Below are 124,846 nucleotides of genomic sequence, written 5' to 3'. Positions count from 1 at the left end.
GGCAGATCTGCTCATATTTACTCAGTTTACTGATTCAAATGCTAATCTTTTTTGGAACACCCTCACAGGCGTACCCAGAAAGATTGCTTTACCAGCTCTCTGCGTATCCCAATCAAGCTGACACATTAGCCATCCCATGGCATAAGGTAAGAGCCCACTGGTAAGAGCCCACTTCATTTTCTTGCATGTGTATCCCCAGTTTTCATAATATCATTTTGAAAAGATTATCCTTTTTCCATTGAATAGTCTTGGTACTTTTGTGGAAAATAGCACCTTCTTTTTCATATATTTTTAGTCATAGATGGACACAATACCTTTATTTTATTTATTTATTAAAAAATTTAATAATATCTTTGTTTTATTTATTTTTACGTGGTGCTGAGGATCAAATGCAGTGCCTCACACATACTAGGCAAGCCCTCTACCACTGAGCTTCAACCCCAGCCTGCAACACATTTTTTTTTTTTAAGAGAGAGGGAGTGGGAGGAGAGGGGGAGAGAGAGAGAGAGAGAGAGAGAGAGAGAGAGAGAGAGAGAGAGAGAGTGAGAGAGAGAGAGAGAGAGAATTTTTTTTTTTCAGAGTAGAAATTAGAAGTTTATTAAAGGACAGCAGAAAAGACTTCTCCCGGAGGAAGAAGGGGACCCAGGAGGTGGAATCCCGAGAGAGAGAGAATTTTAACATTTATTTTTTTAGTTCTTGGCGGACACAACATCTTTGTTTGTATGTGGTGCTGAGGATGGAACCCGGCCGCACACATGCCAGGCGAGCCACATCCCCAGCCTCTGCAACACATTTTTAATAAAGCAATAAATATGTTGTCAATACCATATCATAATATAATACCACATTGTAAACCAGGGATATAATTTATGCACTTTTTCTCAGAAACAAATTGAGGTAGATATGTTACTGGATACATAATATACAATCACTTGGGGTTTTTTGTTTGTTTTTGTTACTGGGTATTGAACCTAGGGGTGTTCTACCACTGAGTTACATCCCTAGACCCTTTAATTTTTTATTTTGGACAGAGTTTCAGTATGTTGCCCAGGCTGATCTCAAAATTGCAATTCTGGACTGGGGACGTGGCTCAAGCGGTAGTGCAATCGCCTGGCATGCCTGCGGCCCAGGTTCGGTCCTCAGCACCACATACAAAAAACAAAACAAAACAAAACAAAGATGTTATGTCCGCTGAAAACTAAAAAAAAAAAAAAAAAAAAAAAAAAAAAAAAAATTGCCATTCTCCTTCCTCAGCTTCCCAAATAGCTGGAATTACAGATGTGGGTCAATGTGCCCAGCAATCACTTGGTATTTACTTAATAAGAAAAGAATATGAGATTGCCCACATGGTTCTATCTATATTGCAAAAATGCCTTATAAATTTAAAAATAACTTAGTATGTTTCATTACACATACTTGGATTCCATGTTTAAAATGATATAAAGAGCAGAAATTCATGGGATGCACATAATCAATGAAATGTCATAATGCAAACATAGTTTTAGGTAATTATATAGACACTTAATGTATCAATAATATTAAACCAATGGGCTGGGGATGTAGCTCAGGTATATAGCAATGCCTAGTATGTATGTGAGGCCTTGCACTCAATTCTCAACGCAGCAGAAGGAAAAAAATAAATCAAGCCATACACATTTTAAAGTCTGTTTCTTTGACAATGCAAAGAATAATAATGCAAATAAGCATCTTAAAACTTATAACAGCTTAAAGGAAACACCAAATTGGTAATAGGGAAGTTAAACTAATAATAATAATTGACATTTATAAAGGAAAGACTAAACCAACCTAATCCCTAAAGACCAACCTGGGTCAACATTGATAATGCACCAAAGTCTTCTAGCTGGAAAATTGAGGAATTCCAACTATCTGAGTGTTTGCACAGGAGTAGTTTTGAAATGTTCCTAGAAACTCAACTTTGCAGAACAATCTTGTATCAATTCCTGTGTAAATTTGAGTGAAGGCCTAATACTCTAATTTTTGAATCACAAAAACATGTTATGCTTAATAACTCCTGTAGAAAGTTATTAACTGTCCTTTGTCTTATATAGAAATTTATTCCTGAACAATGAAAAGGAAAAAGAACCCCTGCATTTGTCTATAGGAATCAAGGAAAGGCCTGCCCATTTGGGATTCATGGGTCTCCCCTTGGGAGGTGAACTGGGAGAACATAAAGGTAACCCTGCAAAGGATGAAGGAGCCCAGCTCTGAGATTCTGACACCTGGGTACCTGATGTGGGCAGGGGGAGCAGAAATAGAAGAGAGGAGAGCTGATTCCAGAGATCCTTCCAGAAAGATGAAAGTGGCCTACATTTTCTCAGTAAAAGCCGAGCTGTTTTCAGCCAAGCATGAAAGAATGTGAGAGCTAAGACAGCTTGAGATTTATGAAGTGCTCTTTAGAATTCAAAGAAGTTTGAGGAATAGTTTCAGCCCTTCAGGAATTTTCCACAGCATTGGGGATGGGGATCTACTTATATTTAAATAACAATTTAAGGGATACTATCCTTTCACATTTATATAGTCATCTCTCAGGATTGACAGCCCTTACAATGCCCTGAGTTCTGGGGATGGAGAGTTTGGAGAGGGTAAGATAAGTGCAGTGGTCAGATTATTTAGCTCAGTTGGTAAAGTGCTTGCTTCGAATGCACAAGGCCATGGGTTCAATCCCCAGCAGCACCAAAAAAAAAAAAAAAATGTACCCCTGAGCTACATTTTTCTAAAGAAGTGTGTCACTTCTAAGTAGGTAAGATTGGCTGAAGGGAAGTCCTCACAACAGCAGAAACCTAGATTAAAGAGGACATAGCAATCTAAACATCAGTGTACTTAGAACTTAGAACCTTTGAGGATTTTGGCATCAGGAAAGTGCCCAGTTTGGGAAAGATGCATTCAATAGCAATTTTAATAATCAATCTCAAGACAGGCTATTGATGCAGGCCTATAATCCCAGCAATTTGGGGAGTTGAAGGAAGAGGATTGAAAGATGGAGAATTTAATGAGACCTGGGCAATTTAATGATACCCTGTCTCAAAACAAAATATTAAAAGGACTAGGGATATGCTCAGAGATAGAGCACTTACCTAGCATGTACAAGGCCCTTGGCTCAACCCCTAGTGTTGGGGGGAATAATCAAGAATAAGCTTCTAATTTTCCTCCAATCCATCTTTCCATAGTCACCAGGATCTTCTATATTAACACAGTTTCTTTTGTGCAACTTCCTTCAAAATCTCCCTCTCCATGCCTACACCAGGAAATCTAAAATCCCATTGATATAGGACTCTGCATTGTTGACCTTGTATATTGTACCTCAGACTTTGCCTCAGTGATGTAAGGGTGGGACAGTACAAGAGACTGTTCACTTCAGGAGCAGCCAAATAGCAGGTGCATTGTCTGTAGCAAACTTGAACACATATATAAAACTGATTAAAACCTGCCTGTTTATTTATTTATTTATTTTGTGTGTGTGTGGTGGGTTACTGGGGTTTGAACCACGGGTACTTAACTACTGAGCCACATCCCCAGCCCTATTTTGTATTTTACTTAGAGACAGGGTCTCACTGAATTGGTTAGCACTTCACTTTTGCTGAGGCTGGCTTTGAACTCGAGATCCTCCCGCCTCAGCCTCCTGAACCACTAGGATTACAGGTGCGTGCCACCGCGCCCAGCAAAAACCTGCCTGTTCCCCTGTTCAGTGCTGGGGACTGAACACAGGGCCTTGCCCATGGGACATAAGTGCTCTACCTCTTAGTTACATCCCCAGCCCCTGCTTGCTTTTTTTTTTTTTTTTTTTTGTAATGCTTTTTTTAGTTGTCAGTGGACATTTATTTATATGTGGTGCCGAAAATCAAACCCAGTGCCTCTCACATGCTTGGCAAGCACTCTCCACTGAACCACAGCTCCAGCTCCCTGCTTGCTCTTTATTATCACCATGTAACAATGACTCTGAATTCAGTCAGTGACTCCTCCTCTAAGTTCTACACAATTTCTATGATTATTGTGGAATTTTAATAATATATTTGTGTATGTATTATATATACATATGTATTTATTTTTATTTTTTTTAGTTGTAGGTGGACACAATGCCTTTTTAAAAATTTATTTATTTTTATGTGGTGCTGAGGATTGAACCCAATGCCTCACCCGCACTAGGCAAGTGCTCTACCACTGAGCCACAACCCCAGCCCCAAATATGTATTATATATGCATGAATATGTGCATACATATATGTATATATTATATACACATAAACATATATGTATTGTATGTGTGTGTGTGTGTGTATATATATGTGTGTGTGTGTGTGTGTGTGTGTGTGTGTGTGTTTCTAAGGAACACATTTAATTATTTATCCTTAATGAGCATTGTATTTTACATGAAATTTAATTCTAAGAGCTTAATTATAGAACTGCCCATCTGACACATGTAAACTCAGCTATTTATATTCTTTTAGAGAATAAAGTTGTAAAGGCAATTGAGCTTCCAAGGCTGCTTATATTGCTACTTTTAAACATTTAAGAAGTAGATTTTGAATAATTAAGGATATTACCATGTTTGTAAAGACAAAAATACAAATTTCTTCAATTCTGTCACTTTATGTGACCACTGAAATTTTTCATTTTCATTCACTAAAATTTTTCAATTTTAAAACATTGAAATTAGGAGCTGGACTAAAAAATGACAAAATCATGGCATTTGCAGGGAAATGGATGGTATTAGAGCAGATTATGCTAAGTGAAGCCAGCCAATCCCTAAAAAACAAATGCCAAATGTCTTCTTTGATATAAGGAGAGTAACTAAGAACACAGCAGGGAGGAAGAGCATGAGAAGAAGATCACCATTAAACAGGGAGGAGAGGGGGGAGGGAAAGGGAGAGAGAAGGGAAATTGCATGGTAATGGAAGGAGACCCTCATTGTTATACAAAATTACATATAAGAGGAAATGAGGGGGCTGGGGATGTGGCTCAAGCGCGCTCGCCTGGCATGCGTGCGGCCCGGGTTCGATCCTCAGCACCACATACCAACAAAGATGTTGTGTCCGCCGAGAACTGAAAAATAAATATTAAAAAAAAAAAAGAGGAAATGAGGGGAAAGGGGGAAAAAAACAAGAGAGAGAAATGAATTACAGTAGATAGGGTAGAGAGAGAAGATGGGAGGGGAGGGGAGGGGAGGGGGGATAGTAGAGGATAGGAAGGGCAGCAGAATACAACATACACTAGCATGGCAGGATGTAAAAAAGTGGATGTGTAACCGATGTGATTCTGCAATCTGTATACAGGTTAAAATGGGAGTTCATAATCTGCTTGAATCAAATGTATGAAATATGATATGTCAAGAGCTTTGTAATGTTTTGAACAATTAATAATAATAATTTAAAAAAAGATTTAAAAAAAAAAGAAATTAGGAGCTGGGGATGTGGCTCAGTGACAGAGCACTTGCCTAGCATGTATGAGGCACTGGTTTGGTTCTCAGCACCACATAAAAATAAATAAATAAACATATTGTGTCCATCAATAACTAAAAATTAAAAAAAAAAAACAAACATTGAGGGCTGGGGTTGTAGCTCAGCGGTAGAGCGCTAGCCTAGCACGTGTGAGATCGATCCTCAGCACCACATAAAAATAAGTAAATAAATAAAGGCATTGTGTCCAACTGCACCTAAAAAATAAATGTTTAAAATAAATAACTAAATAAAAACATTGACATTATATAAGCTGTGAGAAGTAATATTTTATTTGATAAATGCAATCACTAGTTCATACATAAAATGATTTACTGAATTTGAATAATATCTTTAAAATAAAAATGTATCCTTTTAAATTTTTTTCTAAATTAGCAGAGCATGATAGCCCACACTTCTAATCCCAGTGACTCAGGAGGCTGTAGCAGGAAGATGGCAACTTGGTGAGTCCCTGTTTCAAAATAAAAAGCGCTAAGGAGTTGTGGCTCAGTGGGTTCAATTTAAAACAAAAAACAAAAAAAAAAACTTCTCATATAAAGGAGAGTTTGTTAGAAAAAGATGATCAGGTTGGATGGAAATGTAACTTAGTGTGATAAAGCACTTGTCTATCAAGCATAAAGTCCATGGTTCAATATCCAACATCAGAAAAAAGAAAAAAAATGAAATAAGGTCTTAGCTAATTCTCCTTGGACATAGATGTTAGCAAAAATATAAAAAATAAAAATAAATAAAATTTGTTGTGTTAATACACTAAGATTTGTGTGGGGTTTTGTTACTTCAGCATAACCTAGCCCATCGTAACCAAATCTCCATGATTGGCTTAGTTTTTTGGACATGGATATTTTAATCTATGTCAATGAAGGTTTATAGAAATGTCTATTTGGTAAAAGAAGCAAAAGAAATTAATCTTACTGAGTATCATTCCATTTTCTGCTGCTAAAACAGAATTCTTGAGACTGGGTAATCTATAAAGTACAGAGGTTTATTTCTTACACTCTGAAAACTGAAAAATCCAATATTAAGTTGCCAGCATCTGGGGAGAGCCCTCCTGATGTATCATGACATGGCAAGAGGCATCACATGCAAGACAGCAAATGTGAAAACTCAGGTCTTTCCTCCCCTTCCCCTTCCTCCTCTTCCTCTTCTTTCTCCTCCTCTTCTCCTTCTCCTCCTTCTAATTTTTAAAAATATTTTTAGTTTTAGATGGACACAATACCTTTATTTTATTTATTTATTTTTATGTGGTGTTGAAACTTGAACCCAGTGCCTCACACATGGTAGGCAAGCACTCTACCACTGAGCTACAACCCCTGCCCCAGTTTTATGGCTTCTTATGAGTTCTTCCTTAAGCAAAAGAGTGTCAGAGAGTGAGGACTACTTCCATTATTAGTGCAGTAGGGAAGGGAGCCATTTGAGCCCAAAATTCTTACTTTGTCTACCGAGTTTATTTTTCACCAACTCGATGAACTTAAACAAATTGCTTAACTTTCTGAGGCTTAATTTCCTTATCTAAAAAATGGAGGTGATGGTAATTTCTACCATGAAGTGTTGTATATAAAATGATTGACATTCTTCCTGGCACAAAAGGAATCCTATTTAGTGGACATTTATTTACTAAGTGCCTACACTTTCTATATATCAGGATGACTCTAGCTCACTGCAACAACAACAACAAAACAAGTTTAGGGGATGGGGTGTAGCTCAGTGGGAGAGCACTTGTCCAGAGGCTCTGGGTTCAATCCCCAGCACCACAAAAACAAACAAACAGCAAAAACACTAAGCAAAGTAAAAAACAAAACAAAACCGTAAGTAGCTTAAGTAATAAGTATTTCTCACATAACTGGAAGTACAGAGTGGGCTCTAGACCCTGGTTTTCTTCAGTTCTCTTGGCTCTTCCCCTCTTGGGTGTGGATTTGATCCTGTGGCTGGAAGACAGCTGCCCACAGCATTGGAGCAGCATGTCCAGCCATGAGCTGATGTGTGAATTCCTGAACCCATCACTGGCCAGGGGTCCAGGTAGCCAATAAACCCTACCCGAAGCTAAGAATAGGGTCAGCCTCTCTGGAAGCATCTAGTTGCAAGGGGAGACCCTGTTTCAAAATAAAAATAAAAAGCGCTAAGGTGTTGTGGCATAAAATTAGGATTTGGTGGAGCAGGAAGAAAGGGGTGAAGGAAACTGAGAGGGATTCAATTATATTCAATATTTATGCACTCTGCATGGGGTATTTGATGTGGACAAAAGGATCTCACAGCTTGGTGCAGGAGGCAGGTTATCTAAATCAGCACAGGGCTGTGATGACATGGGTTTGTGGGACATAAAGACAAACTTTTGAATCTCAGTTTTATTCACTTTCGAGGTGTATCATTTGGGGCAAGTTTTGAACATTTCTAGACTCGGTTTCCTTGTCCACAGAATAACAACTTCATAAAACATCTGTGGCACACAGTACTCAATAAATAGTATCTCCTATTTATTTTCTCTCACTGTACAAAGTCTACTGGAGCCCAGTAAGGAAGCAATTCATCTGCTTGCAGCAACAGACCAGATTCCTGGATCACAAGCATCATAAGAAGTTTCTAGATAACAATAGTTGGTAAAAGAATATCTAATTATTTTGATTAAAAGGCTGTATTTTAAGTTTACTCCATTTCCATCAAAACAGCCAAACGTCTCTACTTGCAAGTCTTAAAGCCTAAAGCAACTTGGATTCTTTCAAGTGCTACTATGATGACCTAATATTTCGCTTAACTTCTCTTGTATGAAAAGGAACAAATAGTTGATATTCATCTTCATTGTTTTATGTGAGTTGGTTTCCTGTTATTTTTTTTTTCTCTGTCTAGGGGAAGGGAGTAAAGGAAACTTCCTTGTTAACCTCCAGCTGCAAGGAACATGAAAAAATAAACAGAGGGCAAGAACAGAGTTTCTCATTAATATTATGAGCAGAATTTGACTCAAATATACTTAGGAATAGCACTAAAGCATTGAATGCTCTTAACTTACTCAACTGAATTAACAGAAGAGCATCTGTTAATCCAGAAGGAGGATGAATCCAATGAAGATGACACCTTCACAGAGCGTTCAGTCCGCAAGAAGGGACCTGTCCTGAGTCAGCTATGCCATTAACATAGGTGGACACATTTGTGTCTTTCCCCAATGTCAGAATTTATTGAAGAGTAATAATTAAACTCAGAAGGTATATCACTTTTCCTCAGTTGCAATTTACCAAGTACTCGTGGGTCACTTGGTAGGCATAAACTAGGCAATCACAAATTCTTTCCTTCCTATCTTAATTACTAGTCTCTATAGCAGTCACATATCACACTTTACACAATGACATATATAGATTAAAGAGAGGCTAAGAAAGGGTTAAGGTGGTCACAGAGTTTTAAGAGGCTGCAAGTACAGCAAAAACAGAGAATAGAGTCACTGCTGGTGGTCAGATAAGATTATGAACAGCCCTTCAGGGTTCAGAGTTGTCAGAGCTTGGGTCTGGAAGGAAGGCAGTTTAGAAGTGGACCATATCAAGAAGGGAGATCAAAGCCAGGCAGGCATGGTGGTGCACACCTGTAATCTCAGTGACTTGGGAGGCTGAGTTAGGAGGATTGCAGGTTCAATGCCAGCCTCAGCAATTTACTAAGGCTGTAAGCAACTTAGTGAGACCCTGTCTCAAAATTAAAAATTGAAAAAGGGCTGGGAATGTGTATCAGTGGTTAAACACCCCTGGGTACCAAAAAACAAACAACAACAAAAATCTTTCGACCTCAGGACCTTATGAAGGTGAGTATGTGCTTCTCCTTTAAAGTGTTTCAGTTGAGGAGGTTACAACTGGTACAGCTGATGAGCTCATGGGACTAATTTTTCTGATATGCGTTTGATACGCTTATGCATCCAGGTGCTCCTGATTTAACTTGATAAGCTCACAGGTGGTTATTTTTTATTAGCATAATTTATTTTTTACCAATTTGTGCCTTACAGCTATGCTTCGCAGATGGTGATTATTTACTTGTACAAATGTGGTGTGGAGTCATTCTACCGTAGCATTTGTACTGGAAATGGAGTAACTCATGGCAAACTACTACTTTACAAAATAGAGAAACTCAAAACTAGGCACATCCTGAAAACTGCTGTTCTCTATTCATTATGGAGCACTCAGAGCAGGGCACAGTTAATTCTCCACAGACCCACACAGGCTATATAATTTGAATTAGAACATTATTTCATGGCAGGCAGTCAAGAGGTTTAAATTGTTTTTGGAGTATGTGCAGAATTGGGAGAAATTCCTCAAAGAAGAGAAAGCTAGATTAAGCTAGCCATGGTAGTGTATGCCTTTAATCCTACCAATTTGGGAGGCTGAGGGCAGGAGGATCTCAAGTTTAAGGCAGTCTCAGCAATTTAATGAGATCCTGAGTCAAAATAAAATAATAAAAAGGACTGGGGATGTAGCTCAGTGACAGAGAATCGCTGTGTTTAATCCTCAGCATTATTTAAAAACATGATAAAAAAGGAGTTGGGGGGCTGGGATTGTGGCTCAAATGTAGAGCACTTGCCTAGTATGTGTGAGGCACTGGGTTCAACTCTCAGCACTGCATATAAATAAATAAAATAAAGGTCCATTGACAACTAAAAAATATTCAAAAAAAAAAAAAGGAGTTGGGGAGTAGCTCAAGGGTAGAACATTTGCCAAGCAAAGGTGGGGCCCTGGGTTCATTCCCTGTATTGGAAAAACAAGCAAACAAAACAGGAAGAGAGAGGGAGGGAGGGAGGGAGGGAATTTCTCAGCTCAGTCTTGATGCATTGGCAATATTTTAGGATAGTATCATCCAGACACTAAGGTGGAAAGGGACATTCCAGGCAGAGGAATTATTGTGAACAAAGGGCAAGTCCCAGAGACAAGAGTGGGAGGAACACAGAGGTGGCCTCCCGAGAGGTTTCTCTTAGTCAGAGGGGGAAATGCCCTTATCTCCAGCACTTATCTGACCTGTTATTATTTTTCTATTTGAGTGTATAGCTGGTCTCCTAGACTACATGAGGGAAAATTGTGCTATAATTGTTTTCCTACAACACCTATTCACCCTAGTAAATAAGTAACACATGTATTATACAGGCGAAGGGATTGGTTAACCCATTAAAGCCAAAATAGAAATAAAATGTATCCTCAGGATGAACTTATGTCATAAAAAGTAAACATTTTAATGAATTAGAATGTATTCTACTTTTTTTTTTTAAATAAAAAAAATTTTAGTGGTTGACGGAGCCATATTTTACTTATTTATTTATATGCAGTGCTGAGTATGGAACTCAGGGCCTCACACATGCCAGGCAAGCTTTCTACCACTGAAACATTTAAACCTAGTACCAGTATTGTACTTTCTTCCTTTTTTTAAAAATTTATTTTATTTTATTTTTAGTTGTAGATGGACATAAAACCTTTATTTTATTTATTTATTTTAATGTGGTGCTGAGGATCGAACTCAGTGTCTCACATGTGGTAGGCAAGTGCTCTACCACTGAGCTAAAACCCCAGTCCACACTTTCTTTCTTTCACACAATTAATTACTTCCTTTGGTAGTAGTAGATTTTTTTTTTTTCTGTTGTTTTGTTTTTGGTGCTGGCGATCAAACCCAGGGCCTCAAGCATGCTAGGCAAATGCTTTACCACTGAGCTTCATCCTCAGCAGAAAATAATCATTATGCAACAACCAGTGCAATAAAGGAGTCAGGAAAGGATCCACAATGGAAACTAAAAGCTTTCATTGGATGAAAGGTTCATGGATGCAAAGTTGGATCAACATATAAAAATCTAGCCGGGTGCAGTGGTGCACACCTGTAATCCCAGAAGAAGACAAGGATGTCCTCTTTCATCACTTCCGTTCAATATAGTCCTTGAAACTCTGACCAGAGAAATTAGGCAGAAGAAAGAGATTAAAGGGATACAAACAGGAGAAGAACTCAAACTATTTGCCAAAGACATGATTCTATATTTAGAAGACCCCCCCCACAAAAAAACTCCCCCAGAAAACTTCTAGAGCTCATGAATAAATTTAGCAACATAGTATATATAAAATTAACACCCATAAATCAACTGCATTCTTATACATCACTGATGAAACAACTGAAAGAGAAATTAGGAAAACTATCCCATTCACAATAGCCTGAAAAAAAATAAATTATTTGGGAATCAACCTAACAAAAGAGGTGAAAGGCCTTTGCAATGAAAACTACAGAACACCAAAGAAAGATATTGAAGAAGACCTTAGAAGATGGAAATTTCTCCCACGTTCTTGGATAGACAGAATTAATACTATCAAAATGGACATACTACCAAAGTGTTATACAGATTTAATGCATTTCCTATTGAAATTCTAATGATGTTCTTCATAGAAATAGAAAAAGCCGTAATGAAATTCATTTGGAAAAATAAGAGGCCCAGAATAGCCAAAGCAATACTTAATAAGAAAAGTGACACAGGAGGCATCACAATACGAGGCTTAAACTATACTACAGAGCCATAGTAACAAGAATGCTATGGTATTGGCACCAAAACAGACACATAGAACTATGGTACAGAATAGAAGACACAGAGACAAACCCACATAATATACACAGTGATCTCATATTAGACAAAGGTGCCAAAAACACACGTTGGGGAAAAAATAGCCTCTTCAATAAATGGTACTGGAAATCCATATTCAGCAAAATGAAATTAAACCCCTCTCTCTCACTCTATACAAAATTCAACTCAAAATGGATCAAGGATCTAGGCATTAGTATAGAGACCCTGTGCCTAACAGAAGAAAAACTAGGCCTAACTTTCCATGATGTTGACTTAGGAACAGACTTCCTCAACAAGCTCAAGAGCACAAGAAGTAAAATAAAAAATCAATAAATGGGTGGGGCATGGTGGCACATGCCTCTAATCCTAGTGGCTCTGGAGGCTAAGGCAGGAGAACCTTGAGTTCAAAGCCAGCCTCAGGAAAATTGAGGGGCTAAGCAACTCAGTGAGACCCTGTCTCTAAATAAAATACAAAATAGGGCCGAGGATGTGGCTCAGTGGTCAAGTGCCCCTGAGTTCAATTCCTGGTGCCAAGAAAAAAAAATCAATAAATGGAATGGTATCAAACTAAAATGCTTCTTCACAGCAAAGGAAACATTCAAGAATGTAAAGAGAGAGCCTACAGAATGGGAGAAAAGCTTGGCCACCTGAACCTCAGATAGAGCATTAATCTCCAGGATATACAAATAACTAAAAGTAGTAACACCAAAAAAACAAATAACCGTGACTAAAGTTGAGGCTTAGTGGTAGAGCACTTGCCTAGCATGGGTGAAGCACTGGGTTCTATTCTCAGCACTGCATATAAATAAATAAATGAATAAAATTAAAGTCCATCAACATCTTAAAAAAAAAGATTTAAAAAAGCACACACAAATAACCCAATCAGTAAATGGGTAAAGGAACTGAACAGGCACTTCACAGAAGAAGAAATACGATCGATCAACAAATATATGAAAAAAAATGTGAACATCTCTTGCAATAAGAGAAATGCAAATTAAAACTACACTGAGATATCATCTCACTCCAGTCAGAATGGCCATTATCAAGAATACAAAGCACAATAAATGATGGTGAGGATGTGGGGGAAAAGATACACTCATACATTGCTGGTAAGACTACAAGTTAGTCCAACCACTCTGGAAAGCATTATGGAGATTTCTTAAAAAACTGTGAATAGAACTACCACTTGACCCAGCTATCCCACTCCTTGGTCTATACCCAAAGGACTTAAATACAGCATACAACCTGATAGTGGTTTTGTTGGTTTGTTGCCCTATGAAGTCCTCATCACCAATGTAGTATTTTTGGTAATCAAAAATGTTTCTTCTAAATATTCTGATGAGGCAGGAAAGCTACAAATTCAGACTGTGAGATATGCAACAAGAAAACTGGATCAAATTCTTTTTTAAAAAAATTTTAATTTTTATTTTTTAGTTATAGGCGGACACAACATCTTTGTTTGTATGTGGTACTGAGGATCGAACCCAGGCCGCACGCATGCCAGGCAATCGTGCTACCGCTTGAGCCACATCCCCAGCCCCAAATTGTTCTTTTTGTTTTGTTTTTTTTTCTAGTGCTGGGGATTGAACCCAGGGCCTTATGCCTGCAAGGCAAGCACTCTACCAACTGAGCTATGTCTCAGCCCACTGGATCAAATTCTTAGAAAATGGCAATGTCTTGAAAGTAAAAAATGGCAATGGATACCATCTACTTGGAGGCTGAGACAGAATAATCTCAAGTTTGAGGCCAGCCTTGGCAATTATTAAGACAGTATCTCAAAATAAAAATAAAGAAGACTGGGAATGTAGCCTAGTAGTAAAGTGCCCTGAGTCTAATCCCAAATATCAAAACAATGACAACAACAAGAATGGGATTGCTCTAGATTTAAGGAGACTAGAGGGCTGGGTTGTGGCTCAGTGATAGAGCACTTGCCTAGCCTGTGAGGCACTGGGTTTTATTCTCAGCAACATATATAAATAACATAAAGGCCCATTAACAACTAAAAATATATTATTTAAAAAAAAAGATTTAAGAAAACTTTGAGACATGACAACGAAATACAATAAATGACCCTTGAATGGTTTCTGGATTTTGGGACAATTAGAACAATGTGACTATATCTTGCAAATTATATAAGATTTTGTATTGTTCATTTTTTTATTTTTATTTTTGTTTTTGAGACAGTGTGTTGCCTAAACTGTCCTCAAATTTGTGATCCTCCTGCTTTATTCTCCTGAGTCATTGGGGTTATAGGTGTACACCCCCACACCTCGTCTTTTATTTACTTTTTTCTATTGTGGTATTGGGGATTGAACTCAGGGCCTTGAGCATGTTCAAGTGTCTTAATGTTCACTCTTTTTTGGGGGGTGGAGTGGGGAGGGTGGTACCAACCACTGAGCCACATCCCTAGCCCAATTTTGTATTTTATTAGAGATAGGGTCTCACTGAGTTGTTTAGTGCCTTGCTTTTGCTAAGGCTGGCTTTGAACTTGTGATCCTCCTGTTTCAGCCTCCTGAGCCATTGAGATTACAGGTCATCACCACCGCACCTGGCTTAATGTTCACTTTTGAGGGTATGTTAATGGTACTGTGCTTATGCAGAAGAATATCTTGGTTCTTAGGGGATGTCTATACATATATGTAAAGTATTTAATATAAAGTATCATCATATCTAAAAATTACTTTTTTGAGGCTGGGGTATGGCTCAGTAGTAGAACACTTGTCAAGCGTGTGTAAGTCTCTGGGTTTCATTCCCAGCAACACACACACACACACACACACACACACACACACACACACACACACCCCTTTAAAAAGTTTGACCCCCCTCAAAAAAAAAAAACCCAAACATTAGCAAAAAGCAGTATTCTATGTATACACTTCCTATACAATGTGTGTAGGAGTGAGAATATGTAGAAGAGTAAATATGGGCAACATTAACAATTGTATTTAAGTGAAGATATAGATCACTGTACTACTTTTCTATAGATTTGAAATTCTCAACATGATAAGTTTGGAAAAAAAATTAGAACAACATTTTTTTTCTAGTTGTCAGAAAGAATACATGCCTATGATAATGGTGGAACTTCCCCTACCATCTCCCTTTCTAGTCCTTTTGGATCTTGTCCTTGAGCCTCTCAGGTGCAAAGGCCAGCCTTTTCAATTAAAATTCCTATAGGAAGAGGAAGAGGAGTCTTTCACCATTCTCTAGATGTTACCAGCTGGGTTTCAGTTCACCTTGGCTCTCTTTCTCAAATTTAATCCTTTCTATTCAAGAAGAAGTCACACACTTTAAAGGCAAGATGCTCAAGTGTTACTAAAAAATTACGTAAAAGATTCCAGGAAAATAGGGGCTGATGCATCAGGCCCTGGGTTTGGTCCCCAGTACCGAAAAAAGAAATGGAAAATACTAGATGGACACTCTAAATTCCCCAAAATTCAGGGTCTATAGGTGTAGCTTAGTAGTAGAGCAGCAGGTACAAGGCCCTGGGTTTGATCCCCAGCATTGAAAAAACAAAAACAAAGACAACCCTCATCATTATGACATGATTAAAACCCTTCAAGGTCTGGGGATGTGGCTCAAGTGGTAGCGCGCTCTCCTGGCATGCGTGTGGCCCGGGTTCGATCCTCAGCACCACATACAAACAAAGATGTTGTGTCTGCCGATAACTAAAAAATAAATATATAAAAACAAAACAAAACAAAAACCCTTCAAGGCCATCTTCAGTGAAACTTAGCAGCACAACATTCAGGACCGACCTCTGCCGTCCTCAGAGAGTTCTCCCACACTCTCCTCTTCCCTTCCTACTGGCCTCCTACAAGTACTTTGAATCTCCAGTGTAGTCCTAGGTCCAGCCTTAGTATGTTCTTTGTCCAGTTCTTTGCATGGCAGACTCCTCCTTCTCATCATTAAAGCCTCAGCTCAAATGTTACCTCTTCAGAGCAGCTGCATATGACCACCCTGCCCAAGGCAACTGCTCTCCAACCTGCTTCTCTAAGCCCTCTCTGTCCCTTTACCTATTTTGTTTTCTCAAGTCACTCATCACTGTATTGTTCATTTTCAGTCTAATTATCTTTGTTGGATGTCTTCCTCCAACTAGAGTACAAACTTCCATAAGGGACCCATGGTATCTCTAGGGGTTAGAATAAGTAGTAGGCATTGAATATATAGCTGTTGTGCTGGAGATTGAATCCAGGGCCTCATGCATGCCAAACACCTGTTCTACTACAGAGATACACCTCCAACCCACTGAGTAAATATTTTGTGTCTGAATAAATATTCACTTTAATCTACAATTTCTATATGTGCCACTTAGACCAGACCCTAGTTGATCACCATCATTTCAGAAGCAAAGTGAATTTGTCTTTGCAGGTTCCTAAAGTTTCTCCTAAAGAATTTCCAAACAGGGATCAAGGGGGGTAAGCTCATTGTCAGAACTTTTGCCTGGAATACAGAGAAGAGAGTGGGAGTGGGAGGAGAATATCTGCAACTAAAACTTGAAAAACTGCCATTTGGAAGCCTCTGTAATGAATAAAAGAATTGTCTCTCATAACCAACAGAATGAAAAAAACATTTGCCATCTGCTTAAAATGTATTGGTTTCATACTTATCCAATTTAAGTGTTTCTAGAGTTTGGAATTGCTAATGCTAAATTACAAGATTATTCTTATTACTTTTTTAAGTTTGGGAACCAACTTGAGCTGGATGTAGTGGTACACACCTATAATCCTAGTGACCTGGGAGGCTGAGGCAGGAGGATCACAAGTTCAAAGCCAGCCTCAGAAATTTAGTAAGGCCCTAAGCAATTTAGGGAGACCCTGTCTGAAAATAAAAAAATAAAAAGGATTGGGGATCTAGTGCCTCTGGCTACAAAACAAAACACCAAAACCCAGAAAACTAAAAACAAAACAAAAAAGGGCTCTATTGTGTTAAAATTAGATATGAGAACACAGTATTTGGTCAACTTACTTTTTCCTCTTTCCTTTTTTGAGTTTAAAAGATTCAGGAAGGTCAGGTCCTGAAAAACCTTTGAAGGCAAATTTTGCACTGCAATGGATGACTGATACAATTAAGAATAAAATCATCTCCAGATCTCTTTCTCTACATCATGCATGTAATTGTGACAATATTCAGTCCCACACCAAACTCCTTAGTCCATTCTCAGAGGATGATTTCTTCTTGTTGTAGGAACAAATGAGGCAAGGCACCGAAGATAGCAGGAAACAGTTTTATTTGGCTGCAGCCAGGTTCAGAGCAGCTTTTGCTGTAATCAATTAATCCCCTGAACCCCGAGTCCAGGTAGTTTCAGAATTTTATACCCAGCATGGAAGGGGAGGGACTCAGAAGTTCATAGTCTGTAGAAAGTTCACATCAAAGTAGCTTTTTCTTTCATTGTTTTTGGGCATGTTAACCCTTCAAGGACAACAGCTGAGAAGGGGAGAGCAGCTTCTCCCCTTTCTTTCCTCCCTCTTCCAACTGTGGAACCCAATTGATAACTTCTCTTAGGAATGTAGACATCTCTGTGAAGCCCAGCTCAAGGCCAGAGGTCTTGTTTACACATTTCTACAAACTACTATATTGGATACATTTGTGAAAAAGTGAGGGGGTGTCCAGCACCTGGAGTGCTGATTTCTTCCCGCTGCTGGTCAAGTAAAACAGGGCAACACAAAAATAGGACGTTTATCTACATTGAATTCTTTTGCAGAGACTCTTTTGTTGACAGTCCTAAAATCAGCCATGGTGAAGATTTCTGGAGAAGCCCAGTTAAGACTTTACTGTGGAGAAAGGGGGTGCCACTACATACTTACTCTAATCCCATGAAGCTATTTTCTGAGGGTATTGGAGGAATGTTCTTCAACAAAAAAAAACACGCCTGCACACAAATCACCAACCACTGTATTTTTTTTTTTTTTCCTTTTTTGATACTAAAAATTGAACCCAGCGCTTCCTGCATGCTGGGCAAGTACTCTGCCACTGAGCTACATCCCCATCCCCTGACCAACCATCTTCTAAAAACATCTCTAAACCCTAATCTTTAAAAGTTTCTTATTATAAAACAAAAAATTTAGGCATGGTGGTACACACTTGTCATCCCAGCAACACGGGAGGCTGAAGCAGGAGGACTGTAAGTTCAAGGCCAGTCTCAGCCACTTAGTGAGGCCCTAAGTTTTTTAATGAGGCCCTGCCTTAAATTTTTAAAAAAATATTTATTTTTTTAGTTGTAGTTGGACAGACTACCTTCATTTTATTTATTTAGTTTTATGTAGTGCTGAGGATCAAACCCAGGGCCTCACACGTGCTAGGCGAATGCTCTACCACTGAGCCTAACCCCAGCATCACCACCCCATACCCCTATCTCAAATTTAAAAATAAAAATAAAAAGGGCCAGGGATGTGCCTCAGTGATTAAGTTCCTCTGGGTTCAATCCCAGGTACCCCAAACAAACATAGAATTTCTACACAAGAATGTATGAAACATCTATGAACAGTTTAATAAATTATTACAGGTCTAACAACCATAAATTATTACAGGTCTAATCAGGTGAAGAAACAGAATATTGCTTAATCATGGAATATTGCCTATAAACAGTAAATAGCCCTAAAACAGAACAAAACTGTTAAGAATATTAGTTTAGGAATCAGATGACCTGAGTTTCAATCCTGACTTTATAACTTAGCAGATAACTTGAGTAAATGATCGAAACTGTCTGAGCTTTATTTTTCTACTCTGTGAAATGGGGGAGATAATTAGTACAACATTATGAGATTATTGTAAAGTAAAAAATAATTAAAAAGTAGCTAGGCACAGAGGTGCACACCTGTGATCCCAGCAACTCAGGAGGCTGAGGCAGGAGGATCACAAATTTGAGGCCAGTCTCAGCAACTTAGTGAGGCCCTATCGCTAAATAAAATAAAAAATAAAAAGGGCTGGGGATGTGGCGCAGAAAAAAAAAAAAAGAAACCCCACAAAACATAGCACAGTGTGTGGCACATGTTTATCCCTGAGCCGACAATGACTATCTATTATTTCATTTGTTGAAGTTCCTGTTCAGGTACTGATGCTCTTTGTTTAACTGTGATTCCTCCCAGGAGGATCTTACTTAATACATAGGAATTGAGGAGTTTGAGATTTACTCACATCATATAATCACCGTCTTAGAAATTTCCTTCCTGATAATTTCCCCATAAATTCTTCTATAAACATGTCTAAAGAAACTGTCCTAAGAGGACCAGGAGCCTCCCTCATGATTGTTAATAGAGGCCTCTCAGGGCAGGTCCTCAGCAACTCCAAACTGAGTTGCCCTTAAACAAATACCAGTCATTGAATTCATTCACTAAGCTGGTGCCATAGGGTGGAAATATTTTAATCTCCTTTCTTTTCTCCTCTAAACCCTGGAAATAGCAATCTAAGCCTTGAAATGCTATTAAGGAATGTGCTGGTTTCACAATGGCGGGAGGCTAGCTGAGTGATGGAGCAGACTTTACAGGAACATTGGTTTTGGGAATCAGGGTGATACTCACTCACTCATTCAGCAATTAGTTATGGAATGCCTTGGTGATAGGAACTGTCACAAATTGAAACAGCAATGACTAGTTAAATTTATTGAGACTATTTCATGGCCCAACATGCAGTCTGTCTTGGGAAATGTTCCACATGTATCCCAACAATTTTATAAAGAAGATTTATAAAGAAATTTAGTGGAGAAAACTTTGGTTTACATAATTTACTTTCCTAGTTACTAAGTGGCAACACTGAGATTTGAACACAGATTTCTGACACCAGGAAATGTGCTCTCTTTTTTTAATATTTATTTTTTATTTTTTAGTTGTATTTGGACACAACCTTTATTTTATTTATTTGTTTTTATGTGGTGCTGAGGATAAAACCCAGGGCCTCGCATGTGCTAGGCAATTGCTCTACCGCTGAGCCACAACCCCAGCCCCAGGAAGTGTGCTCTAACTTTCTTCTTTAAAGAGGGAAAAAATAAAATCTTATTCATTTGACTGAAGGTAAAAATCAACAATTTTTAAATCACAGGTCTTTTGAAAATTATATTTACTTCATTTCTGAGTAATATGGATTTTGATCATATAGTTCTTCAAGACTGGATAATACTACTCTGAGTTACCAAGAAGCAGAGTTTGGTTACAAAAAATTTTGCTATAATTTATGATTTTGTAATATGATTAAATTGAGCTTGACATCCATTTAGGACCTAATGCTTTTTTTTTTTTTTTTTTTTTTGGCTATTGAGGAAACTTATGTGTAAGTTTTTTGGCTGAATTTTCTTTCTAGATACTTTCAACTTCTACCTAATATGCTTCATATTAGGCAATCATGAAAAGAACAAAGCTTTTAGATGGTTCAATGTCATAGCCATTGTTAGAAAAATTAATCTGAATTGAAATAAAAAAATGATATACAATATTTCAACAGAAATTTAGTTTCCCTGCCTCTTACAGATCACTTAAACAGGTTCATTTTTGCTTATGTAAAATATTTCCAGATGAGTAATTTATGAATGGGACCATTTAGATTATGTGAAGTTCTGAATCATGAGTTATAGTGTTAGCGGGGCTATGCTGAAGGCATAGTACCAAATTGTTCAGTAACATTCATAAAATGGAAAAATAGACATTAGAAGTCTTATACTTTATCAACTCATGCCCTTTTTAAAATATATATATATTTTAGTTGTAGATGAACACACAATATCTTTATTTATTTTATTTTTATGTGGTGCTGAGGATCGAACCCAGTGCCTCACATATGCAAGGCAAGTGCTTTACCTCTGAGCTATAGCCCCAGCCTTCAATTCATGTCCTTTTTATAAAATTATAAAATATTATTTCAGTTAGTATAAATGGAAACACCAAACAAAATTACCCTTAAAAAAATTTAGTTGCCATATAAAGTTGTCTTTTTAAAAATAAAAAAGATCAACCTTTGCAAATTTTATATAGTTCAACTTAAATTCTATTATTCCATATGCATGAATTCAGCAGTAATTAGAAAGTAAGTTTCACTAAAATAAGGGGTTTTGTTTTTTGTTCACTACTAAGGGTTTTTGTTTTTTGTTCACTACTATGCAGAAAGTAAGCACTTAGAAAATATTTAGCTGGTGGTACAGCTAGTGGTAAAACACGTCCTTACCATGTGCAGGGCCCTGGGTTTTAGTACTGGGTTCCCAGTACTGAAAAAGAAAGGAAAACAGAGTTAGGCACAGTGGCACACACCTGTAATCCCAGTGACTAGGGAAACTGAGTAAAAGGATCACATTTTTTTTTAAACATGCCTTTATTTTATTTATTTTTATGTGGCAGTAAGGATTGAACCCAGTGCCTCACATGTGTCAGGCAAGCCCTCTGACACTGAGCTACAGCCCCAGCCCAGAAGGATCACAAATTTGAGGTCAGTTGTGGCAACGTGGTAAGACTCTGTCTCAAAATAAAAATAAAAAAGAGCTGGGGGTGTAACTCACTGATGGAACACCAGGTGATTAATCCACTGGGTTAAAATTCCAGTACCACAAAAAGAAGAAGAAAAAAGGGAAGAAAGAAAGTTGTTGAATGAATGATTTAGAAAGTCAAGTAAATGTAAGAACTAACCTTCCCCCCAGTACCATGTGTCTTTGAACTTAGGTTTAGTGTGGTAATAAGAAAATTAATCTGGCATGCATGTAACTCTATTAAAATGATAAAAAGTTGAGTTTAAAAATTAATTTATTCAATAGAATTGAAAACAGGTCCACATAAAACTTGTATATGAATGTTCATAACAGCCCCAAAGAGAAACAACTCCCATTGCCATCAACTGATGAATGAATTAAAAAAGTGCTATATCCATGAATGGAATGTCATTCAATTATAAAAGGAGTGAAGCACTGATGTGTGCTACATCATGGATGAAACTGGAGAACCATTTGCTAAATGAAAGTGGCCAGACACAAAGGTCTTATATTATATTACTCATGCATATAACATATCCAGAATAGGCAAATCAATAGAGACTGAAAGTATACTAGTGGTTGACAGGAGCTGATGGGGAAGATGAGGAAATGGGGAGTGGCTACTATTGGATATTGGTTTCTTTCTTTTTTTTAGTGATGAGAATGTTCTGTAACTAGAGCATAGTAGTGATGGGATATAAAATCTTGTGAATATATAAAAGCCACTGAATTGTATGTAGCTCTTTTTTTTTTTTTAAAGAGAGAGAGAGAGAGAGAGAGAGAGAGAGAGAGAGAATTTTTTAAATATTTATTTTATTTTTTTTAGTTTTCAGCAGACACAACATCTTTGTTTGTATGTGGTGCTGAGGATAGAACCCGGGCAGAACGCATGCCAGGCGAGCTCGTTACCGCTTGAGCCACATCCCCAGCCCTGTATGTAGCTCTTTATCTCTCTCTCATTCCTGGGAGTTGAACCCAGAGACACTTTACCACTGAGCCATATCCCCAGCCCTTTTCATTAGTTATTTTAAGAAAGGGTCTTACTAAATTACTGAAGCTGGCCTTGAATTTTCAATCTTCCTGCCTCAGTTTTCCTAGTTACTGAGATTATAGGAGTGCGCCACCACATCCAGATGCTGTAAACTTTAAAAGGGTGAACTTTTTGGTATGTAAAAAAAAAAAAAAATTATATACACACACACACACACACACACACACACATATATGTGGCTGGGGGTTGAACCCATATTAAACAACACTACCACTCTGCTACACTCTAGCACCTATATTTTTCTTTCTTTCTTTTCTTTTCTTTTTTTTTTTTTTTTACTTTTTTTGTAGTTGTAGATTGACAGCATGCCTTTATTTTGCTTATTTTTATGTGGTGCTGAGGACCAACCAGTGCCTCACATGTGTAAAGCAAGTGCTCTGCCACTGAGCTATAGCCCCAGCCTCTATATTTCTTTGAAAGTGAAAAAACTGCCAGGCATGGTGGTACACTCCTGTAATTCCAGTGACTGTGAAGTTTCAGGAAGGAGGATGGCAAGTTTGAGGCTAGCCTTGGCAATTTAGCAAAGCCCTAACAATTCAGGGAGACCCTGTCTCAAATTACAAAAAAATTTAAAAAAATAAAAATAAAAGGTTGGGGACACAGCTAGTAGTAGAGTCCTTGCCAAGAACTCGAAAGTTCAATCCCCACTACTATAACAACAAAAACATTATAAAACAATAGACATGTGCTTACCAATCTGAGAGTATTAGGAAATGTTCCCTAGTTTAATTATAAACCAAGTTGGAATGTTTGGAGATTTCAATAATCTGACAACAAATATTAAGAGGATTAACCTGACTTCCCCAGGGTTAATATCAATTTAAGCTGCATCATTCAAAACACTACACAGTAATATTGAAGTAATTGTAGCAATGACTTTGTGAAAAAAAGAAACCAATTAGATTAGTTATCTATGTAGGCTGTTAAAATATTTTGCATTTATATAATGCTCTTACTTCCTGAAGTATTGAATTGTGCCTTAAGCCTTAAGAGCTAATGTATGGGAGAGTCACAGTTTTAACCACTTAAAGACAGAGAAGTGGGTGGGATTGGAAAGAAATTTATTAGCAATGCTGACATTCCAGATTGGAAGACAAAAAGAAGGAGGATTTAAGAAATTGAAATTCTAGTCTTCAATGCAAATTTGAAGTAATTCAGTTTGCAAGAACTAAAATTACTATAGACGGGAGCACAATTTTAAGAAAAATACAGCATACATATATATGTTAAAGTCCACATCATTAAGTATACATTATGACTAAGACAAAGAACTTAGCAAACAGAACTAAGATTTTATTATTATTTCAGCCAAAAAATATTGCAATAGTTTAAATCCCCTTTAGACCTTCAGTCACACCACAATTATATTCGGGGCGGGGGTGGGGAAGAGGCTCTTGACCTGGTGATATGTAAAATGCCATATGCCCTTTGTTCCTGTTTAATTGAGGATTCACTGACACCAATATATACAGTAATTCTCCTTCATTTCAACCACTCTGAGTAATGTTCCTTTTTTAAACTCACAGGTTCAAGAATCGGACCTAAATTAATGCAAAGTTTTCGAGAAAAATTCGTTCTTTCGCTGGAGCGACGCATTTGTCTACTATTTTCTAAGTAACGTTTAATTAGATTTTGGGAGCAGTTAAGTTCGAGGACTTGCCTTTCTGGTCAAAGTGCTGGGCACCCTAGGACCCTCTTTCAGTAGGAAAACAGCCGCCTCCAGACCTTACAACCCGTCTTCCCGACAAACACTCCACCGTCTATCAGCAGCAGGCGGAGCTCAGAGAACGCCCCCAAGTGTGCCAGGACTACTCCTTGCCTGGAACCCCTTCTCCGCCCCCACTCCTTCGGACTAAAACTCGACTAAAACTCGACGCTGTTCCTTTAACTCTGCGTGCTGCAAGGGTGTGCGGAGACCGGCCTGGCCCTCCCGCCTCCTCCTCCACCGCTCCCTTCCCCCTCCTATCCGAGTTTCAGGTGAATGGGTCAAGGAGGGAGGAGGCCGGCCACACCACACCTTCTCGATAGCGTCCACCTCCCACTCCCTCCTTCCTCGGGCGGAGGAGCTGGAGTCCGGGGAAAGCCGACTCGAGAGCTGTGGAGCTAGCTCGCCGAGGACGCAGCAGGTGGGACGCGCGGGCTCAGGGGTGCGGGCCTCCGGCACACCCGCCTGGCGTTGGTGCGCATGCCCCGGGGCCGGGCGACTGGCGTGAGGGGAAGGGGGAGGAAGGCTGAGTCCCCCGCTCGGTCTCTGGCTGCCTGCTGGCTGCCCACTTGGAGTCAGGTGTTCCCGCCAGGTGAGCGCTTCTCGGCTCCTGCGGCCCGATGTGGGTCGGGCCTGGCTGCGGTGAGTGGGTGAGAGTTGGGTGTGGCGCCAGGGGCTCGCGGTGCTGCCTAGGGTCCCCGCGAGGGAGTCTCGGTGCCTTGGGCTGGTAGAGAAGGATCTGGGGAGGACGCTTGGCTCTGGTTTCGGTGGTGGTTTCGCCTTGGGCTGGGGCTCGCGGGAATCTGAGAGGCTCGGGTCGGCAAAGAAAGCGGCGCCAGGGAACTTGGGAGACTGTTTCCCCGGACGAGGGGCGACTTGGAGCGGCAGGTCAGTCTTATTCGCCTGAAAGGCTTGAAGTTACCAGTGCCCAAGCAACTTTCCGCTTTTATGGAAACGGGAGATTCGCGAACTACGAGAATGCTGCGCTCAGCTCTGGGTGCTGCAGTTCTGCGAGGTCCTCAGAGGCGCTCGGCGCCCTGCTCCTCGGGGTCCTAAGCGGGGGAGCGGGAGTGAGTGGGTCACTTGATGACCCTGCCGGCTTAGATCCCCGGGACCTTACAATATTTCCGCCCCACTCCATCCCTTGGGGTATCCCGGGGAGAGCGGGTGGCTGGGTTTACTCTGAAATATTCCTGGAGTCAAGGTGTGGGTCACACCGGCTGTTTTGAATCCACTTAGTGGGAGTTGGGTGAACCCGTGTCGATTTTAAGCCGGGGGATGGGGCGGGGAGTTAATTTAGAGTGAGGCTGGACTTCGAGGGAAGCTACTCGAGCTTTAGATTCTCACCGTGACCAGAAGGCTGCTGCCAGGTGGGCAGATCTGCCCCGGGGCAGTACCTGCTGGACGAGCACTCACTGGGCCGGCAGCTCCTGAGTTCCGCAGGGCGCACGATCGCGGGGACCCGAGGCCGGCCGCAGACTTGCAAGACCTTCTTAGGCAGGGCACGGCCAGTGACTTGTTGCCTTCGTCGGAGGAAGTATACTGAGAGCAAGTGGATAGGGGGGCCAAAATGGCCTCTGCATCTTGACTCTGGGCGCAACCTTGAGCCCCTGAACCCGAGGAGAAGCCGCGGGATCCGCAGGCTAGCCCAGGACCCACTGGGCGCACTGCCCACCTGGGGAATTATCTAGGGCGGGGAGAAGGCAACCTTCCAGGCAGGTTAATGTGTGGCCCTCACGCACAACAGGTGTATTATTGGGATCCCTGGAAAAGAGAAATACTTCCAGTAAGGACTGCTTGTGATCCTGCTGAAGGTGAAAGCTAGTTTTTTTCTAGACAGAAGTAGGTTTCTCAAACTACATTTGTCCAAGTGTAAAACAATAGTTCCTTCGTGTGGTACTTAGGAATCTTTATTTTCTCCCTCTGATGTTTCAAAATAGGCATTTAAATAGTGGAGGCACACGAATAGGTTTTTCTTCAAGAAAGTGGCGCTTTTTTGGGGGGGCGGGTGTTTGCATTTACTTAATTAGGTGTTTCTTTTGTTAAGCGAAGGAGAGGATAGCGTGGTAGGTGACGTGGGTTCTTTACCTTAAGGTAGGTTTCAGGCTAATTAGGGAAGAGGTAGTGCCTCTCTGTGAGTCTGTGTACTAAAGGCAGATCCCATTAGAACTGCATTTTAAAGGAGGTAAACTTTTGTAGAGGAAACATGTTACAAATGGGCTGCTTTGAAAACTGCTTCAGCTAATCAGGGAAGGTATTTTTAGAATTGACTACTGTTGACTAGTCCATCCCTATGGCCCGGTTTAAGTTTTCTGCATCCTGTTTCATGTAAAGGTAAATTTCTTATACTTTCTTCTAAAGATAATTTTGGACTTACTGCATTTTCAGTATGATGAAAGATTACTTTTAGGGCTGGGTGTATAGCTCAGTGGTAGAGTGTTTTCCCCAGCATACGTGAGCCTTGGGTTAGATTCCCAGCAAGAGGTCCAGGGAGGGAAGAGTTGTTTTTAACCATATAAAGGGTATCTTTGACCTTTCCAGGGACCTCCCAGAGGGATATCTTTTTCCAGTTGCATTTTAAGGCTTACTTGATTAGAATATTTAGAAGATTATTTCCTTCCAAATAACTGTTTTTTGGGTAAGGGGATGAACTCAACCACTGAAAAACACAACCAGCCCTATTTTGTATTTTATTTAGAGACAGTGCCTCACTTTTGCTGAGGTTGCCTTTGAACTCTCAATCTTTCTGTCTCAGCCTCCCCAGCCTCTGGGAAAATTACTGTTAATGGAAGTATTAGAGTAAAAAAACTATGCAGGTTTTTGTTGTAATTTTGTTTCAGGCTCTGGGCTTCCAGCTGTTACCTAATACTACTACATTTTTTGGGGGGGGGTACTTAACCACTGAAACACATACCCAGCTCTATTTATTATTTTAATACTTTTATTGCTTGAGTACGTATACACATTTATGCCATCAGGGCAGATGCTGTGGATGACTCATATTTCCAATTTAGGGGAAGAACCTGCTTGGTCTTATAATATCGAGCCAATCGGTGAATTTGGCTCTATCAGAATTAGGTGGAATTTAGCATTCTTATTCTTTCTGTTCCTCTCAAGATGCTTTTGAACAGCAACTGCTTTCTTAATTACATGGTAGAGATCCTCAGGAACATCAGGAGCAAGTCCTTTGGATTTAATGATTCTCAAAGATTTTATTGCCAGTCACAAAACGTACTTGTGTAACACTCATGTTTGTGAGTCCCTCAGAATCTCCTCGATTTATAGGGGAGTCAGACCCTTTTTGGACAGTTTGTAAATCTGCTCCTTCACATCATTAGATGGCAACCTCAATCAGGTGGGGGTGCTGGGGTGAAAGGGCAGAGCTGACTGGGACAGCATGCATGCTGGGAGCATCCTGGAGCATACATACTACCCATGATGGCAGCAGTCAGGCAGCAAAAAACCTAATTTTTTATTTTGAGACAGGGTTTCACTAAGTTGTTTAGGGCCTTACTAAATTACTGTGGCTGGCTTTGACTTTTTTTTTTTTTTAAAGAGAGAGAGAATTTTTTAATATTTATTTTTTTAGTTTTCGGCGGACACAACATCTTTGTTTGTATATGGTGCTGAGGATTGAGCCCCTGGGCCGCATGCATGCCAGGCGAGCACGATACTGCTTGAGCCACATCCCCAGCCCTGGCTTTGAACTCTTGATCCTACTGCCTCAGCCTGCCAAACTACTTGGATTAGTGCTTCTACCATTGACGGTGGTGCTAATCACTTAGGGATTTTACTGAAGTACATATTCTGATTAATAGGTTGGAATGGGTACTGGGATTCTGCCTTGTTCCCAGGTGGTACCCATCCTGTTGTGTGTCCTTTTATCCCCTTTCTTTGCTCAGAAAGTAAGCACTTAACTACTTTAACTGACCTGAATTTGATAAAATGTATTTATTAGGTTATTAGATTTATGAAGGAAGAATTTCAAGGCATTATTGGTGGGTTGAAAATTCTGGACTATCGATTTTATTAATCAAATTTTGACTGAGCACTTCTTTGTGCTAGAAACTAGTCCTACAAATCAGGGATAAGTGATGGTCAAGACAGATATGAGTCTCACAAGTGCTTGTGAGACTCATATCTGTCTCACTTTGTGTTCCAGGGAGGTGGAGATGGTGGCAATAGAAGGAGGCAGACAGAGATGGAGGGAGATAATAAATAATGGTTTTAGGTGTGGGGGAAAATTTAGGCTAAATATAAAGCAAGTTTGGTGTGACCTGGACAGCATTTCTGAGGTTACATTTGAACTGAGACTTGAATATGAGAGCTGTCTAGACAGGAACTTGCAAGATCAATGCCCTCCTCGATTGACTCCTTCATTCTAGGCGGAGTCTTAAAATATGTGGGTTTTTTTAAAGAATCACCTTGGAAACCTTATTAAAAATGCAGTTCTGACACAAAGCTAGGCTATTTCAAAATCAGCCAGATTTCACATTTTTTAAAAAAATATTTATTTTTAGTTTTAGGTGGACACAATATTTTATTTTTACGTGATGCCAAAGATTGAACCCAGTGCCTCACACATGCCAGGGGAGTACACTACTTAAGCCACATCCCCAGCCCAGATTTCACATTTTTTAAAAGACAATTTGTTAATGATATCTTATAATCCAGATAGAATCATTTAGAGTCATTTAACATCAGGTACAATTTAATTTTTTTTTTTTTTTGTACTGAGAATTGAACTCAGAGGTATTTTACCACTGAGCTACAGTTCCTTCTTAGTTCCTCCCTCCTAACCTCAGACACAGGGTCTCCCTGAGTTGCTGAGGCTTTTGCTAAATTGTTGAGACTGGCTTAGCCTCCTGAGTCCCTGGGATTACCCGTGTGTGCACTGTGCCCTGCCCAATTTAAGCTTTTTTATTTATTTATATGCGATGCTGAGAATTGAACCCATTACCCTGATCTTTAGATAGTTTTCTTTAAAGAATAATTTGAGGGCATAGCATTTTGAGACTACCTTCCTCCCCCCGCAAGTGGCTCACTTTATCACTAAACTACATCCCCAGCCATTTTTAAAATTTTTGTTTTGAGACAGGGTCTCAAAAAATTGCCCAACCTGGCCTCAAACTTGTGATTCATCCTCCTGAGTAGTTTGGGATTACAGGTGCACCACTGCACCCAGCTCTTCTCTTGCTTTTTTTATTTTTTAGTTGTAGATAGACATAATACCTTTAATTAATTAATTTTTGAACTTTTTTTTTTAGACATTGATGGACCTTTATTTTATTCATTTATTTATATGTGGTGCTGAGAATGGAATCCAGTGCCTCACACATGCAAGGCAAGTGCTCTGAGCCACAGCCTCAGCCCTCTTGGCTTGCTTTTTTGCCCCTGCCTCTAAAATAGCTTTCTCATTTTTGTCTCTTTCACAATCTAGACACTTTAGTAGAGGTGATCATTGGGCAAGTGGGCAAGTCCAGTGGCCTTTTCACTTGTTTTATTTTTTCCTTCACTCAATACATACCTAGTGTTGCTATGCTGGAATTCTTCTCCTTTAGCTGTTTCTGTAAACCACAGTTGCAGACTTTGCCTTGTAAGAGACACCACCCCCCCCCAACCCAGGTTAGTCTCCAAAAAATAACACCAAATAACATGTTTTGCATACGTGGCATGAATGTAAATCATTATTTGTTATTCTTGGAAGAGGGATGGAGTCAGGGTGAAAGAGAGACTTCCTAAGGTTGAAAAGAAATCTGCCCCTGTGGTTTTGGCTTGTTTTTGTTTTTAACCATTTCTAGAACTACAAAGACAGCTCTTAAGATATTTCAGGGCTGCCAGAGTGATTCTTCTAATGTCAAGTTCTCCAGGCCAAACATCCTGTTTTTCTAATTATTTCCAGTCAGATATGTTTTATTTTTTAAAATTATACATTTTTAAAAGATTCTTAACAATCTTAGTTATCCTCCTGGAGAGTTACCTAGTTTACAACTTTTGTTTGTTTTATTTAATAACTGTAGCATTCCTAGATCTGAGCATTATTTCTGTGAGTGCTCCTAAAGTTCAGGATAATTTTGTAACTTTTGTTGTAGTGTTCACTAAGGAAATGCACTTTTCAAATGAACATCTGTTAAGCCAGGTCCCCTTTATCCTGTATTACAGTCTTGATTTTTTTGAATTGAGTTTGCTTTGTTTTTGGTGCTGGGGATGGAATTCAGGACCTTACATGTCCTAGACAAGCACTGTATCACTGAGCTACACTTCCAACACTGTTTTTGGTGACATTGGGAATCAAACCCAGGGCCCTGCACATGTTAGCAAGCATTTTGCCATTGAACTATAACCCCAGCCCTGAATTTCCCTTTTTGTATTAGTATTCATGCCTCCAAATACCTACTGCCTAAACCCTTAAGTTTCTCACTTGAAGAATAACCGCCTTACTATGAATGCATTTGCTCCTTTTCTTTAATACCTTATCTTACTTATCCTAGCCCAATGGTCAGGATTATGACCCACTTTGACAGAGGAGGTAGGTCCCTGAAGCTCAAAGAAGATAAGGAACTTATCAGGTTGTGAACCAGTAAATAGGGGCTGTTAAAACAACTAAGTTTGCTACAACTCTGACTTTATGGAGATGTTGCTCAATGTTGATGGGTCTCTAATCAGTGGGTTAGTTATTCCTGTTCAGTGTTTGATCAGCTGCAAATCTGAATAAGCTTGTCTGGCTGACCTTGTCTGGTCACCACTATAGACCTCCCTCCAGGTAAGCATAAATGGCCCATTCTTTTGTACTAAGTAGATGCTATTATTTAGCCCCTTGGGAATCTGTCCAATACACAAGCATGTATTCAAGATTCCCAGGATTCTTTCTCTCTCTGTGTTTCCTTCATCTGCTAGTCTGGTAACCTCCAAAAAAGAAACAAAGGTGTGGCATGATTTGTTCTTAATGAGCTTTCTAAAATTATTTGTTTCACAACCTAAAATCTCTGTTATTAGAGGAGACATGACGACTAAACTCTGAATCCAGGAAATAGCGATTTGAAAAGGAATTTTGTTTGAATTTCTGACAACTTCAGCTTAATCTGAATTAATTTAGAATTTTCAAAATCTACCTACCACTGAGCCTGGAATTTGGGGAATAGTCTTGAATGACTGAGTTGTAGGTATAGAAGGGATAAGATTCATCTAAGGTCAGTATTTACTGTTTTACATTCAGCTTCTAAAATAGGCTACCATATTTAATGTTTAAATTTAGTTTTTTTTTTATAAAGTCCTTTTTCTGAACATTAATTGGGAAGAAAATTAGACTTTTACCTTTCATAGCACCATAATATTTTGGCCTAATACTCAATTATATGTGTATGTTCACCATTAGAATATGAAGAAATTTATTTGGGTGTTACATATGGTTTGTATATTTTTCTATATGTTGTACTTTAGGAAAGTGGAGTTGTTTTTTGTTTTTGATATTGGGAATTAAATCCAAGATATGGCTCTGTGGTTAAACACCCCTGGGTTTTAAATTGTGATCCTCCTGCCTCAGCTTCCCGAATTGCTGGGATTACAGGTGTGCAGCATCATACCCTGCTATTGTTATGGATTCTAAAAAACAGTGCTTAAAGAATTTGAATTGATTTGTTCTTCCCAATAAAGTCATGTACAATTGCACATACTTTATTTGAAAAGGAAAAAATATTATACTTTAATATACTCAGAGTATAGATCTTGCTCAAGTGTCATTTGAGGATAATGCCTTAGAAAATTCATTTGATCTGATACTTATTATTTTCAATCTTGAAAGCACAAGAAGCTTTGCAGGTTAAAAATGTCCATGGTCCATTCTGACTCATTAAACATTCAACAAATATTAGTCATGTTTTAATCAATGAAACAGGCAAAAATTCCTGCTCATGGAATTTACCTTCTGATGGGTCTCAGAATTCCCTATTCCGTAATTACTGGTGTCCCCTGGAAATAACTTTTTTTTTTTTTTTTTTGGTACCTGGGATTAAACCCAGGGATGTTTAAGCACATATCCTCAGTCCTCCCTGTCCTTTTTAAAATGTTTTATTTAGAGACAGGGTCTCACTAAGTTTCTTAGGGCCTCATTAAGTTGCTGAGGCTGGCTTTGAACTTGCAATCCTCCTGCCTCAGCCTCCCCAAATCACTGGGATTACAGGTCTGAGTCACCGTGTCCTGCCTCCTGGAAAGAATTTATTGCTGTTATATTAAGGAATATAACTTACTGCTTATACCTGAGAGGCATGAAGTGCTATAGCTAATGTGCTGTATACCTTCTGGGGTTTGCAGCACTGGATTTTCTAAAAGAAACCTCAAGCTTTTTGGATTTGGGGATTGTGTGTTTACCTCATCACATTAAGGTAAGAGTAGCTAGTCTTTCCAGGACAGCTCTTAGTGCCCATGGATTCACCTGGGACCTAGGCAGAAGATATCTAGTCTTACTGCCTCATGGACATACTACCAATTGTCTACACCACCCAAAAGTTAGCATATCACAAATGGAACTCATTTTTAAATGCTGTGGTAGTGGAAAGCTCATGAGATCTTGTGGGTTCAAGTCACATCTAAATGACTCACTGCCTTCCTCTGGACTTTAGCATAATTACTTCACATCTCTTTCTGACCCTTTCTGCATCTATATGTAAAGTGGCTAGTCAGGGTTGTTTTAAGGGTGAAATGAGAATTTTATGTACAGTGCCTGGAACATTGGTACTTATGTGATATGTTTGTTTTCTTCCTCTCTTAGCTCCTAAGTCCTTCATTACCTTTCCTGGGTTTGCTATAGCTGGTCCAGGTGCTCCTTTTAACTGTGGCCTCTTTGTTCTAACTTATTCATATCTCCTCTGAAGAGAATCTTGAATGGGCTCCCTATTTCCTACTTGAATGAGGTGGCAAACTCCTATCAGACTTTGAGTCCTTTTTCTCACCATAGCCTTGTTTTAAGAGGTTAATCATGCTAACATGTTCCCACCTGGTTTCTTCTCTTCTACAAAACCATCCACAGTCATGTCAGTATCTACCCAGGCTTGGTATCCTTCCTTCTTTCCAGGATCCCATTTTCTGGATCTTTAAGTATTTTATATTTATACCTGTACTGTATCTTATCATGTATTTCAGCCCTGAATAATTCCTGAAGTGATGACTATTTTGTGTGTGTGACTTAAGGAGAACCGTGTCCCAAACTTAACTTTCACAGTCTTCTCTCTATATTTAGGCACTTAATAAATATGTGTTGATTGAGTGAAATTCCTTGCAGATGTTTAGGGATTTGTGCTCTGAGGAGTTTTAGAACAATCTTTCTGCTTTTTTCTTAGAAAAAGACTTTTTTTTTTTTTTTTTTAATGGTATTGGGGGTTGAATTCAGGGGTGCTCTATCACTGAGCCACATGCGCAGCCCATTTTATTTTATTTTATTTTTTATATTTTGAGACAAGGTCTAGCTAAGTTGTTTAGGGCCTTGCTAAATTGCTAAGGCTGGTCTTGAACTTGAGATTCTCCTGCCTTAACCTCCTGAGTTGCTGGGATTATAGGCATGCACCACTACACCCAACAAGATGGGGTCTTGATAAATTGATCAGGCTGGCCTTACGCTCTTGAATGGCTGAGATTACAGGCCTGCACTGCCACACCCAGCTAAAGGCAAACTTTTTAATCAATTAGATTATGCTTTAGTTTACACTGAGGGGCTAGACTATGTGTACTTTCATATACATTTGTTTTAATAAGCTTTCAAAAGTAATATGAAATAATTTACTTTTGAGAAATTTTCTTTACAGTTCCTTGTTCTTTGAGGTGACTACTTTAAAAATATTTTCACTTATGCTATAAAAGGCTAATTTATGAAATTTTCATTACTGTAATAGAACTTGGGATTTAAGGATGCTTGTGTCCTTTGGATGTGCAGAGCATAATGCTATGAGGAATACCAGGGCAAATAGTTCTTATACTCAGTGATTACATAGTGTAAAAGTGGCAGTGTAGCATGAATGGTTGCTTGGGGTTGGAGTCAGGTTTTCTTCATGATGCAGGAAAACTAACCTCAATAGTAATGACATTGCCCTATTGTCATTGTTTAGATTGGCTGATCTTGGGAGCTACAGGGAATTGCTCATCCTAAAGCAGGTGACCAGTGACATCAGCCATGTCATCCAGGCCTTTTGAAAGTCCGCCTCCTTATAGACCTGATGAATTGTAAGTAAATAATTTTTTAGATTTTTCGTTTTAGTAAGGTCTGACACATGTGAAAAAAAATGTGTATGTTGAAACTTTGATCTATTAAATGTTCTTTTTTTTTTTGATACCGGGGATTGAACCCAGGAGTGCTTAACCACTGAGCCACATCCCCAGCCCTTTTTATTTTTCATTTTGAGACAAGGTCTCAGTAAGTTGCTTAGGGCCTTGCTAAGTTGCTGAGGCTAGCTTTGAATTTATGATGCTCCTCCCTCAGCCTCCTGAGTCACTGGGATTACTGGAATGACACGTGGATATTAAATGTTCTTAAAAATTAAACAATATGTGCACTTGTATTAAACTATAGGGCGGGGATTGTGGCTCAGAGGGAGAGCACTTGCCACACATACTTGAGGCACTGGGTTCAATCCTCAGCACCACATTAAAAAAAAAAATAAAGATATTGTGTCTACCTATAACTAAAAATAAATAAATAAATAAATAAATAAATAAATAAATAAATAAATAAACTGTACCAGGAACACAGAGTGAAAAGTATATTTCTCTTTTAATCTTAAGTTCTAGCATGACAGCTTTTCTCTCTAGAAGCAACTACTGTCACCCATTTTTTTCTTCCTCCTTAATTCTTTCTTTCTTTCTTTTTTTTCGGGGGGGGGGGGTATGAGGGTTGAACCCAGGGGTGCTCTATCACTGAATTTTTAAATTTTGAGAAAAGAGTTTTGCTAAGTTGCCCTTGATGGCCTCAAACTTGTGATCCTCCTGCCTTAGCCTTCTCAGTAGCTGCAATTACAGATGTATACCACCACACCTGGCTCCTAACACCCATTTTTAATGTTTGCCTCAGGATTGTCTAGGTTTATATTTGTGTGTATATTTATTCCTTTTTGTTTTTTACACATGATATGAAACTTCAATATTAACAACTATTTAAATGGCTATTGGGAACATATTGCAATTTTTAAAATAACAGATTTATTGAGATATAACTCATGCACCATAGAATTTGCCAATTTAGAATAGACAGCTCACTGGTTTTTAGTATATTCATAAACTTAAACAACAATCACCACAATTAATTTTAGAACATTTTATCATCTTCCAAACCTTCCTGTTAGCTCACACTTCCCGTACCCCAGTCCTATGCAACCACCACCTACTTTTTGTCTCTGTATTTGTCTACTCTGGATATTTCATGTAACTGGAATCATATGATAAATGACCTCTTGTAACTGGCTTCCTCACTTAGCATAATGTTTTCCATATTGTAAACTTTAAAAATGATTCCTGCCTTTATATAAAACAAGTCAATTTGAGGGTTCTTGGGTCCTTGGTCATTTGGGGATTTATCAGTGGATTATATTTTAAATTTGACATCAAACATGGATAGGAATTTCTTTTTAAAAGTAGTTGTAGCTTTAATTCTGATAACAGGAAAAAACACATTTCTCTTGTACTCTTACAACAAAATCATTAGAGAATGCCTGTATGACCTCTAGTCATCAAAATGTGTGGGGATTGTTCCTCACTAGCATCAGCTGTAGGCACCAGCTGGGTGTTCTCCCAATTCAGCTCTGAACCTATCTACTTGGAGATAGCATAGATTACAGATTGAGGGCACAGTCCTAGTATACTGCCTCCCACTTCTGATGTGTCTTAGGCACACTTAATGGCCTATGGTCTGACTGACCTGCTATCACATGGGGTTCCCACAACCCCCTCCTTGGGTTTGATTAATTTACTTGAGTGACTCGAAGAACTCGGGGAAACCCTTACTCTTACTAGTGAACACCAGATAAACAGATACATAGGGTGAATTATGGGAGAGGGTATGATGCTTTCACTACCTCTCCAGGCATGTCTCCTTCAGAAACTCCCACATGTTCAGCTTCTGGGAGCTCTCTGAACTCAGTCCTTTTGGATTTTTATGGAGGCTTCATTGTGTGGGCTCAATTGATTAAGTCATTGCCATTGATGATTAGTTTAACCTTCAGCCCCTTTTTCCTTCCCTACTGGTAGGGAGTGGGGTAAAAAATACAACATACAATCATGCCTCTGTTTTAATGTGACCAGCCCTGACCCTGACAGCTACCTAGGAGCTGTCAGCCATGCGTCATCTCATTAGCATACAAAAAACACTTATTATTTTGTAAATTCTAAGGAATTAGGAGTCGTATGCCAGGAAACAAGGAATAGAACCAAATATATATATTTCACGATATCACATGTGGGTTGTTTTCCAGTTCCTTGAACTTGAACATGGTAGGGAGAGTTTTTTGTGATCATGAAGTCCTTAATATATACTGGAGAAGGGTTGGAGAGTAGCTCAGTGGTGGAATGCTTATCTAGCATGTGTTTGCCTAGCATGTGTGGGGACCTGGGTTTGATCTCCAGTACAGTAAGTAAGTAAATAAGTAAGTAAATAAATAAATGTAGGAGGATATTGTAATTGAGTAGTGCTTCATTTACCAAATATTTATTTTGTGTTGCTTTTGCAAACAGTGGTGGACTATAACATACACATGGAAAGAGGCACAGGACATATATATGAGAAGATGAATAAAAACAAGCAAACATCCCTACAGTCATCACCCAGGTCCAGAAACAGAACACCTCAAATGTTTTCTGGGGTTTTCTCCTTTTCACTTATTAATTCTGAAAATCAATAAAGAAAAATAATAACTTTCTTTATTATTTTACCCCTAATATATGCCACACAGTTAGTTTAGTTTTACTTATTTTAAAATGTCATGAATATAATAATGCTGTATTCTTTTCTCTCTTGTTTCTTTCAGCCATTACCTGTAAGATTTGTTCACATAGCTGCATATATTCATAGTTCATTATTTTTTGCATCATAATAGCACTATAGAAATAAAATGCAATAAGCTAGGCATGGTTGTGCATGCCTATAGTCCCAGCAACTCAGAAGACTGAGGCAGGAGGATCCCAAGTTCAAAGCTAGCTTCAGCAATTTAGCAAGGCCCTGAGCAACTTAGCCAGATCCTGTCTCAGTGGTTAGGCACCTCTGTATTCAATCCTTGGTACCAGAAAAAAAGTGTGTGTGTGGGAAGATTACTTTTAATAATACATTTTCCTTAATCCAGTGTATTTAAAATGTTTAAATAAGTGATTGACATTAAAAAATGATTTAGGAGGGGCTGAGGTTATAGCTCAGTGGTAGAGCGCTGGCCTAGCACATGTGAGGCACTGGGTTTGATTCTCAGCACCACATAAAAACAAATAAAAGTTTGTGTCCATCTATAACTAAAAAAATTTTAAAAAATTATTCATGAGCCATGCATAGTGGCACATGCCTGTAATCCCAGTGACTTGTGGGACTGAGTCAGGAGGATTGCACGTTCAAGGCGAGTCTGGATAAATTAGTGAGATTCTGTCTCAAAATGAAAAACAAGGCTAGGGATTTAGTTCAGTGGTATAGCACCCCTGGGTTCAATCCTCGGTAGTGCACACATGCATCAAAAGATTCATAAGATACTATACATTCTTCTTTTGTACTATGTCTTTGAAATCCACTGTATATTTTACACATCTAATAGTACTTCTTAGTTTGGAATAGCATTACTCAAGTGCTTGATAGACCCTTGAGGCTAGTAGAGGCCCTCTTGGACAGCACAGCTCTGTAGGATTCCATCATATGGAAATATCTCAATTTATTCATTTCACTGTAGGTGAACATTTGGGATTTTTCCAGTTTGGGTTTACCATAAGCAGTGCTACTGTGAACTTTTATACTGTTTGTGAAAGTGTAATCAGTACAGTCACGTTGGAAAACAGTTTGACATTGTCTAGTCAAGTTAAAAATGCACAAAGATGTATTCCTGGATATATGCCATAGAAAAATAAGTGATTTTTGTACCAGAATACATATTCAAGGATGTTCAGAGCTATCCTGTTCACAATACCCCACACAGAAACAATCCAAATGTCTAAATAGAATGGATTATAGAATTTTTCTCCTGGCATTTTCAAAGACCAACTTATCAGTGCCCCTCTCTAGTTTTGCCATATCATTTTTGTTCTCATTCCCATATACTCAGATTTTTTTCAAATTATCATGGTTAGCAGCAGCTGGTAGGAAGATGTCTTACTTTGGGGAGTAGAAGATGGTTTGTGGGGATGGTTAAAACCAAAAGAGGCTGACATCAGTGTCGAATTGAGTTTTGCCTCCCAGGCTTATAGTTCTTAAGATTCAGTATAGCCACACTTTAGTGTGTCTGTCACAGTGAGCCTATTTATGGTTAAATTACTGGGATGTCCAGAGTATTTTGTGTAAAGAGAGATTCTAGATCCTCTTAGGCATTACTCTGATGAGCTCTCACTGCATAGTTACTTTGCTTTGTGACCCTTGCCATAACTATAGATTGTATAGTGATTTGCTCAATGTCTTACTCTCTTGACACACTGAACTATGGAGTGAGAGTATCCTGTTCAGTTTTGTGATTCCATTGCCCAGAACAGTGCCCAGCACAAGTCAGCCTGACAGCTCCAGTAAACAGTTGTTAACTGAATGAAAGAATGAATGTGTTTTCTTTTTTCTCTTTTCTTTTCTTTTCTTTTTTTTTTGAGAGAGAGAGAGAGAGAATTTTTTAATATTTATTTTATTTTTTGACAGATACAACATCTTTGTTTTGTTTGTATGTGGTGCTGAGGATCGAACCCAGGCCGCACGCATGCCAGGCGAGCGTGCTACTGCTTGAGCCACATCCCCAGCCCCTGAATGTTTTTTCTTAACTAGGAGAATGAGGCTGCCAAGAACTACCCAGAATAGGCCAGTGTAGTTGTTATGTTTGATTGCACCTGTCCTGTGCCACACAGGCAAAAAGGTTGATATCATTGTTCTAAAAGTGTCTGGGTCTCAACCCTAGGGATTACAATTTATGGTGTGTACCATCTGAGATGTTTTTTTTCCCTTGCAGTACTGGGTATTGAACTCAGTGCCTTGAACTTGCTAGGCAAGTGCTCTAGTATATGAGAATGAGAACAAAAATGATTGAGTTACATCCCCTGCCCATCATCTGAGAGTTTTACATTTTCTAGGTGATCCTAAGATGGAGCAAATTTTGAGATCCTCTGCTCTGTAGTATATACAGAGTAGTCATTCTCCAGGTATGTTTCCAAGGCTGGTAACATCTGTACCAGCTGGAAACTTGTTTTATCTCAGAACTGCAGAATTAGTAACTCAGGCTAGAACCAAGAATCTTTTAACTGGGCCTGCGGTTATAGCTCAGAGTGCTTGCATAGCATGTATGAGAAACTAGGTTTGATCCTCAGCACCACATCAAAATAAATAAATAAAGATATTGTGTTCAATTACAACTGGAAAAAAAAATCTTTTAAGAATCCTTCTCAGCTGATTCAGTGGGCCATAATAGTTTCATTTACCAATGGTTTGTTTAAATTATTCCAAGTGCTTTGTATATTCTTTGTGGTTACACTAAAAAGTGCTAATATAAAGTTCTTTTCATATGTATTTCAGTAAACCGAATCATTACGCACCAAGCAATGACATATATGGTGGAGAAATGCATGTTCGGCCAATGCTCTCTCAGCCTGCATATTCTTTTTACCCAGAAGATGAAATTCTTCATTTCTACAAATGGACATCTCCTCCAGGAGTGATTCGTATTCTGTCTATGCTCATTATTGTGATGTGTATTGCTATATTTGCCTGTGTTGCCTCCACACTTGCCTGGGACAGAGGCTATGGAACTGGCTTACTAGGAGGTGGTTTTGGCTACCCTTATGGAGGAAGTAGCTTTGGTGGCTATGGAGGCAGCTATGGCTATGGTTATGGCTACGGTTATGGCTATGGAGGAGGCTATACGGATCCAAGAGCGGCCAAGGGCTTCCTGTTGGCCATGGCTGCCTTTTGTTTCATTGCCTCATTGGCAATATTTGTTACCAGTGTTATAAGATCTGAAATATCCAGAACAAGAGGATATTACTTGACTGTGATAATAGTGAGTGCTATCCTCGGTATCCTGGTGTTTATTGCCACAATTGTCTATATAATGGGAGTCAACCCAACTGCCCAGGCTTCTGGATCTTTATATAGTTCACAAATATATGCCCTCTGCAACCAGTTCTATACACCTGCAGTTACTGGAGTCTATGTGGATCAGTACTTGTATCACTACTGTGTGGTGGATCCCCAGGAGGTATGAATAATGTTTTGTTTGTCCCTATCCACTTGGGTAAAAGGGCTTCAACTTGAAATATGTAATAGTCACTTTGGGAATGTTTTAAAAATATTGACTTTGGTCAGGTGTGGTAGTGCATGCCTGTAATCCCAGCAACTTTAGAGACTGAGACACGAGGATCACAAATTGGAGGCCAGCCATAGCAACTTAGTGAGACCCTCAGCAGCTTAGCAAGACCTTGTCTCAAAATGAAAAACAAAAAGGATTGGGGATGTAGCTCAGTGGTAAAGCGCCCCTGAGTTCAATCCCTAGTACCTGCCCTTCCCCACCCCCAAAACAGTTGATGCCAAGGCTCTTCTTCTAATTATATCAGAATGTGGTGGAAATACTGGGTGTCATTATTAATATATAATTAAGATACTGTATAACTCTATCCATTTGAAGAACAGTTCACTGGTTTGTAGTCTATTCAGAGGATTGTGCAACTATTGCCACAGTCAATTTTAGAATAATTTCACTATCTCAAAAAGAGTTCCTGGGGTTGTGTTGTAGAGCACTTGCCTAGCATGCTTGAGGCACTGGGTTTGATCCTCAGTACCACATAAAAATAAAATATTGTGTCCACTTATAACTAAAAAATAAATAAATAAAAGTCCCTAGTACCCAATAGCAGTTAGTTTTCATTTTTCTAACCTTTCTGGTCAATCACTAATTCTAATTTGTCTATTTTCTGTGTATTTAATATATTCTCACAATTTGTGGTCTTTTGTGATTACCTTCTTTCACTTAGCATGATGTCTTAAAAGTTTGCCTTGTTTTTAGCATGTATGAGTCTTACATTACCTTTTATTGTAATCCAGTATATGTACATGTCACATTCTGTTTATTTTTTGTTGATAATCATTCAGGCTTTTTTCTCACTGGCTGATACAAATAATGTTTTGAATATTGGTGTTCAAATTTTGATGTGACCTGTATTTGAATATCTCTTGGGTTGGATGTAAATCTAAGGGTAGAATTAGTAAGTCACATGGTGATTCTGTTTAATCTATTGAGGAACGACCAGATTTTTCCAAAGAGGTGGCATCATTTTATATTCACACCAGAAAGGTGTAAGGGTTCAGATTTCTCCATTTTCTTACCAACCCTTGTTATTGTCAGTCTGTCTGATTCTAGCCCATACTAATAGGTGTCCTTGTGGTTTTCATTTGTATTTCATTGATAGCTAAGTTGTTGAGTATCTTTCATGTACTTAATTGGCCATTTCTTTATGATCTTTGGAGAAATGGCTATTCAGAATCTTTACTCATTTTTAAATTTGACTTTTTTTGAAGTTGAACCCTGGGCCTCACTCATGGTACACAAGAACTTTGTCACTGAACTACATCCCCAGCCCACATTGGACTTCTAAAAATTCTTATATATTTGGATGTGTCTCTTATATCCACATGTAAATATTCTCATTTTGTTATTCTTTTTCCATTTTCTTTTTTGTGTCTTTTGCATAATAACTTTTGTTTTTGTTTTGTGGTACTGGGGATTAAACCCAGGGCCTTGTGCATGCTAGGCAAGTGTTCTGCCATAAGGCTACATCCTCAAGCCCAAGTTTTCAGTTTTAATGAGGTTTAATTTATTCAGTTTTTTTTCCTATTGTTTGTGCTTTTGATGTTATATCTGAGAATATTTGCCTAATTCAAGATCACAAAAACTTCTGTATTTTCAGAGTTGTATAATTAACTCTTACAATTAGGGCTGTGATCCATTTTGAGTTAATGATGTAAAGAAAGGATTCAAAATTCTTTGCATATCACTATCCAGTTTTCATAGTATTTATTTAAAGTACTGTTTCTTCATTAAATGTTATTCATGAATTGTCAAAAAAAAAAAATTTACCCTATGATCTGGGGATATAGATCAGTGGCATAGTTTGCCAAGAAGGCACAGGCCCTTACTTCCATCCCTAGCACCGAAAAACAAACAAACAAACCTTGTAGATGTGAACATTTATTTCTGGAGTCTTAGTTGATTTGGTCCATCTATATGTCTATCCTTATGCCACTACCACACTGCTTTGATTACTTTATCATTAATTTTATAGTAAGTTTTGAAATCATGAAGTGGGAGTACCAGACTTTATTTTTTAAGATTGTTTTGGCTAGATTCTGGGTTCCACTCACATTACCATATGAATTTTTAGGACTAGTCTCTATCAGTTTCTGCAAAAAATTCTGCTAGGATTTGGAAGAGTTATGTTGAATTTGTAGATTGATCATTGGGAATTTTGTCATCTTTATAATGATAAGTCTTCCAGTCCATGAACATAGAATGTCTCTCCGTTTACATAAATTCCCTTCAGTTTTTTTTTTTTTTTTAAAGTGTTTTGTAGTTTTCAGAGTCTCTCTAGATCAAATTTACAGGTGAGGTTGAGAACCCTGCTGTTCAGTAACAATGAATCATCCTAATTACATTAGCATCTGAAATGTTTCCCGAGTTACTCATCTCTTGTTTCTGTTTTCTTTTTTTCCTCCTTACACTGTCTTAGGAATTCCCATTCTTTCACCTGAATGAGTCATTCTTTTAGGGTTAGACTTTCTCCAGTAACTATCTTTATTTTGAAGACTGAATATTTTTTCTGCAAATATAATATTTCTGAATGTTTGTTGCTGCCATTCAGACCTAGCTCTGGAATTGGTACGCCTGTCTTATCACATTCCCATCTCTCTATTTGAAACCTATATTCTTTGAAAAAGGATGTCAGATGGGTAGCTGAAAGGTGAGCCTCTATTACCCTTTAGTAGATATCCAGGACTGAGACTTGGTACCTGCCTCAACCCTAAGTGACTCCCAGTCTAGCACACCACTTAATATAGTTAACAGATACAGAAAGAACCATCCAGAATAGGAAGTTTTTTGTCACAAGGCCCTTTCTAGTACGTATTTGAGACTCTGAAAACAGGAATCTGTCAGACGTAAGGAACCTTTAATTCAAGGCTCAAATTTATGGTTTGATTAGATTCATGTCTTTTTGGTACTGGGAATTGAACCCAGGGGCATTTAAATACTGAACCACATCCCCAGCCCTTTACATTTTTTATTTTGTCTCAAAATAAAAAATATAAAGTTGCTTAGGGCCTTCCTAAATTGCTGAGGCTGGCTTTGAACTCTAAATCTTACTGCCTCAACTTCTTGAGTAGCTGGGATTACAGGTGTGTGCCACTGCGTTTGGCAGGATCCATGTCTTGATCATTTATGGTTATACAGATCCTCTATGCACTAAAATTTACATTCTGTGTAAAAATATTTGCCAAACGTGTTATGAACAGGATTGTAAGCACAATTGGGTACTTAAAGCTACTTTTGAGATTAGCATTTTCCAGCTCTTTAGAAGTATATTTGTAATTCCTTTTACTGGCCATCCTCAAAACTGTCTATAAAAACACATTCCCGGGGCTAGGGCTGCGGCTCAGCGGTGGAGCGCTTGCCTAGCATGTGCGAGGTGCTGGGTTCGATCCTCAGCACCACATAAAAATAAATAAAGGAATTGTGTCCAGCTACAACTAAAAAGAAATTTAAAAACAACAACAACAACAACAAAAAAACATTTCCTACATGGGCAATCTTTAGAACTAGTTTTCTACAGCTCTAAACTACGATGATGAGAATACCTAGCTTTAAGCCATTTTGTCCATTGTCCCAGATGTTAAACACCTACAAAAATTTAAATATAAATATAATTAATCATATTAATTAATATTAAGCATAAGAACTATAATAGAATAATGTTATTATATAAATTGTAATTTTAATCTGATTAATTAATGTAATAATATGTATCAGCTTTAGATTATGATTTCCAACTTATTTCAATGCACCTGTGTCAATTTTGTTAAAACTGTCACTGAATTGAAAGCTTGGGACTGAATGGGTTAAGTGCATTCTGAGGATTTTGTCAAGTAGTGCATGCACATGCTTTACCAGCCTTAGCCTAGTGGGTGTGGGTTAGTTTTGCTTCAGCATTGTATCCATTAAGCCATAAATATTTAGTAGGTCCTAGGGTAGATAAGGATTTTAACTTGTAGAGGGCAGATTGTAATTAATTAAGCAATAAAAATTAATTTGCAATGTCTTCAAATCCCTTTTTAGGCTATTGCCATTGTGCTAGGATTCATGATTATTGTGGCTTTTGCTTTAATAATTTTCTTTGCTGTGAAAACTCGAAGAAAGATGGACCGGTATGACAAGTCCAATATTTTGTGGGACAAAGAACACATTTATGAGGAGCAGCCACCCAATGTGGAAGAATGGGTAAGTGTAAAGGAAAAAAACAAAACAAAACTTTGAATCTTTTATTAACCCCCAGGTTTCTGACTCTAAATTTTGGGTATTTGGTTAAACTGTGTGCTTAGAATTGTTGTCTGTGTATATTGCAAAAGTTGTTGCTTTTCATTTTACTCGGAACTGTGAAAGGATGGGTTAAATAGCAACTGTTTTACTAGAAGGTAAAAATCAGCTGGGTGCAGTGGCCCATGTTTGTAATCCCAGCAGCTCTGCAGGCTAAGATAGGATCTCTCAAAGCCAGCCTCAGCAACATTGAGACAGTAAGCAACTCAGTGAGACCTTGTCTTTAATAAAATACAAAATTGGGCTGGGAATGGGCTCAGTGGTTGAGTACCCCTGAGTTCAATCCCTGGTACCCTACTTCCCCCCTCTCCCCCCAAAAAGGTTTTCATTTTCAAGGAACAGGTCTAGTATCTGAAAAGAAGTGACTTATAAAGAAATCATGTAGAAAGAGCTTTGCAAAAGAAAAACAATGTCTTCCTCCTACCCCCTTTTTGTTTCTCTGCTTATCACTTTGAAGGAAATAATATCACCCTGAGTGCTGTCTTGAGTCAAGATTGGCAAGGGTGTTTTGGAATAGTAGCAGTTGGCTACTACCACACCTTGGGTGGAACCCCAGGGCCTCGAACATGCTAGGCAAGTGCCCCACTACTGAGCTGCATCTCCAGTCCAGTTGGGAGGATTTTAAACTTTCTACATGAATAGAAGCATGACAAACCACAGTGACTAATTCTATACTGATAGTTATCTATGAAATACTTCTGTTCCACAAAGAGAGATTAAAGACTTGTTTTTTGTTTTATTTTGTTTGGAGATTTAACCCAGGGCCTTGAACATGCTAGGCAAGTGAACTACCACTGAGCCGTACTGCTGGCCCTGTTTTTTTTTCTTTCTTTTAGTTTTACTGGTGAATTCTACCATTTATTTAATTAAAAATTAACAGTTATTCGTAAACTCTTCCAAAATGGAAAGAAGGTAACACTTTTACACTTCATTCTATGAAGTCACTGTTACCCATAGCCAGATTAAGGCAGTACAAGAAATTACATACCAGTTCAGTCCTAATAGATACAGATGCAAACATTCCTGACAAAATCTTTGCAAATTAGAAAGGGTTTATATAACATGCTGCCAGCCCTATTTTAAAGTTTTATTTTCAGACAGGGGCTTGCTAAGTTGCCCAGTCTGACTTGGAACTTGACATTCTCCGGTGTAGGTGGTATTTCAGGCATGTCCTACTGGTGTTCTAGTTTTAGTATATACTAGTATTCCTACCAGCTTTACTGAAAGCCCAGAAAGTCCCTTGGTCCAAAAATATCTGCCAAATGAGTAACTGAACTATTTAATGAAGGTGCCTAAACAAAATAAAACAAAAAGCAAACAAAACAAAAAATAAAGCAAAAAACAGGAAAGCCAGATGAGTGTGGCATGGGTTTGCCACCTGGATGAAGGTCACTGTGTCCAGGAAAGCCCTCCTTCATTCCCCTTTTAAGGGTGAAGTGTGAGGTTGAGTTTTCTTGCCATCTTTTGTTTCAGACAAGGCCATCTATAGATGGAATAGGACAGTCTGATGTGAACTATGAAGTAAGTGTTTCACTCAGAGTTTCTGGGTGTGTCTATTTTCACTGGCTGTTGTATTTGTTTATTTAAGGTTTCGAGAGAGACAAAAAAAAAAAAAATCCCGACTCAAGGGAGACCAGTGCCAGTAATATTAGAGTCCCAGTGAACTTTGTCCTCTCACCTGAGCTTACTGTCATGAAACTTTAATTAGTTCTATCTGCTTTTGATAATGTGGCAAAAGATAGCCATAGTAACTCATGGCGATGATGATGACAAACTGAAGAAAATGGCTCTTTTTTTTTTTAAAGAGAGAGTGAGAGGGGGGGGGGACAGAGAGAATTTTAATGTTTATTTATTTTTTCTTAGTTCTCAGCGGACACAACATCTTCGTTTGTATGTGGTGCTGAGGATCGAACCCCGGCCGCACGCACGCTAGGCGAGCGCGCTACCGCTTGAGCCACATCCCCAGCCCAAGAAAATGGCTCTTAAAAAGACATTATTTTCGGGCTGGGGTTGTGGCTCAGCAGTATGTGAGCTAGCATGTGTGAGAAACTGGGTTCGATCCTCAGTACCACAAAAAAATAAATAAGTAAGTAAATAAATAAATAAATAAAATGTAGTGTGTCCAACTACAACTAAAAATTTTTTTTTTTTTTAAAAGGCATTATTTTCAAGCTGGGAATGGTTAACATACCTGTAATCCCATGACTCTGGAGGCTGAGACAGGAGGATGGCAGTTTGAGGCGAGCATGCAGCATTTTAGAGAGACCTGGTCTTGGGAGTAGGGGGTGTGGAAGGACTCAGGTATGTAGCTCAGTGGTAGAGCATCTCTGGGTTAATTCCTGGTGCCACACAAGAAAGAAAGAAAGATAGCAAGAGAGAGGTGGCAGGAGGGAGGGAGGTAGGAAGGAAGGGAAGAAGGAAGGAAGGAAATTATTTTTGAGGAGATAGTGTTTTTATTTTTAATTTAATCTAGTTATTTTTTTTGTGTGTTTGGCACTGAGGATGGAACCTAGTACTTCACACATGCTAGGCAAGTGTTCTACCACTGATCCACAACCCTAGCCTGAGATAATGTTGACCTTGATTTAAACAGTGTCCTTGTAGTGAAATATCACATATAGTACCCAATAAATATGAATGATTTTTTTTATGTATTAAAAATTTTTTGAAAACAGCATCATTTTTTTTTTTCCTTTTTTGGTACCAGGGATTGAAATCAAGGCACTGAACCACTAAGTAACATCCCTAGCCCTTTTAAGATTTTTTTATTTTTAGACAGGATCTCTCACTGAGTTGCTTAGGGCTTTTCTAAGTTGCTGAGACTGGCCTTGAACTTGTGGTCCTCCTGCTTCAGCCTCCCTAGTTGCTGGGATTACAGGTGTGCACCACCATGCCTGGCTAAGGCATCATTTTTATACGACTTCCTCTGAATTCCTGGAAATTTGATAGTTTATGAGTTGTTTCTTGGAAGCTTCATTGTTCTGTCTGTAACATTTTTTTTAAACATTTATTTTTTAGTTGTAGTTGGACATAATACCTTTATTTTACTTATTTATTTTTATGTGGAGCTAAGGATCAAACCTAGGGCCTCACACATGCTAGGTGAGTGCTCTACTGCTGAGCTACAACCCCAGTCCTGTAACATGTTTTTCATTTCTTGAAACTTAATAACCTGTTGAAGAACAGATATGTGACTTCCCAAATTTATGTTTTTTGTGATAATCTAATATTAGGCAGATCCTTCATTTTTTCCCTCTTCTTTCAATTTGCCTTTAGAAACTCTATTTGAAATAAGTGATTTGGAGATGTTGTAGCCATCTATTCCCCTTGGCTGCCCGAGTTCTTGTTGCTGAACTCAATATCAAAATTCCCCTTCTTTAATTTCAACATCACAGGAGGCCCATTATTTTTTCTTTTTTTTTACATTCCCCCCCCCCCCCCCGCCCATTGCCATTATTCTTAATTTCTCTGCTTTTCTACACCTTTCTGCTGAACTTGGTTCACTGTGGTCATGGGCTGTCCCACTGCAAATGTAACCCTACATCTGAAATCTGTGATCATGGAGTGCATCAGTGATTTTCTTCTTTTTAGAAATTAGTATCATCAAAATAATCTAGAATTTCTGGGTGTGATGGTACATGCCTGTCATCCCAGCAACTCAGGAAGCTGAGGCAGGAAGATCACAAGTTCAAGGCCAACCTTAGCAATTTAGAGAGGCCCCAAGAACTTAACAAGATCCTGTCTCAAAAAATAAAAAGGGCTGGTGATGTGGCTTATTGGTTAAGTGCCCCTGGGTTCAATCCCTGGTATCCCCCCACCCCCAACCAAAAACAAAAAAATCTAGAATTAACTATTTATGCTGTGTGCAGAGTAAAACTTTGATTCTAGGCATGTGTGAGGTCCTGAGTACAGTTCCTAGAATTCCCCGCCCACCCTACACCATGCACACACACACACAAATTTGTGGAATGCTAAGGCAAGAGACTCTTCACATAGTTAATCATGGTTGATTGTTGAGGGAGAAGAAAGAATTAATGGAGAGCTGGGCTCAGTAGTGCATACCTGTAATCCCAGTGACTAGGGAGGCTGAGGCAGAGGATTGCAAGTTTGAAGCCAGCTTTAGCAATTTAGCAAGGCCCTCTCTCAAAATAAAAAGGATTTAACTTGGGCTGGGGATATAGCTCAGCTGGTGGAGTGCTAGCCTTGCATGCACAAGGCCCTGGGTTCAATCCCCAGCACTACCCCCCCAAAATTTAACTCAGTGGTAAAGTTTAGTCCCCAATACCAAAACAAAAAGAAAAGCTAAAGTAACAAGGAGCTTCTCAGTGTTAGTTTACTCTCTCCTTACAAGTTGGGATAGGTCCAGAAATGTACTACCATATTAAATATTGCCTTTCTTCTGGACTTTTAATGGCTTTAAGATCACATCTCCTTCCCCAGCAAAGACATGTCAAAAGCTGAGATTTCAGAGTTTTAAACAGGTTTTAGCCTTTTGTAATATCTGAGAAAACTTGCAATTTCCTTATTTCCTGCCCCAGTGTGCATAACACAATGGTTTCTCTGCAGGGATTTTTAGTTGTTTTCCCCCACTCCCTTTTTTGGGTACTTTGTTTTTGTATAAACAGGCCATGTTTGCACACTGTTTGTTAACCTGGTCTTTTATAGGCACTCATAAATGCCTACCAATTCAGTTGTATTTTAAATCTTCTAAGGTTCTTTTAAAATTATGAATCTTTATTTTTTGTTATGCCCTTAAACCCCAGATCTATTTATTTTCCCCAGATTTAAAAAAAATGTGCTTTAGGGGCAGGTGTAGTTCAGTTATAGAGTTCTGGCTAAGCATGTGTAAAGACCTGGGTTCGATCCCCAATTCCAATAAATATGATTGTAAGTATGGAGGGTTTTTTTGTTTTGTTTTTGTTTTTGTTTGTTTTTGGTGCTGGGGATTGAACCCAGGGCTTCATACATACGAGGCAAGTACTCTACCACTAAGCCACATCCCAGCCCCTAAAAATCACAGAATAAAATTAAAAATAAGGGGCTGGGGATGTAACTCATTGATAGAGTGCTTGCCCAGCATGTGTGATTCAATCCCCAGGATGGTCTCCCACTTCACGCCCCCTCCCGCACCCTCCGGCACCCTCCCGCACCCCCCCTGCCTCCCCCCCAAAAGTAAAGAGAAACAAAATATACCAGAATGGTAACTAGAGGGAATAAAATTTTTCTTATACTCCATTATATGATCAAAATTCTGTATACTTGGCCTGGGGATGTGAAATTTATGTTCCTGCATGTTTGCTAGTAGCATTCTATTACAGACATGTATTTGGCCAACCCATGTTGTTGCTTAGTAGGTTTTTTCAGTTTTAGCTATATTGACTAATGGCTTTTGTTGTGGTGATTTGTAAGAAGTTGTTAGTAGGGCTGGGGATGTGGCTCAAGTGGTAGCGCGCTCGCCTGGCATGTGTGTGGCCCGGGTTCGATCCTCAGCACCACATACAAACAAAGATATTGTGTCCGCCGAGAACTAAGAAAAAATAAATAAATGTTAAAAAAAAAATTCTCTTTCTCTCTCTGTCCCCCCCTCTCTCTCACTCTCTCTTTAAAAAAAAAAAAGAAGTTGTTAGTATAAAAGCAACGCTAATTTATTGTGACATAATGCAAATAATATAAGAAAAAATGAGGGAAAAAAATGAAAAGTGTTCTCCCTCTTTTTCAGTTTTCTGCTGGGGCCCTTTCTTAACAGATAGATTTGTATCCTTCTAGATTGTTTTTTTTCTTTTTCTTTTTTTTAAAGAGTGAGAGGAGAGAGAATTTCAATATTTTTCAGTTCTCGGCGGACACAACATCTTTGTTTGTGGTGCTGAGGATCGAACCTGGGCCGCACGCACACCAGGCGAGCGCGCTACCGCTTGAGCCACATCCCCAGCCCCTGTTTCTTTTCTTGTAAAATTATTGACTTAATACGTTCTGAGACCTTGTTCTACCAATTCAGTCATTCTGAAAGAAGGTTCTAATTGATGTTGGGTGGTTGCTTCCCCCTACCTCTAACTCTAGGTGTCTAATCACATATACAAATTCATTACAGTAGAGCAGAGGGGCTCTAGACCAGAGCCAAACTGCCTGGCTTATGATCTACCTTGCCAGTTTCTTTTGGGAGACTTGACAAGATTTTTCATGTCTCTGCCTCAGCTTCTTCATCTCTTGAATGTGTTGTTGGAGGTAGCTGGGATCTACCTGGTGTCACCATTGTCTGATCTCTATTTTGTAACATTCCATAACAGTTTATCCATTCTCCTGTTGATGAACTTTGGGATTACTAAAAACTGCATTGCCAGGCACTTGCTTTCCTATTATGAGGAGGGTTCTCTGTTTAATCCCTAGCATTGCTAAGTAAATAAATAATTTTTTTCTTTTTGGTACTGGGAATTGAACCTAGGGGATTTAACTACTGAGCCACATCCTCAGTCCTTTTTTAATTTTTTGAGACAGTGTTTTGCTAAGTTGCTTAGGGCCTTGCTAAAATGCGGAGGCTGGCTTTGAACTTGTGATTCTCCTGCCTCAGCCTCCTGAGTTACCATTGTCTTAATTGTATCATGGAGGTGTTTATAACAGCAGAACCCTGGGGCAGGCACAGTGTGCCCCTTGTAGTTCATGCTACTCTAGAAGCTAGGGCAGGAGGATCTCTTGAATGCAGGATGCAGAGGCCAGCCTGGGCAAGATCCCATTTAAGAAAAAGAAAAAAAGTACAAACCCTTTACACTGAGTGATTGCCTCGGTTGTTTTGTTACCAGGCCAAAAACTAAGCTTTGCCTGATTTGTGCATCATGTAGGCAAAGTATAGCCTTCATTTGTAGCTATTAGTTCTTAAATAGCCTAATGGGATTGTTAATACTCCCCTTTTTTTTCCATTCTTGGTGGATAACGCTGTCTTTTTTACCTCTAATAGATGTACTTTTTTTTTTTTTTTTTTGTAGTGTTGGGGATTAAATTTAGGGCCTCACATGTGTTAGGCAAGGCTCTAGTACTGAGCTACACTACCAGCTCATTTGTGGTATTTTTAACCAAAAAATATGTCAAGGAAGTTTGTTTGGAGAGAGTGCCTAATATAGGGGCAATAGCACTGATGCCGGTACTTGTTGCAAGCTGATTAAACTCTATGGATCTCAGTTTCCTTATCCATTATATTAGCCAGTGTTATTCTGTCTGCTTCTCAAGACTAATGTGAGCTGCATCTGAGAAAATGGATACAAACAGTGAAATTATCCTGTCTGTCTGACGGGGATATTGAAAGGAAAATAGCTGACCTTACAAAAAGAATTTTGATGTCGCTTTAATGGACATTCTTGCCAGGCACAGTGGCACATGCCTGTAATCCAGTGGCTAAGGAGGCTGAGGCAGGAGGATTGTGAGTTCACAGCCAGCCTTAGCAACTTATCCAGGCCCTAAGCAACTCAATGAGACCCCATCTCTAAATAAAATATTAAAAAGGACTGGGGATATGGTTCTGTGGGTAAGCACCTATGGGTTCAATCCCTGGTACCATGAATAAATAAATAGACATTCTTCTAGTTACAGGTGGCAGAAATAGGTGAAAAAGAGGAATTTATGTGCAAGATTTTGAAATCCTAAAAAGAGTTGAAACAACTTAGCCTTAGAAGACAGGGATGGTGACTGTTTCAGGAATAACTAGAATCAAGGACTTAAAGGACCTTGGGATTTGCTTTCTCACCTTGACTTTCTTTCTGCCTGGGTAGTCTTTATTTTCTCTCAGGGAACACAAGCAGGAAGCAGCCAATTAGCATTCTAGAATTTTCATATTGGTGCTTCATCTGACACTGGCCTGGGAAGGGACCTTGAATCATGTGGGTCAGAGTCATGTGGATCTAATGACCATCCTTACACTGATCCACTGTGGCCAGGGTTCCCCTCACATAGCCTGGCATATGGTCTTTCCAAAGTTAACTCTATGGAATGAGGAAATGACTTCAAGAAAAAGGTGCTGTGTAAACCTCATGTACTATAAATATGTTGCATGAATTAACTGTAGTTGTCCCTTGTTTTTGATAATCTGGTCATCTGACCAAGTTTACATTCAAAGTGCAAATTGAACAGTTAAAAATGAGTTTCTGAGGGGCCGAGGTTGTGGCTCAGTGGTAGAGCACTTGCCTAGCGTGTGTGAGGCACTGGGTTCAATCCCTGCCACCACATAAAAATAAACAAATAGAGGTATAAAAAAATAATAAAATGAGTTTCTGAGCCAGGCACAATGGCACATGCCTGTAATCCAGTGTCTCTGGAGGTTAAGGCAGGAGGATCACAAGTTCAAAGCCACAATCAATAATGTAGTGAGACCCTAAGCAACTTAGTGAGGCCCTATCTCAGGGGGAAAAAAAAAATCTCTTTCTGTCTGCTTGAGCTGGGTTTCTTATAAGGTCAAGGGACTATGGTCTAAGCAGTTGAGAATACCAGATGTGGGACTGTTCAGCTGTGGGTGCCAGAACTGAGTTGGGAGGGACTAACACCTCTGAGTCCATGGAGATGAGTAATTCATACATACATATGTGTGTGTGTGTGTATGTATATGTATATATGTGTATATGTATATATGTGTATATATATATATCATATTCCATGTATGTATACCTTTATTTTATTTATTTTTATGTGGTATTTAGGATCAAATCCAGTGCCTCACATGTGCTAGGCAGCATTCTAACACTGACCACAACCTCAGCCCTATAATTCATATTAATCTTTCTGTTCAAATTCCTTTACCACATCTGCATTTTTAGAGCTTAAATATACAGAAACTGGCGCCTGGCTTTGGAAAAACATATAATCTCTACAGTCAATATTAAGGACTGATTATAAAACTTATGTGCTTGAGATTAGTTTTTATTTATCAATAAAAACTAATCTACAGTATTCGGGTGAAGTCATAATTGAAAGTTAAGAGCTTCAGTTTTAGGTGTGCCTAATTAAGTTGCAGTAAAGTAAAAGAAAGGATCTGAGGGCTGGGGCTGTAGCTCAGTGGTACAGCGCTTGCCTAGCATGTGTGAGGCAGTGGTTTCCATCCTCAGCAACACACACACAAAAAAAGAGGATCTAAGAGTGAGATTGGGGTGAGGTCATCTGATTTGCCTCTCTGAACTCACACAAAGGAAGCTGAAGATCTGAGTAGACTCACTACAGTAGTAAGATAACAGCTAGCCATTGGTGACAGATGAGTTTAGACTCTGTTTACTCACTGCCTTTTCCAGTGTAGAACATCAGGTTGACTTGGGTTTGAGCTTCACAACTTAATATTTTTGGCAGAAAAGCTAAAAATAAAACAAAAATCACAAGTGTACAGATGGGACAGGATCTCTGCTAAGCAACTTGGATCTTGTCATTTTGGTCAGCCTACATAGGATAGCTTTTGGTTTCCTTGACTTCTGATGAAGGTTTTACTTTACTCCAGGGCAGTTTTGGCTGTTCATTTAATAGATTACTTTCCTGAAAATGGGAAAAATAAATGTTTCATCCATGAATATGCAAGTAAAGAACAGGGCCAGCACGTAATATATTCACAGTCAATAAATTTTAGCTACAGTAGTAATTGTTGTATTTGCAGTGATGAACTTAAATAAGTGAGCTTGGGTAAAAGTATCCAAAATGTAACTATACATATAACATTGGTTGGAGTTTAACTTACTCTTACCCATTTAGCTACAAGCTTACATTAAGAATAAGTGTTTTCCTCAAAGGTATAGGCAGGTTGTACGTGTTATCTCCCCCTGCATACAGATGCACACAGGGAGAGAGATGTTAATGGTCCAGCTACAGGGTGGTTTGGGTAAGTAGCATCAGACTTCTAATGAAACTTGTATAGATGTTTTTCTTTTTTAAAAAATTTAATTTTTTATTTATATATAACAATGGAATGCATTACAATTCTTATTACACATACAGAGCACAATTTTTCATATCTGGTTGCATACAAAGTATATTCACACCAATTTGTGTCTTCATACATGTACTTTGGATAATAATGTCCATCACATTCCACCAATAAATGTTTTTCAACTTGTACAGGCATTCTTTAATATATAGGCAAGATTACATTGTTATCTGTGGCCTCCAATAAACAAAATGGACCAGAGTGGAAGCCTCCTGTTCACTTTCAAAACCACCCAGGTGGATTATAGTAGGCCCTGACTGTTCCAGCATCACTGTGAATGGAGAGAGATGCGAGAGCAGTTCAGGGTTTTCTGAGAGCCAGTTTAGAGTTTATTGAAGGAGAAGGAGCTTGGGCTGGAGCTTTCTGAAAGCAGGAATTTCCAACACCAAGAGGTAGCATTTCTAAGCTTAACTATGTGTATAGGTACAATGATCTAAACACAGACCACTTGTTTGCCAGATAGAGAAGAATTGTGTCTGTATCTGTGGCTCTGAAAACTTTGCCAACATTAGAACCCCCCCCCCCCCCCACCAGAGCTTGATGGAGAGTCTTTGTTTTGCTGGGCTGGGGTGGGTCTGACTGAGCAGGTGATGTTGCTGTTGCTGGTCTAGGGAGCATATTGTTTAAAACCACTGTTCCTGAAGTCCAGCTGTGCTCTTGCATTGCATGAGTTGTTGTATGCACGAAGCCTTTTTACATGATAGTATACTTTGTATACCAGACTGGAGTAAACTAAAGAGGGTTTGGAACTGCAGGTGATATCTGCTTGGGCTCTAAGGACTTCATGGCTTTCTGCATACCTGTTGAGGTGTGGCATGAGGCACAAGTGTATTAAACTAGAGTGCATTCTTCTCCAGGATTTCCATGTTTGTAGCAAGGAGCCTCAAATAAGATAATTGAGGTTTGTTCTGTGAATATAAAGTTTCTCCACCTCACTTATATCCCAAGCTCTAAAACCCTATCGACTCTTCAGAATTCATTGTGGCTTTACATATATTACTTTTTGTTTGGCCAGCATGCATTTGGGGGCAGCATGCTTCGAAGTCTTCACTGTCATCTGAGCAAACTAACTTAATCAGACTTGCTCAAACATGGTCCATTATCTTTTCATTTGTGACACTTTGGAAGCATTTGCTTTCTAGTGGCCAAAGGTGGAAAAAGAGACTAAGAGAATTTTCCCCAATTTTGAGGCTTTTGTTGGAGGTGAGCATCTGCAGGTGTAAAGCACCAGAAAACAGGAAAAACAAGTTGGACGACTTGCATTGAGCCCGTAGTACAAGGGCCTGTGGCTGATGGAAGTGGGATGGGCTGGTTGTAAAACTGGAGATGATACTTTGAGATTAACCTTTTCTTCCTTCTGCCCAAGGTATTTCTCCACTTACCTTTCTGTTAACCTCCTGAGGGTAGTCTTCCTGTACCCTGAACCCAACAAAGGCACCTGGTGACAAAGCATCTACCCTATTCATAGCAACTGTGTGTGGACAGCTGCTTTCACATAATTAGATAAATAGGGGTTTCTCAGGTTGAAGCAAGGAATTTAAGGCAAATGATAATAATAATAATACTCTTTGTTACAGAAAGTAGAAAACCTAGCTATAGGGGCTTCCTTGTGCCATGATTTAATTCTGAAGTGGAAGTTCGTTTTGCCAGAAAGAGCTTGGCTTTGGAGTTGGATAATCCAGGGTTAAAATTCCTCTCTACCATATCACCTTCTCTGTGACCTTCAAGTTAATTTAACCTTAGTGGCTCTATTTTCCATCCGAAAATACTGATAATCCTATCTCACTGGGCAATTGTGATGAATAAACAAATTAGCCTTTGCCTGGCACATGGTAGATACTCAACAGAGGAACTTTCCTTTACTTCTTAGAAGTGGATGGTTCGTCACATTACCAGACCAGCTGAGTGTACCTCTAGCCAGACTCTTTATTTATTTATTTTGGTACTAGTGATTGAACCTAGGGGTGCTTAACCATTGAGCTAATCCCCAGCTCTTTTTTTTTTTTTTAAATTTTGAGACAAAGTCTGGCTAAGTTGCTTAGGGCCTCACTTAATTGCTGAGGCTGGCTTTGAACTTGAGATCCTCCTGTCTCAGCCTCCCAAGTTACCAGGATCACAGGCATGCACCACCAGCCTGGGCTAATGGCAACTTTTTGCTTTTACTAATTCCAAGTGACAGGAAGTTAATTTCAATAGGGGTGAGTGTTTCTTCCAAACTTTGTTTTGCTAGAGAAAGTCTTTTTTTCAAAGTGACCTAAAACTTTCTTGACCTTTTTATATCCTCTTCTGACTTCAGAGAGTCAGGTGGGGGAAGGGAGTCACCTGTGATTCTATAGCTTCCTCTTGGGTCCTGTGAGGAAGGCAGAAGACTGGTAGGTGTCTGGAGAGCACTGAGCTCTCTAAAGCAGAGCTGTCCTCTTTGTTTTTCTTTGGCAGCCTACTGGGATTTACATGTTTTCAGTAACTCTCCAAGGAGGTTAGAGTAGTATTAGATGTTGTTACAAAGATTTTTTTCCCCACACATGACAAAATCAGAACCCTCTTAATAAGTGTAATTAAATTTTGAGTGACAATTTGCCCTTATTATAATTACCTCAGATGTAGATATTCTGAAAACATATTCATTTAATTTTGACATTTCAGAGGCGCTTAGTTCTTTTTGGTTGGAATATGAGTCTTAGTAAATCTTCCCCTTAAATTAGTGGTTAGTACTCCTCAAACATGGCCAGCTTGAGTGCTTGTCCTTTTTTGAATTTACTCTCGAGTGAGTCTGAGGCATTCTTTAGTTGGCTTGATGTATTCTCCCCCACTCTTCCACTCCCACAGTCCCAGCATGTCCGTCTTTCTGCTGCCTTTGTAAAGTTTAAATGTTGAGTGGGGAGAGTGGCGCCAGGAACTCCTGAAGCAGATCCCAGCAAAGGGGCTAGCTGGGTTCTGCCGAGTGGATTTCCACACGCCTGTGGAAGCCGGAAGCCTTCAGCACCGGAGTCTCTTCCAGGCTTGAAGGCTCTTCTATAGGAGGCTGAGGTCAGCCTGTGGCTCCCCCTGCTTCAGAGCAGAAAGTTCATCATTTGGCTTTGGGGAGAACTGATTCAAACTTTTCTTCACCCTTCATACTCAGTTTAAGACAACCTTTTAAAATTTAATTTTCATCCTTCTGCCTTAATTTCTTAAGGCTATACAAGTTACTTAACAGAAAATGTTCATCATTTACTGTGTAGAATGAAGCCTAGTTATTTTTCTTAGGTTCTAAACCTTTAAGGATTTACTGCAAGGACTGGAGATGTGACTCAGTTGTAATGTTTGCCTAGCATGTTCGAAATTCTGCGTTCTATCCTAGATGGGGAATGGGAGTGTTACTGAGACAATTAGAATGGTAATTCTTTTTTCTTCTTCTTTTTTTCCTTTAAAGAACCACCATTTTGTCAGCTGGGGATCCTGTCAATAATAACAATGAAACTCAGGAATGCCTTATCTCTTCATAGGAAATACAGGCTGGGATTCCTTCCATAAATTACTAATACCTAATCACTCTGCATTGGCCTCTCCATTTGCTTCTACTGTCCTCCAAAAGCAACAGTATTAGGTTTATATTCACTTTGCATTCAGACCATGAAGTGGGAGAGAGGAAAAGTAATATTTTAGTTTGAGGAGTAAAACATTAAAAGGAAAAAATTTATTTTCCTTCTGTTCTTATAAATACATTTTGCCTCTGTATCATTCTTAAGCTCCTTTTGAGAAGAAACGCTGTTGATTATTTCTTTGAATCTAGGATCATAGCTGGGTGGGGATTTTTTAAAGTTTGGAATTCTTCATGAGTTTGGGAGTCATTCTTGCACAGGAGCTATGCTAATAACCTTCTCTGTATTTTTCCAATTTTAGTATATGTGCTACTGAAGCAAGCACTACCTTTAAACTTTATGCACATGTATTAAAAAGGTGTGACTAAGAGATCTATGTTGGAGGGTGGAGCTGGTGGTCACGTTAGTCTAGTTCTGCTGACAGTGGCATAAATAAAGGTCAGTTCAGAGTGGCTGTAGATAAGATGCTTAGGTATACACGAGGTAGAAACAGATCAGTGATCAGCCCAGGCATTGTGCAGAGCTTTGGAGACTCGAAGAGGGAAGTAGGAGACTGGCCATATGACCAATTTTACTAGGTCTAGGTCCTTGGGAAAGTTGTCCATCTCCCTGAGCCAGAACTTCCTCATTTCTGAAAAAGGAGTAATACCTGTAAAGTTGTGCCTAGTAAATGACCTGTCAGTTTAGTATTGTAAGCAGTCACAGTAGTGGCTAAGAACACTCCATTGTCTACTAAAGTTAGAGATAAGTGAACAAGCCATGGCTGTGAGCAAGCGATTGTTTGGCACTTGCTCTGGTGGGAGGTTTGTAGGCACAGGTGTGGGGAGATTGGACAGGTTAGTGCCTCACCCAGCAGGAACTTGATTTGAAGGCTTATAGGAGGTGCTGGCACTTGAGCCAAGTCTTAAAGCCCAGTGAATGCAGAGCTGGCAAAGAAAGGGGGAAGGGCAGCCCAGGTGCTAAGAAATCTCTAAAAGGACCCCTGCCTGCCCATTCACTTAAAAGTTATCGCTAGAGGGGAAGCCAGGACCTGAAGTGGAAAATGGATTTTTAAGAAAAGGAAGTCTCTTTAAGTTGTGAAGACTTGGATTAAGAATGGGCCTTTGGCTTGAACATTTGCCTGTGGAGCTTGGTGTTGTGTTCTGTTAAAAGGAATTCAGTGGGAGCCAGGAATGGTTCCCATCTGGTCCCCCCTGTGGTGGGATCTGAGTACACTCCTTGGAAACCCACCCACTGATTTGGCAGTTACTGCCAAATTCCACTTTCAGAGGGAAATGATCCCATTCCTTTCTGACTCTGAGTATTAAATAGTCTAGAAAACCTCTGTGTACTTTGAGGAGTTGATAACATCTTTGGGTGTGTGATGTTTCAATGATATGAGAGGTACTTACCCTTCTTTTAATGCTTTGAAGAGTGGAAAGCCCAAGAAGTGTGTGTGTGAGAGAGTGTGTGTGTGTGTGTGTGTGTGTGTGTGTGTGTTTTGCAGAGAAATACACTGCATTGAAGCTGAACCTAATAGCAAAGGTTTATAATAGCAAAATAATTGATTTATACATCTGCTGTTTCCTGAAAGTTGTTAAGCAAATTCTTTGATTGGGCTCAATGGCCTTAATTCTAGAATCTAGCATTAGGAGTCTGAGCTGTGTTCAGAAGGCATTGTGGTAAATGAGATACCCCTGAGGCACCCTGTCATGTCATTTAATCATCAACTTCCTCCAGAATCACTGGCATTACAGGCGTGTGCCATCATGCCCACACAAATCTCTTCTTCAAAGAACTGTCTCGGAAATAATTTTGAGTTGCTTAATTTCTTCTGTGTTTTAACATTCCATGTTTAGGGATGAATGGATTAAGAGCTGGTGTCCTTTGTCCTAGATCAGTGATTTTCCAAGTGCAGTGTTCAGACTGCAGCAACAGGATTAACCAGAGAACTTGTTAGAAATGCAGGTTTTCCTTGCCCTGACTCAGAACTAGCCTTGATAGACAAGCTTGGTTTTCCTAATGTGGAGGTGGGGTGGAGGTGGAACAATGACCATGGATAATTATTCTACCTAATTATATCCAGATAAAAATCAGGCAGGATTTTTCCTACTTCATAATGCATTTAGGTCTTATTCAAACTAACAATTGCACTTTATGTGTTTATGAAAAATACTGAATTGATTGTTAATGCTGATAACAAAACAGCAATCCTTACAAGTTTTTAATGACCCAAATAAATATTAGAAATTTTATGTATATGATAATTTTGTTTCCCCTTTAAATTACAGGGTATAGTAACAACTATATTTCTTGGGGCTGTTTTTTAGGTTAAAAATGTGTCTGCAGGCACACAAGACATACCTCCACCCCCATCTGACTACGTGGAGAGAGTTGATAGTTCCATGGTGTACTCTTCCAATGACAAAGTGAATGGCAAGCGGTCGTATCCAGAGTCTTCCTATAAGTCAACACCACCGTAAGTTGAATCTCCCTTACTTTGATAGAATGGGTCTACAAATGAGTATTAGCATATATTGAAAATTAATTTTTTTTGTGCCACCTTCCTTCAAAAATATCCAACAGTACACATAAAAACCAGACACTGATCTTTCTTCCGTATTACAATGATCTTTGCTTTATTGGTAGAGACCTAAATATGACTTGGAAGATTTGGATGGGGAGAATGAGGTCCTTTTCCTCTTCTAAGTTGAAAATGTGTTTTTTTATTTGCTGATTTAATTCAGCACCTACATTGTGATCTTCACTCTAGAAATGTGGTTCTGTATGCTCTTGTTACTATTTCTAATTGTGAAGTTTAGGGGAGGGTGGAAAGAAGTTACTGAGTATAATGCTAAGTATGATTCTCAGTTTCTCTTTTTGACAATAGTTATTAAATCTCTTGAATAGACGGGAAAAATTGAATGTCGATTAACCCTACCCTCATACATGTTTATTAAACTAGAAAATTTCATTTGAATTCAGATTTCTGGTGTATTAATCATTTTTCATTGTTGTAACAAAATACCTCAAGCCTGCTGCCTTTATAAAGAAAAGAGGTTTATTTAGCCCACAGTTCTGAAAGGTCAAGGGGATGGCACTAGCATCAGCTTAGCTCTAGTGAGATCACTCTTGGTGTTCTAAAGACTTTCCAGTAGGCTTATCCCCTCATAAAGTTTCCACATTACATAGCATTGCCACAATAAGGACCAAGCCTCCAATACGTGGGTTTTTGGAAGACACACTCAAACCACATATCCAAACCACAGCATCTGATTTCTCATTTACCATGCTGAGTCCTTCATGTTGTAGGGGCAAGGTTTAGATATGCTTCATAATTATGGTGACAACTCTGAAGTATCACATATATCATGAACATCATTCTAAGAGTTGTAGTATTGATGTTGATCATGTATTGTTTGTTTCTTTTCCTTCACTGATATTGTGTGTCTTCTGAAAAGGAGGATTCTTGTGCATCTGTTTTCAGTAATTATCTTGAATAGCTGTATAATACTGAGCCAAGTGCTCCTGGGTATATGAAGTCCGTGTTCTCACAGATATTGCAAAACAAAGGTGGAAGAAAGTGCCTAACTACACTGAGAGGCCAAAATAAGAACAGCAAAGGCATGTGAAGGAGTATGTATGGGAATAAGGATTAATTCAAATCTACAAAAGGGTCAACCAACCTCCAGACCTGGTGACCCAGTAAGGTTGAAAATATCTGAGTGAAGAAGGTAGCTGGGAAGTACAGGGCTGGTTATCTCATCTGCATTGTATGTATTTTGACTTAATATGACTTATATCTAAAAGTAGGCTTAAAGGTTATTTAGTCTATACATATTCTATGATTTTTTTTTTTTTTTTTTTTTTTTTGGTGGTGGTAGTGCTAGGGATTGAACCCAGGGCCTTGTGCATACTAGACAAGCACTCTATCAATTGAGCTATACCCTCAACCCCATCCATAATTATGAATTTATATATACTTCTCTTGCTAAGTATTTTGTTTTTACCCTTCATGCTAAAAACAGGTACGTTACTACGTAGTGTTTTAAAGGGTATAGGAAAAGGAGAGGTGGAAAACTTTCAAGGTCAAAGATTTATAATATTAGTAACTAATATCATAAAATTATGGCGAAGACACTTGCTTTATATGTTTTTTCCCTTTTTTCATTTCATTTTCCCTTTACCTTCTTCCCTCTCTGTTCCCTACCCCTCAAGTAGACCCACTGCATTCAAAAAATTTTATCTTGTACCCCAAAGCAAGAATTACAGAAGCTAATTCTTGGCAGAGTATCTGGGAACTTGTTAATCATTGACTCGGGGAGAAAGTCACATTTTCTCTCTACTAGGACTAGCATTAACATAGCATACAAAACCTTGATACCTGAATACATTTACAAAGAAAAAATAAATACCACCTCCACCCCCAACTACACACACATTCTCCAAAGCTTTAGGGTTCTGCAAGAAATTAAGTGAGATTAGAAATCTCAGACTCTGCTAACAATGAGAAATCACCTGGAAAATGGTAAGCCTGGAAGATAAAGCTCAAAGTTGTGACTTCTGTGAGTTGGAAGCAGTAGGAAGGAAAAAAAACAATTTTCTTTTGACATTTTCAGTAGTTGGTTTGGATAGCCAGACTTATACTCAGAAAGTCTCGGCCCTTTCTTTGATCTTTTCATTTTTTTTCTTGCCCTTCTACCACAGAGGAAGGTGACTTTGTACTTCTGTTGCTTAGAAGTAGTTTATGTTTGCCCCAGCTTTTGGTATTTTATTCTTGTGTTAGGCTTGTTTTCATGCTGGTGGCAGGAACAGTATATGCAATTCAATTTCTCATGCAAGAAGAAATAATTGCATTAGAAAAATAATAAGTATAATGGTAATCCTTCCATTCATTCTACCTGGCTTCAAGATTAACATAGCATTTTTTAAAAGAATATTTAATGAACTCTTTCATTTATTTCAACATAAAGATTTGTAGTTTTAAGGTTTTAAATCATTTCTAGTTTTTCAAAGTTTTATCTTAAAAAGAGAATTATTATATGGTGGTATAAAATTAATATTACAAAGAGCTTATCTCTGAGAGTCAGATAAGTTGCATCCTCTTCCCCACTTAACATTTCATGGAACTGGAAGAACCTGTACAAAATCACCACCATCATCATTTTCCTGACAGCTTTTTATAGAGCAAGTCCCTGGCACGAGGCAGATAAACACCTCTTAAGATCAGCTTGAGGGCTGGGGATGTGGCTCAAGCAGTAGCGCACTCGCCTGGCATGCGTGCAGCCCAGGTTCGATCCTCAGCACCACATACCAACAAAGATGATCCTCAGCACCACATACCAACAAAGATGATCCTCAGCACCACATACCAACAAAGATGTGCCTGCCAAAAATTAAAAAATAAATATCAAAATTCTCTCTCTCTTTAAAAAAAAAAAAAAAGATCAGCTTGAAATGAAATCTGAGATCCATTTTACTTAGAAGTTTAAAATCCCCCCTCCAACCCATATCAGACCTTAAGAACTGCTGGTATGTATCAGAGGATCCTGAGAGAGTGCCATAACGAATGCGGCAAGCCAGGCATCTGCTCAGTGCTGAGCATGTAAACCCTTGAATGCCTGTCTCTGCATGCAAGTATTGCTGAGTGCTTGTTATTGCTGCCCTTTGTAGTTATGATATACTGGCCGAGCCGTAGTGTACTCAGTGGCCACTAAACACTGACCTCTGTTTTAGGATGCCTGAAGTGGCTCAGGAGCTTCCCCTCACTTCACCCATGGATGACTTCAGACAGCCTCGCTACAGCAGCAGTGGTAACTTAGAGACACCTTCAAAAAGGGCTCCCACTAAGGGAAGAGCAGGAAAGCCCAAGAGAACAGAGCAAGACCACTATGAGACAGACTACACGACGGGTGGAGAGTCCTGTGATGAGCTGGAGGAGGACTGGATCAGGTAGAGTCCCTCTCCTCTTCCTACAGCCACTTGCATGTCCTGAATATCAACGTGGCCAGCCAGGTTTGGAGTTGTTGCTTCTGGTATTGGGTTCTGTGGTGTGATTTTATTCTTTGCCAATGAGGACTGGACACAGTTTTTTGTGTTGTGTTATGTTGTGTTTTTCCTTAGTGCCTTTTTGTAATCAAGATGGAAATGGAGGCAATTGCTTGACTGTAACCATGTCTTAAACACACTTTCAACTTCCCCACAAAATGGCTGGTGAATTCCTCCAGTGTCCTCTAACAATAATCACCCAAGAGAGATTTTTTCAAGTTTTAAAAAAAAAAAAGGTATAAAGGAATTCTGTTTTACTGATTATAAAATTCCCGCCCAGATCAGTGAGTGTGTTGTGGCTTTCCTTTAGCAATTCCCCTTAAATTAAACTTTCATGATAAAAACCAGAGTTTCTTTTAAAGGTTAATCCAAAGAACTCTGGCAAACAGTTTTGTAAACAATTGCAGTAACAGTTTATAGAGTTCTGGCCAGTGTTGTGGTTAACTTGTGTCACTGTTGGTTTTAGTCCATCACTAGGTACACATGGACAGAGTGCAAAACCTTTTCTTGCCCCAGTGTTCTGGGGATTGGGACACCAGGCAGAAACAGTTGTGGTGTGCTTGGTGGTTTAGGAAAACACTGCTTCTCCAGGTTTTAGTAGGGGCAGGTGGGACAGGGATAGCTCGAAATCCCTTGCTCACCGGTGATTCTGGCACCTCATCTTCTCCTTCCCCCAAGAGTTTTTTGACATGCTTCAGCTATCTAGCTGTAAAATATTTGCCTAACTTGTACTATAGACGATTTAACTGAAAACTCAGAAATCCTAAATTTTTGTTTCCCTTTTGATCAAATCATTAATTCCCCCCCATGAAAAATGAAAATAGTAAACTATTAGATTTAGAACGTGAAATTTCCTATTAGGATAAACAATTCAGAGTATTTTCCTCAATGAGTTGATAGCATCATCTTCATTTGCAAGGGGTTGCAGTATATTCAGAGAGATAAGTGATGACAGAATTTGTTTTCCTGATACAGTAATGAATTGCCAGATTATTTGTCCAATGAGCATGTTTTTTTTACTCATTTTTTAAAAAATTGTAGTTAAAATGAAGTCATTCTGTCCATCTATATTTGTTCATTTTTATGTGGTGCTAAGGATCAAATTCAGTGCCTCACATGTGCTAGGCAAGCACTCTGCCACTGAGCTACAGTCCCAGCCCCTATTCACTTATTTTTTGAGAAAAAGTAGAAAGAAGTTTTATTGCTTTTGAAGGAGAAACACAGGGACTCCTGTCCCAGATACTGTGATTCTGCTCATCAGAGGGAACAGGGAACTTTTAAAGCAGTGATTCACAGGCTACATTCCAAATGTTCTCTGCCCAGAGTTGTAATTCATTATTATTTGGATGAGCTAGTCATTTTTTAGTTCTTCTGGTGCCACCCCCACATCTGAATTACTTCATTCTTGTGGTGGGGGTGTGCTCAAGGACAAATACCTCTGCCTAGGATGGGGAAGAAAGGTAATCCTTTTTTCCCTGAGATTAAGGAACAAAAGACTGACTGCAAATTGGTACGGCCAATTTGGAAAGCAGTATGGAGATTCCTAGGAAAGCTGGGAATGGAACCACCATTTGACCCTGCTATTGCCCTTCTCGGACTATTCCCTGAAGACCTTAAAAGAGCATGCTACAGGGATACTGCCACATCGATGTTCATAGCAGCACAATTCACAATAGCTAGACTGTGGAACCAACCCAGATGCTCTTCAATAGATGAATGGATAAAAAAAATGTGGCATTTATACACCATGGAATATTACGCAGCACTAAAAAAATGACAAAATCATGGAATTTGAAGGGAAATGGCACTAGAGCAGATTATGCTTAGTGAAGCTAGCCAATCCCTAAAAAACAAATACCAAATGTCTTCTTTGATATAATGAGAGCAACTATGAACAGAGCAGGGAGGAAGAGCAGGAAGAAAAGATTAACATTAACAGAGATATGAGATAGGAGGGAAAGGGAGAGAAAAGGGAAATTGTATGGAAATGAAGGGAGACCCTCATTGCTATACAAAATTACATATAAGAGGTTGTGAGGGGAATGGGAAAATAAACAAGGAGAGAAATGATTTACAGTAAATGGGGTAGAGAGAGAAGATGTGAGGGAAGGGGAGGGAGAATAGTAGGGGATAGGAAAGGTAGCAGAATACAACAGTTACTAATAGGGCATTATGTAAAATTGTGGATGTGTAACCGACGTGATTCTGCAATCTGTATTTGGGGTAAAATTGGGAGTTCATAACCCACTTCAGTCTAATGTATGAAATATGATATGTCAAGAGCTTTGTAATGTTGTGAACAACCAATAAAAAAAAAAAAAGGAGCAAAAGACTAGGGAGAGGGAGGAAGAGAGGCAGAGAAAGAAACATGTCCATTTAAAAAATAAGTTGCAGTAGCAGAATAGCAAATGCTATATTCAAACCATAAAGTGAACCACTATTACATTTCCCCATTGTCAATTTCTAAGGAAAAATGTGTATCAACATCTCCAAGCTTCTTTCTGCTGAGAGAGGGCGAAGTTAGGGGAAGTGACCCGAAGGCCTTGTTCTGTGTCAGGTAGGACATGGACAGTTAAGGGTATTTGGCATCAGGATAGTCTAGAGGTCCATGGTGTTTGTTGGCAGGTGACTAGACAAGGCATACATAGGGCAGGGATCATGCAGATGGCCAAGGGTGTTACAACTTCACTGGGTTCAGATTCCTTTTTCTCAAAGTGGACCAAGATGGAGCAAACCATCTCCTAACTCTCCAGCAGTTTGCTCTCAAGAAATTCACCAGCCCCCTTGCTTCTTCCTCATGGAAGTAGGGTTGCTTGGAGTGCCAGATCTTGAAAGAAAACTGGAGTAGGAGCTGCTCTCAGGTCCCATCTGGGTCCTCAGTTTGTTACTAAAAACTTAGCCCTTGTCCCCCATGCCAATCCAATAATGAGGACACGATTTTGACAGAAAGAAATAAGTTTTATTGCTTTGCTAGCAAAGGAGAAACAAGGGATTTCTGTCCCAGGGGCTATAATTTTTTTTTTAATATTTATTTTTTAGTTGTAGTTGGACACAACACCTTTATTTCACTTGTTTTTTATTTTTTATTTTATGTAGTGCTGAGGATTGAACCCAGGGTCTCACACGTGCCAGGCGAGCGCTCTACTGCTGAGCCACAACCCCAGCCCCAAGGGCTGTGTTCTTGAGCACATGTTTTTACATGAGCACTTTGGGTTTTTTTTAGGGGGGGTAAATATCTACTTTTATAATAAAAGAACAAAATATACTGTTTCTTTTCTTTTTTTATATAAATGTACTATTTTATTACAAAGCCTCACAAAAATTAAAATAGTATCTTAGGAAGGAAGCTAGACTACCAACCTTCACCTGTGGAACTGAGGGGAAGACAGGGCAGTGTGAGTTTCTTGGCTCTCTTGAGGCCAGTGGGAAGGTAAGAAAACAACCAATAGCTGATTTTAGGAGTCTGAAAAGTACAGGGGGTCCCTGAAGACCCACCCATCCCTTCTAGAACACTTGGTAAGGGCACCTTTCCAAAGCTACTAAATAGACCCTTGTCATTTTAGGATTTTTTAATGGTTACATCCCTTCCCCCCAGATCTGCACTGTAGATGGTTCAAAGAGGGATGGGGAACAAGGCAAGTGCTGGAAGTTTCCTCAGCACAGCTGCCTTGGGATCAGGACCCTGGTTTCTATCTAGTCCCTGGGGACATTTATATTTAATACAAAATATGCTATTTCCACTTAGGAAAAACAAGACCAAAAATAATTAAATAAGCCAGCCTGAAGACTGTAGGTGGTAGCAGGAAGCAGCCACTCCCAGTAAGCCACTGTGCTGCTGCAGTGACCAAAACAGGCTTTGGGTTCCAGAATTTGTTTTAAGACAATAAACACAAACATTATCATGTGATTTTTGGGTTAAAAGCAAATGTGTTTTTATGACTTGGACCTTAAATTTCATAACTGATTTTCTACTTTATTTCTAAAACTCATGAGAGAAAAACCACAAGCAGTAATATAAAAAGTAACATCTTTCTTTTTAAATTTTTTTTTGTTTTTTAGTTGTTGACAGACCTTTATTTATATATTTATATGTGGTGCTGAGAATCGAACCCAGTGCCTCACACATGCCAGGCAAGTGCACTACTGCTGAGCCAGAGCTCCAGCCCAAAAAGTAACATGATTCTTAATGGAAGATATTGTATCCCATCTCCCTCCCTATATTAAAAAAAAAAAAAAAAGAAAGAAAGAAAAAAGTAAACAAGGGAAGGTCATTCTCTGTAGTCTACCGGCTTTATTGTCTTTGAAGGATACTGATCTTACGTCTGCTAAGGATAAATATGTAGTCATTTTCTCTCTTAATTCTTAGGGAATATCCACCCATCACTTCAGATCAACAAAGACAACTCTACAAGCGAAATTTTGACACTGGCCTGCAGGAATACAAAAGCTTACAAGCAGAACTTGACGAGGTCAATAGAGAACTCTCTCGTCTAGATAAAGAATTGGATGACTATAGAGAAGAAAGTGAAGAGTACATGGTAAATTCAAACCTGATATTTATATATTGCATAGAATTTTATTTCTAATCTATGGAGAAATAGCATCCTTTATGTTAAAGTTGATAATTTTTTTTTTTTTTTTTTTTTTTTGCTAAAACACAATTTCATAGTTGAAATGTTTTGGATGACAGTTTTTCCAAATTGTTGATTGTACTAAGAATTATAAAATCATATTATATGTACTTCTACTCTTTTCTATTTAAAAGAAAATAGCCAGATTATTTTTTTCTACTTGTAAACATAATGTATGCTTTCTGTAAAAAACTCAATACAGAGGGCTAGGGTTGTGGCTCAGAGGTAGACTGCTTGCTTAGCACATGTGAGGCCCTGGGTTCAATTCTCAACACTACATAAAAATAAATAAAATAAAGGTATTGTGTCCAACTCATAACTCACTTGAAACTATTGTTCGAAGTATGATATGTCAAGAGCTTTGTAATGTTGTGAACAACCAATTAAAAAAAAATACAACTAAAAAATAAATATTAAAAAAAATACAGAGCTAGGCATGTGGCGCATGCCTGTGATCACACCTACTTAGGAGGCTGAGGCAGAAAGGTCACAAATTCAAGGCTCCTTGGTTTCTTAGTGAGACCCCATCTTGAAATAAAAAAGTAAATGACTGGGATATAGTTCAGTGGTAGAATACTTGTGTGAGGTCTAGAGATTAAACCTCAGTACCACAAGCAAATAAAACCCTCCAAATTTAATACAGAAATGTATATAGAAAAATATATCACCTTAAATCCTATCTCCAAAAAATTCTTGTCACCACAATACCAGTTGTTAGCATATCCTCCTTATGAGGGACTGATGTAGGCACATATAGTCTCTAGTACAGAATCATCTTTTATCTTTCCTCCTTTCTTATTCAAGAGTAAAATAATTAACTATTTTTCCCTTGATCACCCAGTTAAGGTAGTGTTGGTCCTTATAAAGTTAATTTCTTTTTGTCTCTTTTTCCTTCCTTCCCACCCTTCCCTTCTTCTTGCTGCCTGCCTGCCTTCTTTCCCTCTCTCCATCCCAGAGGATTGAACATAGGGGCAGTCTACCACTGAGCTATACTCCCAGCCATTTTTATTTTGAGACAGGGTCTCTTTATGTGGCCCAGGCTGGCCTTGAACTTATAATCCTTCTGCCTCAGCTTCCCTTTTAGCTAGAATTACAGGTGTGTGCCACCACACTGAGCTTATTTTTTTCTTTTTAAGCTGTCTATATGGCATTTTGTATGGATACTGAAATTTATATAGATATGTCACTCTTTAAAGAGAATAGTGTGTCTCCCATCTATTTGTTAATTAATTTTATCTTTGATGTAAGTGTGGATTCATGAGTATTTTTTTCATACTTTGAGTTATGATCTAATAGAATTTATTTTGTGGTTAAAATTTTTCAGTTTTAACCACTGAGAACTCTTTCAATTGCTTCCTATGACTCTTGGATATTCTTTATCCTTGTGGCCCCTCCCCTCTCCTCCTTTTATACTAAGGGTAGAACCCAGGGTCTCATGCATACTAATCAAGTATGCTACATCTGCAGCCCCATCTTATCCTTTTTAAAAAATATATTCTAGCATTGCTTATTTCTTGCTTTTGCTGAGCAATAGTTTATAGTGACTCTGGAAACTGAACAGAAGGATCACAAGTTCAAGGCCAGTCTTGTCACCCTAGCAAGACCCTATCTCAAAGTTAAAAAATGGGGAGAGGCTAGGGGTGTGGCTCAGTGGTATAATGCCTCTGCGTTCAGTCTCCATACCAGAAAAAGAAAAAAAAAGTTTGTGGTTATTGTTTAAATCTACTTTTTTTCCTTTCATATTTTTATTAGTGCATTATAGTTATACATAATATGGGTTCATTTTGACATAATTATGTAAGCATGGAATATAATTTGCTCTGATTCAGTCCCCAGTACTTCCCCTTTCCCTACCCTCCTCCCTCTCCCTTTTCTCCTTTTAGTTTACTGGTTGTCTTCTACTTTTTGGTTTTTAATTAGTGCTTTATAGGTATACATGAAGGTGAAATTCATTGTGGTATATTTGTTTATGGACATAGGTTTGTTCATTTCATTCCACAGTTCCTCCCTTTTCCCATCCCTCCTCTCTCTCTCTCTCAATCCCCTACCTCTACTCCACTGATCTATTCTATATTCATGGGATTCCACCCCCACATTTTTTTTTCTTTCTTCTTCTTCTTTTTTTTTTTTTCAAAAGGCACACTGTGAAGTTTATTTTGTCTGCTTTCTTGCCAAGACCCAAAGAGGTTAAGTGACTTGTCTCAAGTCACACAGCAAGCAAGTGGCAGAGTTAGACCCAAACCCAGCTCTCCTGATAAGCAGCTAGTGATAGTTGAGGGCTTTGTCTTTTTCTTCCTGTCTAATGCCTGAGATTCAGGGGGAAAAAAAAAATAGTGTGCTTTTCACCTTATAATCTGGCCCCCCTTGGAAGTGTGGTAGGGAGACTTAGTTCTCCATCTTTGGGGGATCAGAAAGGGTCATCTGGGACCCTTTATTTTGCTCTAGCTTCCACATATGAGACAAAAGATTTGACCCTGGAATTTCTGCGTATGGTTTATTTCACTTGCCATGATTTCTCCAGTTCCATCCATTTACCAGCAAATTCCATAATTTCATTCTTTATAGCTGAGAAACTCCATTGTGTATATATACTGCATTTTCTTTACCTGTTCATCTGTTGATGGGCACCTAGGTTGGTTTCATAACTTGGCCTTTGTGAATTGTGCTACTATAAACATTGAAGTGGCTTTATCATTGTAGTATGCTGATTTTTAGATCTTTTGGATAACTACCAAAGAGTGGGATAGCTGGATCTTATGGTGATTCATTTCCAGTTTTTTGAAGACTCTCATTCTGATTTCCAGAGTGGCATAATTGGCAGTCCTACCAACAATACATGAGTGCACCTTTTCCTCCACATCCTGGCCATCATTTATTATTATTTGTATTCTAGATAATTGCCATTCTGACTGAAGATAAAGTCTCAATGTAGGGTTTTTTTTTTTTTTTTGTACCAGGGATTGAACCCAGAGGCATTTAACCATTGAGCCACATCCTCAGCCCATTTTATTTTTTATTTTGAAATAGGATCTCACTAAGTTGCTTAGGATCTTGCTAAGTTGTTGAGGCTGGCTTTGAACTTTTGGTCCTTCTGCCTCAGCCTCCTGAACCATATGGGCCACGGCACCTGGCTCAATGTAGTTTTGATTTGTATTTCCTTAATTGCTAGAGAAGTTGACCATTTTTTCATATATTTGTTGGTCATTTGTATTTCTTCTTTTGAGAAGTGTCTGTGTAGTTCTTTTGCCCTTTTATTGATTGGGTTATCCTTTTGCATGTGTGTTAAGTTTTCTGAGTTCTTTATATATTCTGGATATTAATTCCCTGAGGAACAGATGACAAAGATCTTCTATTCTGTAGGCATTCTCTAGTTTCTTCTCTAGTTTCCTTTGCTGTGCAGAAGCTTTTTAATTTGATGCCATCCTACTTATTCTTGGTTTTATTTCTTATGCCTTAGGAGTCTTGTTAAGGAAGTTGAAGCCTATGCCAACTTGGAGGAGTGTTGAGTCTACATTTTCTTCTAACAGTTGTAGAGCTTCTATTCTAATTCCTAGGTCCACTTTGAGATGGCTTTTGTGCAGGATGAGAGATGGAGATCAAGTTTCTTTCTTCTGCATTATTTTTTCCAGCATATTTATTTAAAAGGCTATCTTTTCTCCAGTCTATATTTTTGGTACCTTTGTTAATTATCAGAAAACTGTATCTATGTGGATTTATCTCTGTGTTTTCTGTTCTATCCCAGTGATCTTGTCTGTTTTGGTGGCAATACTGTGCTGTTGCCTCTAGCATTGCTCTTCTTGCTTAGGTTTGCTTTAGCTGTTCTGGGTCTTCCAAATGAATTTTAGAACTGTTTTTTCTAGTGTCTTTCTTTTTTCTTAAAAAATGGAATGCTTTACAAATTTGTGTGTCATCCTTATGCAGGGGCCATCCTAATCTTATCTGTCTCACTTTAGTTTTAGTATATGTGCTGCTGAAGCGACCACTGTTTTTTCTAATTCTGTGAAGACTGTCATTGGTATTTTGATGGGGATTGCATTGAATCTATATAAAACTTTTGGTAGTATGGCCATTTTGACAATATTAATTCTGTCTTTCCATGAACATGGGAGGTATCTTCTAAGGCCTTCTTCAATTTCTTTCTTCAGGGTTCTGTAGTTTTCATTGTAGAGGTCTTTGACCTCCTTGGTTAGATTTGTTCTCAAATGTGTGTGTATTTCTTAGTTTATTTTTTGAGATTATTGTGAATGGTTTTCTGGGCTCATAAAGATCTACTTTTAGGGCTTGGGTCGTGATTCAGTGGTATAGAGAACTTGCCTTGCATGCATGGAGCACTGGGTTTGATCCTCAGCACTACATAAATAAATAATATAAAGGTATTGTGTCCATTTACAAAAAAACAAAAAACTACTTTTAAATTTTTCACCTGTAAAAATAGCTATACAATTTTCAATTTTAAGGTTGTGCTATAATTTACTTAAGAGTAATCCACAGCAGCCACCACAGTGGTGCATGCCTGTAATCCCTTCAGCTTGGGAAGCTAAGGCACGAGGATTGCAAGTTCAAAGCCAGCCTTTTCTCAAAATAACTAACTAAATAAAAAGGGGTGGGATGTGGCTTAGAGATTGACTGCCGCTGGGTTCAATCCTTCATACAAAAAAGAAAAGTAATCCTCTCCAGATAGACATTCAGTATGTCTCTTCCACCCTGGAAGGCATAGGCGATCTTTTCCAGTTTTGCATTCTTGTCTGCTGTCTAGTTAAAACAAATGCCAGAATGTGGAATGGGTGAACAATAGGGTATCTGCATGTTAACTTCCACTACAAAACTGTCCTCTAGAATTATACCAACTGCATTCCCCTAGTAATGCACTAGAGGGCTCAGTTGACCCACATCTCTCTAGTGCCTGAAAAATTAACTACCTTGTGTCTTAGGTATTACTAATTAAATACTTTCTCATCACTTCATATTTTTATTGGAATTTCATATTAATTTTATTAAATATTCTTTGCAGTTTTTCAATTATGGTCATCTGCTTTTCCGTTTTGAAGTATTTGCTTTTATAGTTTGATTTGTCTGTTTTGTGGTTTCTATATAGTATTGTGATAAACCTTTCTCAGTTAACATTTATTGGTCACTTTTGAATCTTTGTTGATGTGGAAGTGCTGAGATTATAAATTCAAAATGCATGTCTTCCCTCCTCACCAAAGAATTTATATACTAAGAGAAAAACTGACATGTAAATAAATTATTGTAACTGCTGTATTTATGTTATGTATAGAAAGCACATTTAAGTGCTCAGAGAATAAAGTCAACTAAAGGCCTAGTGAATTTATAGAGGAAGCATCACTGAGCTGTGTCTGTCACAAATTTTCTAGCAAGGCACATACCTATGGCACATATCTGTAATCTCAGTGACTTGGGAGGTTGAGGCCGGAGGAATACAAGTTCAAGGTCAACCTTAGCAACTTAGCAAGGCCAGTCTTGAAGAAAGAAAAGAAAGAAAAGGAAAAAGGACTTGGGATGTAGCTTGGTGGTAAGGTGCCCCAGGTTCAGTCCCTAACACCCTGCCCCTCTAAAAAAGAAATTTCTAAATAGAGCTGGGCACAGAGATGTATGTCTGTGCTTCCAGCAACTTGGGAGGCTGAGGGAGGAGGAGCACAAGTTAGCAAGAATTTGTCTCAAAATAAAATTTAAAAAGGGCTTGAGTTGTAGCTTAGTGGTAAAGTGTTCTATGTACTGGAAAACAAAAAACATAAGGGAATGGTGTACAGTGAGTGCAATGCAGGATTAGATGGCCATAAGGAAAACATCATGGTAGAAATATTGATGCATTAGCCTGCCTAATTTTTTTTTTTTAAAAGGAGTTGCTAATGGTGGACCCCAAACTGGGAAATTAGATGAGTAAAGTTTATGGGAATCTCAGACCAGTTTCATAGTGGGATATAACCAGATCAGATCTGCATTACAATTCAGAAGACTTTTCTGATGTCAGTGTTGCATGTGGCCTGGAATGGGGGAAAGATGAGAAGCTTTAGAACAAATTATTACCTGCCCATATGAATGGAATGCATGTGAAAATAATATCAGAAACGTTTCTTCAGCTGGGCACGGTGGTGCACACCTGTAATCTCAGCTACTTGGGAGCTGAAGCAGGAGGATCATAAGTTGGAGGCCAGCCTTACTGATGCCCTGTCTTAAATTTTAAAAATAGAGCAAGGGGTATTGCTCAGTGGTAGAGCAGCCCTAGGTTCAATCCCCAGTACCGCCACCTACCAAATGTTGTCACTAGACACCTTCCTGCTGACTATAACTTGGTAAATTTTTAAAAGTTGTAAAGCTTCATTAATTCCTTATATTCTTATCATAAACTGGTCTTTTTAGCTCCAAAGTGCGACATCAGGAATGTTATTTTTCTTCAAAGAGAAATGCCCCACTAAACACATTGCCTTGTGTTTCTCATTAATAGGCTGCCGCTGATGAATACAATAGACTGAAGCAAGTTAAGGGAGTAAGTATCCTGAATTGTAAAATTCTTTTAGGAAAATCTTTTCTATTTTTTTTTTTTAATTTAACCTTTAGGATGACTAAGAATACCTTCTTACGCATGCACTGGTTATTGAGAAAAAGCCCTGTAATTTTGATAGGAATACTATAACTCAGAAGTTGGAACTTTAATTTCAGTTGTTTGCTGCTACAGTCCATACTGATTTTCTGAAAACTTTTTTAAGTATACACACACAAGTGTTGAAATCAAAGTATACAACTTGGTAAATTTTCATAAAGTGACTGTACTCCAATGCACTGGCATCCAAATCAAGAAATAATTTCCTATGACCTGGCAACCCCCACCCCATCTTTTTTCCCTGATATCTTGAACTTTATATAAATAGAATCATACAGTATGTATTTTGTGTGTGGGATTTCTTTTACTATGTTTCCAAGTTCCTTTCATATTTTGGCATGTAGTTCTGGTTCATTTATTTTTATTGCTATGCTGTGTGTTTAATGATTAAAACACAACTTGGACTTAGGATGAAACTCAATATGCATGAAGCCCAAGGTTCTATCCCCAGCATGGCAAAAAAAACCATACACACAATTTATTCATCTACTATATTGCTAATCAACATTTGAGTTTTACAAATAAGGCAGTATGAAATATTTTTGTAAATGTGCAAACATTTAATAGGTACAAACTCAGAAGTGAAATCACAGAGTCATTGAGCATGCAGTAGAAGGCATGTGTGTATCTAGCCTTAGTAAACACTGTCAAACAGCTTTCCAGGATAGTTGGGCCATTTATATTCCCTCTGAGCAATGCAGCCCCCGTTGTTCTGTGTCCTTGCTAACACTTGGTATTATCAGTCATTGACTTAAAACATTTTTAAGATTTTACTTTAAAATTTTTGTGAATTATGAAGCATCATGATTTTAAATAAGAGTTTTAAAACAGTATGTAGTAAACGTCTCTTATCCCCTGTTTGATAATGCCAGTTTCTTATTTCACCAATTTTTGTAGATGATCTGATAGAAAAAAGGCCAATAAGTCTTCTTGGTGATTTAATGAATTTTTAGAAATGAGCGTATGCTTTGTGAAATCCAGGTTAGAAGATATAATTGAGTAAAGTGAATCAGCTGCCTATGTGGTTGGCAGTACCACCAGACACTTTAAATATATTCATTTAACACTCAGCAATTCTTTATGACTAATATTCCCTTTGTTCACCTCTGCCTTCTCAGCAGACCTATTTTAATTGTGTTGAATTCATGTGATTCATTTTTTCCTCCCTTTTAGTCTGCAGATTACAAAAGAAAGAGAAATTACTGCAAACAGTTGAAGAGTAAATTGTCACACATCAAGAAGATGGTTGGAGACTATGATAGACGGAAAACTTAGAAGGCAGATGCCACAGTGCTGGAGAAATTAAGGAATATCTATCTGATATCTCTGAAATGTTCTCAGAAGGCAAATGACTTTGGACTCTTACCTAGGAAGCCAAAACTCGGTGTTCATTACAAAGTTTTGGTAGCTTTAATATCATCAGTTTCATATCATCAGTATTGAAGCATTTATAAATAACTTTTGTTAATCAACTGGGCTGAACACTCCTATTAAGGATTTTATAGTTTAAACACTGGTTCTCGTATTAAGAACAAAATAATGCTGTTTGAGGTTTTTAAACCTTAAAGGAAGGTCCTGGTATGAACTGTGCTGTGAATTTTCACACCCAAGAAAGCATCTAATCTTCCCAACAGTGCTTTAGATAATTATTATTTATAATCATTTCTTTTTAAATAAGAAAACTGGGTCCCTGCAATGAAGTCTCTGAAGTGAGACTGCTTGTGTACTAGCATATGCTTTTGGTTATGTCTATTTTATGACTCCATTAATAATAAAGTCCCTGCCTTTGGAATTTTAGCTACTGTGTATACTACATTCTGCCAACCTCCCTATTGATTTTTTTCTGTTATAAAATGATTAAAAAGTGGGTTTTTTTTGTTGCTTTTTTGTCACCTGTTAATTAAGATCATGTAAAATTAACAAATGTATGAAATTTAAAGATTGTAAATATATATGTGTGTGTGTGTGTGTATATATATATATATTTTTTAAAAATGAAAGCTTAAACCTAGTGGTTAGAATTTTGTGTTTTTAAGTAGTTTTTATCTTTTATGGTTTACATGCATTTTTTGGTAATCAACTAGACCTTTTTCACTTTAAAAGAATGTCCCATTACATTCATAATTGAATTATGACTTGAATTATATCATACAGGAATGTTCAACTTCTGTACATATTTCATAAGGTATTAAACCTGGTGTTCTCTTTTTGTAATATACAGTTTGATGTCATTAGTATGGTTAATATTAGGCTGTGGAAAACTACACTCAGGAGTTGTCCCTTGTTTTAAACTATTTTGTGTGCTGTGCTTGTTGGCAATTTCCCAATCCTTTGGCTGTAAGAAGGCTAATGTGTCTGGAAATAGAATGCTATTCCGTAAAACACCAAATTATTTCAAACCGTTCCTTTAAATCTCATCACTTCTTTACAAACTTCAAATTCTTATTAGAAGTAAAATTAGTTCCTAATACTATGCTAACCAAGTTGATTGTGTTTATCCATCCCAGTTTTGATTGTTTTTCTGACAATTGAATAATCTTTAGTATGCAATTCAGAGCATTGAAGTTTATAATTTTCTGTGAACAATTTTGCATTAGTTTCTAAATATAAACTTTTAAATAATGTTTTCATGGAACACTGTTTCACTTCTTCAAATTGAAGAAATTCTTATCTTTCTATATGCTACGTAATATGATTCTATATTATACAAAAGGCATTTCCAAAGTTTTTAGATTCACATCAAATGGAAATGAACATGAGCACATTCACTGATTTTTTTTTTTTTTTTTTAATTTGGTCAGACTGGGGATTGAACCCAGAGCCTCAAGCATGCAAGGCAAGCACTCTATCATTGAGCTATATCACTAGCCCACCTTCACTGATTTTTGTTAAACATTTAATTATGTTCTTGGAAATCATTTTACCTTGTTTGTGAAGGCAAGTTTGCCAGTGTTCTCATAGAATAACTTTTCCACTGAACACAGAAAATGAAATAGGAAGGATTGTAAAATTGTGCCATAAAATTGGACTTTGAAATAAAATAAGAAAATAATTGAAATGCAGTACGTAGCAATAAAGACCACTTCAGGAAGCCCGGATCAGAAGACTGTGGATCATGGATCCAGGGGCTCTGGCATCAGTTGGGATTAGGGTTTCTCACCCAGGCATTCTCCCTGCTTAGGCATCAGGATGGAAGTGTCTCCACTCTGGATTTTTTCAAAGGCTTAGCTGGAACAATCAGAATACATACTTGATTTCCTGGGTGTTCGTGATTCTACTACACTACACTACACTCACTCCCCCCTTCCATCCCTACCTTTAAAATTTTTAATTCTGAGACTGGGTCTCATTAAGTTGCTAAAGCTGTCCTCACACTTGCTTTTTCTTTTTTTTTTTTGTCCTCGAACTTTCAGTCCTCTTGCCTCAGACTCCCGAGTTGCTGGGATTACTACAGGCATGTGCCACTGTGTCTGGCGCTCTATACCACCTCTTGGGTGAAAGGAAAAATAGATGTAGAAGTACGTAATCCCTTATTTTATATTGTTAACATTTTTTCTATTGAAAAGAAATGAGCAAAATGCTTGAATAATTAGAGAAGCTTTTAGAAAATATTGTGTCAGTAAATTATTATGCCCCTTTGTAGTTAGAAAAATGATACAGCTACATGGCCAGGATGTTTTTATATGACAGCAACAAAATGCAGAAGGGTATTCCATAAAGTTTCTCATTTGTTGCCTGCAAAGCATCTGTTCTGTTCTTGGCTTTGCCCTTCAGCAGTTACTCAAGTAGGTCCTTGGATGAATTACTTAACCTTCCTGTTCTTCAAGTTTTTGAATCTGTAAAAGATATTTGTAATGACCTAATTTTAAAGGTAATATATCCTTGTCTAAAAGTAAATAAGGAAATGGAGAGTAGCACTCAGCAATGCTAGTTTCCCTTTCTCCCCCTTTAAAACTTTGTTAATTCAAGACAACAAAAACTGAACAATAAGACCTTGTCATTCCAGAGGAAATGACATTGGAGTTGCCACCAAACCCTGTAGCTATCATCATTTTGCAGATAGGTAATTTAAAACCCAGCTGTGGTCTTTCTACTACAATGTAGGAAACCTGTCTTATGATTTTGAGGGAGGTAGAATGCAGACCAGGAAGATTTGGGTACCAACAAAACAATAAAGACAAAGGGATGAATATACTGATAAGAGAAGGAAAGAGATCACTGCTCATGAGGTTCCTTTCTGCTATTTGTCCCTTAGTCCCTGGCTCTTTTCTGATCCTTTGGGAGTTGCCTTGCCTCTCCATTTCTCAAGTGTGAGAAATTCTAGTAACTCCATATGTATCAGTATATATCTCAAACAATTTGTCCAAAACTGAACTGATCTTACTCATGGCCTCTCAGCAATTGCAACTATACCCTTTCAGCTAAAAAGTTTGGAGTTATGATCAATGACTTTTATTGTTCATGATCAGGATTTTTTTTTTTTTTAAATAACATCCAGTGCCGCGTCCGGCTAACGGAGCCGAGTCCGGCGAGAGACGGTGGGGTTAACAAATACACAGGACATCAAGGTTCTTCATCCAGGAGGAGGCGTGTGCGCCTTTATTGCCAAATTTGTTCTCCTTATATATCTTTATTAACAGCTGTGGGAAATTACTCAAAAGCGAGGAGGGAAGAGTGGTAACTGCGTCCTTGGGTTACGCCACCAGCCCCTAACAGAAGGCTATGAACAGGACAACAGGACAAGATATTCCCGTGTGAGACACATGTGCTCCAGGCAGATAAACAGGAAACTGCAAGCCTGCAGGGCCTTGTGAGCTGGCCACATTGACATGCATAACAAAAGACTGGGGGTTGAATCCCCAGGGGCCAGGGCAGGCCTTCCACCAGCAAGTCCCCCTTTTTTTGTTTTTTGCATGTCAAAGGGAATCAAGTAGCCCGTCTTAGGTTGTCCACCGCCCCTGCACTGCTTACCTGTCTCTGGGGAGGCCCCATTCCCCTGGCTTAGGTTGCAGTGTAAGCGTGGAAGTTGCCCGTCACTGGGTACTACAAGATCAGCTCTTGTCCTAGTAAACGGACACTTTTCAGTTAGGATGTCATGGCCAGCAGGACACAACCGCGGATCCCAGTCATCATCTTTGCCAGTGGGATAGCTATGACCAGGGAGCTTTCTGAACGTAAGGGTCTGGGATGACTGCACTAAGTTGGCGGGGCAATTAGGGACCTGGGCAAAAGCAGGCACACATAGAAGGGCTCGGGTATTGGCCCCTGTCCAGTTACATCTCATCTCCGGATGGGCTGTAAGTACACCTCGTGGGCGGAGTCGTCCAGGCGTTGGTAGTGAACCTGTATTGGCTTGGAGGTTAAAATGTTAATCTGGTCCTTAATGAATTGAGTTATCCTATTTGCAACACAAGGTCCCAAGGTTGCAATCAAAAGAAGACTCAGTAAGGGCCCCAGGAGGGCAAGAAGGTAGGGCAGGAACCCATTCATCCCAGTCCAAAGAGGGTTCTCAATAATTCTTTTCTCCTTTTCTCTAGGTCTTCTTGAAGCTCCGTGATTTTAGTGCGAACTATACCCGATTTATTGGCATAGAAGCAGCACCTTTCTCCTAAGGCTAAACAGATTCCCCCCTGATTGGCAGTCAGTAAGTCTAGGCCTCGCCTATTTTGGAGGACCACTTCTGCCAAAGAATCAATCTGGTCTTGTAGGTCCCTAATAGTGCCATATAGGGTCTGCACATCATCTACAAGCTGCTGAGATAGACGGCGATAAGAATGTATTGCTGTACCCAGTCCAGCTATGCCTGTGCCCACAGCAGCCGTTATCCCCAGTGTGGCGAGTAGCGGTAGAGCCTCTATAGCTCGCCTGTGTCTTCTCACTAGAGTCTCTAGGCTGGGGATGGGCAGGGGTTCATCCCCAGGGACAATGGTTATGTCAGGGAGGAGCAAGGCGAGAACACAGCTACCTGTCCAGTTGGCAGGGAGTCGGGGGAAGGCAGAGATCCCACCACACATAAAAACAGTGCCTTTAGGGGGACAGAGGGCTGGAGTGGGTGAGGAATAGTTCTTGGCTATTGAGATTGACCAGTTTCCAAAGGAAGTCACTCCAACATCAACATCATAGGTGTTGTTTTGCATCATACCCAGGAGACATTCTGTAAAAGTGCCCATAGGTTGGACCTTGAAAGGCAGCACGGCCTGGCAGGTATTATCACTATGCATGGTGACATTAATAGGGACCTCTAGGGGTATAACCACCGCCCCTGTTGTCATGCAGAGCCAGCAATCATTAGCAAGTATGGGATTGGAGTCATTAAGCAAGGAAAAGGTGGTCCTTTTATTTCTTGCTTAAACCCTCTTATTTACTTAATCACATAGACTCTCTTATCCAGAAACACCTTTCCTTCTATTAAATCCATACTTAGAACCTTTTAATTTCTTTCCCATCTGTTAATTCCTTTTTTATTCACACTTTGAACCAATCCTTGTAAATTTCTGAATTTAGGCAAATTATTCCATTTCAATAAGAGATATTTTGTTATTTGCACAATTAATCCCATTTGTTTACTATTTCATGAAAACATGAACAATGCTTAAGTACATAGAATTATATTGTTGTAGTGATGGACAAGGCAAGGCACCTAAGATAGCACCAAAGATAGGGAAACAGTCTTATTTAGTTGCCGCTAGATTTGGAGCGCACAGCTTCTGCTGTAATCAATTAATCCCATGAACCCCAAGTTTAGGTAGTTTCAGAATTTTGCACTTAACATGTAAGGGGAGAGGCTCAGAAGTTCACAGTCTGCAGAAGTTCACAAAAAGCAGTTTTTTTTTTTTTTTTGTTCTGGGCAAGTTAACTTTTCAAGGACACCTGGGAAGGGGAGAGCTTTTTTTTCTTTTCTTTTTTTTTTTTTCTTTTCTTTCCTCCCCCTGCCATGGAGCCCAGTTAGTAACTCTCTTATCTTAGAAATGTAGTCAGCACTGTGAAGCCCAGCTCAAGGCCAGAGGCCTTGTTTACATATTTTTGTGAAAAACTAGTAAGGGGGTGTCCAGCACCTGGAGTGCTGATTTTTTCAGACAGTAGTCAAGTAAAACAGGGCAACATGAAAAGTGGAAGTTTATCTAAATTAAACTTTTTTGTAGAGATTTTTTTTTTTTTCCTGAAATAAGATATCTAAGGTGTTAGCATCCAGATCCGGGAGCTGTAACTTAGGCAGCCCCAAGGGGTGGTATACAAGCTCAGGGATCTGGGGTTTCAAAACAAGTTGTGGAGCAGTATATATAAATCTTACTGTATTTTTTATGGACAACAGATCTAGTTAGAGAACTTATATAATATCAATGAATTTTTTTTTAAGTTTGTAACCTTTATTGTTTAAAATTAACATATAACTTTAATTTGGAGAACATTAGTCTTAATAAAATGTTTTTTTTAATTTTATAATTATCTAACAAACAAAATATGTAAAAATTAGTATCTCAGTGTCTTAGAATTAATCAATTTTAGTCTCTAAGGACAATTGTTAAAATCGGGATTTAAGTTAGTAGTTCAATATATTTAATGTTTAATCAACAATGTGAATTTATTTACCAAAATTAATCTTTATGTTAAACAGTAAGAATTATTAGGCAATAAGGATCTTTCTTTAAAGAAACAAACTTACATTTTAATAAGTGTTTATCATGTCAAAATATGGACAAAATTTTAGCTCACATTAGTATAGTTAAATTAGGAAAATAACCTGAAATACCCTTAAATTAATTATAGTCAGTTTAGTATATATAAATCTTTTTTAATTGTTCTGACTTTTTACATCATCTGTTTAGATAACAATATAAAAATCTTTTTTACTTAGGAAAATGAATATAAAGACCTTGTTTTACCCAAAGATGATTTCTTTCTTCTTTTTTGGATCCATGTGTGCTTTTTCTTTGTTGAAGCATCTTTTTCTTTTAGAAAAAAATTTTTTTTTCTTCATACATTGATATATTTTTGACCCTTCTTCCTGTCCCCAGTGATTGAATCAGGATGCTTTACCACTAAGCTACATCCCCAGCCCTTTTAATTTTATTTTGAGGCAGGGTCTTGCTAATATTCCCAGGCTGGGCTAGAATTTGCCATGTTCCTCCCTCAGACTTGGAGTGGCTGAGATTACAGGAGTATGCCACCGCGCCCGTTTTTCTTAATAGTTTTCCCCCTAGTAGAAGAAGAAGAAGAAGAAAAAAAAAAACTACCGGGTCAAAGATTTTTTGAGTTTTCATTACCATTTTCTCGGCGCTTAGAACTGTATCGGGCTCAAATTAAGCGCTTAATAAAATACCGTTGCACAGCAAGGTCCTGGCCCTGCTGCCGTGATTAGAGTATTTCATCCCAACCTTTAGAAATCAACAAGATCAAACTCCTCAGAGCTCGCAAGGGAAGGTTGCTGTACCTCTGAACTCGCAGGAGTGAACAGTGACCGCTCTTCCCGCCTCTTTGTGAAGACCAGCTAGGAAGCAGCTAGTTGGTTCAGGGAAGAATGTTTGGCAGCCGATTTCCCAGCCGGAACGTTTCTGCGTGACTGCAGCGCGCTGCGGAAGAACGTTGGCGGCGCTCCTTTAGGACTAGGCGGCGCTTCCGGCAGAGAATCGTCGCCGCAAAATTGGTGAGTTGCCTCGTGGAGGTTCTTACGGCGCCTTGCCCGGGCAAGCTGTCAAGTGAGGCGGCTAGTAGGGGACTTGGGGCCCAGGTTGTGTTGAATTGCCCTGGCTGGCTCCGTAGGGTAGCAGGGAGCGTGTGAAGGCGGAGGAGAATGGCTTCCGTGCCGGGAGCCGTGGGGAAGCATCGGAGCTGCGGTTTGCGGGAATGGTTCTCTCAACCTAGGGCAGAGTTTTAGCAGTTATGCTCGGTTCGATTTGGTGACCTACCTCCATCTGTATTCTCTAAAAAGTTACCAGCTTCTGTGCCTCAAGTTCCATATCTGAAAAACGGGGACAGTAATCTCCCTTGCCTGTCTCATCACTTGTTTGGCAGAGTAAGGTGTGAGGGAAAGCTTTACAAATTGTGATGTTTGGGGAAGCTCCCATTTGTTTGCAGCATTCCGAATTCATATTAACAGCAATCACAAGTCTAGGCTCACTTTGGGGGGTATGGATTTTCTGGGGTTGGATTCCAGGAAATGGATCAGCGACATATTTAAGATGATGAACTATTGGGAATTCATAAGCCATTGGAGATCTTCCAGAGTACCTCTTTCTCCAAGATGCATAAAACTCTTCTCTATTAATAGAATGAATTCTAAACATCCAACTTACTTTTGTACATCTATAGTTTGATGGTGCTCCTTTTCTTTCTCTGTTTTACCATTGCAGACATTTCTAATGAAGATATCCTTGTACACTATGAGCCGAGACCTTTCCAGCTTGCAGTTTCTACTCATTGGTTCTCACTTTGTTTATGAATTTCAGAGAATGAATAATTATAAACAATTAAAAATAAAATACAATTTAAATTTTGATGTGATGAATGGCAGGAGCCATGTTTTCAAAAATTGGAGTTTAAAAATATTGAGAACATTCTGTGATCTTTTCTGGACTTTTAAAAAATATTGTTTTTTAGTTCTAGGTGAACACAGTACCTTTATTTTATTTACTTATTTTTGTGTAGTGCTGAGAATTGAACCCAGAGCCTCACACGTGCTAGGCAAGTGCTCTACCACTGAGCTAAAACACCAACCCTTCTGGTCTTGATGTTCACAATAAATCCAGATAACATAGGATCAAAATGTTCACTTTAGTCTCTATATTATGCTCCTACACGCATCATCAAACCTACAAGGCACCAACATAGGGTACTGAAATAGCACAGATGTTAAAACTATTATCTAGTTCTTCATGATATTAAAGTCAGTCACCAAGTTTCCTTTCAATACAAGGTCATATTGTATGTTTAATTTGTGTCCTTATGAATTATGAGCCTTAAGTGATGAACTTTCAGGATTTCTTTCAGTGACAGTGAGTGGTTTATTTATGTAGTGGGAAATATACAGAATTTTAGTTAATAACATCTGTTGCAGTAGGTGCCACAAAAAGGAGTGAAGCCTTAGAAGCAGGCTCCATCCAACTTGTCAGTAGATTTTAATTCCAAATGTCTACTTATAGGTCAGGTCTTCAGATTTTATTATTTATTTTTTTGGTACTGAGGATTGAACCCATGGGCACTTTACCACTGAGTTACATTCTCAGTCCTTTTTATTTTAAATAGGGTCTCAGTGAGTTGTTGAGAATCTTACTAAGTTGCTGAAGTTGAACCTTGGACTTGTAATCCTTCTCTTTAGACTCCTGAGTCACTGGGATTACTGGTGTGTGCCACCATACCTGGCAGTTCTATTTTTTTAAAAAAATAGCTTTTTATAGAAGCAGTGAATACACAGAGGATACAGTATTGGTTATGGTCCTTATTACAAAAATAATCTTTGTCTCTGCCAATGACAGAGGATATGCTATTGTCCTCAGTGTCTTGGCACTTAAGATTTCTTGGCCTGGCATGGTAGCAAATGTCTATAGTCCCAGCTACTCGGGAGGTAGATGTATGAGGATCACAAGTTCTAGGCCAAACTCAGCAACTTGGGAAGACCCTGTCTCAAAATAAAAAGGACTGGGAATGTAGCTCAGTGGTAAAGTGCCCCTGGGTTCAATCCCCAGTACCAACCCCCACCCCCAAAATCCTTTGATCCTTTATTTATGGAGGAAGGAAATTGAACATGCAGTAGGAAGGGAGATGGCATTGGGAAAGGTGGAGATAAAGGTATTAGGGATGTTTATTACTTGGTTATTGTTCATGGGTTATTGTTCATTGATTTTATCCTAAATTATGAAAGAAATTGATGTAATAAGAACATACAGAAAAGAATAAATAAGCAAAAAAATCTAATTACTCTTCATCCTATTATGCAGTTAATACCACTTGTGCCATTTATTGAATATCAGTATTTCCTTTGTTTTTTTCCTTAAATATTTGCGGTCATATTGTATGTTTAATTTGTGTCCTTATGAATTATGAGCCTTAAGTAGTGAACTTTCATTTTTCAAAACTTTTGATTATGCCAGGTGTATGGCACATGCTTGTAATCCCAGCTACTCTGGAAGCTGAGGTAGAAGGATTGTTAGTTCAATCATCCTGGGCAACTTAAAAGACCCTGACTCAAAAAAAAAAAAAAAAAAGCGGGGTGGGGCACTGAGACTTTAAAGCTTATCTGAGTTCAATTCTCATCACCTAAATGAATAAGTACTTTTGATTGTAAGAAAATTCAAGCCTGATCAAAAGTGGAGAGAGAGTACATGAATTGTCATTGTCTATCACTCAGCCATAATAATTTTCACTTGTGGTTAATCTTGTTTTAGCTACCCTTGTACCTACTTCCCATAATTCTGTGATCTTGTCCAGTAATAAATCTGTAAAGCATTTTTTTTTTTTTAACAATTAAAAAGATTCAAGGGGCTGGGTTTGTGGCTCAGTGGTACAATGCTTGCCTTACACATGTGAAGCACTGGGTTCAATCCTCACCACCACATAAAAATAAATAAACAAAAAATATACTTATTTCTATTGGTGCCAAGTTTATTTATAAATACTCATATTCTTTATTGGAAATAGAAAAATAAAAAAGAGTTCCATGAAGGTTTTGTACTTTCATCCTATAGCAGTTGAATAGACTAGAAACTAAAATAAGATGCCCTGAATTCTCAGTTTTTTACTTTTTAAAGTTTCTCTTGAACTTTCAAATAAGTGGATGTATTTTTGTAACAAATATCTTTAGAAAACTCATGATATATTTTTTTTCACAGAATGCTGAATAATACATTTTTAAAAATATGGATGAAGAACCTGAAAGAACTAAGCGGTGGGAAGGAGGCTATGAGAGGACATGGTAAGTAGGGCATTATTGCCCTCTTTTTTCTTTTGGACATTGTCTCTTTGCCTCTCTCTCCCTCTCTTGTAATTTAGTGAACTGTATTTTACATATGCTATAATTCTCCCATTTCCAATATATAATTCAGTGATTTGTTTTGGAAAATTTACTAAGTTGTGGAGCCATTTCTAGAAACCAGTTTGGATTTTTTTTTTTTTGGATACTGAGGCTCAAACCCAGAGGTGCTTAACCACTGAGCTACATCCCAATTCTTTTTATTTTGTAAAACAGGGTCTTGCTAAGTTGCTTAGGGCCTCGATAAGTTGTTAAGGATGGTCTCAAACCTTGTATTCCTCCTGCCTAGCTTCCTGAGCTGCTGGCATTACAGGTGAACGACACCATCCCCTACCCAGTTTTGGAACATTTTAACCACTCTAATAAGATCCTTTATTCCTATTTATAATTGGTTTCATTTCTACTACCTGTAACCAATCACCAATCTACTTTCTATTTCTGGATATTTCACATAAGTAATCATAGAATATGTGGTGTAGTGGGTCTAGCATTCATTTAACATACTATTTCAAGGGTCATCTATGTTGTAGTTTGTATTAGTATTTCATTCCTTTTTGCTGCTGAATAGTATTCTATTATATTGTTATACTGCATTTTTAAAAATAATTTTTTAAAACATTTATTTTAATATTTTTTAGCTGTTGATGGACTTTATTTTTAATTTTTATGTGGTGATGAGGATTGAACCCAGTGCCTTATACATGCTAGGCAAGTGCTCTACCTGTGAGCCACAACCCCAGCACCTGCTGTTATACCACATTTTTGTTTATCCATTCACTAGTTGATGGACATATAGGTTGATAATAGTTTTTGGCTATTATGAATAATACTGCTATAAAACATGCAAAAATGTACACATCTTTTATATATGTTTCATTTCTCTAGTTAATATTTTCAGCTTATCTTTTCAAACAATTAATTTGTTATAGGGAAATTCTTAAAGAAGATGAATCTGGTTCACTTAAAGCTACAATAGAAGACATTCTCTTCAAGGCAAAGAGAAAAAGGTATATAAATCCTCCTAAGTGTGTTACAAAAGGAAAATGCATTCGATAAAGCCTTTCACCATCTATAATCATACTTAATACTTCCTTTCAGCTGTGTTTCAGAGAAACTAACTTCTTGTCTGAATAGGTAGAAAGAACTAGCAACCTAGTCTTATCAGTTGGGAAATGGTCTCCAGGAACTATCTATAATGCTTATAATTATATTAAAAAATTAATAATTTACTTCACTAAAAGGTACATATTTGTTGGAAAGTTGTATTGAGTTTTTTGATAGTATATGGTGTTCCATTAAAATTTTTGTATAATTTTAACAGAGTATTTGAGCACCATGGACAAGTGCGACTTGGAATGGTATGTTATTAGTTTTTCCTTTATAATATGGAATAGTTTGGATTAGAGGAACATTCTGGCTTGATAGACTAAACAATAGTAAAAGACAAACCTTATAAAAGAATATATTAAAGATCTATGTACAGAATATGTGAATATTAAATGCCACTTTTCTTTCTTTTTTTTTATTAGCTATCATGACATTATAATGATCTTGGCAATTCATACATTTGAATCAATTGGGGTATAATTTCTCATTTTTCCGATTGTACAGATTGCAGAATCACAGTGGTCATACAGTCACCTATACACATACAGCAATCATAATGTCTGTTCTGCTGCCCTTCCTAAATGCCACTTTTATTTCTTACTCAAAAATGTACTTGGAAATTTTTCCTACCCTTTATCCCCTTGTTTTTTGGGTAGATGCGCCACCTTTATGTGGTAGTGGATGCATCAAGGACAATGGAAGACCAAGATTTAAAGCCTAATAGACTGACATGCACTTTAAAGGTATTGTAAAATCATTTAATATACTAAATGTAGAAAATTCTAAAGAAAAAAAATTTAAGAATGTAATAAGTTTTTTTTCAGTTAATATAAAAGATAACTAAGCAGAAGTGCTATCTGGTCATTTTGAGAAATAATAAAACAAAATAGCTAATTATTTGTGTGTTTAATTTCTACCCTCCCTCCCCAAATCAGGATCTTGCTTTGTGAGTAATCCATTTTCTTTACTGAGTCTTCACTCTCCTTTGACTTAATTGAATTTGTCTTGTCAGTTTACAACCTCATTCTTATCTTTCCTAATTTATAAAAGCCTACTATCCAATTGTGCTTTTCTTCCCTGGCTTCATTGGATCTTTTCCTTGTTTGCATTGTTTTTAACATGTCCAAATGGGTCTTTTCTTTTGATATGGGATCTTGCTTGGCCTTGAGCTCATAGCCTCAGGAGATTGTCCTACCTTAGCTTCACCAGTGACTGGTATTACAGGTGCTTTTCACTGTGCCTGGCCTGAATCCATCTTTTAAAACCTAGCTCATTTCTATCTTATCATCCACCATTTCAAATACATGTTTTTACTATTTACTATTTTGATAGCATCTATAAGTTTAAAAATCACGAGAAGTAGGCTGAGGATATAGCTCGGAGGCAGAGAGCTTGTCTACAGTCTGCAAAGTCCTGGGTTCCATTCCTAGCAGTTCAAAAAATTAAAAATAAAATAAAACATGAGAAGTGATGCTTGATAAATAGGTTTCACAGAACATTAATGGGACATGTTCTTTGTGGTTGTTATTTTTCCCTTATGTAGTATTTCCTTTTTGTTTTCTTCAAACAGTTGTTGGAATACTTCATAGAAGAGTATTTTGATCAAAATCCTATCAGTCAGGTATGTAGACAAGTGCAAGAATTCAAATAAAAATCCAATTTTCCTGCGACATATACATATATTTTTTAAAAATAGGACTATTCTATGATTAAGAGATTCAGAGTGTGTATCCATGTCTGATACACTTATCAATGAAAAACAAAATAACTCTATAAGTTAAACAATATACAGCGAACTTATTGTTAGACCAGGACGCAAGAAAAGACCACTGACTCCAATTAAAATCAAATTAAAGCAAGCTTATTATTTCGACCGGCCCGGCTGCCTTTCCCTCCCAAAACGGCGGGAACAAAACAGCCGCCCCACCTTTCCTACAGCCCAGCTTTATAGCTCAGAAAGTTACACAAATGGGGGTTTACAGATAACAGAACTCTGACAAGCATCACACTAATGGTAGTTTACAATTTTTTTGCTGGCCCCAACATCAGAATTTATGAGGACCATTAGAGCCTCAGAGAGGGTCGTTGTCTGGCCAGGGAAGGCCAATATTTATGAGGTGTCACTAAAGTTTCAGAGAGGGCTGCTGTCGGGTCAGAGAGCCAGGCATGGGTGAGTTCAAGGCACGGGCAGGCATTCCAAGCAGGTTCAGAATTTGCAGTAATTTATAGTAAAGCTATATGAAATTAGCTTTTCATGGCTTTGTGGCAAGATGGCTCCCAATTTTAATAAAAGTTCAGGTTGGGTCTATCACTTATAGCTAAATTTATTTGTCAGAACACTGAGAAAAAATTTCTCCTGTTTTGCTTATTTCTTCTATAGGTACTAATTTATTTTAGTTAAATAAATTCTTATCAAGAGGAAATAATTTTATATGAAATTAATAATCATTTTTGTTTTTATTTTGAGATTGGAATAATTGTAACTAAGAGTAAAAGAGCTGAAAAACTGACTGAACTCTCAGGTATGCATAAAACAACCTTTAAGGACTCAAGGAATTTGTTTTAATTATCCAATTTTTTTAATCCTGTTCATAGGGGTTGCCTAATAAGTAATATGAAGTTGTCCTCTGTGCTTTGTAGGTGAAACAACTTAATAATGTCACTTTCCACCCCTGTTAATCTCTTGGGATCTAAGATTAACTGTTGTTGTATTTAATTTAATTTAATTCTTTTTTTTTTGCTTTGCTGGGGATTGAACCCAGGTCTTTGTACATGCTAGGCAAGTGCTGGACCCCTGAACTACACCCCCAGCCAGGATGAACTGTTTTACGTTGAAGTCTCCACAGTAGTGAATAATAATATTATGTTAAATGTAAATGTGTTTAAGACATGTATATTGTTATCCTGAAAATATTAAAATAACTTCATTATTCATACAATCCACTTAATCTTTCACTTAATTTTTTGTTTTTTAATACTGAGGCTTGAAACAGAGGTGCTTTACTCCTGAACTACATCCTCATTCTTTTTTTTATTTTTTATTTTGAGACATTACCTTACTGAATTGCTGAGGCTTGCCTCAGCCTCCTGAGTCATTGGGATTACAGGTATGGGCCACCACACTCTGCTTAATAAATTTTCGAAAAACATTTTTATGGCAGTTGTACTTGACCTGAGTAGCACAAAGTATTGTATATAGTGTAACTGAAGCAAAATCATATGAAGAGCTATTCATAGGCTCACACTTGAGTAGGCAGCAACAATTATGTCATGAAAGCTGCTCACCTACCAGTGATAATAAGACATGCTGATTTCAGAGATTTAAAATGTGGAAATATATTGGTCTTTAAAATGATGATCTATGGCCTTGTGTTGGTACACATCTGTAATCTCACCTACCTGGAAGCCTGAGGCAGAAGGATCACAGTTTTGAGGCCAGCCAGAGCAGTTTTGCAAGTTCTTTATAAAAATAAAAAAGGCTGGGGATGTAGCTTAGTGATAGAGCACTTGCCTAGCATGTACAAAGTTCTGGGTTCGGTTTCCAATTCTAGGGAGGAAAAAAAAAAGATGAACTATGGAAATATGAAGAGTAAAAAAAGTATGCATATGCTCTTGGTTAATATTATTTAAAAATGTGTGCTGTTGGATATAAAGAGACAATTATTTGTGTTCTGGTTTTCAATAGGAAGTGAGATTATCTACCAAATATTTCTGATAAAAGTGCAACTTGATATATATATATATATATATATATATATATATATATATGGCAGTCTGTTATTTAATATCATAAATATGTAAATTTTAGAAAAAAGTATATATTTTCATGTTATATATACATAGCATTTTATTAAAACTAGGTTATTCTATTTTTATTTTAGGAAACCCAAGGAAACATATAACATCTTTGAAGAAAGCTGTTGATATGACCTGTCATGGAGAACCATCTCTTTATAATTCCCTAAGCATGGCTATGCAAACTCTAAAGTTGGTATTTTATATTTCTTATTTATAATTGGCTTAAAAGTTTTTTGAATCAGTTAAATTGAAATGATAATATATTAACATGGGTCTCTGTAAAGCCAGTTATAACAAAATAGTTAAGTAGGAAAAATATGTAATATCATGTATGATATTTATTTTGGTAATTTTATTTTACATTTTAGTAGATGAATGATATCTTTTTTTTTTCCTTTAGTACTGAGGATTGAACCCAGAGATGCTTAACCACTGAACCACATCCCTAGTACTTTTTATTTTTTATTTTGAGACAGAGTCTTGCTAATTTGCTAATTTCCTGAGGCTGGACAATCAGGGCCTCACTAAGTTGCTGAGGCTGGTTTCAAACTTGGCAATCCTCTTGTCTTGGCCTCTTGTGTCATTGGGATTACAGGTCTGACAACCACAACTGGGTATACCTAATTTTTGAAGAATTTATATTAGAGCTTGGGATATAGCTTATTGGTTTAGGGCTTGCCTGTCATGTATGAGGCCCTGGGTTCCATCCCTAGCACTGGGGGAGAAAATAGAAAGAAAAATTTATATTAAAGTGGTTAAAATGCTGGGCATGGTGTTACATGCCTGTAATCCCAGTGGTTTGGGAGGCTGAGCCAGGACTATCAGGAGTGCAAAGCCAGCCTCAACAACTTAGCAAGACCCTATCTCATAAAAAAGGCTGGGGATGTGGCTTAGGGGTTAAGTGCCCCTGAGTTCAATCTCTAGTACCAAAAAAAAGTTCAAAATATACTAAAAATTCATTACTATGCAGTGTTGAAACAAATTAGGTATTCTGTGGTCTAAATGTGTAAGCTATGTGTAATGTTCTCTCTAGATAAATCTTTTGCTAGTTTTATTTGTTGACCTAATTGGAGTGTATTTTATCTTTCTTTAGACACATGCCTGGACATACAAGTAGAGAAGTCCTAATCATTTTTAGCAGCCTTACAACTTGTGATCCATCTAATATTTATGATCTAATCAAGGTAGAACCAATATATCAAAACTGAAGTTACAGCTCTAAAGAAAATTCTGTAGTGAATTTATTATTAGCTTTCAGAGCATTATTTTCCAAATACATTAATTCTTAATTATTTTTCTTCTTCCCTTAAAATCTTTTATTTTCTTGAATTTTATGAAGACCCTAAAGGCAGCTAAAATTAGAGTGTCTGTTATTGGGTTATCTGCAGAGGTTCGAGTTTGCACTGTACTTGCTCGTGAAACTGGTGGTATGTATCTATTGTCTTCAATATTTATTCATAATTACTGTCAAAGAAATAACATTAATTAGAGTGCTTTAATCTGCTTTACACCACTAAACTTATATAATTTCCTATCCCATGCCCAATATATGAACAGTCATCTGAAATATATTATTGATTCTATAAGAAATCATTTCAAAATGCAGTGAATTTTTAGTCATTATGTCAGTGTTTAGAGAAAGTATTATAACTCTTAAAAAGTTAAAATTTCATTGTAAATCTTTATAAAGATTTTATAACTTTGCTTTTACTAAATTGTAATTACTGTTCTAAATTATAATTACTATTATTCCTAGAGAAGTTGATTTAGAGATATTACTTAAATAAGTTTTTTAAAAAATGATAATTTAGCTAAAAATCATTATTTTTAAAATTACATTTTCAGATGATAAAATTTTTATAGAATTATATAGAAATTATAATTTTTTCTTATGTCTACAAAGCTGGTATTTTTTCTTTTGCTTTTCATGTTAGGCACATACCATGTTATTTTAGATGAAAGCCATTACAAAGAATTGCTAACACATCATGTTAGTCCTCCTCCTGCCAGCTCAAGTTCTGAATGCTCACTCATTCGTATGGGTATGTGTTTATTTTGTGTAATTTTAAAAATGCATACTTTGCTTCAAACTAGGCTTTCTGTTTTCATTTGTGTAAGTTAACATTTAAGAAAATAAACTTATTAATATAACAATTTTAGAAAATACAGAGAAGTAAAGAAAATTAAAACTACCCGTAGTTCTTGTCACCTACACAATACTCCTGGCTTTCTTTATCATTTAGCTAGAAAGGTATGAATGTATTGTGTTTTAAAGAAAAATACTTGCATTAAGACATTTTTAAAATAAGCTACAAAATCTCTGGATTATGTTATTAAATCTGTTTAATACAAGGATGGCTCACATCTGTAATCCCAGCAATTTGGGAAGCTGAGGTAGGAGGATCAAAGCCAGCCTCAGCAACTTAGTGAGACCCTGAGCAACTTAGTGAGACCCTGTCTCAAAAATTAAAAAAGGTTGTGGATGTGGCTCAATGGTTAAGTCCCTTTTACCAAAAACAAACAAACATAAAAAACTGTGTAATATAAATTGTGCAAAGACAGAGGATTACAGGGAAATACACCAGACTGCTCAGTCATTTTTTTCTGGAGAGATAAAATGTTTGGTTTGGGGCCATTAAAAAAAATTGCTTTGTAGCTGGGTGTGGTGGCATATTCCTGTAATCCCAGTGGTTTAGGAGGCTGAGGCAGGAGGATTGAGAGTTCAAAGCCAGCCTCAGCAATTTAGTAAGGCCCTGTCTCTAAATTAAATACAAAAAAGGGCTGGGGATATGGTTTGGTGGTTCAGTGTCCTTGGGTTCAATCCCGTGTGTGTGTGTGTGTGTGTGTGTGTGTGTGTGTAAAAGCTTGTTTTCCTGTGTCTTCTAAATATTTTATAATAAAGTTTGTTACCCTTTAATTGAAAAAATATATAACTTTTAAATATAACTTTGCTTGTTTAATATGCTTTTAAAATGTCAATGAGATGAAATGCTTTTCTACTTTATTTTTGGCTATAACTGGTCAACCTGTCTTTCCTATTTTTTTAAATTATAATATAATATTAGTATCTACCTAACTGTGTGTTGCAGAGACTGAATTAATACAAATAAAACATTTAGAATATTGCTTGATATAACATTCAGTACATTTTAGATATTATGATGGCTAAGTTTATTTGATTTACTGATTTAGCTTCTATTCCATTTTAAAGTTATTGTTTGAAATTATAATTTGTTCTTCAAACTGATTTGTTAGAGTCCTTTAGAACTTTAGAGTCCTTTAATCACCTGATGCACAGATGTTTCTAGTTAGTCATTCATCTTTACTTTTTTTTTTTTTTTTTTTTTTGTGACAGGATCTTGTTATATTGCTCAGGCTGGACTTGAATTTCTGGGGTCAAGGAATTCTCCTTCCTCAGTTTCCCAAGTAACTATGAAAATTGGCATGCTCCACTGTGCCACCTTTACTTTTATGTATTTTGTTTGTTTTTTGTGATGCTGGGGATTAAACTCAGGGACTTTTGCATACTAAGCATGCGCTCTACCACTCAGCTACTCTCTTGTTGATTTTATTTTTGTATTTATTTATTTATTTTTTTGGTACCAGGGATTCAACCCAGGATGCTTAACCACCAAGCCACATCCCCAGCCCTTTTTTTTTTTTTTTCCAATTTTATTAGGGACTAGGTCTTGCTGAGTTGATTAGGGCCTTGCTAAGTTGCTGAAGCTGGGCTTGAACTGATGATCCTCCTGCCTCAGCCTCTTGAATTGCTGGAATTACAGGCATGCACCACTCTGCCCAGCTGATTTATTTGTTTGTAGATATATTTAAAAGTTTTATGTAATGAGAACTTTTAAAAAATAATTTATAATAATATATAATTTATAATAACAATAATTTAATAGTCTCTGCATTTCCTGTTTTCAGAATTTAGTATTATATAAATAAAGCAAACTTCATGAAATTTTTTTTAAATACATACATATTTTTTACTTGTTGATGGACACAATATCTTTATTTATTTTTATGTGGTGCTGAGGATTGAACCTAGTGCCTCACGTGCAAGGCACGTGCTCTACCACCAAGCCACAATCCCAGCCAAAATTTTAAACATAAAAATATTTGCTTAGATAAAGTGAAAAAGAACTAGGTAATATAAGCTTGCATTGTAAAAGTATATAAAACTTATGACCTACTTTTCTTTTTAAAAAGCAATATAATTAGTATTAAGTTAAAAATGCAGATATGAGCTTTAGACTCGATTTCATACACAGACAGGTTTTTCACCTATTTGTAGCTTGGAAATGATCAGTGTATCATACTAAAATAAGTGTATATTTTTAAGAGGCAGAAAAGAGACTTTTTGTACAACTTTGTTGTTTTAGGTAGAAACATTTTTAGTTCCTTAGTCCTAGAATTCTGTTCTTTGCTTGGAGAAAGAAATCAATACATTTTTTTTTCTATGAAGGGTTTCCTCAGCACACCATTGCTTCTTTGTCTGATCAAGATGCAAAACCCTCTTTCAGCATGGCGTAAGTAAAGATCTATTGTCAGTGATATTTTAATATTTTAAATTCCTTCTGCTAAGTTATAAATTTTTAAATGCGTCTGAGATATAGAAGATTGGCTTTATAGAAGATTACTTTATATGTTGACTTCTATAGACGATTACTTTCTATGTTGCCATAAAAAGGAATGACTATATGCTTCTATGGTGTGACCTTTTCAAATATATCACTAAGTAAAAAAGCAAGATAGATAGAGGTGTGTAATATGCTACCAGTCATCTAAAAAGAAGGTGGAGATATGAATAGATATACACACTTGTTCATGTTAATAATAAAAGCAATAATAATGGAAATAGAAAGTGAAAACTAAAAAATGTTTACCTTGGGCTGGGGATGTGGCTCAAGCAGTAGTGCGCTTGCCTGGCATGCACGGGGGTTCAATCCTCAGCACCACATAAAAATAAAATAAAGATGTTGTGTCCACCGAAAACTAAAAATAAATAAATAAATATTAAAAAATTCTCTCTCTCTCAAAAAAAAAAAAAAGTTTACCTTGGTGGATGTGTGTGGGAAAAGGCAAGGTCATAGAACATAGACTTTTCTGAGTATACCTTGTTTTAAATTTGGAAAGTGAATATTCAGAGTCATAGTCAAGACCTCCTCATAAAGGAGTAACAGACTAGATTTACCCATATTTATTGTCCTCCCCTCAAAACCAGACAAAATACATAAAATAATGGTTTTCAGACATAAGACAATAGGCAGTATAGATAATGGTTCCTGAAAGAAAGGAAATGAGTGAGGTAGGCCCTATGTCTGCTTCACTTACTACCTAGAATTTCCAGGTTGCAATGCAGAGTTTGGGTATTAAGTGATAAAGTTCTGCATTTGGGGAGGCTGAGAAAGCTATAATTTTGTCAGAGAGGAAAAAGTTGCACAGAAGAACTCTCTGGAGATCCCATGAGCAGAGACTTGCTCATCAGTCTTTAGCTGAGTGTCGATCAGTATATTTGTATGAGGAAAGTATTGGAAATCAGGGAAACCACTGGAAACCAGCAAATAGACCAATCCCCAGAGTTCCTACAGGGCAAAGGACAGTTCATGTTCTCACCAGTTTGTGTGAAAGACCTCTTTTTGTGGCAGACATTTAATAGAATCCACAATAGCAGAACCCCATTAATCCTAGATTATTGGCTGCTCCGGACCAGCCAAACAATGCTTAAAAGCAGGTTTTGAATAGATAAAATTATTTTCAAGTTACTTAAGTATACTGCAGAACTGAGCCCAAAATATTTAAAGTCATTAAAAAAATCTAGTTCTCAAATCAAAGTAAAATTCTTATTGTCTAGCAGCCAATCAAAAATGAAAGAAAGAAAAACTAGGTTCTGGGCCTAGTAGCACACACCTATAATCCCAGCAACTGGAAAGGCTGAGGAGGAATATAGTGATTTCCAGGCCAGCCTCAGCAACTTAGCAAGATGCTGTCCCTAAATCAAAAATAAAAAGGGATGGGTCAAGGAGGCTCAATGATAGAAAGGCCCTGGGTTCAATCCCCGGTACTGCAAAAACAAAAAAATGACTAGGCTTAGAAGACAAAATATGACCTATAAAAATGAGAAAAATTATAGACTGGAAACATAGCTAGAAAAAAACACAGTTGATAGAATTAGTAAGCAAAGATATTAAAATAGCAATTGTAAATATACTCCATAAGTTTAGGAAAGTAGAGGAGAACTTGAGAATGATAAGAGATATGAAAGTATAAAAAAAATACAAGTCAAAATTTTAGAAATGAAGAATACATTGGATTGGATAGGATAGATGAAAAAATACAATGGATAAGGATTAATAACAGATTAGTCACAATAGAAGATTAGTGAATTTAAAGACAGACAAATGTCAAAATAAAAAAGGAGAGGAAAAAAAGACAAAAAATGAATATAGCATTAAATGATCTATAAGATATACTCACATATTTTCAAATAAATTTTAATAGATTATAAAATAGAATCCAGAGTTGAAGATAAAGAAAGGTAATATACTTTTTTTAGCTCCAACTTTTTCATCTTTATGTATATATCACTTTTCCAAAGTAATTTTTTTCCCCCACAGGCATTTGGATAACAACACTGAGCCAGGACTTACATTAGGAGGCTATTTTTGCCCACAGTGTCGTGCAAAGTACTGTGAACTTCCTGTTGAATGTAAAATATGTGGTAAGGCACCAATTATTTATTATTTGGTAAATCAATTTTAAATAACTTCCTCATCTATATTGCTGTTAAAATAAATGTGAATGTTGACTACTGTGATTCTGGATTTAATATGTACTAAGAGAAATTGGTTGTTTTTCATTGAGTACCCAGTACTCTACTTCCACCAATAAACATAGCATTATGAAGAGTTTCCTGATTCTCTTTCTGGGGAAAAAAAAAAAGTGTATTTTTTCAAGCTATTGCAGTAGATGTAGAAGACATTTTTCTAGTACCTACCTTTATGATATATATATATATATATATATATATATATAATACATATCATACATATATATCATATAATGTACATATAATTTATATTTGTATGTAGAATAAGGAATTAAAGTAACAGAATTATAGAATTTTATTTTATTTATGAGTAAGCAGATAGGCCAACAGAGGTCACATACTTAGTGACATTTGGCTTTTTAGCCATTATCTTCATGAGGTTTGGGTTATTAAACATGTCTTTGTTTTATGTGTTAGGTCTTACTTTGGTTTCTGCTCCCCATTTGGCTCGGTCTTACCATCATTTATTTCCTTTGGATGCTTTTCAAGAAATTCCCCTGGAAGAATTTAAAGGAGAAAGGTATATGAGTTTTAATTAACTTATTATCTGTTACAAGTACTGAGTAAATTAGTCTATAGAATATTACTACTTTTAAAAAGACAGTCATATTAATCTGAGTAAGATTACTTCTAAAATAGAAAATGAGATGTAGCCTTATGACTGACTAACTATTGAATAGATCTGAATCTTCAGAAATCTATTAATTTCTCTGACCTCAATTGTAATAAGAATGATATATTGGTAAATCAGTTCTTTAAAAAGAAAAAGCATGTTTTTTTAGTAAAATGTTCTCATCATGTCCAGTTTTTAACTACAACAGTTTAACAGTTTAACTTTCAAAATTTCTGATTACTTAATAGTTGACTATCTTGAACTCTAGCACACTAATGAAAGTAAGAGGTTGGCAGAACATAATTAATCTGGAACCTGTAAGTATTTTCATTAGTGATATTTCTATGAAATCTTACTAGTAAAGCCTGAAGTAAAGGTGGTCTGTTATTGAACAGTTTTACAAAGTAAACTGGGCATGGTGGTGCATGCCTATAATCTTATCAACTCAGGAGGCCGAGGCAGGAGGATTGCAAGTTCATAATTAGTCTCAGCAACTTAGTAAGGCCCAAAGCGACTTAGTGAGATGCCGTCTCAAAAAGGACTGGGGATGTGGGTTAGTGGTTAAGCACCTCTGAATTCAATCCGTGGTACCAAAAAAAAAAGAGAAGTGAAGGTTTACTTTTAAGACCATCCAGGACAAGTGTGAAGGCACATGTCTGTAATCTCAACTTGGTCAGTTGAGGCAGGAGGATTGCAAATTTGAGGCAATTTTAATTGTAAATTAAATTTATAGTAATGTAATGAGACCCTGTTTCAGAAGAAAGGCTGCGGTGTAGCTCAGTAATGTAATGAGACCCTGTTTCAGAAGAAAGGCTGCGGTGTAGCTCAATAATAGAAGGCCTCTGGGTTCAATCTCGAGTAACACACACACACACACACACACACACATAAAAGTAAAAATTCCAAGATTTAAAAACTACTGACTAGCAGAAAATTATGTGTCCATCCAACTCCTTGCTTTTACATGTAAAAAAACATTTGGAAGTCATTTCATTTTATATAAGCATATTTATGTCTTTGTATGTGTATATGGTATTGGGGATTGATCTCATGGCCTTGTACATACTAGGCAAGAGAACTATCACTAAGCTACATCTCCAGCCCTTTTTATTTTTTCTGTATTTCTTATTGGTGCATTATGATTATACATAATAGTGGGATTTGTTGTTACATATCATGCACAAATATGACGGTATAATTAGGTTGATATCATTCCCTAGTAGCCCCTCTTTCTTTTACCTCCTCCCTTCTCTGGTCTCCCTTTTGTTTACATGTGATCCTCCTGCATACCTTTTCTTTTCCTTTCCTTTCCTTTTCTTTCTTTCTTTCTTTTTTCTTTTTTAATTTTTTTAAAATTTTTTCTTCTACATATGAGAGAAAACATAAGGCCCTTGATTTTCTGAGTTTGGCTTATTTCACTTAATGCTCTCAGGTTCCATCCATTTTTCTACAAATGACATAATTTCATTCAAGTTTTTTCTTTCTTTCTTTCTTATTTTATTTTATTTTGAGAAGCTTAATTCTTTCACAGAATCCTAGTTCAAAAAGCATATGGAGAGAGCTGGGGTTTTGGTTCAGTGGTAGAGTGCTCGCCTAGCATGCTTAGGGCACTGGGTTTGATCCTCAGCACCATATAAATGTAAAATAAAGATATTGTGTCCACCTAAAACTATAAAACAAATATTTTTTTAAAAAGTAGTGCATATATTTCAAATATTAAAAAAGCATGTGCATATATTTAACTTTAATAAAAAACAAAATTTTAGGCTATCTAATGACCTTGGAACATACTGTGAGATTTTAAATACTGTTGATTTTTCATTACTTATTAAAAGATTCTAATTATTGAGACTTTGCTGAATTACTTTAATGAGTGAATTCTTAAAAAAAAAAAAAAGGAAGGAAGGAAGAAAGAAATTGATTCTTAAACTCTCTTTTTCAGATTTTGTTATGGATGTCAGGGGGAGTTGAAAGACCAACATGTAAGTTCATTGCTTTCTAAATGTTAAGTAATATGTAAGAAATACTGAGAAAATGGTACAATAATAAGTTTTCAATAGTTGTTGAAGATCAGGCTTTTATCAGGTTACTCTCTAAATATAATTACAGTAGGTATATTTAGAATGGGAAAATAAATAGTAGTTTCATCATTCTGCATTTAAGCTTTGCTCTAAAGATACTTTAGTACCTTGTCTTCTGCTTTCAAGCTATATTGCATTAAGCTTGGAAGCATTTTAGATGTTTTTTCATATTATACTTTAGGTTCTGTTATAACTCATTTTGAAGTTGCCAAAGATAAAAAATTGTGCCAATGAACCACATTAAAAAAAAAAAAACTAAAAAAAAAAAAAAAATATATATATATATATATATATAAATTGTGCCAATGAGAAAATATTTTTTAAAAAGTTTAAGGACAGAGCTAGATATGGTAGAATGCTCCTATAGTCCCAACTACTCAGGAGACTGAAGCAAGAGGATCACTTGAGCCCCAGGAGTTTGAGGCTACCCTGGGCAGTGTGGCTAGACTACATCTCAAAACAACAAAAAGAAACTTTAAAAAAAATTCTTGGCTGAAGTTGTAGCTCAGTGGTAAAATGCTTGCATAGCACGTATGAGGCACTGGGTTTAATCCTTAGTACCACATAAAGATAAATAAATAAAATACAGGTATTGTGTTTTATATTTTTGAAGATAGCCAAATTGAATATGTAAACTTTTATATATGCAAATATATAATATAAATTGTTTCTAGCTTTAGTTTTTTTACTACTTAAGCTACATGTTGACATTTAAAACTGTACTTTATAAATTATATTAAATCTTAATTAGAAGTTTTGCTTGTTTTGGGCCAAGGGCATAACTCAGTGGTTGATCTTGTACTTTGCATGCTAATAAGATGCTGGGTTTGATCTCCATACAGAAAATTTTTTTAAAAAGTATTACTTAAAAAAAAATCAATAAATAAATTTATAAAAAAGAAGAAACAAAAACGAAAAAGGAAAACAACAACAACAACAAAAAGGTGTCTCTTATTTATTCTACTTTCATGTTTCATAAAATGATTTTGTTAAATTTTATAGAAAGATGAGTTTTTTTTTCTGTCTTATGTGTCATTGACATATTCTTTAAAGTTTTAATTGAAAGGGAGATATAACTTGTAATTAGAAGATCATTCTTAAAACTAAATGTATTAATTTTTTTCTTTTTTTTAATGTAGAACACTTTGTTCCTTACTTTCTTTCTTTCTTTTGGTGCTGGGGATTGAACTCGGGGGCACTTGACCACTGAGTCACGTCCCCAGTCTTATTTTGTATAACAAAGTTCCTTTTTAAAATTTTTTTGGTCCTGGCGATTGGACCCAGTGGTACTTTGCCACTGAGCTACATCCTTAGCCCTTTTTATTTTTTATTTTGAGATAAAGTCTTCTTAAGTGTCTCAGACTATCATAGAATTTGTGATGCTCCTGCCTCAGCCTCCTAATTAACTGGGATTTCAGGCATGTGCCACCATGCCTGGCTCTTTCTCTCATTTCTTTCTCTCTTTTTTTTTTTTTTTTTTTTTTGGTACCGGGGATTGAACTCAGGGACGGTTAACCACTTAGTCACATTCCCAGCCCCTTTTTTTTATATTTTATTTAGAGACAGGGTTTTGCTGAGTTATTTAGGGCCTCACTAAGTTGCTGAGGCTGGCTTTGAACTCATGATCCTCCTGCCTCAGCTTCTCTAGATGCTGGGATTACAGGTGCTCGCTACCATGCCCTTTTCCTCATTTCTAAGGGATGGTTTGGGAAAAAAAATAAATTGCCCCAGATTTGAGATTGCATGGTACATTGGAAGTCATAAAATAGATAGATGGGTAGGGGAAAATATAGGGATATAAAAGAGCAAAGCAACTTGAATTTCTTCTAGCTATGCTGTACTTTAGGACACTATAGTTTTGTTCACTAAGTGTTTCTTCTTTTTGCTGCAGGTCTATGTTTGTACTGTGTGCCAAAATGTTTTCTGTGTGGACTGTGATGTTTTTGTTCATGAATCTCTCCATTGTTGTCCTGGCTGTATTCATAAGATTCCAACTCCTTCAGGTATTTGATTCTAGCATGTAGTACATACTATGTGTGCTAAAAAGAAATTTGTAACTGTAAATAAAATGATTCTTTAGAAAAACAACTTGAGAAGAAAATCTGATTTAAGAAATTTTTTTACTAAAAAAAATTTCATAAAATTTTTATTTGTGGGGGCTGGGGATGTGGCTCAAGCGGTAGTGCGCTCGCCTAGCATGCGTGCGGCCCGGGTTCGATCCTTAGCAGCACCACATACCAACAAAGATGTTGTGTCCGCCGAGAACTAAGAAAAAATAAATAAATGTTAAAATTCTCTCTCTCTCTCTGTCCCCCACCTCTCACTCTCTCTAGAAAAAAAAAAAAAATTTTTTTTATTTGTGTACTATCACAGAAATGCCCAGAATTCAATAGTATTTCATTCAATTTAATTTTCTGTTATTTTGAGTCATAATGTTTTCAAGTTATTATGCATTATTATGGGTAAATTACTTATAATGATTAAATTGATGTGATAATCTTGTTTTAAAATTGAAGTGAATATAGAATTTTTGTGTTATAATTTCATAATTTTGTGTAAAATTGAAATAAATTAAAACTTAGTATAAGATGAAAATTAATAGTTATGAAATTAATACATATTATGAAATGATATACTACTACATCCACTAAAGTGTTCTTTTTAGGCTTAACTAAATATTTGGAAGATAATTATAAAGTTAATATGTCTGCAATTATTTGTGACTATTACCAATAGGAGTCTTTAGGCTGAACATTCAAGCTCACAAGACTGCTGTGGTTGCTACCACTCAAAGGAATATTAAACTAGAATAGAAGCCAGGGTGTAGGACATCATCAAATTCTTATTAGCAGTCCAAGTACAATTTAGCAATCAGAAATCATTTAGCAATACAATTGACATTCTTAGCTTTATTAATTACTTAGTAAGAGCTTGAAAGGTTAACTACAGGTGAGATTTAAATACATCAAGAAAAAAGGTCTTATTTAACTCTTTTACTCTCATATGCTAAATCTATTATTTTAAAATATTTTACTTAATAGAGTATGTCTAATTCTAATGTTTTGGTTGTTTGATATCTGAGACTGATTTACCATATATACTTCAAGCTAATGAAACCAAAGTTGTGGTGTCTGTGGTGTCCCTGTTAGCTTCACTGATTTCAAACCCTGGGACTACTCTTTTCAACTTTTGCATTCGGATCATCAAAGAAACTTAGGTGAGAATGTATGATAAAGTCTGTTTTAGGTTCGGTGCAGATATATCATTATAGACAGAACTTTTTTCTAGATATTTCCTGTTGAGAGTGAACAAGTTTTCCATAGCAAAGGTATGTGTATTTTATATCTGTAAATATTAGTCACTCTAGATAGTGTTTCATTATGCAATTTGTGATTTTATAAATAAGAATTCTTAGTGAAAAGTATTATTGGTAAAGATAATGTAATCTCACCCTGGATAGTCTATTCAGTAAATCTTTTGTGAAGTCTAGAAATAAGCATTTTCAGCAAGCACACACTTGAACACACAAACCACAAAGACCTAAGGCAATCAAAGTAATAGGTGTTTCTCTCAGGATTCATATTCCTGAGCCTAACTCAGTAGATCTTTATGTGGAAACCAATTTCAGCTATATATAACCTGGTAATTCTATCTTCTTTCTGTGGTGTCAACAGAGCTATCAGTGACTTATGGGAGATACCTTTAAACTGCCTCCTGGCTTAGAGGGAAGAAAAGTAAACTAGAACCCTATAGACTCAACCTCCCTACCTGATACAAAAGGGACCTCCAAAGTTTATTTTGACATCTTTAACATGTTCCCCTGCTGTAGGGAACAGATGAGGCAGGGCATCAAAGATAGGAGGAAAATAGTTTTATTTGGCTGCAGCGAGGTTCAGAGGGTACAACTTTCACTGTAATCAATTAATCCTCTGAACTCCAAGTTCAGGTAGTGTCAGAACTTTATAGCCAGCATGTAAGGGGAGGGGCTCACAAGTTCACAGACTGCAGAAGATCACAAAAAAGCAGCTTTTTTTCCTTTCACTATTTTGGGCAAGAAAACCCTTCAAGGACAACCACAACACCTGAGAAGGGGAGAGCTTCTCCCCTTTCTTTCCTCCCCCTGTCAGCTGTTACCTTGGAGCCCAATTGGTAACTTCTTTTTTTTTTAGATATGTAGATATCTCTGTGCAGCTCCAGCTCAAGGTCAGAGGCCTTGTTAAAGGATTTTTTATTATCACATTTTGCATTTGCAAACACACTTTTACAAACTACTTATACTGGATAAATGTGAAAAACCTGATTTCTTCCAGGCCAGTGGCCAAATAAAATAGAGCGACAGGAAAATAGGAAGTTTACATACATTGAACTCTTTTGTAGAGACTCATTTGATGATGGTCCTAAAATCAATTATGGTGAAGATTTCTGGAGAAGCCAGTTAAGATTTTCTGTGGAGGAGGAGGGTGTCACTACACCCCCATTATGGATTTTATTTACATATACATTATGGGGTTAAGATGAATATTTTAGTTATACTTAAGGAGGAACTTTTTTTTTAAACAGTAATAAAGAAAATTCTTGGCTTGTTTAAGATTGCAGAAATGAGGACTAGGGGTGGTGCTCAGTTTAGAGCACTTGCCTAGCATGCACAGGGCTTTGGATTCAGTTTTCAGAACCATCCACACAAAAATATTGCATAAATAGAAATGGTAATGAAGACAGTTTTAGCCTTTAATTTTTTCCTTGGAAGTCCACAATATATTATTTTAAATACTTTCAAATGTGTACATTTTTGCTTCATATTCTGTTTTATTCAGCCTGATAATCTTTGTCTTTTAAAGCTTTGAACAAACCATTAGCAGAACAACCCCATTGAGTTATTTTTAAAATACCCAACCCCGTAGGAATAACGAGAGTTAATAAATTTACTGTTGTTTTAAGTCGTAAGTGTTGGAATATTTTGTCATATAACAATAGATAACCAGAACACCCTGCCTCTGGTACCAAATTCTAAATTGTTTACTGTTCATTAGGAGAAGCAAAACCAGCATGAGTAATACACTATGCAATTGTTGGGGGATAGGTAAGCAGTCTCTATAAGGCTACAGTTCTGCTACTGATGCTGGACTTGAAATTAGCAGACCCAGCATTTTGGAAAAGAAGGATGAATGTGAAGTAAGAACAAACTGGAATCTGTGAAGACAAACTGGAACTTAAGATGCAAACTGAACACTGCATCTGTTGCTCAAGACCTCCAACCTTAATGATGCAGATAAACTGCAGAATAAGCTGGTGTTCTTCACATAACAATGAAGTGAACTAGCAGATTAGTGGCAATTTGGGTGAGTTGTGACAGCACCTGGCCCCACATCACCCTTTACAATGCAACAAAGTGGCTACAGCTTCATTTCTACATTCCATAAATTTCTAACTCCCAGAGTTAACTCTAACCGTACAGGGAAGGGAATTGTGGGAAATATAGTTCCATTTAAGTTGATACAGTACAAATGCACCACAGGACTGACTACATAAATATGGAAGCACATTTGTTGATAAGGAAAAGATACTCATAAAGTACAGTTTAGGAAGAAAAGCAGATTGTATGGCTATGCCTGTAGCTTGATGGTATAGCATGTGCTTGGCATATGCCATGGCCATGGGTTCAATTTCCATTATAAAAAAAAAAAAGCAAGTTATATTACTTACAATATTGTAACAGTTGTCTTCTTCACCTTTTGAAACCTTTTGTATATAGCCCTCACTGCTATGAGGCCTATTTTAAAAGGGACCTGTCTTTCTTTTCCTCTTTTCTCTCTTCTCCATTCTAGCCTGGTGGCAAAGAACAGGATTACCTTTTATTCATTCTAGACCTAGTTATCTGTATTTGAGCACTTGCCCACCACAGGAAAAAGTAATTCACCCTTAGGGGATGGCACCAGATCTAAGGAATTGTTATCTCCCAAATTAACAAGTAAATCATAATCCCCCAGCTTGGTCACCTGGAATGTAGTCTTTGAAGAATTTCTTTAAAAGCCCTCTATTTTCCTAATGGGCAGAACCACAACCTCTGGGACTGGAGTCCTCTGTGAATCTCCTTTGCTAGCAAAACAGTAAACTTTCTTTTTCTTTTTTCTCAAAACCATGTCCTCCTTTATTAAATTGGCATTGGGGATAAGGACCAAGCTTTTGGTAACAAAAAATCCAATTCTTGGGACTGGGGTTGTGGCTCATTGGCAGAGTGCTTGCATAGCACATGTGAATCTCTGGGTTTGATCCTTAGCACCGCATATGAAAATAAATAAAGTAAAGGCATGATATCCATCTACAACTACAAAAGAAAAAAATCTTTAAAAAAAAGTCCAATCTTACATTAATGATATTTGTAAATATGGGAAAAACCTGAAAGAACATTAGTAATACCAGTTAAAATATTTGTAGTTATTTCTGCTTTGATTTTTCTTATAAGCCTTTATTTTATTTTGGTATTTTTCTTATCAATATCATGGTAAATTTCATGTGTTCACTTGATTAGTCCATAGGATGCCCAGATGGAAACATGCCTGAGTGTATCTGTGAGGTATCTACAAATGAGATTATCATTTAAATCAATGGAGTCAGTAAAAAATGAATTACTCTTCCCAAAGTTGGGGTATAACAGTGGTCTACTTTGCCTTTTGAATATAGCCCTTGTTGCTTATTTTAAAAGGGACATTTTTTTTCTCCTCTTTCTCCCTTTCTCCAATCTTGGTTTGAGGAACAAGATTACCTTAAGTTATGTGTGCTCCACAGAAAAAAGTTGCCAGAAGAACTAGGAAGTGATTGTCTTTCAAATTAACAAGGAAATTTCAGCACACCATCAGGATGAACCTGGGACCCCCTGAGAGGGCACACCAGGAATGTAGGCTTTGAAGAGCTTCTATATGGGCTGGGTGTGGAGCACTTGCCTAGCATACATGAGGCACTGGGTTCAATCCTCAGCACCACATAAAAATAAAATAAAGATATCATGTCCACCTAAAACTAAAAAATAAATATAAAAAAAAAACCTCTCTATTTTCCCTGATGGGCAGAACCCCAGCCTCTGGGACTAGAGCTGAAAAGAAAGCGAGGAACCAGCAGACAGGCAAATGAAAGACTGATACAGGCAGAGATACAAACATGAGAGTTTGTCAGAGCTGACAGATAAAGGCACATCTCTCCATAGAAGAGACAGGCAAAACAGGCTTGGAGTTCCAGACTTTTATGGGGTAGGCTCAGGAATTAGAGCCAGGCAGGTCCTAATGTGACAAGTTAAAGGTGGGGTTGGTATGAGGGAGTGGTGAGCCTTTCTCAGAAATGCCCTTGGGTAGGAAAGCAAAATTTTGTTTAAAATGGCGGCTATCACTTAAGATGGCCATCCAGATGCTAAGCAAGGACCTTACAGGAGCCCCCTCTGTTTCTCCTTTGCTAACAAAGCAATAATCCTTCTTTTTCCTTTTTCTCAAAACCATGTCCTCATTATTAAATTGGCATGAATTGGCATAGGACATAAGGACTGATCTTTTGGTAATAGGGACAAGATCCAATCCCTTAGGACCTGAAAAGAACAGGAAGAGGAAGATGGAGGGCTTTAGCTTTTTTCTCCGCTTCATCACTAAAGCTTGTAGTTCTCACCCCATCTTCTACTGGTATAATGTATCTCCTATATCCCATGGGTTCTTTTTTTCTGGGCAACCCTGAAAACACACCTATCTAATTAACCTGCAATATTTACACTAATAAAGAAAAAAAAGTTTTCAGAGATGGTCTTGGAGGGCAGTGTTTATGGCTGTAGTACTCTAATCTCTGCCTCCATTGGCTTCTCCCTGTGTGTCTCCTCTATCTCCATGTGTCCTTTCCTCTTATCAAAACAGCAATGATTGTCGGATATAAGGTGCCTCTACCCACTGACCATTTTTTTTCCTGGTAGGAGGGATGGGATGGAACTCAGAAGCACTAAACTACTGAACCATGTCCACAGTCCCTTTTTTTGTATTTTATTTAGAGACAGGGACAGGTCCCTTGAGTTGCTTAGGGCCTTGCTAAGTTGCTGAGTCTGGACGATCCTCCTCAGCGGTTTTTTTTTTTTTTTTTTTTTTTTTTAGGTGTAGACGGACACAACACAATGCCTTTATTTTTATGTGGTGCTGAGGATTGAACCCAGGTCCTGCCTGAGCTAGGGGAGCGCTCTACCACTGAGCCACAATCCCAGCCCCGTGCCTCAGCTTCTTGAGTCACTGGGAATTCAGATGTGCATCAACATGCTGGCCAGTGTGACCTCATCTTAATCACACTTCCAAATAAGGACATATTCTTGAAGCCAGATTTAAAGTTAGGTAGTCAGTGTGATTAGGTAAATCGGGTCTAATACCAAGTGAAATCTAAAATGGAGGCCATGCTGAGAATGATTCCAGGAAACACAGGACAACTCATGGGATGTTAATGAAGTCCTGAAAAGGCCCTAGGCCAAAGTCCATCCCAAAGAAGTGTTAATGAAGTCCTTCCTGCTCAGACTACTTCTTTGGCCCACCTGTGTCCCACCCCTCGGGCCTTCCCACCTACATTCCATCACTGAAAGAAACTATAAAATGGAGAGACAACTGCACTTCCAAGGATTCCACCTCTTGGGTCCCCTTCTTCCTCCGGGAGAAGTCTTTTCTGCTGTCCTTTAATAAACTTCTAATTTCTGCTCTGACCTTGCCTCGGCATGCTTCTTTGGTGTTATTCTTCAACATTGGGGAAGCAAGGACTCGTCACCGGTCAACAGCGGTAACATATGGGAGGTCCCACTGAGATTCTACACCGAGGTAAGTGCATGCACCCCATGTCTGTTTGAGGTGCATCTTTCTTCCTTTCTGTAGGGTAAGGTGGGCACCTGACGGCTACTTAAACGCAATTAGTGCAGCTGCCACTCTTCAAGACTCGGGTGAGAGGTTTCCCGGCCTAGGCAGCTCTAATCACCTGTTCAATACAGAACAGGCATGTTGGGTTCTGTCAAAGCCGCTTCCGACTTTTCTGTCTGGGCCCAGAGAGCAATTGGCGTGAGTACACAGTGTCCCTAATCCTGATCTGCCTCGGATGCATGGAGGTGGAGGAAGGAGTTTGGAACAACTGCGGAATTCTGGTCTGGGCTACACTCAGACGATTCCTAAGGTTCCTTTCTCTTGAGCCTCCTCCCAACATCCCTCAGGGTATCTAGGGTGATTGGTAGATGAATGGCACTGAGGGAAAGCCCCAGTCACGTTTGCCTCCGTGTGGGATATGCAACACTCCCAACCCCATATCCATTCCCTCCTGGATGCTCCCCTTCCTTCACAGGTCAGAAATGTTAGCAATTCAGGTTGCAGGACTCAGAAAGGCATGAGATAATTAGTAAAATCTGCCCAGGTTCCCTAAGATGCATACGTAACTTTCAATAGTCTGTTTTACCGCCCCAATGTTTCAAATGAGCTATATTCTTTAAGCTGCTAGAGAGGCATTTTTAGAATCAACTCCTCCGGTTATCTGCTACCTTACAACCAGTAGATATCCCTTAACACTTAGATGGCTCCTTTAGTCTACAGAGCAAAGGCAACAAAAGAGCGCATGTTTTTCTTTTGCAATGGGTTTTTAGTGGCCGAGAGGAAAGCAGTAAGGCCCTTAAGTCTGAATCCTCCCAGGATCTCTGGCACAGGGCAAACTGAGACCCTAGCACTTTGCTAAGGGGACCAGAAACCCCTTGGCAAAGCAAGGTGAGAGACGGGTTTTCTGGACTGTTTAGGAAGCTCAAACTTAGGGAGATGTCCCTAATGAGAACAGTTTTCTCCGGTGTGGCGTGGGCACCTGAATCCTGTTTTCTTCTCACTCAGACGGGAGCTTCTCTCTCTCCAATACGCCAGGTGCACCACTAGCCTGTGTATTGAAAAATTGGGATAAATTTGAACCTCAGATGCTCAAGAAAAAGCATCTCATTTTCTTGGTCTGGCCTCAATACAAACTCTGATGGAGATCAATTTTAATACAATTTTACAGTTTGATAAAATTTACAAAAAGGAAATGGTATGAGGTGCTGTATGTTTAGATTTTCTTTGCTCTAAAGGAAAATCCTAAATTATGCCAACAGTGTAAAGTAGACTTAGCTATGATATCTGCCATGAAGAGAAAAAATCTTGGACTCACTGAGGAAAATGAATCAAAAGAAAAATTTGGGCCGATCAAAGTACTTACCCCCTTCCCCTTCAAGACCTAAGGCAGATAAAAACTGACTCTATTGGAAAGTTAGGAGATATGCCAGATTGCCTGGGATTGGATTTATCCAAAGGAGCTAATCCTGTAAGTAAAAGGGAAAGTGAGGGACTCCCAGCAGCTGCCAAAGCCATTTTCGCTTTGGGGAAATTCCTCATTCCTTCCCTGCACTGTAAGGATTACTCCACCTGAATGCAGTAAAGTCAGTCACACTGAGACCCTTGATTTTACATCTATAGTTGCCCCTATGTGAAAACATCTGGTCCACTTATGGGGAAATCTATGGTGCCACTGATAGGAGTCATAATTAAATGGAAGTTCAAAACCTGGAGAGATTTTTTTTCTTATCTGGTCTGTTTTAAAGGTTATTATAGATTGTTTCTTGGGGATAATCTAGGTTAAATGTGTGTCTAAAAGATGTTGTTTCATTGTAACATCTGGTATCTAAATGAGTTTGAAGCATTTCAGTTAAAATTTGGGATTAGGTAATTGTTTAGTTTGTGATTTCAGATAATTCATGCCAGAGAACTTAAATACTTAGGATAGAAAATTAAAAGAACTCTACTTCCAAGTTGGCAAGTAACTCCCAATCATTCAGTTTTATTTTTTCATCAATTTGAACTGGGTAGCCTGAAAAGATTTCACTAGGTGTACCAGTGCATTAACTTGGACAAGAATAGTAAATTATGATATGGTATCTGTTCTCCTCAGTGTATAAGATTTAGGAAAAAAAAGTTGAATTAAAACGTTGGTCTGGCTTATTAAAATGACATTAAATAGCAACAGTCTTGAAAATTTTTAAAGCTTAATTTTGGATATACATGGTAGTGTGTGGTTCTCTTTTAAAATTTTTTCAGGTGATTTAATACTACTTTAAGAACCTCAGAACAAAGAAAGTGGCTTAATGATCCTAAAGAAATTTCTTCTTATGGTAGCTTAAGATCCTATTTTCAGTTTTGTGTGAGCAAGTTTTCCTAGTGTAGGAAAATGTAAAGGTATGAAATTTTATAAATTATATCTTAAATTTGTATCATAATTTTCAGCATCCAAACCTGGAAATTATGACTTATGGTTAAAATGCCTTAGGCATGAGGTTTCTGCTCAAAATTCCAGTTTTCCCAGTTCCTTCCAGACCTCAGCCAGAACTTAAGTTGATATGCAAATAGAAGAAAACTGGAGCTCATTAGGAGAGAGATCTGAGGCCCAAGAAAAAAAAAGGAGTAAAACTGTCTTTTTATGGGAACTCAAACTAGATTAAACCAAAGAGTAAATTATATGGCATTTACTAATTACTGACCAGTCAATTTTTTCTAGGACTTTTGCCTTTTCTTAGATTCTATATTTTTTTTGAGCTCATGATTTTGATCCTACAGATAAGTTAATGTTTTTCTGATAAGTTCTATTTTTGATCAACTGGAGTTTTTTTTTTTTTAACATTGAAATGAGATTTCACGTGAGAAAGCTACAAGGCCTTTACTATTGTGTTATGTGTTACACTTGTGTTATGTGTTGTATGTCGATATGTCTGTATGTGTGTATGTCCATATATCATGCAGTTATATGACAATTGACAGATGAGGAGCGCTCATGAAAAATTTAAAAAAATGGATCCAAATATCTCTGATTCACGTAATTTAAATGATTCAATTTAAATTGGGTAAACAGATGAAAGTAAAGATGTCTTTAAAATTAAGCTTATAAGTTTTTCTAGGTGTTCAAAAAAGGCCCTAATAAAATGTTAAATCTACTTAAATTCAAACATTTACAAGTATTGTTTCAAAATGTGAACAGAAGGTTAACAGATGAAAAAGAAAAACTAAAAGATTCTAGGTATGGATTTAATAGAGGGAAAATGTGTTTCTGGATAAGAGTCTATATGATTAAGCAATTAAGAGGGTTTAAGTAAGTGATATAAAGAAGGTCTATGTAAGTTGGTTATAAGTGTAAGTTTTTGAGCAAGTAATCTTAAAGAAATTAAACAGCTGGTTGAACAAGTGCTGTTGTTTTAGAGAATTGTGCTATGTTATTTCTTTAAAAGCTAAACTTGGTTAATATAAAAACATCAATGTAATTGGTGCTATTAATGTGTTCATATCTTCCAGGTATACAAGGCTGTAAGGTAGAAGCTTTAGAAAGAGCATTATATCAAGCTGTGTTCTAAAGTTGTATGGTAATTTTAGGCTTAAAAGAAAAACATGTTGGAAATTTATTTATCATTTGTGTTCTATAACTGGACTTGTTATCCAAGTATGTAAAGTTCCATGTTACTTTTTACACTTAGATACAATTTAAATGTATTTTTAAGTTAATGAGAGCCTAATCTGTGTAAAGGTTTTATTGCAAAACACAAAAGTACTTTGCTACTTTTCTACAAAAGGTTAAAAGCTTTCAGCTTTTCTTTATTTTTTTCATGTTTTAGGTGTGATATTATATTGTGTTAGCTAATATTCATGTGAACTTGAACAACAATTTATGTAGGCTTTGTAAAATGATGTTTAAAAAGCAAAGATCAGTGTCAGAACTACAGTACTTAAGATTTATGAAGAACCCCACCTTACCTGAGATAAGGCTCTATGTCCCATCTCACTACATGTGAAAGTGACTATGAAAGAAGTAGGCCAGATTTCAGTACATTTAAAGTTGTGTCCAAAGGTTAGTTTTTGTCAAGATTACTAGGATCTCAAACAGGGGATTATAATGTATAACTCTGCCAAAATTCAAGGTAGCTATTACATGAACTAAATATGTTTTTACTCTTGATAATTTTATTTTGTAGTTTGCTTACAGATGGTCTAAGGATTGCCTGTTAATGTTTTAAAGAGGTACTTCTTTAAGAACACACAACCTGGGTTAATTTAAGATAAGGAGTTATCACCTACAGGATAGAGAGATAGACATTAAAGCCCAGTACTTTTAGTATAAGGCTGTTGAAACTTATTTGCTGGATGTTTAAGATTAAGTTTTAAAATTAAAGTTAAATTAAAAGGGCCAAGAAAACCAATATTTGGCTCTTGCCCTCTGAGTCAGTCTGAATCCAGGGAACAGGGGACTTCTCCAAAGAGCTTTACAACTCTGGGCCACATAACCTCCCAATGAGGGAGATTAATGAGACCAGTGGAGGACAGAAAGCCAATCAGTGCATTTGCTGTGAAGAGGAGGGTTATCAGAAAAGGGAGACATCCCTGATGCTTCCAAGGGAAGCCACATGGTCAAGCAAGGCCTGGACCCATCCTAGCGCAAATGGCACTAGCAGTGCAAATGACACTAGCAGAACTGAGAAGCTGCTGTGAAGTTCCCCAAGGACTCCCAGGGAAACTCAGCTGACTGTTAACAATAGATAGAAACAAAAGTCAGTTTGACTTGCTTCATCTTAAACACTTAGCAAAGACAGTCAAAGCCAAAACACAGCTATTCCTGGGCATTTTAAATAATAATAATAGTTAAATGTAACTTCCATAAATAGGTAAACTGGAGGCTACAAAAGAGATACTCAGACAGGAATGCCTGATAACTATCAAAAGGAACTGCCAGAGTAGTTTTTAGTTTAAGGCCTTTATTTCTAACCAACACAGGTAGGCTTAATGTTTGCTAGTATGGTTATCCAGCCCTAAGTAACAGAATTAGATTTCTCTATTAGACACAGAGGTCATACTAGTAAAAGGATTTGCAAGATCAGATGACATTAAATTATTAAACTGCATCTTAAGGAAAAGGACATCTATAACCCTAAAAGTTAAATGTTGTGTTTACATCCCTGACATTTCTGGCAATGTGACAAATATCCTTAAAGATTTACATGCTGGGATAGAAGCCATGTCCTCAGCAACTTTGTCATGGAAACAATATCTTAGCTCCTGGTTCTTGGTACTTCCTGGTAGAAAACATTATTAGTCTTTATCTTTGTTATCATACTCATTGGCATATTCCTGTGCTATGACATTTATTGCTGCATCAATATGGTTCCAGTACTAATGAATTCTTGTTTCTCTTATAGACCACCCATCACTCAAATGGCTCTCCAGCCTATTACTTCTCAATCGGACTTTTATCATGGACCACTCGATAGACCTGATTTTTAAATGGGGACTCCGAACTGCTTGCCCCACATCGTCCCTTTTCAGCCTGAAGAAGCCAGAAAGATCTTCTTCACCCCCCTTCCTTACAGCAGTAAGGAGTTCCCAAATTAGAGGGGGGAATGAAGCCAGATTTAAAGTTAGGTAGTCAGTGTAGTTAGGTAAATCGGGTCTAATACCAAGTGAAATCTAAAATGGAGGCCATGCTGAGAATGATTCCAGGAAACACAGGACAACTCATGGGATGTTAATGAAGTCCTGAAAAGGCCCTAGACCAAAGTCCATCCCAAAGAAGTGTTAATGAAGTCCTTCCTGCTCAGACTACTTCTTTGGCCCACCTGTGTCCCACCCCTTGGGCCTTCCCACCTACATTCCATCACTGAAAGAAACTATAAAATGGAGAGACAACTGCACTTCCAAGGATTCCACCTCTTGGGTCCCCTTCTTCCTCCGGGAGAAGTCTTTTCTGCTGTCCTTTAATAAACTTCTAATTTCTACTCTGACCTTGCCTCAGCGTGCTTCTTTGGTGTTATTCTTCAACATTGGGGAAGCAAGGACTCGTCACCGGTCAACAGCGGTAACATTCTGACATTCTTGGAGGACACTATTCAATCTCCTGTACTCATCAATAACCTTTCTAATCAATGAGGTAGTATCATGGAGAGAAGGGAGAGGATGACCTTGAGAGGAAGGGAGGGCTGTTCTCCCCTCCCAGACTATCTCAGCACATCATCAGAAGGCCAGCCACAAGGCCTTTAGGCAACAACAGGAAGCCCAGGTCAAGATGCCTCAAAGAGGGCTCACAAGAAACCCCCATTAGAGGTCTGCCTCAGGGGCATAACACAAGGTTCTATAAGGGAAGATGCTTGCCTTTATAATCATAGCACAGAGTCCCAGATGCATAGCAAATAATGAGGAGTTTCCAACCACTCAGAATAGCTCAACATAGAAACTTCTGTGGGATGGGGCTACTAATAAGTATAGATGGCTGAGAAGGTGATTCTCAGGACAAGTATATCGAAAGTTTGGTTATAAATGGCCAGAAAACTTATTTAACAAAACAGGACTATTGATCGAAATAACCAGTAGCTGGAAGCACACTCTTTTCAATGAGTAATTAAGATGATGTCACTTGATAACTACTCCTGGGGGCATCCCTCATCCAGCCCAGTGATATTAATCTGGTGTCATGGCAACAGGCTGGCCTTGGGTTCTCCCTCTGGAGCTTTGTTTTGTTAATGTTTTGTTACAGCTTGCTCCTTCCACTGTATTGCTTCCAGCACAAGTGACAAGGTGGGAGAAAGTAAGGCAGAATTTTCTATGAATAGGGCTTTTGAGGTCAGCCCAAACATTATCTGGCCAGCAGCTGGCTACACTGAAAAGCTATCTCTTTCCTCTGCACAGGTATGTACATCCATCATTCTAGAACTTCAAGTTTGAAAGAGTTTTCTTCATTCCTAGAAGACATAAGAAAGGCCACAAGCCAGGTCTCTACTATCATAGTGAAATTCGAAAAAAGGAAATTCCCAGATACTTCTATTGAAAAGAAAATAACAAAAAGAAGCCCACTGAATTATCTAGATATTTTTCCCCCAGGCCATGGATATATTTGATTTGTGTGAAAGGAGGATGGAAAAGGATGGGTGGTAATAAAGAGGAGGGGAAGGATTGTAATACAAAGGAGTGGATTATAAATAGGAGTGAGATGGGTCATTCTTTCAGTCAACCTTGAGCTAAAATGTGAATTCTTTTATCTTATGTATGAATACCTGTATCACCTTGAAGACATGTCTTAAGCTAAACTCTTTCTTCCCCTCTTTCTTCATTTGTCAAATAAGGAAAATCATGCTTCCTTCCTTGTTAGATTGTTATGAAATAAAATGAGAAAATATACAGAAAACATCTTATAATGCTCAATATATAATATATATAAGATGTTTTGTATATATATATATAGCACACACATATATATATATATATATATATATATATATATATATATATATAATGATATAAATGTTAGATCTTATATAGAGATGCAGTCATTTCTGGGACTAGAAAATGTGTTAGTGCAAAAACATGATTATCAATCAATTTAAAGTCTATGTACTTATAAAAGTAAAATAAGCATACATAAAGTCCTGGGTTTAATCTCTACTAGTAGGGGAAAATAAGGAGAAAGTAAAAGTAAAGTGAGAAAGAGAAACTGAGTTACTGTGTGAGATTATTTAAGAATAAAAAACAAGAGCTGGGCATAAGCCAGGAGCATGCTTGCATTCCAGTGGCTAGGAGGTGAGACCAAGGATCTCAAGTGCAAAGCAGACTCAGCAATTTAGTAAGGCCCTAAGCAACTTAGCAAGACCCTGTATCAAAAGAAAAATAAAAAGGGCTGGGGATGTGGCTCAGAGGTAAAGCACCTCTAGGTTCAATGCTCAGTATCAAAAAAATGTTAAGATAAAAAGTAAAATAAAAGCAGGGAAGGCACACTAGCCTATACCTATAATCCCAGTGACTCAGGAGGCTGAGACAGAAGGATCACAAATTCAAGGCCAGCCTGGGCAACTTGAATGAGATCCTGTCTCAAAAAATAAAAACAGTTGGAATGTAACTCAGTGGTAGATTCCAATCCCTAGTATGGCTTAAAAATAAATAAATGGAATTAAATAAAAAATAAGATGTAAGAGCTGGGCCTGAGGCGCAGCCGTAGTGCACTTGCCTGGCATGTGTGAGGCACTGAGTTTGATTCTCAGCACCACATATAAGTAAATAAAGGTCTATCAACAACTAAAAAATAAAATAGATGTAAGATGATCAGGCCTAGGAGGGGTTACCCTGAATTACTTATGAAATTTGTTTGCCTACATTGGTTCAATTAATAAGTGATCAGTTCTTCATAATTTCATCATGGTTTTCATTTTTTTAAGATTGTGATTTTTAAGAGAAACATTTTAAAGGTCAGCAAAATTTCTGAGAATATACATCTAGAATATTCATCTTCTGTAATTGTTGCCAAAAGCTAGGTCCTTTGTCCCCATGCCAGTCATTAATGAGGGCAGTTTTGAGGAAAAAAAGAAAAAGGATTTATTGCTTGGCTAGCAAAAGAGAAACCCAGAGAACTCCTGTCGCAAAAGCTGTGATTCTAACCATCCCCAGGAACAGGGGGCTTTTATAGAAGTGATTCAGAGAAATGAGATTAGGGAGAGATCATAAAGGAGAAGATCAGGGAGAAGTTTAGGGGACAGAAGATCAGGGAGAATTTTAGGGAAAAGAAGATTGAGGAAAAAAAAAATGTAAGTTTCAAAGCCACAAGGGATGTAGTCAAGCATCAAGTGAACCCCTGTTACATAATGAGGGAAATAAAAGACCTAATATCATCACTGAATGTCAGTGCCTGAATGTCTCCTCCATCCTGTCCTCACTTTTCTTTCACAACTGACTTTCTCATTGACCTGTCACTGAACCCATCCATAGTGCTTTGTATTTTAATGACTCTTTTCTTCGTTTCTTATATTTAAAACAAAATTCATCTTCTGACTTTCTTCCCCCCACAATGTTCTACTCTTGTTATGGATCAATATTCCAGATGTTTCTGCAAACCTTAATAGAGCACCACCATAGAATTTCCTGCTCATTCTGAGGGTTCGCATCAATGACCTGGGTGACACATTGTTCATTTATGCATGAGGGAGCATTTTCCAATTAAAGACATTGCTCTGAGACTTCCAAATTGGTTTAATTGAAAAGAAATGAGCAAGCTAAAAGCCTTTCACTTGAGATTTGATGACAGACAGAAAACCTTTGTTAACCAGGAAACTTAAGTGAAAAACATTTAATTATCATAGGCTATAAATAGAATATCACTCAGAATTTATATTACTGAAAGTCTTTCTCCCTGATGCCAATCCAATAACAAGGACACAGTTTTGAGAAAAAGGAAAAAGAAGGTTTATTGCTGTCCCAAAGGCTGTGATTCTACCCATCAGCAGGAACAGGGGGCTTTTAAAGATGTGATTCAAAGGCTACATTCCAAGTGTTCTCTGTTGGAGTTGTAATTCACTTGTTTGGGAGATAGCTATTTGAGATCTTCTGGTACCATCCCCAAAGCTGGATTACTTTGTTCATATGGTGGATGTGTACTCAAGGACAGAAAACTCTCTGCGTAATGGGGGAAGAAAGGTAATATTGTTTCTAGATTAGGGAGCAGGAGAGATTAGGGAAGAGCAGGGAGAGAAGAAGGGAAAGAAACATGTCCATTTTAAAAATCAGTGGCAGTGGCAGAGCAGCAAGGGATATATTCAGAGCATATGTTACAGGGACAGTTTCTCCATTAATTGGTGGCTGTTCCTTCTATGTTCTTTCTAAAAATGGCACATAATTTCTCAATCATTTTTGTACTGGACTTTTGCTTCAGAGATATTATGACTCTTGCCATCCTGAAGAGTTGGTTCTCAGGTGAGGGGACTAACGGGATATGAGGAAGGGCTGGGGAGTCTAATGGCATCCAATAATTTGCCCTTCAGTCCTCCTGTGAGTCAGTTGCATTGTTTTTTTTTTTTTTTTTTGGTTTTGGAAAAGTTTTATTGCATTGTTTCCATGTGGAAGCACTGACAGAATTAAAAGAGGCAGCATGTTCCACTGACTTTTCTAAAAAATCACATGGCTAGATTAACTTTCTCCCTACCCAGGCCTAGACTGAATAAATCTTATCCCCCGCCCTCACCCCAAGCAAAAGCTAAAAAGGGAGATTTGTGATAATAGCTTAAAAAACAAATCAGTGTGTAGGAATTCACAGATGGTCAGGATTCAGATTGGTTATTTTTGTGTTTGAGGGCACTCCCTATCTCCTCACCTCTCCCCGCCACTCTTGGTCCTTCCTCTAGCTTGTCACCACCTCTTTCAAATGAGACCCAGTGGGGGAAGTGCCTCCCATGGGAAGGCTGGCCTTCCTCAGTGCAGCAGGGCCAGGTGCCCCTGCTCAGTCCAGTGAGTGGACATTCTTCTGTTAACTTTAAAAATGTTGTCCCAGATCATGGTTAGCCCCATGCCAGGACAACAGTCTCCTAGGTTAAAATAAGACATGGGTACGCACACATTCCATGGCTCTTAAATAGCAGAAAGTGGACCCATGTTAGAGATTTACAAAATGAGAAGGATGTTAGAGATTTACAAAATGAGAAGGGCTTGACGGTGGGGCACATGTGTTCCACCCAGAATCAACACTGCTTAATTGACATCTTGCCAGGGAAGGGAGGGAGATGGGGCGGTCAGGGAGGAAGTAGTTGTGACAAAGTTGTAACATAGTAGCTTGCCTGAAACTGCATGGCCCCCCACCCCTTTGGTTGTACAGGGCATTTTGAAATGGAAAAACTCCTTTCCTTCATTTTCTTCTGAAATCATCAGAGGGATAAAACTGCTGATTTAGAATACAAATTAGATCCCTTCAACTCTCTCCCCTTCCCCACCAAAATTATTCTACACACCCCAGGCCCATAAAGTATAAGGCAGAATAACTGATTTTGTGAATGAGGAGGCAAACCGTGTCCACTTGGGGGAGGAGGCTGCTGAGCCACCGGCCCTTCTGAAGGCTCCAGCCCTGATCCTGCCCTTTTCAGGCCTCAGGGGGCAAATATCCATCTTCAGTGAGTTTTAAGTCCCATGGGCTCCTGCCACTGCCTCCTGGGCAGTGGGAGGCCAGGGCCCTCCTGGCTTTCCTACCAGGCCAGTCCATCCACGCACAGCATCACTTCTCACTCAATTAGTAGAAGTGAACACGGCCTGGAGACAGCACCCTCCACGTTAGCCATGCCAGACAGATAGCAGAGAGGAAACCAGAGGCCAGAGAAGTGATTTTTAAAAGAAAAAAGAAGAGCAGCTTCGGTCATCAAAAAATCAAAAAGGATGATTTTTAAAAAATAAAACATGGGGACTTTTTTTTCCTCTGCAATGTTCAGCCATTTTACTTGAGCATAAAAAAAGTTTTAGAGTAGTTGATTTGCTTTTCGGTCTAAACATTCATGAGAACAGATCGGATGATAGTGCTGTGATGTGGTTTGTGTCTGAGTGGCAATGCTGGTCAGGGGTCCTTCAGACCACATACTGGTACGGGTTTGCCTTCCCTTGATCTGGCATGGCAAAGGGGCTGGCCCAGCCTAGAGAGAAGGGGTGGCCAAAAACTGCTTTCATGTTCATCCATTTTGTTTTTTTAGCCCATCTTCTCTCTTCCTTTTTCAATTGTTCTATTCCAGTCTCATCCGTGCCGATGGAGTGCACTTGGGTCCCAAACATCACTGACGTGAAAATGAGGAAGAGCAGCTCCTCAAAGCACAGCAGGATGAGGAGGATCACCGTGGTGGGCGGTGAGAAGGAGCTGCACTTTGTCCAATCTTCTTCATAGCAATGCAGGAAGTGGAATCCCACCATGATGAGGGCGTGCAAGGAAATGAGAGCTATGTACATTGTAAACAGGACGAAGTATTTCTGGTTGTTCTCACCGACACAATTATTGACCCAAGGGCAGTAGTGTTCCATCTTGCAAATGCACCGCTTACAAACACTGCAGTGGTGGGCTCTGTCGGGCTTGATGCTGCAGCATTTGGGACACTGGTATACCACCTGCCCAGGCTTCAACTGTAAACTCTTGATAAATTCTTTAGTGGCATTTCTTTTGGGCCCTGCCCCGGGGTCCATCAGCATGGCCGGGCAGTGGGAGGCCAGGGCCAAGAAAGCCAGCAGGTTGAATACAATTCCATTGATGATGCTGTATACATAGTCTCTGGATGGAATCAGCATGACAAAGAGGACCACAAACTCTGCATAGAGGACCAGAAACCAGGTGACCATGGCACAGGCGATGCCACAGCTGTCGCGGGTAAACCACATGGTTCCCACAGGACCAGGGTAGGGAGGTGGGACACACTTCTCCGGCTGGAGGTATTCCGGCTTGCGCTCAATGTCTCGAAAGTGGTGGGTGTGGATAAGCATCATAAGCTATTCTGTCCAGACTGGCATCGTGAAGCCGGAGGCGGTTCGCCAGTCCCAGCCGGGGGGGGGGGGGGGGGGGGGGGGGGGGGGGGGGGGGGGGAGGTTCCCGTGACCAACGCCGTCGCTCACTCGGGACCTGGCTTCAGGCTGCGGCAATGGCTCCCCAGCACGAGGCGCCACAGCTCACCCGACTCAGCCAGATACCGGAAGGCGCGCAGAAGCCCATCGAGCTCCCGGTGGCTGTGGCGGCCGCAGCTGCTGATTTGGAGTCAGTTGAATTGTGATCACGAGTCACACAAGATTGTAAAGAACGATAAAAAGGACAAGATCAATTCAGAACCTTCATTGATCAATAGAGATTTAGCAACAGCTTTGCTTACCACAGATTATGGCTAAGTACAAGGAAAAGGCTTTCAGACCACAAAAAGAAAAAGAAAATTAATAGTGTTTGATGTTAGTCATGTTTTTCCAGAACCAAGAGGAAACCTTTTCCTCAAGAGATCTCTAGCTACCCCTACTTCTTAAGCTATTAACTGATTAGATAAGTCCCATCATGGAGCGTAACCTGCATTATTCAAAGTTAGTTGATTCAAATATTAAACTCCTCTAAAAATAACTGTCCTTACAATATCCCAGTGAATTTGGGCACAATGGCCTAGCCAAGTTCACACATAAAATGAAGCCTCACATTTGGCCATTCTGAGAAGTTGGATTTGGGATTCATTTGTTAGAATATTGTCAGACAAGTGCCCTAAACTCACTCTGAATGTGTGTTTTGACAAAAGAGTAAAGATCAGACTGCTTTTACTGTCACTGCTCTGCTGGTGGGAACCCTCTGAGAAGGCAGGGCTTCCTACTTTGTTCTAGGGACATTCTACAGCATGGTACTGCAGTGATGAACAGCAGGAGCTCCACTGTGGGATCACTGAGGTCTGGATCCTGGCTCCACTCCTCTCCAACTCTGCATTTTTCTTCTTTGTGCCTCAGTTTCCCCAGCTGTAAAGTGGAGGTAGGTTTAAATGTTTTAACTCATGGGACATTTGTAAAACATTGTAAGGATCATACTAAATTTCTTTTTCTTTTCTTTTTTTTTTTTTAAGAGAGAGAGAATTTTTTTTTTAAATATTCATTTTTTTTTAGTTCTCGGCAGACACAACATCTTTGTGCGTATGTGGTGTTGAGGATTGAACCTGGGCGGCATGCATGCCAGGCGAGCGCGCTACTGCTTGAGCCACATCCCCAGCCCTCATTAAATTTCAATAAACATTAATTTTAATCTAAATTAACAATAAAGACACACATTTTCTTTATGTCTGTTGATTTTAGCAATACATTTTATGGTTTGTTTT

General features: G+C 38.0%; 2 protein-coding genes, 2 non-coding genes and 2 pseudogenes across 8 annotated transcripts; 2 read left to right on the top strand and 4 right to left on the bottom strand.

The window, feature by feature from the left end:
* The first annotated feature begins 24,510 nt into the window (after window positions 1-24,510).
* Ocln (occludin) lies at window positions 24,511-78,022 on the top strand. 5 transcript variants are annotated; one of them, XM_021722463.3, is made up of 9 exons: window positions 24,511-24,651; window positions 34,328-34,442; window positions 39,940-40,621; window positions 44,747-44,908; window positions 60,838-60,986; window positions 64,244-64,459; window positions 68,922-69,093; window positions 75,653-75,694; window positions 76,982-78,022. In XM_021722463.3, exons 2-9 carry the CDS (start codon window positions 34,393-34,395, stop codon window positions 77,081-77,083), a joined length of 1,575 nt encoding a protein of 524 aa, XP_021578138.1. In that variant the 5' UTR covers window positions 24,511-24,651; window positions 34,328-34,392; the 3' UTR covers window positions 77,084-78,022. The 5 variants fall into 5 exon arrangements, with proteins under 5 accessions (XP_021578138.1, XP_021578140.1, XP_005319582.1 ...); XM_021722465.3 differs by lacking the exon at window positions 24,511-24,651 and adding an exon at window positions 24,686-24,822; XM_005319525.4 differs by lacking the exon at window positions 24,511-24,651 and adding an exon at window positions 24,742-24,872.
* Window positions 27,120-27,644, bottom strand: LOC101974257 (small ribosomal subunit protein uS15 pseudogene; annotated as a pseudogene).
* Window positions 58,744-58,853, bottom strand: LOC120885920 (U6 spliceosomal RNA). Its single transcript, XR_005728720.1, has one exon. It is a non-coding gene; the product is annotated as a U6 spliceosomal RNA (small nuclear RNA).
* Window positions 73,063-73,169, bottom strand: LOC120885916 (U6 spliceosomal RNA). The gene has a single exon (XR_005728716.2). It is a non-coding gene; the product is annotated as a U6 spliceosomal RNA (small nuclear RNA).
* A 6,278-nt stretch (window positions 78,023-84,300) lies between the features above and the next one.
* Window positions 84,301-104,292, top strand: Gtf2h2c (GTF2H2 family member C). The gene is made up of 16 exons (XM_005319524.5): window positions 84,301-84,452; window positions 87,634-87,716; window positions 88,703-88,780; window positions 89,095-89,131; window positions 89,537-89,623; window positions 90,451-90,501; window positions 91,348-91,402; window positions 92,762-92,867; window positions 93,772-93,862; window positions 94,018-94,105; window positions 94,613-94,720; window positions 97,147-97,210; window positions 99,299-99,402; window positions 99,928-100,030; window positions 102,066-102,105; window positions 104,096-104,292. The coding sequence occupies exons 2-16, from the start codon at window positions 87,661-87,663 to the stop codon at window positions 104,213-104,215; spliced, it is 1,188 nt and encodes a 395-aa protein (XP_005319581.1). The 5' UTR covers window positions 84,301-84,452; window positions 87,634-87,660; the 3' UTR covers window positions 104,216-104,292.
* A 17,382-nt stretch (window positions 104,293-121,674) lies between these two features.
* Window positions 121,675-123,551, bottom strand: LOC144364980 (palmitoyltransferase ZDHHC3 pseudogene; annotated as a pseudogene).
* Between the last annotated feature and the right edge of the window lie 1,295 nt (window positions 123,552-124,846).

Source organism: Ictidomys tridecemlineatus, chromosome 1 (assembly GCF_052094955.1).
Source record: "Ictidomys tridecemlineatus isolate mIctTri1 chromosome 1, mIctTri1.hap1, whole genome shotgun sequence".
Lineage (NCBI taxonomy): Eukaryota > Metazoa > Chordata > Mammalia > Rodentia > Sciuridae > Ictidomys > Ictidomys tridecemlineatus.
This window is presented reverse-complemented; position numbering and strand designations above follow the sequence as displayed.

What these genes read in the sequence shown, in the direction of transcription:
- Ocln (XM_021722463.3), top strand. Translation starts at nt 34,393, where the DNA reads ATGTCATCCAGGCCTTTTGAAAGTCCGCCTCCTTATAGACCTGATGAA. An exon ending in CACCCAATGTGGAAGAATGG is followed by an intron (nt 44,909 to 60,837) that starts GTAAGTGTAAAG and finishes GCTGTTTTTTAG; the next exon opens with GTTAAAAATGTGTCTGCAGG. An exon ending in TCCTATAAGTCAACACCACC is followed by an intron (nt 60,987 to 64,243) that starts GTAAGTTGAATC and finishes CCTCTGTTTTAG; the next exon opens with GATGCCTGAAGTGGCTCAGG.
- Gtf2h2c (XM_005319524.5), top strand. Translation starts at nt 87,661, where the DNA reads ATGGATGAAGAACCTGAAAGAACTAAGCGGTGGGAAGGAGGCTATGAG. An exon ending in GACTGACATGCACTTTAAAG is followed by an intron (nt 89,624 to 90,450) that starts GTATTGTAAAAT and finishes TTCTTCAAACAG; the next exon opens with TTGTTGGAATACTTCATAGA. An exon ending in GGGAGTTGAAAGACCAACAT is followed by an intron (nt 102,106 to 104,095) that starts GTAAGTTCATTG and finishes TTTTTGCTGCAG; the next exon opens with GTCTATGTTTGTACTGTGTG.